Genomic DNA, 125,728 nt, shown 5'->3' on the forward strand with positions numbered 1-125,728 from the left:
TTCTTTACAAGGTTACCCCACCAATAGGCTAAAGCAAGCTTAATTTCAAACAAAATACAACAATCTAGAAAAGAGCATGTCTGGCATTTGATAAAGAAATGAAGAGCAGGAGAGCATACTTATGCTGCAATAACTACAGTCATGATACTACCAGTTTCTTCTATGGATCTTAGCAATAGCTAAAAGGATGTTTACCAATAGTTAATTCGCCTAAAACCTCAATACAGCCAACCCACCAAAGCTAATATCATGTCTTATTTAAGATAGTTCCACATGCACCAACCATTGCTCACTAGCACCGACAGGTTCAACAATCGTGTCAGCAAGTTCAAGCTCTTCACCACCGGCGGAGCCAAGAGTTTTTATCGGCGGGGGCACAAAATTTTGACTTTAAAAATACCCTCAAGCTTTTTTATTTTAGCTTGAAATTGAAGTTATGATTGTAAATTTTTTTATTATTTTTTAATTATAAGAAGATAAATTCTATGATAATGAAAAAAAAATTTATTGTCATGCTCATCTAGATTAATTTCAACACAAATTTATTTAAACAATATATTATCATACTAATCTATTTCAACTACTCTTCTACCGTATATTTTCATATCTAACTTGAATAAAAATATAAAAAAAAAATATTTTACAACGAGCAATAAATATATAAAAAAATTGCATCTTTTTATTATAAAAGTATATTAAAAGTATATAAAAATTTATAATAAGCATATTTTAAACTATTTGATTTAAAATTAAATATTATAATTCTTCTCTAATGTAATTTGTTGACTTTAATTACATAAATCTCTTATAAAATAAAATTTGGAGTTTTTAAAATATAAAAAAGGTGAAATTTGTAATTTTAAAAAAATAGTAATGTGAAGATGAAGAGAGAAAAGTAGTCTCGCCCCTCATGAGAGAGAGAGAGAGAGAGAGAGAAGGAGAGAGAGAGAAGAGAGAGAGGAAAGAGGGAGAGCTAGGCCTAGTGAGGAGGTTGCCGGCTCTAAAAAATTAAAAACAAAAAGGCAAAGAAAACATAATAGAGAGAGAGAGAGAGTAGAGAGAAGATAGGTAGAGGAGAGATGGGAAAAGAGAATGACAACCAAGAAGCTCCGCATACAAGACTTTTTTTTTAGGGGGGGCCACCACCTAGGCCCCCCTTAAATCCGCCCATGCTCTTCACTACGATAATTGACAACATGTGCAAGTATCGGAGAATGAGCATCAACTTTGTCATTCAAACAAGGAAGCCTTGATATTATTTTGGTTGTTTGAGGCATTGTTGCAAGCAACATCATGACTCATTTAAGATAGCTGAACATGCACCTCTCTAAACCTATGCTAGTTAAACCCCAAATCAGCAACAATCATTTAGCCATCTTCAAGCACTTCGCTGTGGTGATCAATTTCATTGGCAGATTTGCAAGCATCCTAGTAAAGGTATTTTGGCTTGATTTTGGTCTTTGCTTATAAAACCCTTTATATTATTTTGTTTGTTGGCATTTCCACACAAAACTTTCTTGCCAAAATTATGCAGTCTTCTGTTTTGACTAAACCACCACACACTTCTTTAAGAAATTACCAAAGTAGGTTTTAAAACACTTGATAATTTGGATTTAGACCTGCAATAGATAGTTATAAAATATGTTATTGTAGATATACAAAATGATTGACCCACTTGTAAACTTAGGCTTTCTAGTTGAAAATGAATTTGACCCTTAACATATCTAACCCAACTTTGGTCCCTCTTTATTTATCCTCTCTAACAACAGTATATGCCACACTCATCACATTACCAAATCAAGACAAACTTATCCTGATGTTGAAGTATCAAAGCTATTAAAAAATGAATTTAGACTTACTACAAATGCAGGTTGAAATAAACACATAAAACAACTCTCTTTTTGCATAAAAATCTGTTGCAAGAAGTATGAGGCATCTAGACTATGCATTACAACAGTTGCCAAAAATGGTAAAAGTAAAAGAAAGAGACAACTTTGGATCAATGAATAAAAACTAGTAGATACCATGCACCGGATTTATAATACATCAATGAAGCATACATTTAAGTTAAGTGTTGCAAAGAAGAGAATGCTCAATTAGAATGCAAAACGAGTATATACATGAAAAGGTTGAAGTAGCTCCAATGGTAGATAAGATTAAAGAGAGTCGCCTTAGATGGTTTAGTTACATAAAATGTCGGCCTTCTAATGACCCAATTAGGATAGAAGATGTATTAGGTTTGGCTTATATTAAGAGAGATAGAGGTAGACTTAAAAAATACTTGATTAGAAAATATTAGAAAAGACTTTTTTATTAAGTTTAAATGAGAATTTGACTCTTAATAGGACACATAAAAAAAAAAAAAAAAGATTTATGTAATTGATCCCACATAGTGGGATAAAAGCTTGATGTTATTGTTGTTAATGTTGTAATGAATCAGACCTGTTCCAACCTCTAGGGATAAAAGACATGTGAAAATATGAATGCTGTTGTAGCTAATAATGGAAACCCATCCCTAAGGGAGATAAAAACAAACAACAAGTTGATAAAGAATAATGGGAAAGCAGTTCTATAGGAAAGAACTTGACTACATTCAGTTGATAATTGATTCCATTAGGCTGATCAGAAGGGAGAGAAGAAGCAGGCAAGGCTGACTTAGTTACATGTATCATATTGGCTCCAACTACTAGAATAGATTCAATCCGTTGACAAGCAAATTTATCACTCTTTTTCAGGAACAGGTGACAAGTGCTTGTATACAATGAAAACGTATGCAATTCAGTTTTATAAAATTTATTTAATTTTTAAAATATAAATTAGAATTAAAACTAGAAAATTTGTGTCAGCAGGGAAAGTGTAATCAACATGACAAATTCAAGTAAGCTAAGTTGGCTTCATGAATTAAAAAGCATCCCACATCTAAACAAGAAAATTAAAAGAAAATAATATTAGCAAAAACAAGACAAATACTCTAGAAGCACAAAAAAGACCTTAAAACATGGTTTGTTAAAATAGAAATAGCAATGACCAGGTGCCGTTCCACATCACTTCATCTACTCCTCTGCTTCAGAGCCTGAGCTACCGCTGTTCTTGCTGTGCTTCCTGGCGTACCTCTGGTTCCTCAAGAACTTGGGGTCCATCTGGAGAAATGTAATTGAAATCACTCACATCGAAATCACATAAAAACCACAGAATTACCGCCAAGCTTTCCAAACGCGTTCATAATTGGGAAAGACACGCCATTTCTACAAAATCATGAACCGTAACCACAGAAAAATGGATAAAAGAAGAGGAGAAAAGGTAATTTCTCCATACCCCTCTAGTGGAGGTGTGCCTATGCCTCTTTAGGCTTCTTTATACCGTTCTTGTGGGCCTTGTGTGACTGGTTGTGAGCCGTGTGATTCTTCGATTTCGCCATTCTACGCCAAACGAAACTCGAGTTACCATGCGATCCAGAAAAGTAACTAATTTAATTCTGTAAGGGATAGAGAAACTGCAAGAGAGCGAGCAGAAAGAAGCTCGTACCCGACGCAGCAATGGAGGAACGCGGCTGCTCGGCCTTCAAATCCGTCAAACTGGAGGGATCGGGAATTTGGCGACCGCGGATCTATTTGGCGAACGGAACCCTAATCAGGACTTTGGACTCTAAACCACATTGCTGACCTATAGTTGTCTATGGCACACCGCTTCAATTTGGAAAATGGGCTGCTTTGACGCAGTGATATGGGCCGCAAAAACGCAGTCCGGCCCAATTATTACGAATTAAGCAAAGTTTGATTGCATTGACATACACTTGAAAAATAATTACAATTTACAAAACAAGAGGACTAATTGCACAATATTTATAATATATTTAATAATTTTGATTAATAAAGTATAAGAATAAAATTTAATTTTCAAGGGGACTTGTATGAACTAATTTTTCTTATTGGTGCCGCTACACTAAATTATTGCATAGAAACAATTTAAAAGCCATGTAGTCAAAATCTATTCAGACATCGGGCTTCACAAAAGATTCATCTAAAGTCATTTAGACTACTTACCAATCCCGTTGAAGTTGCTAGCTCAAGTTGTTAAGGCTATTTTGCCCAACTCACCAAGGCTACTTGGCAAAAATCGACAAATCTTAGTGAAGTTAGCTGGTGTTTACGTGGATTTAGTTTCAAAAGCAATAAGTATCGCTCTATGTTTGAATATTAAAGATAGTAAAGAGAGTTTAATATATTAGCTTTGTATAATGGTTTAGTGCGCATATAGATAAAAGAATGTTTTGAGAGGCATCAAAGCTTTTATATGAAAGCCCTAAAAAGTGAAAATTAAGCCCATGATGCTTGACCCACTTGAAATGATCCACTTTGTAAATGAGATTATGAAAATTCGCTCGTCCCCTTAATTATAGTAGACAAGATTCTAAAATTAGAAACACTGATTTGCTCTCATGTGGCTGTATTGAATACTTTTGGAGAAGTAATGGAAAATAATAATAGTCAGGCGATGATGATTAGGTGATCATGATCATGTGATGTAATTCAAAAGTCGGACGATAATAGTAGAGCCAGGGTGATCTGGCAATGATGATCGAGCAATACTAGTTGGCTATAGTGGTTAGACAATGATGACCGAGTGATAGAGATTATTGTCGATAGCCATTGCAATTGATTGTTAGATGTACCTGTATTTTTTTTCAAAGCTCTATGCTCACTCTCCAAATTTAGTCTCACTTCATCTAGAGAATGAGTGTTTATTTCAAATTTTTTATATTGGAATTTAAAATATTTTGGATAAAATTTTTAAATACTTCATCAAATGACCCAAATGACCTTTCTTGATTTTCTTATAAGCAATTTATTTAGGTTTTAAATATCATAATAATATCAAATTTAAACAATCTTATGTACAATGCATTCATGTCATTGAGACATATATTTTTACTATAAGAATGCAAATTTTAAAGATGATTTGATTCCTTAAATAATATCACAAAGTTTTAATATATATTTCAAGTGCTTAAATTTGGCTCATTTACACTTTGATCAGAAAATGTTTGGTGTTTCTGAGCTTGTCTAATTAAATTGTTTAGTTTAACTGTAAGTTTAAAGTTAAAGTTCAAATGATCCGATATTCAACCAAAAACTCACTTAGTCAGGCGCAAATCATGAACCATATATGAATTGAAAACTTTCAAAAATTAATTCACGAACAATTTGAACTCTAATTTCAACAAACTCATTGTCAAACTAAACGTCTTAGTGAAACAAACCAAACCGCACAAAAAGCGATTCAATCTGAGCACAAATCAAGGGTTTAAAACATATTTGAAAGCTCCAAAACATTAATCGGATGATCAAGTAATATTCAAATATAGCATGCTTATGGTCAAATAGAGCGACTTGATGAGACGAATCAAATGATCCTAAGATTGCTTTATTATGACATCATTAAATCAATTAAATTCTTGAAAAAAATGCTCCATATATGATCGAGAGAATCAATATGGGCTGTCTGATGGAGCACTCCAAATTTGATCTAGATATTCTTCATATGAATCATGTCACTCTCAAAATTTATAAATAGACCTTCACTTTCTATATGAGAGAGAAGCAGGCTTGGACCATGGACTAGAGACTCAAGAGAACTCTAATACTTGAAGAATCCCTAAGATCTACAGAATAGTGTCAAACCACTTGTAAGTTTTTTTGTTAATTTTTTATTTTTAATAAGAAGCATGTTAAAAGAGAAATATAAGTTTTGAGTTTTCTCCTTGCCCATTGTAGTATTTATAGTTTAATTTGTTGAGGATGAGATACAAAATTTTCTAATAATTTTTAAGACCTTAAAGTTTCTTTTTTTGAAATTTTTTTAGAATTTTTAGGGGTTTGCTGCATTTTTTTTTATTTTATTAAAAGTATTTTAATTTATAAAAAAAATGAAAAACATCTTTAAAAAGTGGAATTGTAAGGTACATCCAAACAAACATATTCAAGCAATTTAAAAATTAAAAAAAAAAAAGAATTTCCAGCAATAGTGGGATCTCTAGGATATTATGTAATATTCTTGACTCAGTTTTGATATAATTGGTGGCAAATAAAGCCTCTATAATCAATTTTAAACACTTTTAAGGAATTTAAACTCAAAGTTCTTAGCATTTTTTGGTCTAATTGATGTGCTAAATTTAGGAAAGGCTAAAATTATGTTTGAGAAGATGTTACTTGGCTCATAATCACAATGTAATTTTTAAATTAATGTCTAGGGATTGATTACACATCATAATTTTTTTAATATTATAATTTTACATTATGCTTGTTAAGATTAAATATATTTTTGGATGATGTAGATTTTGACGGCCAACATTTTGGGATAAATGGCGAATCACATAAAAAAATCCATCTTTTTAAGCATGAATCATAAAACGACATTTGAATTTGAAACTTTTAGAATTAAAATCAGGACTACCTGAACTTTCATTTCAATAAACTTATAACCGAACTAAAAGTTTTGATAAGATAAGCACAATGAAACTCAATTATTTCGATATGAGTTCAAATAATCCCAAATCAAATACTTGAAATATAGTTAGAAACCTTGCAAGATTGTCGAAAGGCCAAATGATCTCTAAACCTTACTTTCTTACATTCAAAATGGTTATCTCTACAAGAATAACCTAAGGGGTCCAAATTTACTCAATTTCAAGCTCATTAAGGCACTTAAATGCCAAAAGAATAATCAATGATTCAGAGTAGAGGTCAAGCTGTCTGATCAAGTGTTTTAGAATTATAACTAAATTTACTAAAAATTATAAATAGACATCCATTATCCATATGAAAAGGAGCTAAATTTGGACAGAATTTATACATCTGATGAATTTTAAAGTCCTATTCAATGATTGTGCACTAGCAACCATTGTTATCTGACCACCATCACTCTACCACTATCACTTGACAACCATTAACAGAACATCAACGATCATCATTACCTTACCACTATCACTTTTCATGCTTAAGCATTATTTCCTAACTGACATCAACTAACCAACATCATATAATCAGTGTCATGTGAATGTCATCACCATCCATTACTTTTCTGACAATCTCTATTACAACAAAAGGAGATCAAGTTAGTATTCCCAACTTTGTATTGTTGACTTTTTCAATTGATGGGAAAGAGCAAATTTATGTAATCTTAATTATTTATATAGTGTATCAATTCACTAGGCCAAATTACATATTTATTTTCTTTTACTCATATTCTAAACGAAAAATTTGGTCTCTTATAATATTCTTTTATTATGTATGTTAGATATTCCTATAAAATAAAAAATATTAAACTACTTATATTATTGGGAATATCAAACACAAGTGTCACCATTGGTGGTTGGTCATCATCATCTGACTATTATCGCCCGATTGCCACTACTCAATCATTGTTATCACATCAACATTGCTCAATTGGATCATCAATCAATTACTATCACCCGGTCGCCTTCATTCAACCAATGAAACGTGGTTCGATCGCCATCTCTTATTTTTTTTCATCATTATCACTTTAATATATTTTCTAGAACTCTTTACTAGAGGAATAAGAGATAAAATCAAATTTCTACATCTTCTCCAAGTTAGGGTATTGAACTTTTTTAATAATTATTTTCTATTGGATCATTTTAAGTTGGCTAGATTTCTTGGGTTTTTTTTTTTTTTTTTTTTGTCTTCCAAAAATATTCATGTAAAACTCTCATCTCTCTTATGAAAATATCAAATATTTTTGTGTGTAGAATCTTCTTTCAAAATTAAAACATAAAACTCATACTCTATCAATATATTAATATTTTAAGTTTTTAACACAATAAATATTTAACCTTTATGTATTATTTAGCTATAGGCTATCTAATTCATTTTTTGTTAATCCAATGTACGTAGTCATGTTCTGCACAGTAATTAATTGAAATTAGTCCATAAATATGTGATATTGACACATTGAATTATTTGCTCAAATCTTGTTATTTTAAGTAATCTATTAATATCTTATAGCTTCTCACTAAGTATTATCTTTATCTATCCTATTTACTTTTTTTTCTTAATCATTCTTGATTATCAAATTTGCGGTGGATTTTTTGTGGACTTTGCGACAGATAAATTTTTATTAACGAAAATTTCAGACATTTCTTTTGTGAGGGATTTGAGGCGGATAATCTATTGTAAATTTACGGCTGATAATCCGCCGCAAAATTGCGATGAATTTTTCGTCACAAATCCGCTGCAAATCCATTATAAGCACTTCTATCTAAACTAGCACCCTCACTGTTTCTTTCATTCACTCTCGTTCTGTTCTGTCGCCATGCATGCGGCATTCCTTCGACAACCCTTGTGCAATCGTCTCCTTCGATGATGTTCCTTCAATTTGCTCACTTGCCTCCAAATTTTCTTCATTGTTATTCCTCTTTGGCTCCATTCTCATTGTTCGACTTCCTTCCTTTGATGACTTTCCCTTCACATGTTGGATCGCAAGTTAGACATTTTGATTGGAAGCAACGAAGGGAGCTCGCTCGCAGTGAAGGTAGCTTTCTCCCTTTCGCATGCTTCTTCGGCCAAATCCCATAAATCCGTCGAATCGAGCATCCAAATATCTAGTCCTTTCCTGTCGCATCCGATCGGCTCTTTGAGAAGGTAATCTTCCTTCCTTTTCATTTCAAGCCTATTGCTCATATTTTAGGGTTAAGTAGAAGATGCATGGGAGATTGTTCATAGTTTAGGGCTTTTGTGTGATAAAAAATTTCCCTCAAAGTTTAAGATAAATTCTATAAGATGGTGGTGAAACCTGCAATGCATTATGTGTAGAATGTTGGCCATTAAAAGAGAAGCATAATATTAAGTTGAGTGTTGCAAAGATGAGGATGCTTAGGTGGATGAGTAGCTTTACTTTTAGAATCTATTTTTTATGGTGATGGTGTAATGGATGGAGATATTATTAGTAGAATTCAAGTTGGATGGTTGAAGTTGAGGAATGCATCAGGCTTGTTGTGTGCAGAAAAGTCCCTCTCAAACTTAAGGGAAAATTCTATAAAATGTTAGTGAGATCTACAATGCTTTATGATGTAGAATGTTGTCAATTAAAAGAGAAGTATAATACTAAGTTAAATGTTGCAGAGATGAGGATGCTTAGGTGGATGTGTGTCTTTTACTCTTAGAGTCTATTATTCATGGTTATGATGTAATGTATAGAGATATTATTAGCAAAATTCATGTTTGATGGTTGAAATGGAGGAATGCATATGGCTTATTGTGTGATAGATAAGTTCCCCTAAAACTTAAGAAAATATTCTAAAAAAATGGTGGCGCGACATGCAATGCGTTTTATTACGGTGTAGAATGTTGGCCATTAAAAGATAAGCATAATATTAAGTTAAGTGTTGCAAAGATGTGGATGCTTAAGTGGATGAGTATATTTACTCTTAGGGATAGGATACGAAATGAGCATATACATGTAAAGGTTAGAGTAGCTACAGTTGAAGATAATATTAGAGAGAGTCGCCTTAGAAACTAGATGTATTAATATGTTACACAAATTCACGCACACTCTTCTATTACCCAATATACAATGAGTGTGTGATGGAGGAGCACAACTATCCATGAAAACTCATAAATCATCACTATTATACATATTATTTAATTTTTTTTGAATTGATACAAATCTAATTGTTTGGTTGTAGACATACACATCCTAACTTCACTACATAACTAAGAAATGTAAAATTAGGTTTATTGCTCGTAATACTCACCCCCTATAATCTCCCTCCAAAATTTTGTATGATTACACTCTATATGTTTATGATATTTATCTTTCCAGACATACACAATCCAATGACAAAGACAGAGGTGTACTTTTAACCTTTAATCAATGATCTAAATTTTTTATGGAATGAAGGAATTATCACATATGATATCTCTACCAAACAAAATTTTATATTGAAGCCATCACTACTTTGGATAATTTGTGACTTTCTAGCATACGATATATTTTCTAGTTGGAGCACTGCAAACAAGTTAGCTTGTTCATATTGCATGAAAAATATTAAATCATTCACTTTGAAACATAAAAACAAAAATACTTGGTTTGACTATTATCGCATGTTCAAACCTGCAAATCATCCATTCAGACGAAATAATAATGATTTCACTAAAAATAGAGTGGAGACAACACAGCCTCTACAATAATTTATTATCCATCGTTAGTTGTTCACAAGGTGCTTGGGTATGAAGTTACTCACATTTGGACAAAAAAGAGAATTTTCTGGCCTTTGCTATATTGGAGAGCAAACTTGATCATACATAATATGGATGTGATGCATATAAAGAATAATATTTTTTATAATGTGTTAATATAATGATGGAAATCAAGGTTAAATCTAAAGATAATGTAAAAGTTATGATGGATTTAAAAGATATTTACATGAGAAAAATGTTTGAGTTGAAGGAAGAAGAAAATTATAAATTTCTAAAGCCAAAAACTCCAGAGGTGAGTGGTTTGTGAATGATTGTAGAACCTAAAGCTATTTGATGAATATGTGATGAATATGCTTCCAATCTTAGTAGATGTATTGACATGAGATTGGGAAGGTTGTTTGGATTGAAAAGCAGTGACTGTCACATCTTCATGGAATGTTTGATGCCTATTGATTTTAGTTCTCTTCCATATTAAATCTTAAATCCCTTGACTGAACTAAGTATGTTCTTCAATGACTTATGCTCATTAAGACTTAATAAAGAATCTTTGTTTCATATTGAGCATAATATTCATTTTATTATGTACAAGCTTGAGAAGATATTCCCTTCAGAGTTTTTTTGACTCTATGGAGCATTTGCATGTTCATTTGCCATATTCCCTTCAGTTGGTGGATCTGTTCAATATCGTGAATGTATAATTTTGAGAGATAATTTTATGAAAATATAACATATCAAATATTATTAGTAAAATTTAAATTCATAACCATACATGATTCATGTACTTAAATAAACTTAAGAAGACTGTAAAGAATAAAGCAAGCACTGAATGATCAATATGTGAAGCATATCTGATGTATGAGACTACTAAGTTTTGCTCATACTACTTTGACACAAAGTTACAATCAATTAGAAATACTGTACCTCAAAATTTGGGTAATCTAGATGTATGTTCATCTACTAGTAACATATCAGTATTCAATAGATTTGACGAGGAAGTAGGCACTTATATTGTGTGTTATTTGATAGATAAGGAGATGAGGGTTATCTTGTTGTACACATTACTTAATTATGATGAAGTTGAGTCATATCTTGAGTAAGTTTAAGTTAAGATTTTGTAAAATTTATTGACTCATACATAAAGACCCTAAATTCAAAACTTTTATAGGAAATTCATTGCTGGTCTTACTGCAATGTCACTATTATAACAGAAAAAGAGGAAGTGATTTAAATTTTTAAATTGGTTCAAAGAAATAGAATATATTTTGACAAGTCACTTCAACCTTATATATAATTAATTAACTTATTGAAAATGATAATAACATATCTACAGTTTCTCCACAATGAAGTTAGGGATTTATAAGAGTAAGGACTAATGAATCTTGCTTGGGGACCTGTAAGAGCGGTAAAATTATGGTGGCCAATTTTTATTGCCAACGGTTACAAATTTCAAACCAAAGCTTGGTGTGCATGTTAGAAAATAGAAAATTATGGTGCATGTATGAAAAGGAACAATCATACATGTGATGATTGTGATTATTATGGGGTCTTGTAAGAAGTAGTCCTGTTGGAATATCCTGGTGAAGGGAACATGTATCTTTTTAATTGTGATTAGTTTGATCTAATACAAAACAAAGGAACTAGAGTGCGTCCACCTTATGGTATTATAGAAGTAAAGCAGGATTGAAGATAAGGAAAATACAACCCATTTGTTTTTACTAGCCACAGGCTATCCAAGTATTCTTTGCTAAATATCCAGGTAGACTGCAGGGTAAGCATGATTGGCTCATATTCATCAATATTAAACCTAAGGGGTTATTGAGAACACTGCATCAATACCAACAACACATCAAGAAGAGTGTATGTTAAACTTTAAAGAGCTTGCTAATGATGTAGATGATCAAATCGTAGCTATTGAAATAAAATTGTAGTTAGAGGAGGCAGACTTAGATATTGAGGATAACATTGAAAATGTTAATAGTGAGGATGTGGTATCGTCAGATAAAAGTTAATCACTTAGTTATTGATAGTTGGAGATAAACATAAATCACCTATTAATTTTTTTTACATGTTAGTGTGTGTGTGTGTGTGTGTGTGTGTGTGTATATATATATAACTATATATATATAGTTATAATTATTTTTTTAATATGTTAGTATACATATAGTATATTTTTGTACATGTTAGCATACATACATTAGTTCATTTTCCTGCATTTAATTTACTTATTTCATGCATTTTTATAAATATACAAATTATAGTTAAATGTTTCTTTTATTTTTTACAGATGTCTTCTAAAGGTGATAAGCCCTATAGGTGATCGATCACAAATATTTTTAGGTGTAGAAAGAGCACCAGTGGATGATCCAGCAGGGGTAGAGGTATTGAGGGGACCTCCTCTAGACAGCCTGCCACTCATACCCAGCCTAGCTCCCCTTACCTATTATAGTAATATGTTAGTATTCTGTAGGGAGTCCTCCATTTTACTCTATAGACCCTCATTTTTCATCACTATACCCTACACATATGGCTCACTTTTACCTGTACTACCCCCACCATCTTCTCAGGATTCCCTGCTACTTATCCCTATCCACCATAAGTTCTGTCATTTTACTACCCACCACCCCCTCAACCCTATACAGTCAGACCTTCCACCCTGATAGTAGTTGGACCTTTCATGCAGGCTGCCGTAGCACCGACTGTAAATGGGCGCATGCTAATTCAGCCTAGCTAAGGGTGACACGTACTTAAATGTGTAGTCTTATATTACTCATATATTTGAGAAATAATATTCTTCAACAAGATATTTTGTGTATGTTTTATCTATTAAAGTGGAACATGCACAAGATACACGATATCATATGGAGCAGGTTTGATGCTCCATATGTCTCTTGGAAGAAAATCCCAAAAGAAGTGTGCAACATATGGTTCAGGGAGTTTGAGGTTACTAAGTTGTAATATTATTAACATTTCTTCTTTTTTTATTACTCTAATAAAGAATTTTTTTTTCTAATTTATTGTATATAGTAAAATTTATATTATTTGCCTGAGCATGGTACTTGAATCATAACAAATTTTTAGAAATGAAGAGAAATTGGCTCGCGAGATATATTCACTCGCATTTAGAGGATAGACGAGCGATCTCTTTGGATTTGAGAAGTTGTATGGGTAGAGCTCAATAGTGCCTGAGCAGCCAAATTTTATAGCGAGTAGGGAGCAAAAAGGACATAATTAAGCTTTTGATGTCGGGGGCCTGAGTAGCTCCCTCTATATTGGGGCTTAGTTCCACACACTGAGTATAAACGACGATTGGTAAGAATTTTAATAGATTTTAATAATTTCTTTTTTTATTCATGATAATCTAAGTATATTGCAGAATGAGATGTTTGATAGAAAACTCACTGTAGTTAAGTTACACAACCACACTCATAAGCACTAGGAGGATCAACAATTGGTTGATGAGCGAGCTAGAAGGGGATATGTAAGTATATAAGAATATTATGCTTAAAAAAATATTATAAGTGACGATTATATGATGATTAATCTTATATTATATTTTATAGGATTATTATACAATGCTTCAAGAGAACCAGGCCGCAGTAGGTAAGGATTCTTTTGGGGATCTACAAATGTTTATGACTACAACACTTGGTCACAAGCAATAGATGGAATGTAGAAGGGACATGTCTATAGATTAGGCTCGCAATCTTACACGTACGAGAGGCAGTCTTCTGCTGCTACCAACTACTCCACATGCAGTCAAGAGAGTTTATATAGCTAACTGGTGGGTAACTTGATAGCGGAGTTAAAAAATGTCCAAAAAACACATGCGAACATGAACATTTAGATACCAGATGAGTTTAGGAGATTGAGAGAGCATATTGACAAAAATCAACCTGCGCATACATCAGTGAGTATGAGAGCGAGGACACATATTCAACTAATAGTTTCAATGAAAATGTTTTTGATACATTTTATTTCTTTTGATATACTATAAGAAATATAAAAACTTTAACAATGTTATAACAATTATAAAATTTTGTGAAATGTGTTTGCTTGATTGAGCTATGGAATATTATATATATATTATTTGATTATTATTACTTTTTATTATTGTATTTAATTATTGCTTTTAAACTGTGGATTCGCACTGTTGAAGATTAGATATAAAGGCTAGTTCTTGAGAAATTTCTTTATGAAGTTACAACAAAAGATTGACTTTGTCCTAATTAATGAAACTCGCTCATAGCAATATAAATGTTTTGAAGTATCACAGTTCATTCATGGTATTAACTTCTAGTTGGCTTAATACATGTAGAGTGTGACTAAAAGGATGAAAAAGGGTGGCAACGAAAAAACAAATAAGAGAATTTTTCTTTTGTGGTCACAGATAGGACATGTTTATTGATTGATTACATTCATACAATGAAAATCAATCAAGGGATATCGCATTGAAGAAGAGTAATCTCGTAGATGAAAAAAAAATGTCAAGGAAGATTATTTGGATAGAGGAAAATTAAAGTAGTTGACAAACAACGGAGGACAAGGGGGTCAACAAATATAAGAAAAGCATGAGGACTTTTGGAGGGTTATTTGGACTTCTAAAAATTATTAAATATGCAACAATTTTAGAAATTTGAATATACCAAATGATTATAATTTTAGGGGATATTTTGATATTTTTAAAAAAATTATAGTATAATATTTTGATTATAATCAATAACAAAAATATCAGATTGCACTCTCATCCTATAAAAAAGTGAGTAATCAATCCAATCCTTAGGCCTAGCTAAGAAGGGTGATAGACATCCAATACAGTTGACTCAACCACAAGCCCCTATTAAGTAGCCTTTAATCAATTTATCAAAGATAACATTTCATTCCTATCAATGGATAAAGGAAAAAGATAGGTAAAGGAAGAAAGAAGCGGAATGGGGGCTCATTCAAGCTTATTTTGCTTTGATGAGCTTATTGAGGCCGCTCATCTAGGTTCAAATACAATTATTTTTTTGTAATTGAAATTATCGCCTTCGGATCTGATTGAAGGCAACAATCTATGCAGAAACAAACATGTACACGAGCGATTCAAGGAGGGAGAAAGAGATCTAGCGAGAGATCGAAGGCCAGAGGATCGAGAAGAGAGCGTCAAGCCAAATATAAAGTTAGGGATTCGTTTTGTGCTATACCAGCGGTTAAAACAGATGCAAATAGCAGCGATTAAAACCACTGCTAAATGCACTTTTAAGCTGCGGTTTTCAAACCTCCTCTAACAAGTACTGCAAAAAATCATAATCTTTAGTAGTGTTTGCAACTCGCAAATTCCATTTTATTAACTCACAAATGACATTATCATTCTCTATTATTATATTTTCATTACCTTTTATTAATTAAGTGTTTTCTTTTAATTGAACTTCATCAACCAAGTATTACTCTTTTCTTCCATACAACTTTTTTCTTGGACATCATTGTGTTGCTATGTCAATCATGAACATAAACACAACACAAGAGTGCTTTCTAAAGATATCAGACCTTTACTTCAACTTCTGCCAAACAAAAGCTAGCATCAATAATTAATAAGGTTAATAACCTCAAGAGTTAATAATAATTCATAATTCATATAGTTTAAGAACTTATAAAGTTATTAATAAGGCCCTAATCTATCTTAATAGCTAATACCACCTAATTAATCCTTGTATTCTTAAAGCGACCATTATGAGTTGAACCCACCAAATCATTGCATATTATTCCTAAAGCAATTCTTTCACGCAAGTCCAACAGTGCATCATTTTATAGATTCTTAAAGCAAATAGGAATAGATCCTTTTGCTCAAGTTGGTAAACTTTCTCATGAAATGTAACTTTTTTAGAAGAAAAAACCCTAGCCTTTTAACGTCCGAATTGAAAGAAAGGTTGCAGGTCTGATTTTAAGTCATTTTAATTTGGCACAAATTTGAATTTTGATTTTTGATCTTTCTATTTTTCTTGCAAAAATGGAAAGAAAAACTAAGGAGTTGATGTCAAATATTCAAATATATACTCATTATTTATTGTTTATATGAAATAAACGATGTAGGGTTAATAAATAAAATACATTATTATGTTCAGAATCCAGGCATCAGATGCATCCGGATTTTATGAGCTGGGTAAAAAAAATACATAGTGAATAAGCAATTTTATAAATAATTGTTTATTTGTTATATAACCTCATAAATCTTGACAGACCGGACTCTACACGTAATAATTTCTCCACATATAGAGATATATAATCCTTATATGTTTAGAATTGAAAAACTATATGCTCAGCGAGTTAAAGTAATGTAACATAATATATTTATGATTTGTGTTGAAACATTTTTCCCAGAGATGACCGATGAATAGCAAAATCTCCTAGCCTAGGCTTTTAGATCTATATATATATTGTTGGATATCATAATTAGATCTTAGAATGCATGCTTTGTAGTGGAACAAGGGGTTGCTAAAAAGGTAGCCTTAAGTCCTCTTCTAATTAGGTTTATATAAAGATTATTAGGCTTTAAAACACATAATTAAAAGAAAAATCAAAAGGGTTATTATCTTGAAGTTTGTCCCGTGAAGCACCTAGCTAATAGGAATTCTACAAGCACCTTTTATCATTTCAGTCACTATGATCCAAAAGGGTTGTCCTAACATCCATTGCATTTCCTCAATCACAACCAACTTTGACAAAATGCGTAGTTTAGGGAGCCTAGCAAGCCTCCAAACCTTCAGGAAGATTTTTTTTTTTTTTCTTCTTTTAATACTGAAGAGATTTGTCTATTTAAAAAACCTGTAAAATATATAAGAAATCTGGCAGACACCGTATAAGAAATTAGCAAGGATCTGCAAACCCAATAGTTCAGTAAAGTTATTGATTAATGATCTGCAACACTGTCTTCATAGGTGATAATATTTTTCATAGCTTAAATTATGTATACACCAGAGAAGAACTTTTTTTTTTTTTTGCTGGTATGAGCTAGCTAGCTAGTCTTTTACCCTTTTCCTCCTCCCATAGTTATGAGCACAAAGTTATAACAAACATATTATAACAGATTCAGTACAAAAAATTAAAATAATAATAATAATAAATAAAGGCAAACAAATTAACCAAAAACTGAAGGGAAATTATTCATTTATTTATTTATTTTTCGATGTAAATAATCTTTTGTTGAGAAGATACACCTAAGTTTGAAAGCCGAAGGGTAGATAGCAAAATCAATTATATTTTTGTTAAGCTAGTTTTTAAGGGTACTATTAATTAGAGAATTTACATACATATATATATCACAATATATCTATAAGATGAGATTGAAAAACTTAAATACTAAATAATAAAATATTAAATTTTAGGTGTTAAAATGTTAATATATAAGACTTTGTGCTATGTAAATCCCACTATTATTAGTATTATTTTATAAGTAGCACAAAATCATAATAAATGCAAGATTTAGAAAAAAAAACAATGAATAACATGCTAACACATTATGTAGTGTATAGCAAGAATGAATAAAATATGAGAAATCATAAAACCAATCAAATAGCAATGAAAGAAAACCAATCTGCCAAATATTTTGAGAAAAAAAGTAGCTAAATTTCAACTGACAAAACAAAACAACTTAAAACTAAAATAATCAAACCCTATAAACATACATTTAATCAAATGAACCCGAAACGGGGGTAAAAATTAGGATTGATATTCCCAACAAAAATAAGGTTTATGCACAATGATGAAAGGGAAAAAGTAAGAAAGCTCTTCCCCCATAAATTTGTCATTATGCAATTAGGAATGTACTCAAATGAAAGCAAGCAGGTCCTGTTATGGAAGCTGCTGGAAATTCAAGGCATTAGTCCAGAATTTAATTTTATGGTACTTCACTAGCTTTAATGCATGTCAGAGTACTCTTCTCTTTATTTCTTCATGGAGAGCAGAACGGCAATTTTAGTTTTAAAACAAAGCAGCCAACAATGAGTTCATGTCCCTTTCTTTTTACCCACTTTTCCATTTACACTGACAAATCTTAACTAAAGTTGCCATATAAATGAGCAGCGGGAACACATGACCTATCTCTATTATGCATATAATTATTATCCAACCTCCTTCCCTACCTACCTCTCTCCCTCTCTCTCTCTCTCTCATCGTATGTTTATCATTGATAGTTATATTGCTCTAAGATCATTACAGCTTCTAGGTGAGCATCCGAATGAAATTAAATATGTGTTCCAAGTTCTAAATCAAGCAGTCTAAATTTTGCTTATCTGAAAACAAATTACGAAGATTGAAGCACATTTCCTATTTGAGCCATGCAGAATGTTGAATATACACTTGTAGTTGAGCAAAAAACTTGCTCAAAAGAACAACTCGATCTACAAAGAACATAGTTTCAATGGAGGATAATATAGTTTGTTAAATATAGATAGAAAAGAAAAGCACTTGATGTAACTTGCAAGCTATAGTTTACGCAATAAACACTTTACATCAAAATTTAAGTTGCTGCTTCATGAAAGAAATCACATATAAATGCATGAGATAGTTTGCAGACATCAAAGAAATAAATCAATTAGTAAGAGAAAGATGTACAAAAGATTAAAAAGCTATTAAACTTATTAACATCATCATGAAATGTATGTATGTGAAATAGTTTTATTTCAATGACATCAAACACTATCATACAATGGCATCTAGCACAAACTTAATTTATTTTGTTGTATTATTATTTCCAAATTTTGTCAATAACATACAATTATATATACCTTATAAGAACAACGAAGAAAAGCAATGCAATCTACGTAATCTCATTCAATATTTAAAGCAAAGATTAGCTCATCCTTCACTTGGAAAGAGAGAACCATGCAAGAGAAAGCTGCCTCCCCTTATTACATTACTCTCCAGACATTCAACATAAAGATATTAATTCTTTATCACACAACCGAACTCCCCTCAATAGCAATTTCAAAATGAGAAAAAAGGGGGAAAAATCAAAATGACATAAAAATTTTAGTTATAATCTAGAATTAAAGGTACATTAAACCCAATGAGTTCATAGTTTTTCCTAGCTAATTTGTATGTTATATGAGAAATATTCTTGCAGCTTTTAATTAAGCCGCCTACACAAATACAATGGTCACCATTTACTAAAATAAATTGTGGTGAAGGCAATTCAAGCATTAAATGCTTCAACCTAGACATTCAAGAACATACTAAAAATCAAAATTATTGAATGGCTACCAAGCTCAACTTGAACATATAAACTATTAGCATTCAAATTTTTTCTTTCCAAGTTATTATATCTAATGCTGGCTTGGATGCAAATTAACCAACGCAACAAGCTCAACTTCAAAGGAAAAAACTACAAGAAGTCAAAATTATTGCAAAGATACCAAGAATTTTAATGATATAAGCATATACTTGCAAACCATTCCTATACTTATCAACTTGATCATATCATAAAAGAAGGCCTAATATTTGACTGACATCTTGTCACTACTGCAAGTTTGAACTGAAGGTACAAACATAATAAATTGCGACTAACAATACATTCATACTTTACATATCTATAGCATGTTAATTTAATTATAAGCCAATTATCATTAATTAAGCACAATTTTGATGAATTGTAGTTATTCGTAACCTGTCAAAAACTTTAAATTTAACATTATCAGGTGATTATTTACTGTGTTGAATAAAAGAAAATTACAATAATCACAAACACGCTTTGCTACTTCTTTAACCTGATGATGCATAAAACTGTCTTAATTTTCTTTAATGGCATGTGTAAGCTTTGGTATAAGTTACACAAATTATTAGATACTCATATGTTAATCACGAATTTTAATTAAAACATACAAAACCTTATAAAGAATTAACAAGATTTAGTCAACCTTTCAAGAAAATGAACGTGGCTACAATATTTACTATTTAGTCATACTAAGTAGAAGAAGTATAAGAGGGTAAAAAATAAATGAGCGTAACTCGAATTCTGATAGTGCATCAATATTGAGATTTCATTCTTATTATTTGATCAAAACTTAAATTTTAAGAAATTACGAAGCTCATATTGATCTATTGGTTGAGAACTCTGACTACTAATCAAGAGGTCTTGGTTCCGAGTCTTGAGCATGTGATCGATGTGTGTGTGAGTCTACCTTAATTGGCCTAAATGTCCCAAATTTTTTTTAAAGAAATTGTCTGATGCAAATGATGACAACTGTAATAGTCAGTTTATGTATAAACATGAAATTTTTCAAACATTCTTAATTTGGATTTTTCTGATTAATATAAGATAATTAAATTTAGATTTAATCTAATCAAACAAAAACAGTTTCTTTTATGCCAAATATATATATATAAAGCAAGTTTAGATTTTACTTTAAAGACTGTCTTAATGACTTAATCTCATAATTATAATTTCTGAAGAAATGCTAGTATTAAATGTGTAACTAAAAGTGTACTTAGTCGTTACTTCTTTACATATATGGATAATTAATTGTTATCTTAAACTCTTTCTTACAATAAAATAGACTAATTAAATATTTCTTAATAAAGGTATTTAATATTTTTGGCACACAACAAAGAATATAAATATTTAATAATATTATTCAAAAAACATAATAATATTAGTCATAATGCTTTTAGTGTTAATTTTCATTAATTGTTTTTTTTCAATTTAGTTTAGGCATAGAAACAAATTTTAGGTTAGTAAATAGTAATATTTCTAGCACTATTAAATCAATATATTTTGTAACTGCATTTTATCATTTTACTTCCAAAACAGCTAGCTTTTACAAATCAGTAATATGTCACTTCACTTCAGTATGAGGAGAATTATATAATTCAAAAAATAGAAAAATGGCCAAATGAAATTACGACAAAATGCACTTTTGACAAAAAAAAAACTATTTTCACCATTTCCCATGCATGAAAAATATGAAAATGCCGAAAATAAAACAAATGAGCTCTATTTTAGACAAATCTCCAAGAAAAAATTATTGCAGGACTGCTTGAAATAGTATGCATTCTACTCGATGAATTATAGTAACGCCATGTTTTGTTCACATATCGATTTAGAAATCTAAGATTGTTCAGACAAAGGAGAGTTGAGATTTCATCCGCTGAAAAGAATATATATGCTCATCATTGTGCTTCATAGAGAATGTTTGGGTAATCAAGAGAGAGGTGGAGGAGAGAGAGAGAGAAAGAGGAAATAGAGAGAGAGAGCATGAAGCTTACACGTACATTCTCTCCAATTATCCCCCGATTTTAAGCTGGTAAAGGAAACTTACACTTCACTCCAGTGACGAATACAAGCAGCAGCTGATCATTTCGCCATATTTCGAGCCCGAGGGTCAAATCCATCAATCACTACACCAACTAGAGATACACGACAATACGGCAATGTAGATATAAGTATGTAGAGATAATTTTATAATTACGACAAAATGCTGAAGCTGAGGCAAAGGAATCATATATAAGACGAGAAATGATAAAGACTGATGGGGAGAGAAAGCACAATAGAGAATAAAATGAAAGATCGATCGATGGAAAGGCGTTCTTCTTCCTTGTCGGGTTCTGAAGTTTTTATCAAAAATGCAATGCATGAGAAGGAAAAATACTATCTTTTTTGATATTTTAGAATACGAAGAAGACGAGGAGAAAAGAAGATACTAAAAAACTAACTAGATCCAATTATGAATGCATGCAGAGAGCTGATCAGATCAGCCCTCCGCTTTTGATTAACGTTACTTACTACACTCATTAATTTATAGGCAGAATTAAGGTCTCGGGTGGTGGGGGAAGAATTGTGTTCCCGCCATGAAGGCGCTGAGAGGAGCCGGGTAGAGAGAAGAAGGATCTGGTAGTAAACCGGCGGCGGCAGCCGTCATTGAGGAGGATGTGGCCCCGCCGGCTGCTCCGGCGGAAGAAGACTCCCCACCGTGGTGAAGCAGGTACTGCGTTGACGTTGGCGATGACTCGGGGCCTTGGTCGTAGAGAATGCCTTTGAAGAGGTGGCCACCTATGTTCACAGCAGTTTGATACGCGAACTGGTCCTCGGCTTCGTCCATCGGACTCACCCTCACGCACCGGAAAACTGCCGGTGAACTCACCTCTGCCGGGAAGCTCAGGGAAGCTTCCGTCCCCCCTGAGGATATGGAAGGTACGTACGTAAATCAGTGGCTGCATAAACGACACCAAAGAGAGAAGGGAATGATCCGTACCTGAGGTGGAGGTTGCAATGATGGTGGGGAGACGGACAGAGAGGTCTCTCGGCCGTTTAGAAGGTTCGCCAGCAGCAGTGGTTGGGGCTGCCGCGCGATGGTGGGAAGGAGAGAGTTGGCGTTGCTGTTGATGAACGGCGGCGGCGGCTGCGAGTTGCTGTTGGCGTTCGCGGCGTTTTGCGGCAGGTACCCATGTGCTTTTAACGTGTGTTGAGCAGTGAAAGCCGCGGCTTTTACAGCAAGTTCGGCAACGCATGTGGATGCAGTCTTTCTTTGCTTGGTTTCCGCAGTCTTGGCAGCTCATTCCGCCGCCGCCGCTTCTCGGGGCATTTCGGGCCGGGCCCTGCCCGATGGTCTGATCATCGCTGCCGCCGAAGGCCAGGAGAGAGCCCGATGCTGCGGAATAAAGATGGTGTTGTTGTTGCTGTCGCTGGTGCTGTTGCCATAGTTCAAAGCCGCGATGGCCGGCGCTGCTGCTTGCGCCTGCTCCGGTGGCGGTGGTGTAAAGGAAGAGACTTTCGGGTGGAATTTGGGCTTCGTCACCGCCGGTGCCACCGCCCTGCCTCTGGTGACTGTGCCCGCCGCCGCCTAGAGAGAATCCTGCCATTTTCTCCACCGATGAGATGATTCCGCCGCCTTCTTATCCGCTTGCAGCATCAAATCCATAGCAATATTAGAAAGATCTCCTCTCCTCTTCCTCCCTTGTACAAACGTCTTCACTTCAGGATCATAAAAGTCTTCGCTTGAAGCTATCCCATACCAGTACTGATTAAGAGCAAGATGGAAGCTTTTTTTCTTTCTTTAGCTTCCTAGCTTCCTCTGTTCTTTCTACGAAAAAGAAAGGACTTGTCTTGTGCTGCTGCTGCTTCTTACCTCTCTTCTCAAGATGCTGATTTTAGTCCAACCCGAAGACTGCGTTGGGATTCAGCAAACTTCTTTTTTTCCCCTTTTCTGTGAGGCGGCAGCGGAGCTGCCGCAGCAGCAGTTGCTGCTGGCTCTTCCTTCTCTCTTTCTTTGTCTTCTTCTTTGTTGAATGAATTCCCCTTGCTTTTCCTCTCTTTTTACTTCCTCCCCCCACTCCTCGTTGCAGAGCTCTCCTTTCGCTGAGCAGTATATTTAAGACACGGAATTAGAACAACTGCAACGCCGCCAAGGAGACTGCAACAATCGCTGCCATAACCTCAATTCCATTTATTGCCTCCTCTCTCTCTCTCTCTCTCTCTTTCCTTCAAGAAATTACAGAAATATAATACATAGCATAGAGCACCAAAAAAAGCTTTTTTTTTTTCCACTGTGCACAGCAATGAGAAGAAAGAAATGATAAATCCAGTGACGACTGATTGGGCAGCGGTGGGGCAAAACAAAACAAAAGAAGATGGCGAGAAAAAGAGGAAAACCCGTCAAATCCGGTGCCGTCCCGTTCTCTCTCTATTCTTCTCTTCTTCCAATTCCGAACCGGTGCATTTATACCCGTACGATCAGTATTGAACGGTAGTAAACAAGTCCACGCGTGGGAGACCGAGTGGGCTTACCTTGCTCGTCCTTTGCACCCCAAAACCCGCTGCTTTTCTGTGACGCCCCCCACTTTAATGCCGCTGTGTTGTGCTCTGCTATCTGTTCAAAAGTTCAAACCAAACACCAAAGAGAGAAAGGATCTCCTCCTCCATTAATAAATAGTTCTATTGTTATTTCTTTTTAATTCAATTGCTATATAATTTTCTTGTTTAAGCGATTTAAATCTCAGTTCCTTACTAATATAATTTTCATAATTATTATCATCTAAGTTAACTTACACCTTGACACTCTTCTTAATCAAGATTGAATTGAGGATTCTACTTGAAATTAGAATTTACTCAATCCAAATAAAATCATATTCCAAAAAGATATGAGCTAATCTCATAACATTATTACATACTAAAATATTCATGGCAGTATAGAGTGAGTTAATTAAGCACTTTAGTTTTGTACGAAATTCTAGGACTCATGTAGATAAAAAGTTATAGCAACATATGTTGAAGTTTTTGCATAAAAATCCTGAAAAAGATAAGAAACGCAATATGTACTCATGTTGAAATTGGTTTTACTTGTGTTCTTAATCTATTACAAATGATATTATTCTACAAGATTGATGAATGTGTTGATACAATTAATATAGTTTATATAAATTATGCAAAATAGATTCATTCATAAAAATTTAAAAATCAGTCGCATGACTTGAGGGTTTCTTTAAGGGATCATTTGATATGAATTAATTTAATAGTATTACGACTTTTTAGAATATTCAGACTACTATGGATGAGAGTTTAATATCTAAGTTTTTTATGAAAGTCCAACACTCATGTAGATAAAAGAGATGGAAAAAATGACAGACTTTTTTACACAAAAAATTCAAAAAAGAAAAGATCACGGTGCCTATCTAACACAATTGAAATGATTCAACTAGTACTTATCATTAGTTTAAATAATAACTTTTTCCATGATTGAAGAAAGTGTTGATATAATATATTGGATATAAAATATAACAAATGAATTTTGTGTAAAAAGTTAAAATAGCCATGTGATATGGGCTAATTCATAAAAAGAATGTTTATTATATATTTGATTATTCTCATTTGTCTAGGGTCTTTCAATATGCACATGTAAAGCCCCAAAATCAAATTTAGAAGAATTATCTATTTATCTTTTTAAGAATATATCATAACTTATATAAAGCATCAATATAAACAAAAATCAGCGAAAGCAACTAAAATCATAAACATCAAGACATTTTTTAATCCAATTATATTGAACGTCATATCCAGGAATTGTATAATCTGGTAATGTTGGGAAATCAATAATTGATGAAATGCAAAAAAATCTTTGTAGTATGTAAAAACAATTATTCATGGTGGAGGAGATGACATCTCAATTTTGTTTCTAAATAATGCATCCTTGTTTCTTCTAAATGGATGATCAAAGGGAAAGAACATACGGTGATAGTCAGATCAATTATTTTTGTCTCCATATTTTAGGGTGAAGGATTTAGTATTCTTCATGCAGTAAGGGCAAGCTAATTTTTTCATTGTGCTCCAACCCTAGAATGTATTGTAAGCTAAAAATTTATCAATGGTCTAAAGAAATGCAGCTTTAAGAATAAAATTTTATTTAGTTGATATATCATATGTGAGGACACTTTCTCATAAAGAACTTGAGATCATCAATTAACGCTTGCAAATATATATCTATTTTTTTTTTGGATTATGATGTCATAGTATAATGAATATCAAGAACATATACGGGATAGTAATGCTAACTAAATAAGACTATACTGTATTAATATAACATGCCAACAAAAGTAAGGTGAAGCTACATGACTGTATGGACTGAAACCACCAGTATATAATCACAATCTTATATTACGTGACTTGACATCGAATGAAATATGTGTCTAATCAAAAGTGTTTCCATCCTTCAACATCTTATAGAAGTGAGAAATAATACTAATGTGAGCCGATTTTTCTTTATGCTATCTCATATGACTTGTTAAACTGACTAATGCGTAAAGGCCTTAAAATTTTGAAATAATTGATAAATAAAACAACTAAGAATATGGGCGCCCTTCTTTTAACGTTGTTTTACTGAGTTCAAATTGAACCGAGATGTATTGCATGTATGACAACAAACTTCTATTGCTTCATCTTGTATTATAATATACAACTAAAATCTTCCCCCTCAAAAAAATATAAAAAATCTCCAAAAAAAAAAAAAAAAACCTTGCACTTTGATAAATTTGAAGCTTCAACATCAAAAATATTTAAATGAATACTTTAAAAAAAAAACCCACAAAAAGGGGTCTTCATGTTAATAAAAGGGCAAACTTACAAAATCCTTAAGGGAAACACAATCCCACTACCGCTCATACTACAGTGCTTAAGACTAAGCACCCAAAAAAAGAAAAGGACACAAAAAATAAACCACCAAAAAGCTCCCAGCAAAAGGAAACCACAAACAAAATCAACTAGAAGACCAAATCAGCAGCTAAAAGCGGGCTCAGTAAACGGCCGAGGCTTCCAGCGACCCTGAATCGTTGCACGGACCGTCCAGTAAGGTGTAGACAATGTCCAAAAAACCGTCCTGAAAAGTCCCACCAAAGGTTGCCACCAGCAAAAAACCGGGACGCGAACCCCGACCACATCATTGCCCTTAGCCCACCAAAACAGCAAAAACCCCCACAAAGCATATAATACCCGAGGGTATCACCAAGAGAAAAAGCGAGCAACAAAATGACAGGAAAAATCATCGTTTACATCGGCCTCTCCCCCAAAATCTCCCCCGAGTTGCACCAGTGAGAGAAGGTCTCGTACACACCAGAGAGAAATCATTGTCATCATCAGACACCAAATCACCTTCAGACGAATCAGATTCCAACTCACCATCCGATGAAACATTCAGCCAATTAAGCTGTTCTCTGATCTCCACTTCAGAAGGATCACCCAAACATTTAGTCATGGCTTGCGTATCAATCTCATTCACTGGAACATCAATTAACCTGTTAACCAAAGGCATACACTCCTCTCTGATACCATAGGACGGAGGCTCCGCCTCAAACACAACAGGAGAATATTCAACAGACAAATTAACAGCAGCATCACCATCCGACTTATCAAAAACCTGACCACACCCATTTGGTTCCACAACACCCAAAACCGATGAACCTCCAGACCTCCTTCCACCCTCGGCAAGAGAATTCGCTCCAATAACAGGAGCCGAGTCGAACTCCGCTACCAGACCAACCTCCAAAGAGTCCAAAATCACATCCGACGGACAAAAGCCGTCCACCAAACACGAGGGAATAAAAGGAATTGCATTAGGAGATAACGAAGAAACATCACCATCCAACAGCTTGACACCAACATCAAACATATCCGGGTTATTACAGTTAACAACACCCATAGGAGAATTCATGTCAGGCTCCGACAGACCAATAGCCAAAGCAACAGGGACAAAACCCTGCCACAGGGGAACCCCCCGACGGCTCACCAGAAGGTAAAGCCGCGAAACCAACATCCGAATTCGACACAGAGCATGTATCAAGATTATTAGATACCGCAGGAACATATTCACCTGAGGACTTCGATCCAAGGGAGGGGAAACACAATGTAAAGAATTATGAGATACCATAGTTGCAGTAACATTAGGGTCCTTAACAACAACATCCAGTACATCATTAACCACCTTATAATTACCAACAATCACTTCCGGTTTCTCAGACATAACCACCGCAGGTTTAGCAATAGGATGTAAAACAGGGCAGTTATCCTTAGAGTGGCCTAAGGTTTGATAATGCATACAGAATAGCGAAATGTCCTCAAAAACCACCGATTGAACATAACCCGTTTCCACGGAACCAACCCAAATTTTATCGGGGTATTTTTTCGTAACATCCAATTCAACCATGATACGCGCCATGGACGGACGAGAGCCTGAAGCAGTTGCCATATCCGACTTGAGAGGTTTACCGAAAAGAGAACCTAATCCAGAGAGGATTCTAGGAGAAAACAAATGAGGTCTAAGAAGAGGGAAAGAAACCCAAATCGGCACAATAGGGGACTCCATCTCAATATCCAAATTTGGAGACCATTTCACCACTTTCATGAGACAATTTTTCACAAAGTAAGATCTATGGGAAAACATGCGGCAGTAATCAAAATCGTTCACTAACTTAATCAAAACGTTCCGATGATTAAGAACAGTGACCGAAAATTCTCCAATAAGCTTTAAGTTAAAACAAAAATTCTGAATCGCGTCCACCGGCGGACGCTGACCCTGAAAACGACCAACCAAGGCGAAATCAAAAGGGGCCGCAAGGGAACGAATTTCCTCCTCAGAAATTAACAGAGCCGGCAAACCACGATGAGAAGAAACGCATAACTCAGGAAAAGTAGAAGAAATACCAGCTAAAGCGTCTTTAAAGGAAAGAGGCGCAGCCGCCCCTTCAGGAAGCCGGGATCGCGAAGGAGAATGGAAGCCATGAGGCAAACACCAGAAAAACTGAGGAAAAAAAGGGAAGGAACAGCCACCAAACGCCCAAACTCATGGTGATGGCGGAAACCCTAGCAGAGGAAGCAAAAGGCGATTCGTCATTTTTTTATGACACTGACTTATATTTAAATGAATACTTATTTCACCATAACCCAAATAATTCTTCCACCATCAACCTAGGGGTACCCAAATTATTTTACTTCTTAATTATAATGATCATATATAGCCTATATTAAGGATTTAAGAGTTAGAATATTTGTCGATAGCATGTGTTGGTCTTATTGGTGATGGCGTGACTTATCACTATTGGTAACATCGAAGGATAAAATCTATAGGTCTTGGTGGTCATGTGATAGATGTTAGGAGATTGTAATGAAACGACAGTAGTCAAAGGATCATGATCAGCTCAATGTGGTTGGAGGATTATAATCGGGTGATGATGATCGAAGAATCATAGTCGCGATGACGGTAGTCGGAGAATCATAGTATAATGATAATGATTTTAGAACGGTACTCAGAAGATGGTGGTCAGAAGATCACATTTGAGACGATAGATGTAGCAGTTTGATAGTAGCAGTCAGACTGCGATAGTGTGATGATAATAGTTATGTAGTGTTTTAATGGAGCTCTAGGATTATTCAAGCCTTTGAACTCTCTTAAAACTTTAATCCCAACTTGGGATGTAAGCTTTCATTCATGTAGAGAGTGAAAGTCTATTTATAGATTTTTTAGAGTGACAGAACTCATTAAAATAGTCAAAAGTTGAAGCACTCCATCAAAAGAACCTTTATTTATTTTCTCAGTCATAGACTATTCTTTTAACATGTAAATGCCTTAATCAAGTTGGAATTAAACTGTTTTTGACTTGTTGATTTTGTTTCATCGAGATAAGTGATTTGAACATAAACATGTCACATTTGGAGATCTATTTTCCCTCCAAGCATAATCCCTGAGTTTTAACAATACTTTAAATATTTGATTTGGATTCATTTAGAGTCAGGATAAAATCTCTTTTGATTTTAATGAATTTATTACATCTACACATTCAATTAGATAATAAATTTGCTGCAACTAATATTTTAAAGCTTATAATTTAATTTTGGAACTTAAATTCAAATATGCATCCAAATGTATGTTGCATCAAGTTGAAATATGTGAATAAATCATTTTTATGATTTTTTATCTTTGAATTAAATGTACTATATATATAAAAATAAACTAAAGTCAAACAAAATATATTTCATAAGTCATTCATTGGAATCCTCGTGAAAAATTTGAATTAACTTTTGTATACATATATCACAAATCATTTGACTTTGCGGATCTTCTAAATTTTAAATAAAAAAATTATTAAAAAATTGCTCTAAGAAATAATAAGAAGCCTCACCAAAACAGCCTTAACTCTTAATTACTTAAATCTTTCACAATTATTGGATCGAATTTCTGTTATATAATATTTATATTTTGGCAGCGAAGAAATTAAACAAAAAAAAAAAAAAAGAATTCTGGTCACATCTTCGGAACAGATCTGATTCTGTGGCATATTGATCTTTTTTTTTTTTTTTTTTGAAGCTAAATGCCTAACTTATAGGCTAAGAACTTTGGGTAAAAAAAAAATCATGTCACATATTATTTTAAATTATTATACGATAAATTATAATTGATTAATCATGTATTATATATTTATATTACATATTTAATAATGTTTTAATATATTACAAATTATATTGACATAATTAAAAATTACTTGGCTTCACTATATTCCATATATCGCACATTCTCTTCTGAGACCACTCTGCTCTGTTAGGGTTTTGAACTTATCCAGACAATGGAGCAAAGAAGGATGAGAAAGAAGAATTATAAGTGATTTAATTGATAGTTTTTCTTATTGAATATTCATTGATAGTTGTTGGATATTATTGGTATGTATAAATCACCTATTGACAAGACAATTAGATATTGGGCAACATCAAGTAAAGCATGTGTGGGACGATGGTAGTGAGCCAAATTAAGGCTTCGTTTTGGATTGTTTTCTTATACTGCTTAGTCAAGCAGCTTTTAGTAAAAAAATCTATTGAAAACAAGAAAAAAATAGTGGTCTAAAGCTGTCTCAAATGAATTATAATGCAATAACAAGAGTGAGCATCAAAGATAGATGATAGATGGTGCCTAGCAATGGCAATAACTAGGGCTGTCAATAATTGACACGACCCGAAAACCCGACTCGAACACGACCCGGATTTTTCGGGTTGGACACGACCCGTTTGAAAAACGGGTCGGGTTCGGGTTCATAAAAGTGACCCGGATGGAATTTCGGGTTGGGTCCGGGTTAACCCACTAACCCGATAACGGACCCATTTCGACCCGAGGTTTATTTTCACTCGGCGTAAAACATGTGCCAGCGTGCGGGACAGCTCACGCTTACGCGACTCACGGGATTCATTACGACTTAAGGGTTAGGGTTTCTGTAATATCAAAAATCTGCTCCAGGATCGTCCAGGATCGTCCTGGGACGATCAGTTGTAATTCTGCTTCAGAATGTGCCCAGTTTTGCTCCAGGTGATTTTCTGTACACATCGTCTAGGCCGATCGGCACTGTAGAAAATATCGGCCTGAGAATAGTTCTGGGAACCGTCCAGGACGATCCAAAATGGTCTGATCGTCCTGGGACGATCTGGCGATCGGCCGGGCCGATCTGTGTATTATAAAGCTGATTTCAGTCGTTTTGAAGAGAGAGAAAAATCAAAAATATAAAAATATCTTTTTAAGGAGAGAGAAAGTCGAGGTGGATTTTGGAAAAGTTGATTTTCGGACGACGCGGAGCCGTTTTCGTCCGAAGAGACTGTTCAGAATATTGCTGTACGCAAGGTAAGGCACATTCCGCCTTTCTCAATTTTCAGAACCGTCGAGTTTGGCGGTATTTTCTGTCCGGATTTCGTTTCCGTTACTCTGGTGTTGTTGCTGTCTTGAAACATTTAGGGTGTTAAGTTTGCTGTGTTTAGGGTGTTGTTGTTGGATTGGTTGCTGTCTTGATGTTATTGCTGTCTTTCAAAATTTTGTGGATTTTCGGGATGGTTGGCTGGTAGGCCTATTGCCTGGGTAGCTTGGTTTGCTGTTATTTCTTTGTGGCTGTGTTTGCAGGGAGATCGGTTGGCTGTGTTTAGGAGGGAGACTGGATGGCTGTGTTGTTGCTGGGTTGACAGGGTTGTTGTGGGTTGTTCATGGTTGGCTACTTGACTGTGTTGTTGCTTCCTTGCTGGTTTGCTAGGTTGGTTTCTGTCTTGTTTTTTTTGGGCAGATGTCTTGAAATGCTGTGTTGGTTATCTTTAAACATTTAGGTTGTTGAGTTTTTTGTGTTTAGGGTGTTGTTGTTTTGGTTGCTGGGTAACTGTGATACTTTGGTTGCTGTGTTGTTGCTGGGTGCTTCGAGAAGCCCAGGGATATTGGTTGGCTGTGTTGTTGCTGGTTGGTTTCGAAAGGATTGAAAGTTGAGTAGCGATGATGAGTACCCTTCTAAACTTATTGTGATGTCATTTGTGGGAAAAAAGTTATTGCAACCAGGTGGCATTTGGAGGGCTAATCAAACAGATACTAAGTATAAAATACAAATTGCCGCTTTAGATGGCAATATCTCAATTCGCAAGTCCGTATAAAATTATATTGTTGACTCAGATTTCATTGAATGATGAATTATTTGAAGGGTTAATCTGAGCTAATAACTCAAGCTTTCAATTAATTCATGGATTTAAAATTATATCTATTTAATTGTTTATCTTTTTTGCAGTTAGCTTATATCTTCAGAACTCCTTGAGTGCAGGCAGGCACAACTTCACAAGACGTCAACTAGTCAAGGAGTTCAAATTTTTTGTAAATTGTAATATTGGTTTGAATTATCTGTAAATTGTAATTATTTGTTTAATTTATTTGTTAGTTTAATATTTTGTATAATTTGTATATTGTAATTAGCAAATTGCTTCTAATTCATAAATAAAAAAAAATTTTATGCAAATTTTTGTTTAAATTTTACTGTGTTGATGTTTTTAATTTTTTTTTTTGAAATATTAATGCAAATTACTCGGGTCAGCGGGTCAATCCGGGTTGAGGGTTCGGGTCTTGAATAGTAACCCGTATCCAAAACCGGGTCGGGTTCGGGTCAACCCGTTTAGCTTCGGGTCATTTCGGGTTAGACACGAACCCGACCCGTGACCCGAAATTGACACCCCTAGCAATAACATTCATTGGTGTTAGTCTATGATGGGCAGAGTACTGTAATTCCTTGATTCATGAATTCATGACCCACCAAAAGTTTATCTTCAATTTTATATTATACTTATTATTTTAAAATATTTGTATTTATATCACTTAAAAATTATAAATGAATCAATTTATTATGATAAACTTTAATTGTTGATATGATACCCTAAATTTGTTGGTCTTATTAATATATCATTTTTTTTGTTATGTGGGATATTTGTTGCTTGGTTGTCAAGAGTAAGTTAATGGAATTGATGTCACCAAAATATTCAACCACTCAGAAATAGTGTTGATAGAATGTTTAAATTGAAAAAATTTTAAATTAAATTTATTATCTTCTAAGTTTTGATTTCAAAAAACTTATAGTTAAACAAACCTTTTGATCAGACGTGCCCAATGACACCAAAAGTAATTTGATCTAAGCTCAAATAAGTCTAAATCAGTTACTTAAACATATTGTTGAAAATTTAATGATAGCTTTTGAGAGACCAAACAATCTTCAAATCTTTCATGTTTATAATCAAAACAAGCATATTGATCACAAGAAAAGTCCTACAAGTTCAAGATCTATCAATTTTAACATCATTAAGACACTTAAATAACTGAAAAAGAATCTATAGACTTGTGGGAATTAAGTGTTTGGTGATGAAACAAAAATTTTCGAAATATCATTCTAAAAAATTATAAATAAAATCAAAATCTTCATATAAAAGGAGTTGAAATTGAAGAGAGCATAGAGATGTAAAGAATTTTTGAACTTTATGATGATCGATGCAAAGAGTCACTGATGTGGGGAGATAATCATTGGATCGTTCGAAGAAGATGATGCCTAAAGGAATTCCAAGAACAAGAGAACAACCCAAGCTCAAAGGCTTAAAGTCACATCATATTCATCAATCAATATCTTTCCTACTACAATACTTGCATATTTAAAGGCTAATAAGACCAATCTAGAAGCTTGTAGTAACAAACTTGTAACAAACTATAATAATTTAGTCATAAGGAAAGCTATTAGCTAGGATGTTCCACATCAATCACCGCTTGCAACTATTACCATAGTTGTTTAGCAATTGTTACCCATCTATCTAACTTTCATTGATTGTCTCATTATCTAATTGTCTTTGTTAGACTATTGCAAATTGACTTTCATCACTTGATCACTATCAACTAACGACAATAAATCTTTTGATTGCCACAGTTAGCCAATGACATTTCCTTATAATGATCACCATCTATGTCTTAATCAAACAAGTAATCTGATGCCCCTCTAAGATGCCGCTTAGCAGATTCTATACTTATCAGAATATTAACAAGTCAACAGAAAATCATAGGCGTCGATCAAAATGGCCGATGGGTCCTGAGAGAAACACCTTCAGGAGATAAATATGGGGGCCTTAGAGAGGCAAATGAAGCTAATTAGGGTATTAATCCTCGTTGTCACGACAGAAGCTATATGCTTATGAAGTTTTTATTCAAGGAATTTATTCTTCTCTCATTATTTACTGAATTATGATAAAGATCGCACCAACTTCTTTAATTCATTTTTACTTTAAAGTGCACCACTCAGTCCCATAGCTACTTACGTAGCTTCCTTTTGGGAACAAGCTATCCCATCTCTTCACAGGAACAGGCATGTCTTACCTAATTCAAAAAAAAAGGGAAAAATCAATTTTTCTTAAGAATTTGTTTTTTTTTTTTCGGTTTGAATTTCAGCTGTTTTTAAATTATGTTTCTTTGAGATAGTTTTCTTTCTATTTTAAAAGTAATTTCTTAATAAAAAATTTCTAAATTAATAATATATATATATTTACTGCTTTAAAAGCTGTAAAATAGCTATCTTGAAGCCTTAATTAACGTCATATTTTAAACATGCATTGAATGCTTCCATAGATTTATCATCATAGTTCTAATCTTCAATTTATTATCAATATTTCATTTTATAGTCTATAAAACTCATTTTTTGTCTACAAATCCTCAACTTCTCATCATTAAGAGTTCATTTTATGAAGATGAATGTAAAGCTGTGCAAAAAAAGTAACTTTTTTTAAGTTGATGTAGAAAGCAATTTGCTAGCACAAAATTTTTTGAAAGCAGTGAAAAAGCACAGAATGATAAGAAACTATGATTGTGTTTTGAAAAGCAAAGCAACAAGAAAGCCGTCCCAAATAAAGCCTTAATTGAATATTTATTTTAGGTTAATATAAACTAACACATCTGACATATTAAATAAATTAAAAGATCAAAACAGCATCACAATAATTTCAAGGTTTAATATGAGGTTCTATTAAATTTTATACAAGTTTCATTTATGCCCTTAATATTTTAGTTATCTAAACTAAGTCACTTTTATTAAAATTATTGTAATCATAATGGAGGATTAAGCAACATTCTTTTCAAACAAAGCCCCAAAATGCTTACTTATCCCAATTAATTGCAAGAAAAAACATACGTTGGGTGATGGAAGATTTCCTTCTTCATGATGCTTTTCCTTTGTTAAGTAGTTGCAAGGATTTTAACTTGCACGAATTTGATTGAGACAATTGAAATTGTAGATTCAATTAGGGTCATATTTAAATTAAAGAGACTTCAAATTGATTTAAACTTTTTTTAGTGGCATTAATAGAAATACATAATCACATAACTAACTATTACATATGGTTGCATTAGACTATCAAACTTTTATACGAAAACTTCAAGTTTCTCTTATTCATACTAATTAAACTCAAATATAAGGATCTTAAAAATAAATAAATGATAGAAATTATTAAAGAATTAAATGGGATTCTTGGATTAACTGATTAGTATTTTAATAAGCAAAATAAGATATTTTATTTTTATTTGGGCAAAAAACACTTAAATTATATTAAAGACTCTCGATAATATCAAACTAGCCATCTAGCAAAAGATAATTGAAAATTCCGCCCTGCCTTACAATAGAATCAAAATTTAAAGAAAGAGAGTAATTGAGAGGATTAAGATGAATAAAAAGTTTTAAAATAATAAAGAACAAATTTAGGCTTCGTTTGGGACGATTGTTTTATTGTTTTTTAAAATAATTTTTTAGTACAAATTAAAATTATTATAATAAAAAGCTGTTTTAAAAAGCAACAAAAAATTCTTCTCAAATGAAGCCTAGTTATACAAAGAAGAAGGCCTTCAAGATGACTAATGACACAATAGAATTGGAGATATGATGAAATTGAAAAATTATTATGTAATAATGTACTATGTTACACAATAATGAAAACAAAATATAATTTAATTTTTTTCATTTGAGGAAGCTATACAATCATATAATATAAAACCTATATATTTTTCATTCTTGAATTTTCTCATACAAAAAAAAAAAATTGTCACTCTAAACTTGATTGCTTATGTCCATATATGAACTTAAAAAATATAAAATGTATAATTGAATCAAGATCAATCCCTATTTTACCGGTTTTATGTCCCTCACACATGAACATATTTTATCAATTATTAACAAACTGGCAAATAGGCAACGCAATTTTCTTCATCTAAATACTAAAAAAAAACCAGAAGAGGTCGGTCTACAGCTAATGAAAGACATGTCAGCTTTTTCCTCTTTGTCCTCTTCCTCCACATCGTATAAATTACTACTCAGTAAGCCATCGTCGGCAATAGTAACAACAAAAGATCTATAGGCTTACAATAGAGTAATAAATAAAGTGATTAAGCATAATTAATCCACAATTAATATCCCATAAACAGATATTAATTCTTCGTTTACTTTATATTTGTTTGGCGAATAAAAGAAGAGTATAGCCATGCCGATGGGGCCGAGATAGTAAGGAAATGAATGATGCATGCGACTCCCAATGAACGTGTCCTGCCTCTCTTTCTCTCCTTCTCGAGCCCAGTGCTTGCCTCTTCACAGTTGACTCTCTTTCTTCTTTCTCTCTCTATCTCCACACGTAGAGATAGAGAGAGAAAGAGAACGTTAATAGGATTAGATCATTAGAGAGCCCACGGGCTCAAATCCCGAAGCTTATAACAAACTCTCTCCTTCTTATTCGGAAGAAGAAAGCTAGACATGTGACGAGTATTTATTTCCAAAGACGTGTGCTTAATGTGACGTTAAGCATCGCTTTCTTCTCATTAACGACCTCTCTAGTTACGTCCAACGCTATTCGGGTCTTTCTTGGCCCGACCCGGCCCGACCGGACGCTGATCGCTTTCGACTGGGAGCAACCGCACGCTCGCGAATGCGCGTGCGCAAGTGATCTGACGATTGCTGGCCGGGGAGGGGCGCCCGCCCGCATGCAACGGAAGGAGCCAAGGGGTGGTGGAGTGCGCGGGAGACTTTGCAGGAGGACCACCGTCGGCCCGACCCGGCCCGGGGAAGATTAATTGTGGGGCTGGGGATCCAAACGTTTTCTGTGCTTGTGTGCGACATGTGACCCGGGATATGTTTTTTTTTTTGGATAATTAGGGGCATAGCCCATTCATTAAACTTGTTAAAAAAGAAATAAATTAGATGCAAAAAAGTAGAAACAAAAAGGAAGCAAAAAATGCTCACACAAAAATTGAGAAAAAGCCCAGGAGCAACAGTCAAAGTACTGAAAAAGCTAAAAAAGAAACAAGAAAGTTGGAGAAAAATTGAGCAAGAATAAAAAATGCCGGGACTCAAGGACCAAAAATTGATCAACTGCCTAGATTTCAAATATGAATTGGCACCCTTGGTTGCCCGAAAACCGTCCAAAGGGATAAATTAGGACGGGCAAGCATCATCGTCCCAGACCTAAAAAAACCCATCCATAAATATGATTTCAACCGAACAGCAGCATCACAAAGGCAACCGAGATCAAAATAATAATCCCTCTCAGTATGAAATTCAGTTGATACCAAACCGAAAGACATAACCTCTCCAACAATAATAACTGAGCACAACACCATAATAAACATGACATTAATCAGCCAGAAAAACCTGAGACCACCCAAAGCCAATAAATTTTCCAGCAGCACATTCCATGCGGCCCAACAGTCACAAGGATAGTATAAGATCTCGACAGCAAAAACAAGCAAATTAGAAGGATGCCTTAAGTATGTCCTTAAATTTATCTCCATTCTTCCAATTTTCAATTTTGAGAGATATATCTTTGATAATAAAGATACGAATTGTAGCATTGCTACAATAATTGTTACCAAATTTCCTAGAGTTTCTCTCCCTCCAAATGTCGTAGACAGAGCACCAAAGCATGAGAGGGTAGAAAGACGAAGTGCCCGACAAATTTAGTTCCTCATCACTAAGGAAATTAATAATCTGAAGTAAATTTGGGCACAGTAAAAAGGATCTAAGGCTGTTCATAAGATTGGAAATAATAGAGTAGGTGAAATCACATTCAAAAAAATAGGTGTGAAACACTTTCTGATCTAGTATAACAAAAACAACAAATTAGTAGAAGAAGTGTCTCAAGAGTATAGAAATCTAGCAAAAAGTTTATCTATTTGTTTGCAACAGCTTTAGGTATAATGACCCCACAAATCCAGTAAGATATGGTATTCCAAATAGTATAACGAATAAATTATAGCCTACCTTCAAAAGAAAGTAATTTAGACTTCCAACTGGAAAGCTTATTAGCAATAATATCCAGAAGAGGAGAGAAGTCAGAATGAGCGGCCTTCTTGATAGATAAGGGAATCCCAAGATAAGTGATTTTTATTTGGGAGTGAGGAATATTAAGAGCAGCACAAATATTATGAAAATGAGGAGTATTTGGATGCATGATGAGGGTGCTTTTCAGAGTATTAACCACCAGCCCTGAAGAGATAGCGAACTTGCAAAGGATATTATTTAAAATATTGCAGATACAGATAGAAGCATTGCCAAAGACCAAAACATCATCGGCATATAGGAGATGCGAAAGTTTGAAATCTTTAATTTTAATAGGCTCAAAACCAATCTTGAAGGGGGATACAGATTGGGGCATTAACAGAAGAATGGGGCAATGGGGGAAAATTTTGGGAGGAGGACTCCATAAGCGAAAAGAAGGTTCCCTCGCAGGCAGAGCCGGGGGAGAAGAGTAGGAGGAGAGAATCAGAGAGCGGGAAGCAGAGAGGGGAGAAGGCGGCTAGGGCATCGCTACTTTCGCTCCCGACCCAGGATATGTTACAAAAGTTTCTATCAATGTGGTATAAATTGAATTACGTTTTAAAGATATTTAATAAAAATACATATAAAATATTTAATAAAAAATATATAAAGATATTCTATTCGCCTTGCATAGTCCAATGATAGATATATTTGGCCTAACAATTGAAGTAAAAATATCATTTTCTATTGTATTGAATTATAATCAATTTTTTTAAGTCTACCTCTGCCTTCCTAATTATAAATCCTTCAACATAACAAAATCCTCCAACATAGCAAAATTTTATGGACGGTAGAAGGGATGACAAATATCAAAATCACCTAGGTTTTTGCCTTTTGAAGTGATTCTTTGTTTCACAATTTTGTTAGTCTAAAATAATTTTATTTTATTTTAAGTAAATACAGGACAAATCAACTTTACATGACATCTATCTTTCTATAAAATCTAGCTATTTTTGTCTCTTTACTTTGGAAAACAATACGCTCTCACTGCAGGGGAATACGACAAAAGAATTGATACGAATACTTTCATGAGCTAAGTTAAACCAATATAATACGCTTTATATATTAAGAGTTAAGTTCTTTCATTTTATATGATATATTATGAGTTAAATTTCAATATGACGACAATATCATTATTGCATATGTTTTCTTATAAGCATAATCAAATCTATTTCTTCAAGTAATTCCTATAATCACAACTACTTTAGTACCTCCTCTTTCGTTGTCTACAAGTTAGCATTCTATTATTCCGGGTGATGTGGCCGTTCTGATTCGCCTCTGGACTGTTCGATGACCGCACAAAATAATTTATTCATGCTTTGTGGAAAGTTCCATTGAATACATATTTTTTAATGAATTCCTCTTATAATATCATAATATCTCTAGCCCTCCCATCAATTAAAATTGGCTAAGCATACGAAAATAAGCCCTTCCATCACCAATGATTTTAAACATTTTTTTAGAAAATATAATCTATTTGAAACATTTTTTTATTTAATCTTAACGGCGGTTCTCCTATTTAATTAATCTTACTTATAAGATATTGGGAAATGAGAAATTGCAGTTGAAATAGAAATACAAATAATTTGATATTAATCACTGAAAGAGATGGCGCATGAGTTCCTGCTTAAATAATTCGCTTTATTCAAATATTAATTTATTTGTACGTATGATATTTTTCTTAAAAGAAACGTTAGTGGGGAACAGTGCAGATTCTACCGCAGCTTTATTTCTCCGATATCATCCCCATAATTACTAATGTTTTTTTTTTTTTTAATAATTGGGGAGAGCTCTTTTTATTATTATTATTATTGACTATAAGATGTAATTTTAAAATTTAGGGATAAAATCCAATTCTAAGAATGTAAAATATTATATAGAGCTCAGTAAAAAAGAGCAATGTAAGCTTAGGAAAGCTGAAAGATATCTTACAAGGCAACTATGAGAAACAAATAAAGAAAAACATAATATAAGAAATTGGGCTAAGAATGAACCTATAAGTAATAAAACGGAGCATAGATCATTAAAAGGGGATCCCCTGGTTGCAGAGCAATTATTACATCCGGTGTCCGAATGCATTCAGAGACCAATAATCACGCGCCATGTCACTTAAAATTCGGTATTGCTTGGTATACATTCGGACCGTTCGGTTTTTGACCGAATGTAATAATTTCTCCTGGTTGCAAGAGCAACCATCCAGGAGAGCCCTTTGTTCTCATACTATCATCTAAGAGAAACCTAGTATAATTGGAACACATTTATCATCGTCCAATAAAATTCCTCTAACAAATAAAAAATACCATAGAGCCACGAAAGGACCAAAAGTCACGATGTTCAAAACTTAGAAGAATGAAAATCCTGATAGCATTAGGTCGAGCCCCACATAAAATAGTGAAAACTGAAAAACAAGACCCCCCATATATCATCAACCAGTAAATACCACCAAACCAGCCAGGTTCATAACACGTCCAAATTCCTCCATTTGGCAGTTTTCATGTAAAGCACATTTTTATCTTACAAATCACAATAGAAATTATATTAATATTGCTACTAAATCTCCTCACATTCCTTTCGCGCCACAGATAGTAAATAAAGCAACAGAGAGTCAAATATAATTTTTTTTTCTTAACTTAATAGTATCAATTATCTTTTAGATAAAATCAAAACACTGCTGCAAATTTGATCTCAAAAGAAAATTATGCTTCCAAGATGGTAGAGAGAAATTGAAGTGATGGTCAAAAAATAGATGTGAACAACTTTCAGGTAGACATAGATAGAGGACTCACAAAGGGTTGACTTGTATATTCCTTTTGATGAGTAAATCAATGATTTTTAAGCCACAAATATATGCATCCCAAGCTTAAGAGAAGAATCTCAATCAATACCTTTTGTGCCACACATATTTATTCCAAATGACAAATAAATGATCATGATAAAAATATTTGACAAAGCACTTAAAAGGAAGGATGCTCCACATCATACCATTTTATACAGTTGGGAGGAGAAAGATAAATGGGAGTCAGAGAGATGGTTGTTATAAATAACACTTGATATGTTACAAAAAAAAGCATCTTGATCAAGCACGAATCTTGATGCAAATATGACATTGAGGTTTAAAAAATTAAAATTGGGACCATCTAAATCATGATTTCAATAAACTTATAGTCAAATTGAAGATCTCAGAGGGACGAGCCCAGGAACATCAAAATCAGTCCAATTCGAGCCAAAATGAACTTGGTCCATATCATACTTGGATGTTTCAACACATGAATTGGAAAACCAAATGATCGTCGAATATGCAATGCTTATAGTTAAATCGAACGGCTCGACGAGTTGAGTCCAACGAGCTCAAGATCACCTAATTCTGTCATCATTTGAGCACTTAAATGTTTGATAAATGCTTCATAACCAAGGGGTCAATATGAGTCGTCCATTGGTACACTCTCAACTTAACCTTGAACTTATCCATATTTACAAGTCATGCCACTTTAAAAAAACTATAAATAGACCCAAATTTTCACACGAGGGGGAGAGGGAAGAAAGGAGGAAGAGAAGGGAAGAATTTGGGTGCTTCCTCGCAATTGATCACCACCAGAGTTCTTCCCGACTACCTTCGAACTTTCGCTTGTTTGTCGACCACCGTCAGACTTCTGCCCGTCTGCCGACCACCACCGTAGTTCTTCCGGAGCATTTTTCAGACCTCCACTCGCTCAAGTTTCTTCCTAACCACCACTGGACATCTGCATGTTCGTCGACCACTGCTGGACTTCTGCATGTTTGTCGACCACCCCTAAGTTCTTCCCAACAATCGTCCACCAATTAAGGTCCTCCCGACCTCCATTGCCCACTAACTATGGTTCTCCCGACCTCCATCGCTTGCCAACTATGATCCTTTTAACACCCGTCTCATGATGACTACAGTCCTTCTGACCATCATCGTCCGCTCTACTATAGTCTTTCCAACCATTATCACCCAACTACGATCCTCCCACTATGGTCCTCCCGACCTCCGTCGCCCACCGACTTCAGCCTTTCCCACAAGTGTCATTTGACTATGATCTTTTTGACCCCGTCTTCCAACCACGGTCCTTCCGACTACCATCTTCTGACTACGGTCCTTTCGACCTACATCGCTCTTTGACTATGATCATGCAGCCCAAACAAACATATCAACACTGATTCTTCCAACTCCCACCATATAATGCACTTTATGATGTATATTTGCTACATCGAGTCAAGACCTTCCTCCAAAGAAAATGCCTCATTTGTAATCAATTGCAAACACTAGTAAATTCATTCAAACTGGACTAGACCCCATGATTTTTCTCATTTTCAGAGGTTTCCATGTAAAAATTATGGTGTCCCTTACAAACATTATAACCATACTCTATTATCTGTTTGTCTGCTGGATCTTAGTACAAAGTTAAGATGCTAAACTATATCATTCTCTATCACCTCGAATATTCTAAGACACAACAACACTAATGAATTAATCTATTTTAAAATATTTTTAGTGATAAAATATATTGTATGAAAAATAATAATTCAATATAATCCTTTTTTATCACACTAACAAATACAATTATATTAGAATATCTTCCTATATATACATATATACATATATATATATATTCTTATCAAGTTGACTTTTAACTTTTAACATTCAAAATTTAAATAGGTCCAATGATTTGACTTCTTATATATTAAATATGGTCACATATAATGAGAATAATTATAAAAATGATAATAATATACTGGTTAATGTATAAAATGGACCGAAAATGTAAATATGAGTTAACTCCAAGAAACTTTCTCGGCACCAATTTTTTAATATTGATTTATTTTTACCTTATTATATTTAATTCAAATTTTAAAATATAAAAAGAGATGATATGTCACCAAAAATCTTCATTTGAGCAATAATCTTAAGACATATTCAAGTTGGCATATTACAAAATTAAATTCAGGATCATCTGAACTCCAATTTCAACAAACTCAGAGTCAAATTGAACGTCTCAATAAAATGAACCTAATGACGTCAAAATCAATCCAATCTGAGCCCAAATGGACTCAAATTGAGGGCTTAAATCATTTTGGGAAATTTTAGAGCATTAATTGACTGATCAAATGATATCCAAATTTAGCTTGTTTATAGTTAAATTGAGTAGCTCGACGAGATAAATCCAACGAGCCCAAGATCTTGAATGAATACTTGATGGAAGCGGTGGAGTAACATATAGAATTGTGAAATAAATTAGGGCTCTATAATTCCCTAGCAATGCCTATGCTTTCTTTGATACAAAAAATATATAAAATATCAACTTAATATATGCAAATATACGTGCCGAATCAAGTAATATAATGATATACTAACGATCCCTCGAGGAAGATGCGCTCACTTGCCAACAGAAATATTGTCTACTAAAATTACAACAATTATCCTACTAAATAAAAATAAAGGTTGTGAAGATTCAATCACTTAAATAAAATCAGATAAAATAATGAATATGCTATAAAGATATAATGTTTTGAATTGATGAATAAAAATAACATATTTTTCATAATGATTTTTTTTAATTGTGATGTTATTCAGAGCATATGCATCCCTAGATCTCTGTCGAGCTTGTAGGAACAAATGATGTTTATCGACTTCCTATGGTTATATCATCTCCTTAAGAATTTAGTACACTTCATATCCTATGCCTAGGCATGAAACATACTAATTCAATATTTCTGATTAGGGTTGCTTCCCTCCATTGAGGCCCCATATTACACCTAATTTTAAATACACTTATGACCACTATCTGCATTAAATAAAGATCTAGTAATATTGAAAATATCATTTTAATCATTTAAGGAATAAAAGAATGTATTAGTACTATATATGATACTTACTTCATCAATCCAAAATAAGATAATTTAGCCAAACATGAAGAAGAATTGAAGCAAACTCATTTTCATTGATAACATGATATAATGAAAATACAAGAGATGGATATTACTAGAATAATTCAATGGATCTATTATATACTCGTTCTATTTACTTACACACTTGATTCCACAAATATAAGTCAAACATTCTAATGATGGTATTAGGCACTTCTCTAAATTTTATTAGTTTTCACCCTAAGAGAGTTTCAGAAAAGCACTTTGAATTGGATTAAAATTATCTAAGTGACTGAACTCTCTTAGAAACATAACACAATGACTATTTATAGAAAAATACAAAACATGTGTCTAGCGTTGCGACACTAGAAAGATTGGCACTGTTGCGACCAATAAATGAATTAACAATGATGTACTATTTTTTTGGTGCTACCATGACGCTTGCTAATGTGGATCAGTTACTTTATGAACAGTCGCATCGCTTCGATGACAGATAATAATGTCTTTGGGAAGTTACAACTTCTATGTCGCAACGCTGCTGACTTTCGAAAGCTACGATGCCGGGAGGGCAATTTGGGCGCTAAAGCATTATGGATTGTGACACAGCGGTGCTGCTTGACAACAGAGAATTTGACATCCCAAAGTTGATATTTGACCACTATGTTGCTGCTTGAACAGAAGTCGGGACTATAATGTTGATATTCAGGTGCTCCAACAATGACTTTGGTGGCGCTAGGGGGTTATTTATTCCGACGCCAAGGTGCTACATGAAACTTTAACTTTTTTGACTTATATATATTTTTTTTCTGCACAATACAACTAAAATAATACATTTTTACAGAAAATATAATGTATAAAATAACACATTATTTACACTTATCAGTGCTCTATGATTGAGGGAATTAATAGAGCACTCTCAAAATCCATAAACAAACCCCCATTCTCTACATGAGGGGGATCCTTTGACAAAGATTAGAGAGAACTCTAAGGCTTATGAAGCACCATCGCAGACAAACTTCTGTTGACCAACCACCGCCCGGTCGTCGACAACCACTAAACCACTGATCGGTCACTATCAAACCTCAGCCCAACCATGCACCATTGGATGTCTAATCGGCTGCTATCAAACCTTCACCAGGCTGTCGACCACAATCATACCTCTACTTGATCACTAATCACCGACCACCACCAAACTTTCAACTGACCGTTGCTGGACCTCAACCTGGCAACTAGTGTCATAACCTGTATTTTGACCAATGCAAATATTTTTTTAGGAGTCGTTATAAGCTAAATTTAAAATCATTATTTTCCATATCATTTATATTGTAGTATTTTAAATACAAATTTTTTTTTCATAATTTTTGGGCACTGGTTCATTTTTGTAATGATGTAATGATCTCCTGACTATTGTTAGAGAATGAATATAGATGTAATGATATCCTGACTATTGTATATTGATTTTTGGAGAATGAATATAGATGTATGTAATTCTTAGTTGCTTGCACTAGTTATTATTTATATTGGTGATTTCTAGAAGTTATGGTATATTTTTAAAATGATAAATAAACAATTCTTTCAAATTTGATTCAAGGGTATTATAACCAGCTATTGTTGGACCTCAATCCAATTGCATGACCACCACTAGATCTCCAACAGACTACTATTCGATCTCCCCCCTTACTACCATTGGACCTCTGATAGGGTGCAGACTTTTGCTCGGCCATCGATCACCGCCAGACTTCTGCCCAACAACTAACCATTATAGAACCTCCGCTCAGTCACTGATCGACACCAAACCTCCGTCCAGTCGTCAACTCTATTGGCCCTTATCCTATTCCCGACCACTGCTACCAGACTTCCAGCATCTGTTGTCTGACTACTGTCATTTCAAACTCTCGAGTATATATTAATTAATACGAAGTTCGGGTCATTCAATTCTGGTTCATATCAGGTCAAGTTCAGATTGACCAGATTCTGGTATGATCAATTTTGAGTCAAACCAAAGTTGATTTGTTGACCCATTTGAACACCCCGAAATTAAAATACTTGCACATATATCTATCAACTAATTGTGATTTAGTATTAAGAGTAAATTAACTTAAAAATAAATAAAGTTGATAAATTTACTCATTTTTACAAGCTAATTAATATATTTAGGACAATCATTCTTCACATGATTACATTTCTTGTAAAAATATCATAATATAAAATTATCCTATTTTTGTTGCATCGGATTCTAGTCCATTATTTGTATGTCCTTTCCTTCCATAGTTTTCCTTATTCTTTCCATAACAATGTTATGTGATAAAATAGCTAGGTTGGCATTTTTTGTCTTATCTTGTATTATCCTCTCTTCTTCTTAAATATACTGAGCACTGAGCTCATTAAGAGTCTATTTTTTCTTTTCAGCATCATAAGAATTAAATTAAGCGAGAACATAGATCATGATTAAGTACACAAACATGTTCATAGAAAACTCTAACTTCAATACTCTAACTCTTTTCATAATATAATCTCTTATGTTTCCCTTATCTTTATATCACATTGTAATGAGTTCATATAAATTCGTGCTTGTTTCAATTTTTTTTTTAATAAACTAAAAAGCATTCTATATGCCTAAAAAAATTCTTAGCACATTCCTCATCAAGTTTTATGGCCCAAATGATTTTACAATAGTCTCAGGATCATATGACTCATGCAATTATAACATTCCTACAATTTAATAGCACATTATGTACTAAGAGTAGGAGGAATTTAAGCTTGAATCACATAATTAGATCTTTACACCTAAGATCATATGACTCATGCAGTTATAACATCTCTACTAATCAAAATTATCCTTTTGATTAATAGTACAATATGTACAAAGAGCAGGAGAATTTTTAGCTCGGATCACATAGATTAGATTTATACACCCAACAACAATGTTGATATGCTAATTTAATTTTTTAAGTTAATATTGTTAAATGCGGCATTGCGGCAATATAGAAAAAAATAACAAATAAAATTAATGTTTCATTTGGGACGGCTTTCTTACTGCATCTTAAAGAAGCTTTCTAGTATAAAAATTTTATTTGTTGTACTAAAAAGCTACTTTAAGAAGCAGTAAGAAAGCCGTCCCAAACAAATCCTAAAATAAGATTTAAGCTTTGTTTGCAGCAACTTTTTTTTTTTTTTCTAAGACAATTTTTAATAGAAAAATTTAATGTAAATAATTACAAATAAAAATTGATTAACAATAATATTTCACTACAGGAAAGACTCGTATTTTCGGCAGCCTAAATCGGACGGAAAATGAGAAATCCCGCCGAAAATGCAACATTTTTGACTAATTGCTGGCGGAAATTGGGTCAACGGTAAAACGAGCGTCTGAAACATTGTTCTAGTGAAAGTTTTCAACTAGAGTACTTCCGGCGGAATTGTTTGATAATTGCTCTTCTCGGTGGTTTGTTCATCAGAATTTTTGGCGGAATTATATCGCCAAAAAATACAGGCGGACAAACCGTCAGGAATTAACTGGCGAACATGCTCTGTTATTTATTCAGCGGAATTTTTCCGCCAAAAACACGATACCATTTTATCGTATCTTTGTTTCTAGCGGATATATCACCAGAAATCCACCTAAAACCTGTACAAAAAAAAAGCAGCCATCTCTCACATATTTTCTACAACACAACAATCCTACATAAAACATATACACATAATATTCACATTCAAACATTGAACATAAAATCTAATGCTATATAAATGTAATAACATATTTGATCACAAAAGGATATTGAACAATTACCAAACAATTTAAAAATAAATATAAATTCATTGCACAATAAAAAACGGACAATAAAATATACAAACATACAAATGAAATGCCCAACATAGAAGTAAAATATCCAGTAATAATAAAAAAAGTGTAATCAGAATCTCCATTTATTCTACCGTCTATTTTTTTTTTTTTGAGAAATGTGGAGCGACTCGCTTGCGAGATATGTTTGCACATAAATCTAGCCCAACGCATTCCTCCACTCTAACCATCCAACTTAAAATTTACTAATAGTATCCACATCTATTTCACCATCTACTCACTCTCTAGTCTTATCAACAAGAAGAATATCATCAACAAAATGCATACACCATGGTACAATCCCTTGCAAATGCCTACTGAGAAAATCCATGACCAAAGCAAAAAGATATGGGCTGACGGTATAAAAACTTATGACGGTTCCGATAACGGAGGCGCAACGAAGGTAATGCCAGTTTTTTCTGTAGTGTTTAGATTTCAACATAGGGTTCAATTTCATTAAATTACGTGAATTTTATTAAATTACATCTTTCGGCTTATTGCATTGTGATCAATAGAATGCTCATCATCTAATATTAATTTATATATAATATTACTATAGTAATATAAATATATTTATATTACTGTAGCAATATATTTAATTTATGCTCATAGATATTGCTACAACCATATTGTTTGCTTATATTAATATTACATGCTAGTTACTGCAATTCTAATCACCATATGTAGATTATGTAAATCTATCAAAATGTCATATTATTATTTAATATTAATATAAATATTAAATATTAATAAGTTAAATACAGCTATAAATGCATTATTTATACTTTTCAGGGGAAAAACTCATTACTCCAATTATGGTGTCAATTCGGGTCAACGGGTCGGGTTTGGGTCAAACTCGGAACTGACCCGACACTGTTCGGGTCAACCCGTACCCAACCCGATTCGGTTCCGAGTCAACCCGACCCGACACGAATGACCCGAAGTTAACCTAAAATTGCTAGTTTTCGGGTCAAAAATCTGGTCAATCTTCAATTTTCAGGTCAAAATTGGGTAAAAAACGGGTCAATCTCAGGTTTCCAAGTCAAATATGAGTTTTCGTGTCAATTTAGGATCATTTTCGGGTTGTTGGGTCAACCCGAACCTGACCCGATTTTTAAAATGGGTTGATTTGTTGAACACGAACCCGACCCGTTTCGGGTCCGGGTTGACCCTAACCCCGATTTTTCCGGGTCGGGTTCGGGTCATGTTTCGGGTCGTGTCAAAAATTGACACCCCTAACTCCAATGCAAAACCGTCCAAAGAATTAAGAAAAAAAATCATAATATATTTAAAAAAAATTGTCTTTACTTCTAAAAAAAGCCTAGGAATTGAGAAATTATTCTATGCGGACACCGTACGGTTCAGAGACCAACCATAATACGCCACGTCACCCGGTAGACAAGGTACTGAGCACCATACCGAGAAAAAAATAACGTGACGCATTCTGGTTGATCTTCAAAACCCGTCCTGTTCTGCACAGAATAATTTTTCTAAGATTGGACAGAGAAAAATGAAAACTATGGGCAAAATATATGTTCTGTGATAATTCAAAATAGAGAGGAAAAGAGCGCTGGTGAAATGCCAATTGTTTTCCTTTAATTTTTAAAATTTTGCATTCGGTGATCATAATGAAAACTTAAAAATCGTAACTTGTTTTTCAACCTTTATTTGAATGAAAAAAATATTATAAGGAGAATAAACTTTCTTTTGATGAATTACTATAATAATAATACTCTGATACTACTTGTTGAAACAATTGAAGACGGGAAATAAATTCATTATATCTAAATTTTACGTCAATTTATTGAGAAGATTTATTCGAAAGCATATATGAATTCATTAAAATGCAAATACGAAGTTTTTGGCCTTCCCATTTTAAAATGATATCTTGATAGAGCTATTTTTTAACTCAAGATGAGATATAAGAAAAAAATAATAATCTTTCATACTGATGATCAAAATCTTATTTATATTTGAGTATATTTATTTTATTCAAGCTCATCAATAACATCAACAAGCATTTTTCTTCATTGTGTTATGTTAAGAGTCAAATTCTTATTTAAATCTTATAAAGAAATGACATTTATAATATTTTCTAACCCTATTTTTTAAGTCTACCTCTACCTTTTTTAACATAAGTCAAATCTAATATATATGCTCTCTTAACCGGGTCATCAAAAGACCGACGTTTTATGCGATCAAACCATCTAAGATGACTCTCTCTAATTTTATGTCAACCCATCATGAAAATAAAATAAAATATATGATATATAGACTAATAAATTTCATATAAAATTAATAAGATTGCTCAAAAACTAAATGATAATTAATCCTTAATTTGATTATAGTTTTAACATATAATGGGCTTAAAAATTAAAATAACACCTAATATATAATTAATATTTACATAGGAGCCCATATCAAAAACTTCTCAAAAATTAAATATTTTATATTTTACATATACCTCTCTTTCAAGATTAGCTTCATTTTACATTAGACCTAAGCTTCAGGAGAAATGTGTCGCATTGCTAGGGTTCCTTCGCTCGTAGTCGTTCTTCTCTGCGATACCATTTTCGCAGCTTCTGCCTTCCATTTTGCCAGCATGGAAGTTCACGACTCCTACATTTTGCCTATTTCTGTGTTCTTTTAGTTTTTTTTTTCGCTTTGGTTTTGCCTTCTTTCGGAGTTATGGTTGCTCTCCGGGTGCAGGACCCTGATTTTTTGAATGGTATTTCATCTTCTCGTTCATTTAGGGATTCTTTGTCGGGCTTGTCTCCTACATCGGCTGTGTTCCTTGACCTCAAAATCTCGAATCACCAAGGATTACCTTCATTGCGGATTTCAGAGGCTGAAATCTTTGTTCTTGCCGCCCCGTTTGAGTTCACTTTGGTTGGAAAATTTCTGGGTCATAGACCCTCTCTCGATGCTATTAGCAAATTTTTTTTTCAATCTAAAATTGATTTGTGATTTCTACCCAAAGCATGACTTAATTAAGCTTGTGGATGATCATGATTATTGTGGAGTGTTTGCCCATCGTTCCTACTTTGTGAACAATTGTTATATGAAATTGTGCAAATGGACTTTGAATTTTGATATTGAGGTTGTGTTTCCAATCATTCTGATTTGGGTTTCATTTCCCAGCCTTAGGGCTCACCTTTTCTCTCCCATAACACTTCATGGTCTTGGCTCCTTCTTTGGCTGTCTTCTTAAAATGGATAATGCTACCTCCTCTAGCTTTCATCCTTCTGCAGCTCGTGTTTTAGTTGAGTTACATGTAACCAAACGTTATCCTGATAAAGTGTGGGTTGGCCCTGAAAATTTGAGTTACATTTAGGTTGCGGTTATGGAGGACTTTCCTTCTTATTGATTTAGGTTGTGGCTATGGAGGACTTTCCTCCTTATTGTGTGCACATTAAATCCTTGCCATTATCAAGCTGAATGTTGTATTCTTAATCCTTCTCCTGCTATGCAACCTCTTTCAAATATTGGGGATGGTAACTCCACTAGTGGATTTGAAAAAAAATGTGCTTGGAATTGGTTGAGATTTGGTTAAGCAAAATCGTGTAGAGGTTGGTGTTGTTGGTAATGAGAAGTTATCTCAACCTGTGAATGATGTTGACATCGAGCCCTCGTATGAGCCCATTGTTTTAGTTCATGTGGTGCCTATGGAGGTTATTCATGTTCATGATGTGGGCCATGTGGTGGTGCCCAATCTGGGTGTTGCCGATGACCCTGTGCTTCCTCCGAGGGATCTTCTTGTCTCTGTTAACATTGTCTTTATGGTGGAAATTAAGGGTTTGTATAATCCTCCTATTGTTTCCGATGTTAATCAAGTGGAGGTGATGAAGGGTTTGTTCGAAGTTAACAAGGTGATGGATAATAGTTTGTCTAGTGAGTTGGGTATTGCATATGATGATTCTCCTTTAGCTGTTCTGGATATGCCAGTGGGTGAGCTTGAGCATGTACCTTTTTTTATGTATCAGTTTCTCTAATTTCTAATGAAGCGTTAAAAGTTCAAGTTACTAGCAAGTTTACATACATTAATGTGGATCATTCTGAATGGATGGATTCTTCCTCTTATGGTGAGGGGACGGGGGATCACCCGATTGACGAACTTCTTGAATTATATAATTTGCAGGTTAGTAGTAGTGTTAACAAAGCTTTCTCTCATTAGTGGTGGCAAGCGTCGTGGTAGAAAAAAAAAAGAAGTAATTACCTTGGGCTTGATTCTCCCTTTTTTATTGGATGGCTTTGGGATTGTTGTGATTGGATTCCGTTGGATTGGTTTGTCGTTGCAGGTGAATGTGGCCCGGGCATTGATGAGACAACTTTCTGCTCACCATCTGGTCGGAAGTGGCTTGTTGGCAACCTTTGGTGGTGTGTCTTCTTATTCTGTTTGGTGACCTTTGTTTGGGATGTGAGGTTGTGTTTCATCTGTGTGGGCTATGATCGTTACCTCCTATGGATGGTCTCTCAGAGGTACATTTTATTTGTTGTTTTAGTCTTGTAATTATTGTTTTGTCTTTTGTTGGACGTGTTTGTATCCTTTTATTTTTGTTGGAATACATTTCCTCTTCATTTAAAAAAAAAAAAGATTAGCTTCATTTGTCATGTTGAGGGCACTTTTATGCGAAGGCTAGGTTCAAGATTCTTACAAGAATTATTTTTTTGAATAAGAACAATCTCTTTCTATAATTTTCCTCTAAAAATTCCTTTTCTTTTACACGGATTACATGCTATTTTCTTATCTTTCACTCTTAATGAAACAGTAATACCTATGTTTACGAGATAAGAGGAATAACAATAGGAAGAGGAGGGTTTGTGATTGCTAGGAATGATGATAATGAATATAGGAAAGAGTAGAACATGTTGTTCCGATGGCAAGAGAAAATAGATCTTTCTATACGAGATTTCTATTCAATACAGAAAACAATAGGAAGATGACTCTTTCTTTCCGACAACAATTCACTTTTGCCGTTATATGGAGAGAAACCTAGCACATTTTGTTCTGAAAAAGAACAAAACTCTTGCCTTTTTCACATCTTTTAATGAATTCTCATTATCATCATGCTCTTCGTGCATACCAAATTTCTTCATTTTAAATTGATCAATCTTTCTCTTTCTTTCTTTAATTATAGCACAACCAAAGTTGGGTTTCAACCTTTCATGTGAAGCCCTTGGCCACAATTGATCTAAGATTCACATCTTACGATGAGACATCAGGCAACCCGACAACAAATGCTTCTCAAACTGCTCTTGCTCAAGTATTTGGAATCAAGGGCTCTAGCTCAATGCAAAGATATTCATCGGGCCTTCCTACTATTGATACTGATGCTTTTCGTCCAATTCTCCAACTACATGGACAGAATGAGAGACCATCTTCAAGGCTAGAAAAGCCGGACTCTACCTTTCGAACTCTTCATGTTCCTCTAAATTACACAATGTTTTCTATAGCTGATGCACCCAAATTCTATTAGAACAACAGACCCTGATTAGTAGTTATTATGCATATAAATATATTATATGATTAAAAGGCTTTTGTTGCATCATGATGATTCGAAAATTTGAAGAGGTGCTCCTCTCTTTGGATCCTCTCATGGCTAGCTAGAGCTACCCATAGGCATTAGGAAAGAATCAGTGTTAATTTAAAATTTAATATAAATATTCTTTATAAAGGTCCCCTTAATGAGTCTTGGATCCGCTATTAGGATAGGAATCATGTTCTTTAGTTTAATCATTTGTTTAAAGTTGCCATTAAAATATTAATAACAGCACCCTCACTACTCCCTGCTCCCTTCTCACACGACAGGTTTTGTAATTCATCCTTTCATTTATTTATGCTCCTTGTTGACCAATAATGACATTAATGAATTTTTCTTTTTTTATTATTTTATTTAATCAGGTAGGGATACTTTATTTCTTTTATTTAATTTTATCATTTTTATATTTTTAAACTAGTAACTAAATATTTCTTATCAATTTGTGTCAGAAAAGTATTTGATGATGGATGAATAATTTTAAAAATTTTGAGCTGCAAATAATTAACTCAAATAACAGTTCTTCTTAGGTCCCATTGGTAATTCTCCAATTTGTTCTTTAAAAATTCTTGATAGTAAATACAACAACAACAACAACATCAAGCCTTTATCCCACTACGTGGGGTCGGCTACATGAATCCTTTTTCTCCATTGTGTTCTATTAAAAGTCAAATCCTCATTTAAACCTAATAAAGAAAGGATTAAATAAAATGAAAAAATAATAGATATGAAAAACAAAAATAATAATAATAATAAAATATCAATTTTCAGATTAAGCTGGAATCCTGCTTAGATCTTACACTCAAACATAATTTAAAATGAGTCAAATTTAGGCTTCGTTTGAGACAGTTTTTTTATAATTCTTAAAGCAATTTTTTAGTACAAAAATTATAATTTTGCATTAAAAAACTACTTTAAGAAGCAATCAAAAAACCATCCCAAACGAAGCCTTAAACTTCGTTTGAAATAATTTTCTTGAAACTTTCTAAATCAGTTTTTTAATAATTTTTTTTATTATACCACAAATAAAACCTTCAATAATATATATATAATCTATCTTAACCATTAATAATGAATAAAAAATTAATTAATTTGGATCCGACCGAACTAAATAATCCAGTTAGGTTACATAGAGACAGATCTGAATGAAACAACCCTAGTTTCAGTTGATAAAGATGATTAAATCATCAAGAAATTTAATAATAGAAAACCCTAGCTTCTTTCTTATGGGCAACAAGATACAGTAAATAGATAAAATTAAACACATCAATGCTCACCAACTCTACAGACTGCAATTAAAATAAAAATGAAGTATACATAATACACCTATATATAGTAGACTCCCCCAAAAAATTCTTTCTGGTTGAATAGTTTTGACTAATTTCAACGATCATTAAACAAGGCCACTTTTTTAAGGCTATCATTTTATTCAATTTAATTTATATTTTTATATGTTCAATTAGACCATAATTTGAGTTCCAAAAACAGGATCAACTAACCGAACTGACTAACGCTTTATTTGAAATAATTTTCTTACTAAAGAAATTTTATAATACAAAAAAAATTTGTAAGAAAATAAATGTTTTAAAAAAGCAGCAAAAAAATTGTTCCAAATGAAGTCTACATTTTTACTGCTTCTTAAAATAACTTTTTTTTTACTAAAAAACTATTTTAAAAAATAGTAAAAAAATCATCCCAAATGAAGCTTAAATCTTCATTTAGGACAATTTTTTTTATTTTGCAACCACAATTTTTATTTTTTATTATTTAAAAAAATGTCAATAACGGTTTTAAAACATTATTTTATATACATCAATTTAATAAAACGTTAAGGAAGGCCTAGGAATAAAAATTAAAAACTCAAGAATGCTCAACTTGATAAGCCAAAAAGTTACCATTTGAAATTTTACTGTCTCTCAACACAATCTGAGGGATTTTAATGGTCTAATTGAATCAGATTTTAATACAAAATTTATTTTCTTATGTAATCAGTAAACATCACTGCTGTGTGAATAGTTTGGAAGATAAGACAAAGATTTATATGGATATTCATATAGGAGAAGAACTGTTAACATAATAATAATAATTTTTGATCTGGCAAATAAACAGATGTTTCGGTGCAGCAATAATAGAAATTGGCGTAATGAATACGAAAAAAATAATAAAATGGCTTGAGAAATTATATAAATTTTTAAGGAGTTTTGGATTTATTCAATAGTGATTTGACTCATTTTAGACCAAAAATAAAAAACCCCCATTATGCTACATCACCTTTTACCTCTATATTCTCAATCATTGTTAATTAAATGGGGGAGTTTAATAATTTATTTGATACGGCTTTCTTATTATTTTCTAAAATAATTTTTTAGCATATAAATTTATTTTTCATTTTTTTTTTGTATTAAAAAATAATAAGAAAGCCGTTCCAAAATAAGTCTAAGGCTTCATTTGGGATAACTTTTTTACTACTTTCTAAAGCAGTTTTCTTATACAAAAATTACATGCACTATTATTAAGCCCCACTTATTATGTGTGAAAGTTATCCTAAACTCTCTCAAAATCATCAAAATAACCATATTATTTTTTAAATGATTGCAATATTGCTTATCTCTCTATCTGGAACATTCTGATAGAAAAAAAAATCATTTTTTTAATAATAACCACCTCTTCATGGGCCATCAAGTACTGGTTGAAAACTTTGTCTAGTTGAATAAGACACTCTTCCTCCAAGATAGCTCTAAATAAGATGTGATATCTGTCAAGATTCATTACTCAACCAAATCTTATTGCTTTCCATCAAAAAATAAACTATTCGACAGCACAATCTCTTGTACTTGACACCTTCCTATTCATCGATGTTTCAGTAAACTGGGTTTGCCCAAAGATTTCTCTCAATAACTGTTAGGGAAGTGGAACCTCTTCTACTGAATACTTTCCTAACAGGCTAACAGCAGCTGTTAGAGAAATTATTGAACTGGGATCTATCATATCGACAAGCCATTTTTGACAAGTTATTAAGGTTAGTTCTATTCCTATGCTTCATCTATAAACATTGAAGTAATTAATGATGCTTCATAAAAACACTACGCTAAAAATAATGTCATTCATGGTCATATGGTTGTTTACGCATGCAAAAACATTTTATAATTTGATTAAAGTTTGGTGATAAATGGAACTATCACTTTCTACAAGATGTTTTTGTTTATATGCAACAGATAAACCTTGAGATTCTGAAGATCTATCGATCAATGATATAAAAAATCACATTTTAAATCAAAACTTGGAAGCTTTTTACCTTGCAAATGGCTAACTTCTCTTGTCACTTCAAAGTCAACGCGACCAATGCCTGTCTGCACGAATCTTGATGTAATCAATAGACAGCCACCTGGCCCACCAAAAACATGGACATTAATCAGAACTCACCACATCCAAACAAGCAAATGAAGAAATGTGCACTGAGCACAGCTGTGTAAAATCCCTCCATTCTCCAATGGAAAATTGTTTTAATTGAAATATTTACATACATATTAGTATTTGTTTTAATATATCTAACATATAATTTATTAATTTATTTATATAACACTCAAATCTTTAGATCATATAAAAATATTATAAGTATTAACATATTTTAAATAAAATATATCATTTTCTGTATTTGCTTGATATGATTTAAATAATAAAATAATATATAAATAAATATAAAAATGTATATGCTTAATATATAGATACATTAAAAATTGTGCTTTGCATAGAAATCCTCCTTTTATTTTTCTGTCAAAATATTCTGATAAAAAATTAATCATAATAAAATTTGAAATTATTAAATTTATTTTGAAATAAGTACAACATTTAAATCATAATTTTAAATTTATATTACATTAATCTCAATAAATTTAAACCCATTCATATTAAAAATATGACAAAATAACTTTCAGCCATGTCCCCCTTCCCTCTACCTAAATATTTCCAGAAATAGAGCTATTCGATAAAACCTGTTCCACTGAAAGGAGACCCTTCAGCCTTTTGCCATAATGCAAGCACCCCTGTAGGGCCCAAAATTGAAGATTTCTTTCACAACATTCATAAATATATTTCAAGTAAGTGATAGCCATACTCACTAAAAAAATCTATATTTACAATCAACCAACATCAATTTTAAATAGGAAAAATAATAAACAAATTTTCATGAAACGAACAATTTTGATTAACCTACTTAAAAAATGATCCTCCAATACTTTTTTGGTTTAGGTTTTTTTATAAGAGTGTAGCAATACTATTCCAACAATAAAAACTACAAGTGAAACAAAGGTCTGATCACATACCCCACACCAATTGCTAATTGGACTAGCACCGACCTGCAATAATAATCCTGCACCAATAATCAGCAACACCGGGACAAATAAAAGATCGTACAACTCAATTACTTTCTTTAAAATGTGGCTACACTTGCCTTGAAATCAACACCACCTTTGGCTATTTTATACAATAAAAAATGCAAAAAAAGACAGATAAGTACCTGTGGCAGTTCACCAAATGTTTCATGAGAGAGAGCACAGAAAGGGGCCCAGATGGAATATGGCCGACCTCCCCAGCATGTCCATTTCACAGGGACAAAACACTCCTACAGAAAATCAGTGAAAATTAGAGATGAAGTGACTTTAACATGCCAGTTGCTCTTTGATTTATCAAAACAAGACATAACAGTCACTATGAGTTGCATCAGCATTCAAGCCTTTCTAACAAAGGAGGCAAATACTTCTGCGAACAGCATTGAACCATTTCATTGCTTTCCACATATCCACGTACATTTTGTCAGAAAAATAACGTTCAAATACTAATCTCTTCCATAGGTATCCACAAATGGTTCATCTCAACTAATAACTTCGATCTCAAGGACAGAATTTCATTAGTAGTCACTGCAAGCACCTTTGTTCTAATGACGAGTTAACCAACAAGAGTGCTGCTTCATAAAAGACCTCAGGTCACATGGTTTGTACAGATCCATAGACTCTACTATGATGTAACCAAAATAATGAAAGTGGAACCAATTCGAGAGAAATCTTCGAATGTGTAGGAGAACTAGGTAATTGATTGAAGTTAAAAGGATACCTCCAGGTTGGGGCATCATAACCTTTTGATGCCCAACAATAGTCATCAAACACTTTAATTTCATGTGCACGCAAAGGTTTTCAAAGTAGGTTCAACTATATAGCTTCTTCGATTATCCCGGATGGAGATGGCAGATTTGACATGTCGCACCATTTGTGATTTCTCTCCAAAAGGAACTTACATCGGAAATCCTGTAGTGTAAGGAAACCTCATATCATATTAACAAGCAATAAGAATAAAGCTATTAAGAGATGGAATTCTGAAACAAAGTAGCAGATGGAAAAAATGAAAATGATAATAAGCATTAGCCATTAGCTATTGCATAAGATTAGTTAGGTGATTATTCACAGCCAGAACAATACTCTTTCCATTAGGTTATTATTAGGTTGCAACCATTTAGGATGCATGCATTTTGAGAATGCATAGTAATATTAAATCTAGTGCATTATGATTACTCAAAATGATTTGGTCGACTGCAAAACTTCTTTTTTTTTCATATATGATTGAACATCAAAAAAAAATTCAAGAATATAGGAAGTTTAATTTAGATCATGTCAGAGTATGAAAAATTGACAAGTCTAGAGCCAAGTTCATTGAGCAATATATTGAGTGTGAACGGTAGGGTGGTGGAAATGTAATAGGAAATGGATACAATTTCCTCAAAATCAGCAAACAACAATAAAAAATTAGAAAGAAGAACACACCAAAACTATTTTTATTGTAAGATACATGAAAGAAAGTAGTAAGATATAGTTGGGTCTTCAATTGGAGAGGAAGATTTGGCTCTCCCAAATCCCTAACCGGTGGCTAAAGCCCTCACAACCTAAGAAATTTTAATTTTAGCAAACTCAAAATATAATCCTGAAATCATGCTATTGTTATAACCTTAAATAGACTCCCATAATTCTCTCCCAAATTAGCCCCATTCCCCTTAAATAAATCCCTCTTAGATTTGAATTCAAGTTAGATTTATTTCCCTAATTAATTCCCTCCCAATTGCAATTAAAACTTTCCTAAAAAATCCCCCTTAATTCCTCTTTTCCCCCCTAAATAATTCCCTCTTAGATTTTGAATTCAAATTAGATCTCTTAACCTAAATAATTCCCTCCCAATTGCAATTAAAACATTCATAAACAATTCCCCTTTGATTAAGAACCTTCCTAAATAGCTCCATCTTGATTAGGAAACTTCCTAATTCCCTCCCAATCAAATCATTCGATCCATCAATAATCCCCTCCCAAAGTGTCACCTTGTCCTCAAGGTGGAACGAACGAAACTGTTACTGAAGTACTTGATTAAAAACATTGGACTGAAAAATGGACTAATACTAGGTCAAATGATTCCTGCCTCCAGCATCTCCCTGATCAATCTCTTGATCTCATCCTTCTAAATTTGGGGATAACGGTACATACGAACACTAATAGATGAGACTACTTCCTTTAAGATGATAGCATGCTCATGTTCCCACAAAGGAGGCAACCTTTGAACAGGCTGGAACATCTTTAGATACTGCTGAAGGAGTGGTTGAACCATGTATGGTGCTTCTATCTTCTCCCCATCTTTGCCTTTCAAACTCTGCAACTCCACCAAAAATCTCATTCCTTCACCCTTTCCCCTCTTTGGAAGTGACTCCAAAATCACCTCCATGTCATCTATCAATGTAACCAGCAATGTTGAGCAGACATTAACCAAATTCTCCATAGGTGAAGTCATTGAATACTTCTTCATTGGAGATTGAGAAACTACAAAGGCTTTGAAATCTAGCCAGGTATAAGCATGATTTACTAAACAAAATTTTGCATCAAATTTAGTTACTCTAGCAAATTTGTTCATGCTTTATTGATAGTTTTGCTCGACAGGAATTGAATGTCGTTGATGCTGATAATTAATGTCCTTTAACGTGAAGATCCAACAACTTCTTTATCATTCCGTCTAGGTTAGAAAACGTTTTCTCCATTGATGACATTTTGTGACCTTAGCTTTTAGTGTTTTATATAATAGATTAGATTCTAAGGAGGGAGAAAGATATATGTATAAGTTAGCCAAACAAAGCGATAGGAGTAATAAGGATTTCTGTTTTTATCATCAAAACTCTAATTTACACAAGGCTCGTAGGGTTCAATAGGTTGTGAAGAAATGAGCAAGTACTTTTTAGTATTGTGTGATGTGAAATGAGCAAGTGCTTAATGGTTTGATTGGTTGGAGAAGTGATTAATAGATTGATGGAGATTTGAGAGATTTATGTCAGACCGACCACTGGACCGGCTCAGTTATATCGAAGGAGGAACAAGAGTTCCGCCCCCGTGAATGCCCCTAATAACCGATTTGAATGAAGGATTTAATATGGTTTAGGAGGAAAAATTCAAAGGAGGGGTTGTTTAGGGATTTCACTTTTGATTGTATGCTTTAAGGAGAAAATTTTATGAGAGTTGGGGAATTGTGTATTTGCTGAAATTTGGAGAGTTGTTTGGGCTGGCGGCTAAAGATTGGGAGAGCGGATCCTCCTCTCCAATTGAGGATCTATTGTATTTTGTTTGTTTCTTCCATATATCATCAATTAAAAAGAGTTTTCTCTTATTATTTTTCTTGGAGATTGAAGATATAGGAGTAATAAGGATTTAGTTCAAGTGAAGTGTATTAAGGATGAAGATCAAAAAGTACTTTTCTTAGAGGATGATATTCAACAAAGGTAGATGAGATATTTTGCTAAACTTTTAAATGAATATTGTGAAAATACGATTAACTGCAGTGACCTTAGCACCCTAAATGAAAATAAAGATTTCTGTTTTTATCATCAAAACTCTAATTTACACAAGGCTCATGGGGTTCAATAGGTTGTGCAGAAATGAGCAAGTACTTTTTAGTATTGTGTGATGTGAAATGAGAAAGTGCTTAATGGTTTGATTGGTTGGAGAAGTGATTAATAGATTGATGGAGATTTGAGAGATTTATGTCAGACCGACCACTGGACCGGCTCAGTTATATCGAAGGAGGAACAAGAGTTCCGCCCCCGTGAATGCCCCTAATAGCCGATTTGAATGAAGGATTTAATATGGTTTAGGAGGGAAAATTCAAAGGAGGGGTTGTTTAGGGATTTCACTTTTGATTGTATGCTTTAAGGAGAAAATTTTATGAGAGTTGGGGAATTGTGTATTTGCTGAAATTTGGAGAGTTGTTTGGGCTGGCGGCTAAAGATTGGGAGAGCGGATCCTCCTCTCCAATTGAGGATCTATTGTATTTTGTTTGTTTCTTCCATATATCATCAATTAAAAAGAGTTTTCTCTTATTATTTTTCTTGGAGATTGAAGATATAGGAGTAATAAGGATTTAGTTCAAGTGAAGTGTATTAAGGATGAAGATCAAAAAGTACTTTTCTTAGAGGATGATATTCAACAAAGGTAGATGAGATATTTTGCTAAACTTTTAAATGAATATTGTGAAAATACGATTAACTGCAGTGACCTTAGCACCCTAAATGAAAATAAAGATTTCTGTTTTTATCATCAAAACTCTAATTTACACAAGGCTCGTGGGGTTCAATAGGTTGTGAAGAAATGAGCAAGTACTTTTTAGTATTGTGTGATGTGAAATGAGCAAGTGCTTAATGGTTTGATTGGTTGGAGAAGTGATTAATAGATTGATGGAGATTTGAGAGATTTATGTCAGACCGACCACTGGACCGGCTCAGTTATATCGAAGGAGGAACAAGAGTTCCGCCCCCGTGAATGCCCCTAATAACCGATTTGAATGAAGGATTTAATATGGTTTAGGAGGAAAAATTCAAAGGAGGGGTTGTTTAGGGATTTCACTTTTGATTGTATGCTTTAAGGAGAAAATTTTATGAGAGTTGGGGAATTGTGTATTTGCTGAAATTTGGAGAGTTGTTTGGGCTGGCGGCTAAAGATTGGGAGAGCGGATCCTCCTCTCCAATTGAGGATCTATTGTATTTTGTTTGTTTCTTCCATATATCATCAATTAAAAAGAGTTTTCTCTTATTATTTTTCTTGGAGATTGAAGATATAGGAGTAATAAGGATTTAGTTCAAGTGAAGTGTATTAAGGATGAAGATCAAAAAGTACTTTTCTTAGAGGATGATATTCAACAAAGGTAGATGAGATATTTTGCTAAACTTTTAAATGAATATTGTGAAAATACGATTAACTGCAGTGACCTTAGCACCCTAAATGAAAATAAAGATTTCTGTTTTTATCATCAAAACTCTAATTTACACAAGGCTCATGGGGTTCAATAGGTTGTGCAGAAATGAGCAAGTACTTTTTAGTATTGTGTGATGTGAAATGAGAAAGTGCTTAATGGTTTGATTGGTTGGAGAAGTGATTAATAGATTGATGGAGATTTGAGAGATTTATGTCAGACCGACCACTGGACCGGCTCAGTTATATCGAAGGAGGAACAAGAGTTCCGCCCCCGTGAATGCCCCTAATAGCCGATTTGAATGAAGGATTTAATATGGTTTAGGAGGGAAAATTCAAAGGAGGGGTTGTTTAGGGATTTCACTTTTGATTGTATGCTTTAAGGAGAAAATTTTATGAGAGTTGGGGAATTGTGTATTTGCTGAAATTTGGAGAGTTGTTTGGGCTGGCGGCTAAAGATTGGGAGAGCGGATCCTCCTCTCCAATTGAGGATCTATTGTATTTTGTTTGTTTCTTCCATATATCATCAATTAAAAAGAGTTTTCTCTTATTATTTTTCTTGGAGATTGAAGATATAGGAGTAATAAGGATTTAGTTCAAGTGAAGTGTATTAAGGATGAAGATCAAAAAGTACTTTTCTTAGAGGATGATATTCAACAAAGGTAGATGAGATATTTTGCTAAACTTTTAAATGAATATTGTGAAAATACGATTAACTGCAGTGACCTTAGCACCCTAAATGAAAATAAAGATTTCTGTTTTTATCATCAAAACTCTAATTTACACAAGGCTCGTGGGGTTCAATAGGTTGTGAAGAAATGAGCAAGTACTTTTTAGTATTGTGTGATGTGAAATGAGCAAGTGCTTAATGGTTTGATTGGTTGGAGAAGTGATTAATAGATTGATGGAGATTTGAGAGATTTATGTCAGACCGACCACTGGACCGGCTCAGTTATATCGAAGGAGGAACAAGAGTTCCGCCCCCGTGAATGCCCCTAATAACCGATTTGAATGAAGGATTTAATATGGTTTAGGAGGAAAAATTCAAAGGAGGGGTTGTTTAGGGATTTCACTTTTGATTGTATGCTTTAAGGAGAAAATTTTATGAGAGTTGGGGAATTGTGTATTTGCTGAAATTTGGAGAGTTGTTTGGGCTGGCGGCTAAAGATTGGGAGAGCGGATCCTCCTCTCCAATTGAGGATCTATTGTATTTTGTTTGTTTCTTCCATATATCATCAATTAAAAAGAGTTTTCTCTTATTATTTTTCTTGGAGATTGAAGATATAGGAGTAATAAGGATTTAGTTCAAGTGAAGTGTATTAAGGATGAAGATCAAAAAGTACTTTTCTTAGAGGATGATATTCAACAAAGGTAGATGAGATATTTTGCTAAACTTTTAAATGAATATTGTGAAAATACGATTAACTGCAGTGACCTTAGCACCCTAAATGAAAATAAAGATTTCTGTTTTTATCATCAAAACTCTAATTTACACAAGGCTCATGGGGTTCAATAGGTTGTGCAGAAATGAGCAAGTACTTTTTAGTATTGTGTGATGTGAAATGAGAAAGTGCTTAATGGTTTGATTGGTTGGAGAAGTGATTAATAGATTGATGGAGATTTGAGAGATTTATGTCAGACCGACCACTGGACCGGCTCAGTTATATCGAAGGAGACTTGTATTTTACCAGTTGATGCAAGAAAAATAGCAAAGATACAATTGATTCTCAATTCGAGAGGAGGATCGATCTCTCCCAAATCTCTAGACGCCGCTAGAGCCCAAAGAAATCCTAAATCTACGAGATCTCAAATTTCAGCCAAATTCAAGATGCTCAAACCCTAGAAAAAACAACTATTTAATGCATACAAATCAAAAGGAATTCCCTAAACAGTCCCTACATTCAAATTTCCCTCTTAACTCCCCAAAATTTCTTTCCTATTTGGCTCCCGCACGCCGTGCGGCTCGCTCGGCATCTCAGCAGGCGGAAGTTTCTTCCGCCCTGTTCGTGCCTGAGCCGGTCTCGCCTGGACCGGCTGGACCGGTCCAGTGGACCGGTCTAACAGCATTTATCCGTGTGATCTTAGAAATAAGTGGTTCTCACCGAACCACATAAAATCTTTATATTCTTTTTCAATTATTTTTCTTGTAGATTATTTTTTTCATTCTCATGATCATCATTGTTCTTGAGCATGTTTTCTCCACCACATGTTGAGATAAGCAGATGGTGACAAAAGGCATATGAGTTATAATTATGATGCAATAAAGAAAGTTAATGATGTAATTAGTGGTGCATTTAGAGAAGATGAAAAGCAATATGAGCAAGTCTTCTACATCAACAATGAGAGACGGAGGTGTCAACTCTAATGACAATTACATCAAGCTTGCTATTATCTTGAACTAACATTTTTTTACAAAAATAATTCCAAAATATAATTAGATAGACAATTGATGAAAAGCTTATGTGCAGTTATTGGCAAATTAGTGGAAAGCCAACAGAGAGAATAGTTATAAATCAAGAACACTATTTATAACCATACTTAATGTTATATTGATAATTAAGTTTGTCATTTGCAATAAATATAAGAAATACCTAGGTATAATTAATTGAAACTTTGTATAATTTTGAACGTTTTCTTAATTAAACTGTTTTTTGTTGTCCGAGACATTATAATTTTAAAATAATAGAATGGTGGGAGATGTATGATGCATCAAGCCTAGCTTTATAAAAATTAGGTTACTAAGATCTTATGATTGACTTGTAGAGTTGTTGGGTATAAGAGAAACAATAATGTCTTCGAGCAAGTTAATGATTTATTAATTTTAAATAATTCACACATTTAATGCATTTACAGATCCACAGGAAGAAAAAAAATCAATTGGATCAAAAGCATTTAAATGTGATATATCATAAAAAAAAATTTGACCGGGCATGAATCTCGAGGCAAATTCTGATTGGAAACTTTCAAAATTAAATCCAGAGCCATCTAAACTTTCATTTCAGCAAACTTATAGTCGAATTGAACATCTCAAAAAGATGAACCCAATGCACCAATTAGTGGCCTTTAGGTGAATCTAAGCTAGTGTTTAGGCGCTGTCCACACTCTAGAAACCTTCCAAAACACTTAGACAACTTAGGTTTTTGTTGTAGCTCGCTGTCCTGATCATTCCTGCATCATTTAGAGGCATTAGGAGCATATCATCTTAGTGTCTAGGTGATGTCCCTTACCCTGTTACCTCCCCTAACATCCCCTAACACCTACCCATGGATACGGAACATATTCAGGCAACTTTAGACCTCATTGTAGGTCAACTTGGGACGGTTTCTCGGCAAATTAGGAACACCCAAACTGACTTAGCCGACTTCAGATACTAAACGGGTGAGCTACTTGATAACATTGAGCGTCTAGGAAACCCTGCAATTTACACCCCATCTAGACCGCATTCACCTTATGGTGATGAAACCCGGACAGATTATGGACCACCTCGGAATCACTATCGTCATAACCTTAGACCCAATCAGGACCACATAGGACATGAACCCACTTGGAGAGATAACGACACTCAATTGCTTAAAAACATTCGAGTAGACACCCCTTCCTATGATAGTACCCTCGACCCACAAGTCTTCTTGGATTGGCTCAAAGGGTTGGATAGTTATTTCAAATGGTATAGCATCTCGGAAGCTAAGAAAGTTAGGTTCGCCGAGATGAAACTCACAGGTCGAGCTAACCAATACTGGACAAGCCTGGAAAACATGCGCAAAGCTCGAGGTGAGCACCCCATCACCGACTAGCGAACTATGAAGCAAGAGCTCAAGAGAAAATCTCTCTCCCCCCCCCCTCTCTTATACTACCCCAAGCTCTAATAAATAGATGGAATAGACTGAACCAAGGGAGTAGACCTGTTAAAGATTATATCTCCACCTTTGAAGATCTCCGAAACGAGCTTTTTGCTAGAGGAGTTGACACTTTGGAAGCAACCTGCAGTTTAGTGCTTGACCTCGAAGTATCTAGGACCCATTCCCATTCTAAACATCTAGATTCCAGCCCAACTCCGTATAGAGCTTCCTCCAGTCAACCCCAAAACCGACCCGCTAGCCCTATGATTAACCGACCGACTGCCAGTCAACCCCAACCTCGTCCTAACTCTAAAGGTAAAACCCCTGAACGTGACACTCCCAAAGCAACATATGGAACTAAATGTTATAGGTGTCATGACTATGGGCATATTGCCTCGCAATGCTCTAGTCCCTACAAGGTGATCATAATCGAAGAGGTTGAAGAAGAAGAGAAAGAACCTGAGACTGACTTGACCCATCATGTTGACGATGAAGAAGACTTCTTCTACGAAGAAAACCCTATTGATCTGCAAGTCGTTAGGTGTGCCTTGTCCCAACCCAAACCCAGTGAAGATTGGCAAAGGACTTCAATTTTCCACACCTTTACTAAGATAGGAGACAAGAACTGTAAAGTCATCATCGACAGTGGAAGTTGTATCAACGCTATTTCTTTCGCCATGATATCCAAACTTAGCTTAAAAACGGCACCCCACCCAAACCCGTATAAGGTCTGCTTGGATTAATTCGACTACCATAGAAATAAAGGATAGGAGACTTATTCCCATAGAGTTTGTCGGATATCAAGAGAAGATTTTGTGCGATGTTTTGACTATGAATGTGGGTCAGATTATCCTCAGTCGCCCGTGGTTATTTGACAATGATGTCTATATTTATGAGAGGACCAACAACAGCGTGTTTGAGCATAACGGCAAGAAAATCAAGCTTGTCCACTCTAACTGAAACCCCATAAGACCGAAGTCAAACCTACTCCTGTTAAACCTAACAAAAGGTTGCACCTTTTGACTGCAAAGAAAGTAGAAGTTGAGTTTAACCAAGGAGCCCCCATGTACGCCCTAGTGGCCCGTGAAACAAATGAGGAACTAGGAGAGCCCATCCCGGAAGAGGTCCAACTACTCCTTGAGACCTTTGCCGATGTTTTTCCTGAGGATCTTCCAAACCAGTTACTCCCTCTGCGAGACATCCAGCACGCTATAGACCTAGTATCCGGAGCCTCACTGCCTAACCTTCCCCACTACTGTATGAACCTGGGGGAGCACGCCAAGTTAAAAGAGCAAGTCGATGATCTGCTCCAAAAGGGATTTATCAAAGAAAGCTTAAGCCCATGTGTTGTCCCAGCACTCCTGACTCCCAAAAAGGATGGCTCCTGGATGATGTGTGTTAATAGCCACGCTATCAACAAGATTACTATCAACTTTTCCATTCCTCGCTTTGATGACATGTTGGACATGATGACCAAAGCAACTCTCTTTTCTAAGATCGATCTTAAGAGCGATTATCATCAAATCAGAATCCGCCCAGGGGACGAATAGAAAATGACATTTAAAACTAAAAATGGGTTGTACGAATGGATGGTTATGTCATTTGGCGTTAGTAACACTCCTAGTATGTTCATGAGAATTATGACTCAAGTTTTGCGCCCGCTGTTAGGAAACTTCGTTGTGATCTATTTTGATGACATTTTGATCTACAGTAGTTCGGCGGATCAACATCTTGATCATCTAAGACAAGTCTGTGAGATTCTGAGAAAATAGCAATTGTATGCAAACCCTAAGAATTGTATGTTCCTCACCGATCGTGTCACTTTTCTCGAATTTATCAATCCTCTCAAGGAATATTAGCTGACCCCAAGAAAGTTTGAGCAATTAACGAGTGGCCTGAACCAAAAAATATCAAAGATGTTCGGAGTTTTCATGGATTGGCCACCTTTTATCGAAGGTTTATTAAGAATTTCAGCACGATCGTGGCACCCATAATTAACTGCTTAAAGAAGGGAGAATTCCATTGGACCTTAGCTACCACTAAAGCATTCGAGGAGATCAAAAAGAGAATGGTCGAGGCCCCAGTTATGCATATTCCTGATTTTTTTTAAGTTTTCGAAGTAACCTATGACGCGTCTAGTATTGGGATAGGAGTTTTGTTGCAATAGGGACACCCTGTTGCCTATTTTAGCGAGAAGTTGAATGATAACAGACAACGGTACTCGACCTACGATAAGGAGTTTTACGTGATCATTCAATCCCTTAGGTATTGGAGACACTACTTGCTGCCGTAAGAATTCGTTATATTTTCAGACCACGAGGCTTTGCGCTACATCAATTCGCAAAAGAAACTGATCGTTGGGTTGAATTCCTGCAAGAATACACTTATATAATTAGGCACAAAGCAGGATCAGAAAATAAGGCTACTGATGCACTAAGCCGTCGGATGATGATTACTCGTGAAATGAGGACTGAAGTGATAGGTTTTGAGCGACTTAAGGAAGACTATTTGGCCTGCCCTGACTTTAAGGAAACATATTCTGCTTTATCGTCTAGAGGTGAACGGATTGTAGATGACTTCATATTGGAAGACGGTTACTTATTTAAATCTCAGAAACTATGTATTCTCAATACATCACTTCGAGAATTCCTCATTTGGGAATTACATGCTGGATGTTTAGGTGGATATTTTGGGCAAACAAAAATCATTGCTGCTGTTGAGCATAGATTCTTTTGGCCCAATTTGAAGCGAGATGTTAGTAGGTTGGTCAAGAGATGTCATACTTGTCAGCTAGCTAAGCAAAGAAAACAGAATAATGATCTCTACACGCCCCTTCCTGTACCCAACTGTCATTGGCAGGACGTTAGCATGGATTTTGTTTTAGGTTTACTCAAGATAGTTAAAAAACATGACTCCATGTGTGTGGTTGTGGATAGATTTTCTAAGATGGCGCACTTCCTCCCGTGCTCCAAAACGTTTGACGCTTCTAGGATCGTCAAATTGTATTTCGATGAAATTGTCAAGCTTCATGGTTTACCTAAAACCATTGTGTCGGATCGAGATGTAAAATTCAATAGTTATTTTTTGGAAGACGTTGTGGTTCAAAATGGGCACTAAACTACAATTCTCCACCGCTTTCCACCCTCAGACGGATGGTCAGATGGAAGTCGTAAACAGAAGCCTGGGTAACCTCCTTAGGACCTTGATAGGTGAACACATTAGAGATTGGGATTCTAAGTTGCCCATTGTCGAGTTTGCCTACAACAATTCCGTTAACCGAACCACGGGTCTGAGTCCAGCTGAAATTATGTATGGATACCAACCTAGGCAACCAATAGATTTAATCCCCATGGGTCCTAAGTTTAGAACATTTGAGTCTGCATCTGCATTTGCATCACATCTACAAGAATTGCATAAGGAAATCAACAAAAAGATTGAACAAAACAATGCTAACTATAAACTTAATGCAGACCTCAAGAAATGATTTAAAGAATTTGAAGTTGGAGACTTTGTAAAGGTTCGGATTCGTCCGGAGCGGTTCCCGATAAGAAATTACATACGATAAGAGCAGGGCCTTTCAAAATAACATTCAAAATAAATAGTAATACTTATGTGCTAGACCTTCCTGAGGGTTTTAACATTAATCCTACGTTTAACATCAAAGATCTTGTAGCCTTTGAGGGTCCAGAGTTTAACCCCACTAGTCCACTACATACTGAGCCTTGTGTGACCCTACCTGGTGAGAACCCCATCCTACCTCCACTTCCAAACCTTCCCACTTTATCCACTGCGGAGAAGATTGAGACAATACTTAGCGATGAAATTATTTCCACTAAAGACAGTGGTCGCCAAAGGTATCTAGTTCCATGGGCAGGAAAATCAGAGACTAAGAACACGTGGATTGATCGGGATGAGCTGCAGAGGTTGGACCCTAATCTATTGGAGTGGTACGAGAGTTCCAGGGATGCTTACTCGACAGGGTCGAGCTTTCTCCCACCTAGGGAGAATGACGAGGACATCAATCAGAGATTTCGACATGTGTATCGTCGATGTAGTCGAGGATCAACGGCTACGATTCAAAGTCTATATTTTTTATGTATTTTTGTTTTATGTTTTATGTTGCATTTGAATTTTCTCATTTTACCCCTATGGAGAATTGAGTCTATGTTGTAGCCCGAGGGCACTTTAGTCTTTTCTGTTTTCTTTCAATTGGGTCTATTTATATGAGGCCTCTTGCATTGTAATGGATGATGATTATTAAGTAAAAATTTCAGATTTTTCTTTGTCTCAAGTTATGAGCTCTTGAGGGGAGAGAACCCTAGGAGAGGGATATGCAATACCCGACAGCCACCGGTGGATTCCGAGCTCTCGGTTAGTCTTTTGATTTATCTACTTAACTCCTCTTTCTCCTCCCTACCACCAACCTTCCCCTTAGTTTCCCCCCATACCCGAACCCCTCCCAAAACCCCTTACCGCCGGCCTCCATTAGCTCCCTTGCCGCCGGCCTCCTATCAAGACCAGCGGCCAACCACCATCCCGCCCCCCCCTTCCCCTTTAATGCCCACATAAGCCGCCTGCCCCCATTGCCTTGTTGGATAAAATTTGAAATTCAAATTAATCTCTTCCCCCACCTTTGGAAATCTGAATTTAATTTCAAATTACTAAATCCCACCCTTCCCCCCCTCTACCCAATCGATGGCCTCTCTCTCCACCGCCACCTCCTCTCCCTCTTCTCCCCACTTGTACTCTCTCATCTCTCATGGAAAGCATGTATGGCCAATCCTTAAGTCATTCACGGCCTTGCTTACAACGCCCAAGGAGAGATCGACGTTCTCCGCTCTCCTTTCTACGAGTCAGATTGGGAGTACGACGATTCGGTGGAAAGTGACGTCAATCGAATCATCTATTGCCTCGCTGAGACGATTGAACTCCAACAACCTAGAGTACAGTGGGTTCTCACCGGACGACCACACGTTCTTCCAGCTCCACATAAAAACTCTAGTGTCTCTTATGAATCTTATTATTTATCTATCTGTGTGTTACATCTTCATATAAAGTTAGGGCGTTAAACTTTATATTTCTCTATCGCCGTGAATATTCTAGGTCGCAACAAAATGATTTATATTTCATCAACTACTATCAAATTTTCAACATATTCAATTTGAGAGATGTTATTAATTCAATTAATTTAGATGTTGTGAGGGTTTAATTTGGAAAAATGGACGATAATGATAAGGAATGTGTTGTGATGACAATTTAACTTGGAGATCAATTTAATATGAAATCAAGAGAAGTTCATCAAAGTTAGTTGATGGATCAACGAAGCCTATGGGACCCACTAGCAGGGACGACAGGCAAGGTGTTAAATTCAAGTCGTCCCACGACTAGGACGGAGATCTGTGGGAGGCTCATTTAGATCATGTCGATCTCTTTCCATATTTCGGTGGTTGATTTAGGAAGTATTATATTAGGGCAATTATGTCACACTCTAGAATCTATATTGAAAAAATTATATTTATCTTTCATTTTAACCATCTAGAGCTTACTAATGAACAGTAGAAAGAAACATGATAGCATTTTTATCTCGTTCGGAGCCTTATATCATAAGATCCTTATCTTTTCCTAAAAACATATAAAATCACGTAATTAGCATATAACTCAACAAGTAACTAAAATCTAATAACTGAAATTAAGGCAAGATAAAATAGAATAATATGTTATAAATCATGTAATAAATATATGCATCAATGTTTATAATGATTATATGTATCAATTTATTCATATATAGTTTATCACATCTCAATCAATTACATCATCAAATAGTTTATAACAGTCAGTAATATTAATACCAGAAAAATATTAGTATAATGATCAATAACGTTAAATAGTGTTAATGACAGAAAATAATATTAGTGTCAGTCACAATATCAGTATAGTGTTCGTAACAATGTTTGTATCAGTATTTAGATATTCAATGAGTGTATCTTAAGAATATCTTTCTCCACTTATGACTCTCAATCAATCGCCCCTTATAACTCCCAATTAATGTACTCTTTATAACTCCCCTTGAATCAAATGAATCAGTCGTCCCGACTTCTTATAACTCCTCAATCAATCTCCAGCTCCTTATGACCCCCAATCAAGAAATCACATGGATCAATAGGGTATCACGTAGAGTTATCATATCATGTATATGACATCATTCAGTACTTCACTTAAAATACAATAAAATCATATTAAATTTTTCAGAATGATCAAATCTATAATATATCCAAACTTGTACAATGAGAGCTTATGAAATCAAGAGATAATGTATTTTTAACAGATTTAGAAGAGATAAAATCTGTAGAAATCAAAATTATTGAAAACATAAGTAAGAGATTAGTCACTTATATAATAAATTGAATAAAATTTATAATATGAATGACTGACAAATATGATCCAAAGGCCTTTATCCCTCCTTTCTCTTCTTCCCCTCTTTTAATTTCTTCCTAGTGAAGCAACCAAGTGAGGGAGTAGGTATATATATACATATACTATTCATAGCCTGACACCGCAGCACTCATCAGATCAGCATCAAAATGCTCAACTTAAAAAATTTTATATTTAAAAAAAAAATTATTTCACATATTTGAGTTATTATAAATTGTGCATGATTATGTAATTTATTTGTTTCTTTATTAGCTATCATGAATATATCTATAAATAGGGATATATTTGTGCAATAAAGTTAAGCTTTTTCCTTCTCAAAATCTTGTAATTTAACATAGTATAAAAGCCTCCGCCAGACTTCATTATCGTTGCCAAAATATTTGTGCGTATAGAGGGAACGAGACTTGCTTTTTTGATTCCTAGATATACGAAGGAAGTGAAGAGCAAGAGGCATTCATTGCTGTTGGAGATTGAACAAGAATCGAGCGGTTTATCGTGCTTGTGCCTGCAGCCAAAAGAAGCGAAGACGAGAGTCTCAGCGCATCCGTCCAACCCGAGCAAGATAGTAGAGAAGAAGTTTTTCAGTTCTTCCTGCTTCGTGCACTCAAAGGAGTGATAAGCCGAGAGCAAGGGAAATCGAAGGTTGAAGTTACTTGCGTGCAACCGATCCAGAGCAGTTGAGCGTTCCTAGCTTCTGTGCTCGGGATCATGCATCTGGAACGACGGCTTTAGCAGCATCCAAAGAAGGATTGAGCATTTCGCATATGTGCACAGGATGGGATTGTGTCAGGAATTGCTGCATCCAGAAGAAGATCAGGCTCGATCTTCATTCTTGTGCACGCCTGTACAGGGTCAATCGATCGTTTCAGGTGGAGTCGGACTGCTGATTTGCATTAGGCCGAAGGTTGGCTCCCTCGGATCCTAGACTTTCATAGCTGTCCTGCTTAATATAGCCTTCATCGCTATACTTTATCGCCGCAATGTCTGAAATTAATTCTTCATAAAGCTTTTGACTTAATGGAGGATTCTATGGTACACCAAGGAAGAGGAGATCTTCAAAGTATGCAATATTTCTATCGCTTAAATGGGAAGAACTACTTGAAGTGATCCCAATTTGTAAAGACCTACTTGAAAGGGAAAGGAAAGATGAATCACCTTCTTGGAGTGGGACTAAAAGAAAGATATTCTAATTTTTTTGCATGGGATAAAGTTGACTCCATGATTATGTCATGGTTATGGAATTTCATAACTCCAAAAAATTAGTGATACTTTTATGCTCCAATCTACTGCAAATGACACATGGGATGTCGTCAGACAAACCTTCTTAAAAGCTATGGATGCTGCCCAAATCTTCGAAATTAAGGTCAACACAGGAAGAACAAAATAAGGAAGTAAGACTGTAATGGAATATGTCACTCTTCTTCATAACTTGTGGAAATAACTTGATCACTACAGATACATAGAGACCAAGTATCCGGATATGAAAATTTTATTGAGAGAGATAAAGTGTATGACTTCCTTGCATGACTAAATGCAAAGTTTGATCAGGTTAGAGTACATATCTTCGGCAAAGAGGAGACACCATTAAATGAGATCATCTCTTTTATTCGCACTGAAGAAAGCCATCGAGGGGTAATGTTGGAGCCAAAGACAATTAAAGGTTCAACAATGATGACAACCAAAGAGGTACCATAGAAGGAAAAAGGTAAGAATTTCTCAAAATAAAGACAAAGACTTCATTTGGTGCAGCAATTGCAAGAAATCAAGACATACAAAGGACATGCTGGAAGATACATGAACAAACCCCCAATAAAGATTGGAATCAAAGAAGTAGACAAAAAAGCACATCACAAGTTAACACTACAACAAGTCAACCCACCCCAAAAATGCAGTCCAATTTCAAAGAGATCAATAAAGAAGATATTGATAAGTTAAAACAACTCCTCGTATCCCTCTAAAAATCACTTGCATCTTCTTCTTTTGTACTTTCAGGTAAGTCTCCAAAATTCACTGGATTAAATGCCTATAGAAATCATTTGAAAGATTTATAAATCATTGACTCAGGAGCCACAGATCACATGACATGCTCCACTACCCATTTCATCAATAATACTCCTTGTCCAAGTGATAAGAAAATCATCACTATTAATGGTTCTCTTACCACTGTAATAGGCCAAAGAGACATACCATTATCTTCCTCTCTTACTCTAACAAAAGTGCTCTACGTACCTCAATTATCCACAAAACTAATCTCCATACAAAAACTTACTAGTGACCATAATTACCTAGTATTATTTAACCCTACTTGTTGCTTATTTCAGAACCATGGATCGGGGAGGAAGATTGAACTTGCTAAGAAGAGAGATGAACTAAATTAACTGGAAAGAGATGAACAAATCTAATAATATTAATAATGGCTATTCCATACCATCCCTATTTAATAAAAAAACCTACTATTTGGCTTCATCATTTTAGATTAAGACATCCATCATTTGATCTTAAAAAATATGTATGAAAAACATTTTTATAAGTTGAAAAATGAATATTATCATTGCGAAACCTGTGAGTTAGCTAAACAAGAACGAGTTTCTTTTCCAAATAAAAATGAGAGATATGATACCCCCTTCTGTTTTATTCATAATGATATATGGGGACCCTAAAAAAATTTAACATCTATGGGGCCCACTGGTTTATATCCTTTATTGATAATTACACTCTAGTCTCCTGGATCTTTCTCCTCAAAAATAAATCCGATGTTAGAACTATTCTCCCTATTTTTTAAACCATGATCCAGAATCAATTCGAGATAAAAATAAAAGATTTCCTTTCGACAGTGCTAAAGATTACTTTAACTAAACCCTATCCTCGTACTTTCAAAAAGAATGTATCATTCATGAATCTTCCTCGGTTCACACCCCATAATGAAACGAGGTAGCATAAAAGAAAAAATGTCACCTTCTAGCCTCCACCCGTGCATTCCTATTCCACCACAATGTACTAAAATCTTACTAAGAAGAAGTCTTTCTAACTGTCACATATCTCATAAACCAACTATCTTCAAAAATATTGGGACTAAAACACCAATGAATATTTTATCCTGAATTTCAAACCCATAATAAACTAACACACATAATTTTTAGGTGCACTACTTATGTTCACATTCACAATAAAAGTAGAGATAAATTAGATCCAAAAGAGCACTTAAATGTATCTTTGTTGGATATACATCCACCCAAAAAGGTTATAAGTATTATCATCACTCTACTAAGAAAACCCATGTATTTGTTAGCATTACTTTTGATGAACAAAAAAATTATTTCACAAAACTTCATCTTCAAGGGAGACTAAAACTGAGGAAGATAAGGAAAGTGAGCTTGTCTCTCTTGACCTTCCAACTCCACCTCAAACCAATTCACCTAAACCTGAAAACAAAATTAGGGAAACTAAGGACAAAACTATTATTGATAACAAGAGGTTTGAGAAAGTGTATTCCAAGCCTACAAATCCAAACTATGTTCTATAGCATATATAAGAATCTGAATTGCCTCCTTAAATTAAGGTAAACACAACTTCACTAAAAAAACCTCCATTATACCCCCATAATCAACTTTATATCATTAAATAACTTCACACATTCACGCAAAAAATTTTCTGATTATACTAAATGATATTCATATTCTTAATGATATTTCAATGATATTTCTGAGGCCTTATCAGATGAAAATTAGAAAAATATCATTAAAGATGAAATGCAAGCCTTCAAGCAGAACAATACTTGGGAAATCATCGACCTACCAATAGGAAAAAAAACAGTCGATTGCAAATAAATGTTATATGTGAAATACAACGTTGATGATATACTAAAAAGGTATAAGACAACGTTTTAAAAGGCGAAATTGGGAATCGAGGCGTTTTGGCTAAGCGAGGCGAGGTGTAAGCCTCGAGGAGGATCGAGGCGTAAGCCTCAAAAATTATAAAAAATAAAGCAATTTAAAATTATGAATAATGACAAAAGTGTCAAAAAATAACAAAATATTACGTCAATTGTCAATTTGATAATTTGTTCTAAGATAACATTAATATATTACTGGAAAAGAAGATTTAAAATAAACTCACTTAAAATAGGTAAGCAATTTAATTTGATGATTTTACCTCATCAGGTACTTTTGCACATGGTCCCACATTGACATGAGTACAGGCTAGATGATCCTTCAACCTCTTAACGCCACCAGTTATGCGTTTCTCACAGAAATTATATTTCATGTAAACATATCCCTTCTTTGCACCTTCGCCAGACACTTCAACTTGAGTTCCATATTTTCATGCAGGATCTTTCCTTCTTGTACCACTAGTCGTGCTAATAATAGGACATATTTTAACAATTATTTGTACTACGAATAATAAAATAACATGAATACAAAAATGTACCAGTCTGCCGGGGGTCCAAGGGGGCGGCTTCGCCTCTAGTTTGCCTTTCAATTATCATAGGAAGCCCTAATCCTATACGCGAATACACAAACACGAATCGGCTGCGTCGTATTTACATATATACCAAAGAAAAAATTTCGAGGCGGTGACTCATACTGCCTCGAGGCGTTACGCTCTAATGCGTACGCCTTGTGCGAAAAAATCGTAAGCTTCGCTGGATGGTTCGAGGCATAAGCCCTGATACGCATGACTTCCGTCTCGACTTAAGACGCGACTCAATGCGGACGCCTCATCCGCTTTTTTAATGGTTGGTATAAGACAAGATTGGTGGAGAAAATATACACTCATATGTATGACATTGACTACTAAGAAACTTTTGCACATGTGATCAAGATGAACACCATGAGGATCTTGCTCTCACTAATAGCTAATTATAACTGGCATATGAAATAGCTGGATGTCAAAAATGCATTCTTATAAGGGAACTTAGAGTAAGAAAAATTTATGGAGATTCCACCAAGATTTAAGGAGAAATCTAAGGATGATAAAGTGTGTAGATTAAAAAAAAGCTCTATATGGCTAAAGCAGTTATCTAGAGCTTAGTTTGGAAGATTCTTAAAAGTCATGCTACTTAATGGTTATCGACAGAGCCAAGGGGACCATGCATTATTCGTTAAGTATTCAGACTTATGGGAAGTCACAAATTTATTAATTTATGTAGATTTCATCTTGACTGGGAATGATGAAAATAAGAAAGTGATTTTAGGGTTTAGGAAGCCCTAATCCTATACGCGAATACACAAACACGAATCGGCTGCGTCGTATTTACATATATACCAAAGAAAAAATTTCGAGGCGGTGCCTCATACTGCCGCGAGGCGTTACGCTCTAATGCGTACGCCTTGTGCGAAAAAATCGTAAGCTTCGCTGGATGGTTCGAGGCATAAGCCCTGATACGCATGACTTCCGTCTCGACTTAAGACGCGACTCAATGCGGACGCCTCATCCGCTTTTTTAATGGTTGGTATAAGACAAGATTGGTGGAGAAAATATACACTCATATGTATGACATTGACTACTAAGAAACTTTTGCACATGTGATCAAGATGAACACCATGAGGATCTTGCTCTCACTAATAGCTAATTATAACTGGCATATGAAATAGCTGGATGTCAAAAATGCATTCTTATAAGAGAACTTAGAGTAAGAAAAATTTATGGAGATCCCACCAGGATTTAAGGAGAAATCTAAGGATGATAAAGTGTGTAGATTAAAAAAAAGCTCTATATGGCTAAAGCAGTTATCTAGAGCTTAGTTTGGAAGATTCTTAAAAGTCATGCTACTTAATGGTTATCGACAGAGCCAAGGGGACCATGCATTATTCGTTAAGTATTCAGACTTATGGGAAGTCACAAATTTATTAATTTATGTAGATTTCATCTTGACTGGGAATGATGAAAATAAGAAAGTGATTTTAAGGAAATATCTTGCAAAGAATTTGAGATTAAAGATCTTGATAGATTAAAATATTTCCTTGGAATTGAAGTATTTCACTCCAACAAAGGAATTTTAATTTCACAACAAAAATACATTAATGATGTTCTTAAAGAAATAGGTAAACTAGCTTGTAAATTAACACCCGCACCAATAGAATCAAATCTCAAATTAGAAGAAGCTAAAGAAGATCCAAATATTGATAAGGAAGCTTACTAGAGACTTGTGAGGTAATTGATCTATCTTTTCCATACCAGACTAAATATAGTGTTTGTGTAAGCATGGTCAGCCAGTTCATGCAAAATCCAAAGCAGACTCACATGCAAGCTGTAGATAGAATATTACACTATCATACGGGGAACCCATATAAAGGAATTTTCTTAAGAAGAGACGATGGAATAACCCCAAAAGCATATACTAATGCAGATTACACAAGATCATCAGTAGATAAACGATCTACCTCATGATAATACACATTCCTTTGAAGGGGATCCAAAGGAGAATAAATCCATATTTAATTACTTACTATAGGAAATCAAAATTGGGAGGGAACTATGAAAGTTTATTTAGGGAAAGGGGGGTTGATTTGAATTTAGATTTGGGAGGGAATTAGAAAAGATTTATTCAATGAAATAGGGCTGATTTGAATTGAGATTTGGGAGGAAATTAGGAAAGATTTATTTAAAGAAAGGGAGTTGTTTTGAATAAAGATTTGGGAGAGAATTATGAAGGCTTATATAGGGCTAATTAGGTTGTTTAATTTTCATTATGAGATTATTTGTGTTTGTTGAAGATTGTTTTGGAGTTATTCCTAGCAGCGCCTAGGGTTTGTGGAGAGCTGGTCTACCTCTCGAATAGTATATCAACTTATATCTTGATTTGTTATACTGAAATAACAACTTTTTTCCTTGATTTATGCTACGTTTTCTCTTCATTCTTACTATTTCGCTGTGTAGTGGTCATAATCTTATCAAATTGGTACCATAGCACTTTTTTGGACTTATGACAACTAAGAAAGGGGATGTTTTTGAAGAGAAACTAGAAGGAAAAGTTAGCCAACTTAAATCAGAAGTTGAGTAATGGTTTTCATCCATAGAAGGAAGATTATCTAACCTAGAGGACATGATGAAGAAAATATTGGAGCTTCACACCCAACCGGCAACATCGAAGACGAGAGCACCAACAGGTGGCCAAGGAAGTAGGGAAAACCCAAATATCGGCACCATGAGGGATCATCGAGAAGTAGAAATCTTGGGCGATGGGAAAATATATGCCACCTCTTGAACCGATAACTAAGAGAAATTGTGAGGAAGATACGAGGAGGTATGATTTTGAGGAAGAACATTTCTACAGTGGTAACAATGGAAATAGGAAAGACAGCAGGTAAAAACAAATAGGGAACGGAAGGGTTAGATGCAAAAGCAAATTCTATTCATCTATGTATTCCTCTCTTTTCCAATAACTATATAAGAAAAAAAAGGTCTTTCTAAAAACATGAAAACATAATTAAAAAAAAAACTATCACGTGCATAGTACTAAAATTAGTTATAAGATGGTGGTAGAAAAGTGGAGCCTGTAGTGCCCTCATAAGGCCATGTGTCCAGATAGGCCATGTGTCCACATCAATTTTTATAAAAGGAGGGGAGGTAGAGAACAATGGAGAGATCACAACAACTGCCTCATGGGAGGAGCCAAAGGTGAAGAGGAAGTTGGGGCAAAAAGGATCCGAGAGTGAGAAAGCTAAAGATGCCCGTTTTTAAGGGGGAAGATGCTCATGGGTGGATTTATAGGGTGAAGAGATATTTTAGGGCTGACGAAGGAGGAGAGACTCACGGTGGGGGCTTTATGCTTAAAGGGAAAGGCCTTGTCTTGGTATCAGTGGAGAGACATTAGAGATCCAATCCGATTGTGAAGGGAGTTCCAAGATAGTTTTATTAGAACATTTCCAAACCAGTCGGGAATGAGACTTCTACAAGCAGTTCTTTATTCTAGTTCAGGAAGAAACAATGATGGATTATCAAGAAACATTTGAGTGCATTTATATCTGATTGGGGAGGCTATCTGAGATAGTGTTGGAGGGAAATTTCATGAAGATTCTCAAGTTAGAGATCATGGTCGTTGTCCGGTTATTGAGGGGTTGGGGGAGGCTATGGAGCTAGCCCAGTTGGTGGAGAACAAAAACTCACTTGAGAGAAGAAGCAAGGGCATCAATTTGGGAGCTTCGTATCGGACAACTACTTTTTTGGCACCAAGGGTACAACATGTGCCCATTCATAGAGAAGTACCCAAGGATAGGGGATTGGGAGCACAGCCCAGGGGAAATTTCAAGCTGCTAATTGAGGCAGAGGTTCAAGAGATGTGTGTTAAGGGGCTTTTTTTTTTTTTTGCGATGAGAAGTTTATACCGGGCCAGTGTACTACAAGGACCGTACGCTGCAGATACTTATAGTCTATGATGAGGAGGAGGTGAATGAGGAGGAGCATTTGCACCTATAGATGTGGCAGAGGTCTCCCTAAACTCAGTGGGGTTTACCTCAAATTACACCATGAAGGTGAGGGGACAGATAGGAGGAGCATCATTGTAGTTCTGGTGGATAGTGGGGTGACCCACAATTTCATCTCTAACCAGGTGATGGACTGGTTGGGGCTAAAGCTGGTCGACACTGGTTACTTTGGGGTGATGATGGGAATGGGCAAGGTGGAGAAGAGTAGAGACAGCTGCCCAAGGTCGATGGTGACATTGCAGGAGATCTATATGAGGGAGGATTTCCTTTCTTTGGAGTTGGAGAGCATAGATGTAATTTTGGGCATGAAGTGGTTGCAGCCCCTGGGGGAGACCAAGGTGAACCGGAAGGCATTGATAATGGAATTCATGGTGGGAGGGTGGAAGGTGAGGATCAAGGGGGATCCTAGTCTGTCCAAACCCAGGGTTTCTCTTAAAACTATGGTGAGGGCAATTCAGGATGGACTGAAAAAACTAAGTAAAGAGGATGTACAGAAGATGCCATCGGAGGTTCTAGGGTCGAAAATTGGAATCTAGATTCACTATATGAGGATTGATGTGAAACTCCTGTTTGCTGCAGAAAGAAAGACATGTGATCAAATTTTTAATGGTATCAATGTTCTTAAGGATCGATGCTTTGTTGAAGTAACATAGACTATGTGTTGATGCTTTTTAGTTTAAGGGATGTTATAGCCAAAAGCAAGGGGTCACCAGAGAGGTTGTTTGTGCTTCTAGACATGTATGAACAATGTGCGAGCTTCATCTGAGATTGAAACGATATTTGAAGGAAAAAATTGTTCTAAGACAAGGGATGTTGCTTATAATCTTTCAAGGTGTAGCCCAGACTGCTCAAGAAACTTCTGATGATTTCAAGGAAGCAGTGGAAGAAGATGTAACAAAAACTGGTGTGATGGATGGAACTCTGACTAGCTTTATGATTATGATGAGGACATCTAACCGTCCATGCCTATCCGAGGAGCTGAAGATCGACGGTCGTGATCATCCTACGTTATCTTAAGTTTTTATTTGTAATTTTTATTTTAATTATGGATTTTTTATTTTACCCTTACTTAAGAGTTTAATCTTATGTAAGCCCTAGGGCATGATTGTCTTATTTTAGTTTCTTTTATTTTTTATGCATATATATAGAGGCCCTTGCTAGTGTAATGGTATGATGGAGTTTTAATAAAATTTTATTCTACAGTTTTGTTCTTTGGGAGGACGTTAGTGAAAATCCCATGGAGGGAATTATGGTTTCCACTAGCCACAGGATGGGTCCGAGCTCATGGTTTGAAGCCCCTTGGTGAAGGGCATCATATCACCCGTCAGTCTTCGAAAGAGTCCAAGGCTCGCGGTTCTATCTTTTTTTTTTTATTTGTTTGGTTTTTCCTTATTTCCCTAAACCGCCACCTCCTCAAGCCCTCCACCAAGGCACGATCCTCTCACCTCATCACCTCCACACCATCAGCCTACACCAGCCCCTTTCTTCCTCCTCCCTCCCCTTGGCCAAAATCTACCAAGGCTCCACCCACCCGCAAGCCACCTCCTTCCCTAACCCCACTTCCCTCCAAAAATCCCTCTTTCCTTATTTATGTTGTCATTAATTTGGAAAGATTTTAAATTCAAATTAATCTAATTTGAATTTTAAATCCATCCTCATTAATTACATTAATTTTGGAAACTTCTTTCATTCGATTAATTAATCAATTCTGAAATTGATTGGTTAATTAATCCCTAGCACAAATACATTGAACCTAGACACCCCTATTGCCCCCTCCCTCTTTCTCCCTCCATTCAATTAATTTCCTTCCCCTTATTGCTCCCCAATAAACTCCCATCTCTTAATTTTAAATTTTAAATTTTGAAAGGTTTTTAATCACTTTCTTAATTTAAGATTCTAATTAAAAAATCATTCAATTACCCCATTACCATCTTCTTAATTTAGCCCTATCTTATTTTGAAAAATTCGTAATTCAAATTCAATTAAAATTTTTCCTAAATATCCTACACCTATTTTAGGAAATTCCCCTCAATTAGTGCAAATCTGAATTAAATAATTATATTTGATTTAATTTACTCTATTCAATGTATGTGGACACATACATTGAATGTGGACAATTCTTCATCTCCCCTCTCTTTGACCAGCCCCCATCCATCCCTTATCCAATAAATTAGGAATTTTTAAAAATTCAAATGAACCCCTCCATCGTTCTACATCAGATTAACTATGTGAAATTTTTATTTGATTATCAAACAACTTGGAATGAGTTTTTTCAGGAGTTCGAAAAGGTGGGAGAAGATTAACTTTCCAACTTGCAAATGTTACAATGTGAATTATGCAAGCTCTTCAAAGTAAACTGGACAGTAAATCAAAGCAATATAAAGATCATATGTAGACTTATCTATTCATTATGAATAACATCCACTACATGGTTAGATCCATTTGAAGATCTACGGTTTCTTTTTGTTCAAGGCCAAAGTTCTTATGGTGGTGGTTTTCCTGGGGGAAGTGATGGGGACAACAGTAGCAAAGTTTCAAGGGCAACTATAAAGGAGAAGTTAAATCCTTTCAACATGCAGTTCAAGGTGGGTGATAAAGAATATTTGAAGATTCAACCCTACAGACAGAAGACCCTATCTTGAAGAAGAAATGAAAAGTTATTTTCGCATAATTATAGGCTTATGAGTGTAGAGGATTGGTATCGTGACAAATCGTTAGCAGCTACCCCCTACTTCCACGATACACCCGGTGTTTCATGTGTCCCAGCTAAGGAAAGTCATTGGCGACCACAATCCATTAGCAATGCCATCAATAACCTTGATAGAAAAAATGGAGGTAATCCTGGAGCCAAGAGAAATGAAAGGAGTACGTTCAACAACAGGAGGAGCTAGAGAAGTGTTAATCGATTGGAAGGATTTGTCCGACTATAAAACAACATGGAAACCGTACTGCATGATTCAACAACAATTTTCTTTGTTCCACCTTGAGGACAAGGTGATTCTTTGGGAGGGGAGTAATGATAGACCGATGGAGCCTATGGGCCCCACTAGTAGGGACGGCAGACAAGGAAAGAGGGGGATCCAAAGGGGAAAAAATCCACCTTTAATTACTTACCATAGGAAACTAAAATTGGGAGGGAATTAATAAAATTTATTTAGAGAAAGGGGGCTGATTTGAATTCAGATTTGGGAGGGAATTAGGAAAAATTTATTCAAGAATAACATTAACCTACGAAACACAAGAACTAGTAATAAAGTACAACTAATGACACAATATGACATGCATGGTACATTACTAATACATGAAGAAATAGAACAAACTATCCAATTAACACAATAAATTTGATTATTACAACACAATAAATTCGATTATTACACTCATATTCGGAATGCATAGAAATTTGGGTGACAACTCACAACATCCTCAATCCAATTTTTAAGAAATTAGTCATCCCATGTCATAAAGATAGTTTTGTTGCCCTTGTTTTCTTTGACAGCATCCTGGACTGCAAGGATTGCTTGAGTAGTCATGTTTTCAATGTTGTCTAATTTAACCAAACATTCTGTCATGGTATATGGATAACTTCAGTCAACTGTTTGTCTGTTTCCTTAAACATAATCGCATTCTTATTAACTCGACAAATAGCTTGTTCATGTATCTTTGACTCTTTTCTTCTTTGTGCGCCTCACGGTTAGTACGGGTTCTTCATTAGACCTTTTGCGGCGTTCGGTGCCAAGGGCGAACCCTATCGTTGTAGATAAAAGGATTTCAAGAACTCTATGTGTTACATCACTATGACAAGGATGCCGTGGGAGAACTATTCTCAAATCTGTAAATCCCATTAAATCTTCCGAACAATGGGATTTAATAAATCCGGGATTCATGGCAAAAAAAAAAAAAAACGATAAATACGGATTTACCAAGGATGCCGATTTACAGCGCCCTTTTTTTTCAGTTGGCAGGATTTAGCGTAAATCCTGCTTAAAAGCCGCAACCAAACAAGCCCCTAAATCTTTCATTTATTTACTACCCTTATAAATTGTAGCATGTATCCATTGCTGAATATACAATGAAACAAAAATAAGACTTCCTACCTTCCCTTCTCCGCGTCCTTTCTCTTCAGAAAATAGAGGGAAAAACATCTCCAGGACTTCATCAGATGGCAAGGTCAAAAGGAATGCTGCAGGGGCTTTGGCTTGTAACAAAACTATCCATTTTCCTCGGTAGAAATTCACAGATAGGAACCGACAGAAAATTAGCAGCAAGGAGTACTAACGGAACGGGGCAAGAATCATCAATACCCAGAGAAAGATAACTAGATAAGAGAAAGAAAAGTGAGAGCATAAGAATTCCCAGGTCACCTTTCTCGTCTCCGCTTCCCCGCCGCAATCCCGACGCCAAGCGAACTACGAAATCCACCAAGAAATGACGCTTCTACTTAGGATCATCGACCCGATCCCCGCCCTTCCGCATTTCTGAGATCTGATACAAGCTGCGTCCAGATCGTTGGTTATCGCATCCAACTCCAACACTCCATGATTTGGACTACTGATCTCGTTGGTGCAGCTTTAGACCGATTAGAACCCGCTGATTAAGCCAACTATTTATAAAAATAGGTTTGGTGTTCGTTGAGTTGTCGGAATAGTAAATATCATAGTACTAAACTAACTAGCCTGACCCACTCATATTGGGTCAGTTTTTTTTTGTCAGTTGGTTGGGAGTTTTTAATATTAATTAAAATGTGTTGAATTCGAGTCTTACGTAAATGATATGTGTATTAATTTGTCTTAATTGACCTAAACGCACCCCAAAAAAATAGCTAACTTGTAGTACACAATAAATGTTAGCTAGTAATTCCTAGTAGTATAGCAATGATCAAATTTCTACAATGTGGTAAATTAGGCCAAATATAACTCACTTGATAGTGATCGACTAGTTTTTTGCGAAGAAACCCTTGAAGTTTTCAGTTATGGTGTCAATTTCGGGTCATGGGTCGGGTTCGGGTCGAACCCGAAACTGACCCGGCACTATTCCGGGTCATTTTGGGCCATTCCCAAATTCTCGGGTCAACCCGAACCCGACCCGGCTTTATAAATGGGTCAGCTTTCCAGACCCGAACCCGACCCGCTTCGAGTTTGGGCTAACCCAAATCCAAAATTTTCGGGACGGGTCCAATATTGACAGATCTATTTTCAGTGGAGGTGAATACCTGAATGGGGTGTAAACTAAGTAGTTATTAATGAGGCCAAATAGGTTTGTGAACTCCTAAACTCTACCCACCGAGGTTTAGGGTGATTGGTGGGCGAGCACGATTGGGAACCCTCCATTTCGGATTCGAATCCCCTCAACTACAACCTCACCTTTTCAGTGGGTCAAAACAAATGTGGGTCTGATGCCGATGGTTGGCCTCGTTAGGTTCCACCAAGAGATTAGTTACACTGCAAATTGCTTCCTTTGGAGTGACAGCTGATGGATACCCCGTTCCCAAAAAAAAACTCCTAAGCTCTTTTTTTTTTTTACATTTGAGCAATTAAGACAAATTCATACACATATCATATGCAAGTTTTGAACTAAAATCCTCTTAATTTATTATCAAAGCTCATAACCAAGAGATCAAAATAGGCTGCATTCAGCTCCTAAACTCGCTTAACAGTTAACAGGGAAGAGCACTGGACAACTTTAGTAGATAAATTTTGTCAAACTCATAAGCTCTCCACTAAACCCGAATTTAATCATAATAGCGCTTCAAAAGCAAATTAATTTTGCTCACTCGCATCAAATTTCAAATAAGCAGCATGCAATTATCAGTTAGTATATTTTAACCCGATTCGAACTTTCGAACATCTTTTTTTTTTTTAATAGAAATAATGGATATATTTATCCAATTAAGTCAAAATTTCAATCAAGTAAAAAAAATGAATCAATTATATAACTTCGAACGGACCAAAGGAAAAAATATATATTTTTATTGTATTAGCTTCCTAGAATTTAAAACATGCATGGTTCAGACATTGTATTATATGTTTATTAATTTAATAGTAAGATAAATGAGTATATATATATATATAGCAATTTATTTAAGAGATATGCTTACGTTTAATAAGACTAACAGTTCTTTTCAAACAATTTTCTTACTATTTTATTTTTTAGATCATAATTATAAATTTTATTTGGCCACTAATTTTTTATTGCTTTCAAAATATTTTGGTGTTAGAAAGACATCTTCTATAATAATTTTAAATTTTTATTTTCTCTATAATGACTTTTATAAAATAGTAAAATATTTTTTTAATTTCAAAAAATTTTTGTACTAAGGCTTCGCTTGAGATGGCTTTCTTATTGCTTCTTAAAACAACTTTCTAGTATAAAAATTTTACTTTTTTACTTAAAAACTACTTTAAGAAGCAGTAAAAAAATTTTCTCAAACAAAACCTAAAAAACTGATTTGAAAGTAGTAAGAAAACTTTCCCAAGTAAGTTTCAGAGTTCGGCAACATCTTTGCCTTGCACAGCGTATGATAAACAGTCAAAACAGAGCCAAAGAACGCACAGACAAAATAAAATGATGATAATACCAAATTAGCATGTCCCTTGGATTTTTATTACCTTATAAACTCTCTTGCCTGATAAATATGGGAAGATTCACCCTTACTGACCCATCAAATCTACTCAAAGGACTTTAGAAATGGAACAAAGCAGTCGCAAATAAATAACAAAATCAAATGTAAAGACTAGTTTTAGTTCAACTCCTGCAACTGCAACTCATCTTGGAACAATCTACTCTGCCCTGGTGTAATATCTGACTGCAAATGCGACGCCAAGTATCATGACAGGTACCAGAAACTGTAATATCTTGATTGTGAAGTCCGAGGTTTTGTCTGGATTGTATGGTGTCTGCTCGGGCGGGATGAAAACCCGGTTAACCGGAATCGTCGATGCGTCGATCTTTCCAATGCAATATTTATCCATCAACTCCCTTGCTTGGTTACTGTGACCTATATCTTCAAAATCATTGGTTGCATCTTTCTCTGCAAAAGAATGCGTTCAATGATTTCATATTCAACATCGTCCTATGGACAATAACATCATATAAAGAATACAGACATTGGAAAAGTGCAAATTAGTTGCACCATCTCACTATTAGTGAGCTTTGTCAAGTATCTTTGATTTCTATATTTTGAATATTTCAACAAGTGTAAGAAGATGCATAGGTCTATGTAAAGATACCACTCGGCATATGATATGTTGCATAACATAGAAGTAAGCTGAGGCATGACCTTATGTAGTTGACTAGATTGAATATATGATACATGGTGGCAAAATTAAGGACCCAGATCTTATAATCCCGAGTAGGTGAAATTATTATGCGCGGTCACCGGACGCCGTTCGGAAGCGAATCAGGACGTGCCACGTCACTTTTTAGCTATGTACCAATGTTTTGTACCGTTGTGTATTGGGTGATGTGGCACATCATAATTTGCCTTCGGACCGTCCAGTGACCGCACGAAATAATTTCCTCCACGAGTAGCCTTCTTCTATCTTTCATCATTTATGTTGCCATCAGATACCATTACTCTCATCAAAGAAATTGTATTCATCCGATGATAATTTCTTCTCTAATTGTGAAGCATGTTCTACCAATTCGGTTTTTTTTTTTTTTTTCATTTAAAACTGTTCCCTTTTCCATCACCTTTGTGCACTTTTTAAAATTTTGTCTCATCATGTAGTGTGGATTAGTGGCACACAAAGTGGCAACAATAGGTGATCTGGATCTAACATTAAATACAGGGGAAAAGTTTAACCAATTAATTTCTTGGTTGTTCATCAATAGTAGATCTATAGTTGGATTGGAATTTAGTTAGCTCCTATAAATATGCCAGGATGTTGGATATGCTTCATTATATGAATATAAGAGACATGAAAGATACATGCAAAGTTTTAGTCAGTTATACCATCGTATAGAAAACTGTTTAGAAGAACAATGATGCAAATTATGAATGAAAATATTCAAGTGAATGGATAAAATTAGGTTCAAGGCATAAATGCTCCATAAAATAAGCAAATTTAACAGGGCTCTTACTTGTTGCTGCTAAAAGGACTTCATCACCGCCAGGGTGCTCATCCATGAATGGAGTCACATCATAAACCTGAAGAGATTTTTTTTTTCACTTAAAATTGTTCCCTTTTCCATCACCTTTGTGCACTTCTTAAAATTTTGTCTCATCATGTAGTGTGGATTAGTGGCATACAAAGTGGCAACAATAGGTGATCTAGATATAACATTAAATACAAGGGAAAAGTTTAACCAATTAATTTCTTAGTTGTTCATCAATAGTAGATTCATAGTTGGATTGGATTTTAGTTAGCTCCTATAAATATGCCAGGATGTTGGATATGCTTCATTATATGAATATAAGAGACATGAAAGTTACATGCAAAGTTTTAGTCAGTTATACCATCGTATAGAAAACTGTTTAGAAGAATAATTATGCAAATTATGAATGAAAATATTCAAGTGAATGGATAAAATTAGGCTCAAGGCAGGCATAAATGCTCCATAAAATAAGCAAATTTAACAGGGCTCTTACTTGTTGCTGCTAAAAGGACTTCATCACCGCCAGGGTGCTCATCCATGAATGGAGTCACATCATAAACCTGAAGAGAGAAATAAGAAACCCAAAAAGAAGAGGAAAATTTAGTATTTCTATATGCGTTCCTGATCAGTTTGGGTATAAGAATAAGAAGTGATCATTTTTCTGTTCGGGAGCAGTGAAGCTTAGGGTGTCAGAACAATCATCCAAGACTTTGAACTAACAGTAGGTAAGTTATGACTACTAATGCACACGCATCAGATGCACCTAGCATCCTCTTTCTTATGTTCTAATATTCTCTCATGTCCACTTGAATTTGCAATGTACAAAGAAAAAATAAGAAACTAAGATCCCTCAAAAACAAATACACAAAAGACATGCACATTAACCCTCTTGTCTTCTTCCTTCCAAGATAAGAAAGAGGATGCAGGTTTGCTTAACCTCAACCACATAAATCTCAGTATCTTTTTTGGAGCTTGATTTTTTTGTGTTTGCTTTCTAGTTCATCATATTCTCACTTGAGTTATCACTTTCATATAAGAGTTATATGTTTTTTCTAACAAATGGTATCAAAGTGGTGTTATAAGGATTATCATGAAATTTGAGATTGAGAAATTTGAAAGCTAAAAAATAATTTTGGGCTTTAGAGAAAGAAGATATGTAATATTCTAGTTTAACAAGGACTTGTGAAGGCACTCATAGGGCATATAAGTATGCTTGAGACATTGAGTGAAAAAAGAAAAGCAAAAATGGATTAAAAGGCTATCTTGATTATCCAATTATGTTTAGCAGATGAGGTCTTGATGGAGGTCCTAGAGGAAACAATGGTTAAGGGTTCGTGTTTTGACTCCTTGTTTGACCACAAGCCTCCATAACAAACTTTATCAAAAGTAGAGATTGTATTTACTTTTTTAACAAAAAGATATGCCCATTAAATCACATCTAAATAAGTTTAATTTCATTGATCAATATTTGAGGAAAATTAAAGTGATTGTTAATGACGAAGATCATGATTTGTTACTTTTGTACTTATTATGTTCCTTTTATCAGCATTTTTCATGACATCATGTGAATATATATGTCAATGGTGCAAAATGACGCGCACCATAGCACACAGCGCAGTGCATCAAAATAGCTAGCACTAGTTGCGCCATACATGGGCAATGGCACATGGCGCAAGACGCAAATGGTGTGCGCTATTTTATTAATATGGTATAAATTTTAAATTATAAATTATAATTAATTGTTTAAAAGTTTATATATTAATATCACAATTAATTATTAAGTAATTAAACATCAAATTAATAAAATATCAAAAAAAAATAAAGGATTTTAAAAATTTTGTAGGATTTAAAGCTGTCATTTTTTGTTATTTGGCACTAAAAAAGAGATATAAAGAGTGGTTGATTCAGTTTACTTACATCATTATCATAATAAAGAGTTATTTTTCACTTATGAGCCATGTGGTGGTCATGACTACATGAAAAATAATATGGCATGTGAGAGTAATGGATTTGGCAGAATGAAGTTGAAATTATGATAGTGTGACTAGTTGACAAAAGTCAAATATGTACTAAATCCAAAGAACAATCTTATATCTTTGAGTGCTTTTATTGATGCAGGATAAAAGTCTCTAGAGATATTGAGGACTTTAAGCTTTGTAAAGGTATTTTGGTTTTCATGAAAGCAAAAGGAATTGGCAGACTCTGTGTTGCGGTGCAACTTCAAGTAATACTACTCAATTTTTCATCGGCTTTGGTAGAACACAGTGATTTGGAGAAGCACGAAAATGTCGACTTCCCAGCTACAAAAGATTCTACATTATAAGGAGGCACAAGCTAAAGAGCTTTTGGAGATGCTTTGGTAGATCTATCTAATGTTATGCAATTTGTTCTAGGGTCAGGTTGCTATTGAGGCATTTAGAGCAAGAATACATCCACTTTGAGCACAAAAAAATTTAGTGGTTGGTTAACTTTGAACTCCAGTGAATCCACTTGTGTGCAACAAATGTGCTTAGGTCTCTTGCAATTATTAAGATAAGATGTCATTTAGATCTCGTTTGTTTCGGCATTTTTTTTTTCTTTTCTTTTCTTTTCTATTTAAAAACAGAGAAATTCTTTTTTTTTATTACTGTTTGGATGGGACGCTTCTATAGAAATGCTTTTTAGGGAACTTCAGTTTTCTACTATTTTGAGAAGCTTTTTGATATTTGATTCTCCATTAGAAAACTACATTCCCTTAATCATTGTTTCTAAAATTAGCTTTTACAAAAGAGAGGAAGAACCAAACAAAGCCTTAGACTTTTTGAGATAGTATGATGTTTATCCCTTTGGCCTTTACAAGCTTAAACTATTTTTTTAGGGTTTCGCACAGAGTTGGTTCATTTATGACTACACATCAGTAATCTAATTTTTAAATGGAAGATCATTTAGTATTTGGAGGTTATCCACTTTCTTCTCTAAAACTCTAGATCTTTTTCTCCTGCAATTTGAGTTTTAAAATCAGATTCAAAAAGATTTATTTAACCACAATTATATATCAAATTCCAACAACTTGGATAAAATCTATCTGCTTTGCAACACTATCTCCTAAAAAGTTATTGAGAACTTGTTACTATCTATTCATCAACTCAATTTAGCCCCCCTTAAATTTGTTGCTAAAGGATTAAAAAAAGAATAAGGGAAATAAACTATTTATTATATTCTCCCTTTGCTCTCAAATTATTTATCAACAATCAATGAAATTAGCTAGTGGCTGCCGTGCTCCCTTCAAATGAAGAAGATTAGTGGCTAATCTTGCAATAAGGAGGCAATAGATGATCTTAAGAGAAGGTCTAGCAGTAGTTGGCGTTGTTCAACTATAGTCAACTAGAGGACTTTGCCTGAGCGACATGTGAGTTGAGGGTCAGAGAAGAAAACATAGAGCTTGAAAGGGAGGCTGTGATTTGATGTTTTGTTTGAAATTCATAAAGTAATAGATAAGAAGTAGATGGAAAGACGAAATTATATAAGGCATTAAGTTTTTCTCACATGTTGGGCTATTATTTTGATTTGGTTCTCTAGTTATTTTAGAGAGGAAAAAAGAAGAGGTGAAGAAATCTTGAGAGTAATCATTTTGTATTTGATTTTTGGATTTACTAAAAATTACGGGCACTCAATATGGTCGCGGACATAATCTTGCTCAAGTCGAAGCACTTAAATTTTGTTGCCTCTTTTAAGTGGTTCATTATTTGCACTCTCAGGTTATGGCATACGCATAAAAGTTTCATTTTTTCCCAAACAACAATCACTCAAAAAATATATCATCTGCATTTGATTATATATCATCTGCATTTGATTGTTGCAGTGATCTCCACATTAGAGAAAGGAAAACCAATCCATTCTTATCTTACTTTTTCAAGACAAATACATGTTATAATGGCACATCAAGAGTTCTATTTTTTTAACTATTTGATAAATAGAATGATTTTCAAGACAACTTTGACAGTGAAGCTACATGTTGGAAAAGCAACATCTTGAACAAAATAGTTACAAAAGCACTAGATCATTATTGAATTTGTGAGCCCAATTAGATATTTGATATTTCCTACAATAAATAGTTGCAACAAAAAAAATAAAGCCCAAACAATGGTAAAGGGACAATCCACCATTTAGTCTACAAAACAATGATTACACGTCAACATCTTGTAACTTTAACTAGTAGAGACGATTGTTAAGCTCACTAGAGGGGAACTTGTAATGTAATTATGATTATGGCTTGAAATAACTTGGAATCGGAACAAAAACTCTAGCCTTACTGATTCAACAGTGTAGTCAAACAAAACATCGCTTGAGATTAAGATGATTGTCGGCGTCAAAGCCATTAACTTTTACAAGTGCCAAACTTTTGCATGTGTATTTGCAAGGTTAATATTGATTTAACTTGTACAAGTGCCAAACTTTTGTACACTTGAGAGAAAATTAAACCCCGCCATAGCTTTAATAACGCATGCCAACACAGAATTAAATATTCGTTAAGGACATCAAATCCTGATAACTATTTGCTAGAACAATGTTTATAATGCAGAATTTTGGTATTTCTTGGGTTGAATAATGCTAACAATGCTGAGCTTTGATAATCCTTGATAGAAAAAAGTTAAAAAGGTTTAATTCCAATATTTTTTTATAAAATAATGTTGATAATGTCAAAATTTACCTAGTTCTTCAATTAAATAATGCTAACAATGTTGGATTTGAACTCTTGTAGTCCACATTTTGAATTGCTATGAAGATATCAACAACAGGATAACTGAACTACATTATAGGGTGTTGAGGCTTAGGTTGCCTCAAAGTTATGGTCAGCATGATAATCATGTTTTTTGAAACAGATGTGATTAACATAGTTGTCACAAAGAAAGTGATTGTCATGATGGCCCATGTACGACTGACATTAACAAGGCTTATCGACATGCTTTTATCAATCAAAAAATAGCTTCAACCTTTACAAGACATGATATGACAAGATGTAGATTTGATGTAATCCAACCGAAATAGGAAAATACTAGGTCAAACCACCTTGTGTTTGAACACAAGTAATAGCTCCTGCATACATATCTTTAATGATTTGAATATAAGCGTTATTAACTCCTTTCTTTTCAATAACTCTCCATAGCACTTATCTTGGAACTTTATCATATGTTTTCTCTAAATCAATAAATATCATATGCGGATCCTCCTTATTCTCACTATATTTCTCCATCAAACCTCTCAATAAATGTATGGGTTCCATAGTAGACCTACCCGGCATGAATCGAAATTGATTTTGAGAAACATTAGTATCACGCCGCAACCTTCGCTCCATAACAACCTTAGAGAGGAAGAAATATTGATAATGAATTATGAACACGGCTCATCAAATATGCAGATGCTACTAGTAGAAAGAAGAGAATCAATGGCGTCTCAAGTCTTCAAGTGTCATCGTCTCAAGTCTTCAGGTGTCATCAAGAAGACTTGACAAGAAACAACATTGAGGTGGTGATCAAAAGCACAATGATATAGTAACACTATGTGCTTGATGGGAACAATAGTCAACCTATAATTGTCGATTGGTGAAGCCTTGAACTTCAATGAGGCTTGTCAAGAACACCTCATGTCGCAAGCCTCTACTTGTAAGTGTGGGCTCCGAAAATTCGCACCCCGGCCTCTCCGTAGACCCTTTCTTTTCTTTCAGGTCGTCGAGGAGAGTTTTAACGAGCAGGTTCCGGGACAATTTTTCAGAAGGCATTTGGGTTTTAAATAAGACACTACCCAGAGATTTCACCCTCATTTTGCAAGGACTTTATGATCTGAGTTTGGGTTTCCTATAGGCGCAAGCCCCTATAGTTAATTATCCCTCCCAATAGCGAGAGAGAACATTCGATTAAGGCTAGTCATCAAACAGATACGTAGAGGCACATATTATCTGGTGCATAGTATTTAAAATGGATGGTGGGGTAATGGTGATGAACCCGATTAGGATCCCATGGTTCCGTCGTCCAGGGCCATCATGGTCTCTGGTCTACTTAGAGGAGGTAGTCGGCAACCCTGATAAAATGATCCTTGTTGGCATCCATGGGCTACTTCGTCCAAGAGTAACTTATAGACTTTGGGTGAATATTTGTCTAAGTGGAGAAATTTGAATCCATCTTAGCTAATAGAGGGCTTTTTTTCCTATCGATTATATCATATTGATTCATTGCTTAATGATTTGAAGCCGTTAGGGAATATATAGGCTCTGACCATGATCGTAATTTAGTGGTGTCATTTGGTGGAAAAATCACTCAGTTCAGAGGGTCTCAATCATAACCGTTTACCTATTGTACTATTTGGCAATGAAATCATCGATGTAGTGCCATTTGGTGGCGAAACAACTGGTAAATGATACGTGTCACACCCTTACTAACAAAAGATAATTTGAGAATAAATCCTAGTGATATTTTCAACCAGGCATTCGCTCTTTGAGAGGCTGAGAGCTAAATAGATTTTCTAGCTTGTCAACCTCGACAAACTGTTGCGATTGATGGATGAATATTTTTACCTTAAGTGTTTTGGTATTTTTTTATCTCAATTTTAAATATTTCAAGTTTTGGTGATTTTTTAAATTTGGATTTTCATGGGCATTTAGGAGGCATTTTAAATGTTTGGGTCCCATCAAGTAGAGATTTTCTACCAACACTGCCATCATCGGGATTTTCATGGGCATTTTTGCTTTATCGACTGAGCCTTGTCGGCTATGTCCACTCACTGATAGAGGATCGAGTTCGTTTCAAGCTTTATGCCTTTATTAACAAATTTTCTTTGTTATAGACCTTGAAGGTCTAATATAATATATATAAAAAATATCACAGTTGGTGCTGCAACCTTATATGTCAATTCCTTTATTGTGCTTGAACGTAAATTTATTATTTGACCGGTGCAGCATCCTCAAACATCATGTGTGTACTCACGACATGCTCGTTGGGGCTCATGCGCGTACATGTATTTGCATGCATTTTGCATAATACTTTTGCATAGCGGTTGCATATAAATGTGCAGTGCAGCGATTGTACAAAACATATTTGCATGGCATATTATATAAGTGTAGTGTAATTGATGTGTATAGTCAACTTGCATATTCATACACAAGATCATACTTTCATCTGCATATAAGCATATTTATGTATGCATTTGTGTATTTGCATGTGCGCATGCATGTTGACATATGTGTTTACATCTCGCATAATGTATTTGCAAGCAAGTTCTCACTACACGACATATTTTACAAGTTGTATAATATGCTTGCATGATATTTTTTTTGTATTATGTAACATATATACGCATAATGTGATTTTAAATGTATGCATAGTGCATTCCATACATTACAGCATGTATATGCATGATGCATTTTGCGCAATGACTTAATGCGGTGGCACACGACATGTATGTACAATGTAGTTATGTCTTGCTTATTTGTTTGCATAATATGTCTGCATAATGATAATGCGTGCATGTGCAATATATCGACATGTAAATACGGTACATTGTTATAACGCAATGCATGTTGTGATACCGACTGACGTATTTGCATGAATTATTATTCTCATTGCAATGCATGCACTGGGGGCATTATAAAGTGTTTGGCATTATTTAGCTATGTAAAAATTATCATTCGAGCGTGCACAATATTCTATTTGGAAGCTCATAGATATCTTCTGTCTGCTTGTATGAGTGTAGAGTACCCAGTGGCGTAACGCTGTGTTGCAAGTCATTTGTCGCTTTATGCAGGTAAACTGTCGTGCACTAATAAATCTCCAGTGTGCGTTCAAAGATAATTGAATTTGCTACAATTCTTTTGCATTTACTATAATCCTTATGCATTTTGCTTGCGGATAGCATGTGGCATACATGATGAGCCTCATGCAATAGCTCATAGGTGCTTGCATTTGTTATAGAGTAAGTTTCCTTCAGCATCTTACAAGTGCTTGTATTCGTTGCTCATTGACCATCTCTGCTTACGAGGGAATCAGCATATCGCTTTACACTTAATGATTGTTAAAACATTCACTATCTGTTACTGCTCATCACCTGTAGATGAATTATCGTGCATATGATGACTCTTTCGTCATTGCTAGTAGGTGCTCGTATTCATTGTGCACTTCACTATGCATGTTTGAATTCATCGCATGTTGGCTATCAAACTCTTCTACCTATAGGAAACTCATGCATTTGCTAGATGTTTGATTGGCATTGACAATGAGGGTATCCTTGCAATCATTTTGTAAGCTGCTTGCATATGTCTGCAGGGAGTATTACCATTCGTGGGGGTTTGATGTATTTGATTATTCATATGTTGTTGCTTGTGGATGAACCATTATGTACATCATGAGTTTTTAACATCACATGTGTTTGCGTTCATTGCATATTGATTTTTAACGTTCATAGTAACTGCTACATGTATTTGCAAGCTTACTACATGAAGTATTATTGTTTGCAAATAAGTTAGCATGATTGCTTGGAGTGCAATGGCATTCACTACACACAAACTTCATTCATTTCAAATTCATCGCATGCATCAAATTGTTGTGTCCACTGTGTCAAATTCTTCTATTTGTAAAGGCAATTGTGTTTGCTTGCATGACTAATATGAGCAGCATTTTGCTCTCGTTTGCAGGGTGAATATTCAAGTCATTTGATATAATTGTCCATCATTTGTGTGCATCTGAAGGTTTTGGTTAAAAGACGAGTATAACCAATATGGATCAACCAATTATTGCATTTGGTCACCTGACAAGGATCTCCAATTAGATGTGATTGATGATTATGTGTTAATAGGGGTCGAGACACTTAGAATATGAGGGACATGTGTCGATATTGGCAACCAATAGTTGGTGCATGTCGAAATCTTATAAGCCAAGAGGCTTTCCAAGAGGTGGTTGTGCATTATAAGTGGAAAATAAGTGGCTCTAAAAACTGTTGGGGAAGTCATTTGGGACAAAAAAATGAGTATCAAGTTTTATCAGAGATGTTGCATGCTAATCAACATAAGATAGGACTGAAGAACTTCAAAAAATTGAAGTGTGGCATGCAAGAGACAAGCGATAGGAGAGCCTCCTCTAAAAAGCCCTAATGGGGAACTTCCCTTCACCAATTTTCATCCAAAGACATAGCACAGTTGACAGTATGATCAAATTTGTTCAAATTTTAGTGAGTTTGAAGAGAAAATTAATCATTGGAAAGATCTGAGCATAAAAAAGCCTAGAAATCATATTGGTCATTTATTCTAAATCTATGAATACACATGAGTATAACATGTACATGCAAGCATGAATACAAAAAGAAATTGTAAGATTTTGGTTAAAAGATGCTTGATTCAAATCTTTAAGGTCCCTAGTCTTATCCTTCTTCTTTTTTTAAGATGGACCCCAAATCAAATCTCCTCCTAAATTGTGAATGAGCACCTTAACTATGGCATAGCCGTGCTAGAGCTGTGCTTGATCCATTTGCACTTGTGCCTGCACGCATTGCAAATTGAGCACATCCTATTGATTCATCCCATGTCAAGCCTGTTAGAGCTACCTGCATATGAAGTTGCCCGTAATGGCACATGCCTGCTAAACTTCCCTAACCTAGCTGATATAAGACGAAGTAAAGCTTCATCAGCCAAAAATAGCCTGAAATCCTAAGTTCTGCAGTAAAATGAATCTACCCCAATCAAAAGTAACTAATATGGCATTATGGCCAAAGCTAATCCTAATTACTTACTCAGAATTAAAACTTTGGCTTAGAATCATGGTAGACCAGTCCAGTCGGTCCACACAGGACTGGCCCAGCGCAACAGAGGCGGAACTTCTCCGCCTCCTGCGCATGCCGCGCATGCCATGAGAGCCATGGGAGCCTTTTTGGAAGGTTTTTTGAGGGAATTGGGAGGGAAATTTGAATGTAATGATTGTTTAGGGATTTCCTTTTGATTTGTATGCATTAAATAGTTTGTTTTACTAGGATCAGGGCATCTTGAATTTGGCTGAAATTTGAGATCTCCTACATTTAGATTTTCCTTTGGGCTCTAGCGGCGTCTAGAGATTTGGGAGAGATCGATCCTCCTCTCGAATAGAGGATCAATTGTATCTTGCTATTTTCCGTTTCCCTTTCGTCAAATAATACAAATTATCTACTATTTTTGTGGTTTTGTGCGGATTTTTGTGAAGAGTTCTCACTGTTTTCTAAAGATTGCTAGGAATTATTTGAGATCTTCAAATGATTCCTATCAAATCCACAGCGCCCACCTCCTACATACACCTCCCTCCGGCCCCTGGAAACAAGAAATACCCTATTGAATTATACAAGAAATACCCTATTGAATTATAATAATTAATTCTATACATACAGAATTAAATAGAGCACTCCATTTGTTCCTCTAACACAACCCAAATCATTTACAGCGTGTATTTCCCAACAATCTCCTTCTTGCCCAAATCAAGCATCAGCCCTATTTCAGATCAGAAGTAACTTTTTTGGACAATCCCATGAAATCAACAAATAACTCGACAGGACGATTTTTTACCGATAAAGGAATCAGTTTTTTCCAAGTACTATCAAGATAACAAAATAAAAGCATAATCTTTAATCAAAAGCTTCAATTTAACAAAAAGATTCTGGGGAATCCAAATGAATATCCAATTAAGCGAAGTATTGCAAAAAGCCACAAAGAGCGTAACCAAGACCAATATCCAAAGATCAGATTTCCGAGCAGAATGATCTTGGAGGCGGAAAAAGGACTAACCTTTCCATGGATTATGAGCCAGCAATCCTTGGTGGCGCTGTGCTTCGAGACATCATCAAAGTGGTGCAATTTCTGATCTCCCTCCATCCCTAAGACTTGGAATTTAGCACTTGAAATCCCAAATTAATCATCATAGCAACCACCGTATTGAAACTTCCACCGGAAATGATAGTAAGCTTACCAGAAAAAAGGAGCTTCTTTTCCTCCTCTCTTCCTCCGCGTTTTTGAGATCACCAGAGCTCCGAATGTAAATTGGGCGTGTGGTTTCGGGGCGACGATCATTCCATCGGCCCTGTATTTAAGGAAGCGGGACCAAGGCAGTTAAGTCATCAACACTAAAATTACTGAAACGTCCTCCAACCATTCGTAATTCTCACTTCTTCCTAAGAAAATAGGAAGCCATAAATATACCGTAGAATAAAAATAATAATTATTTTATTTATTAATTGATTAATATAAGAATTCCATATGAAAAACATTAGCTATTTTTAAATGCTTTTAATGCAGCGATTATATATTTTTTTAATTAGAAGGAATTCAAATATATTAAAAATACTTGAAATTATATAAATTTTGATACAATTAAAAAGCTATGTGCTCTAATTGCATAATAAATATATTTTTTTTAAAGTTCATAATTTTTATTTTAGATATACTATGTTTAATTAAAATCATATATTTTAATAATATTTTCATATGAATAATATATTTTAAAACGATTCTGTAAATTTAATTATTCTACATGCTAAAATTAAGTAATTGCATATGCTATTTATTAGATGTTCTATTTAATTTATCCAAATATAAATTATTTGAGATAATAGGTAAGAAAATTTATTTATATCTTTTTAAATAAATAGTAATTAAAAGATCAATCGATTTTAAGATCAACAATATAATGATAATTCTTTTATTATGTTGGAATAGTATTTATTTAAGCAATTTGAATGAACTTAATAAATGAGAATTGCAAATATGCCAAAAGTCATATTATATTGATATTTTATATTTCAATAAAATAAATTGTAAATAAATTTATAAGTTGATAAACTAATATTAGAAACCAAAGTCTAATCTACTAGAATTATTTTTAATAAATATTATATATTATTTTAAAATTTAATATAGGTATTAAAATATATTTCTAAAAGTTGAAGTAAGAAAGATTAAATAATGAAAATTTTATTAAATTTATTTAAGTGATACAAAATTTTAAATAAAATTCAAATCAAATAAATACTTATATATTTAAATCACTTTTAATTGATTTTATCAATTTTTTATTGCAGTCATTACAATAAATATTTTTTTTATTTAAAATAAAATTTACAATAAAATATTCACTAAGCTGAATATAAAATTTCGAACTTTCAAAGCCGCTTACTAGCACTTTCTAGAATGCGTGTAAAATTCCATACCTACCCACAAGCGGGGGCAGCACGCACCCAGCTAATTGTTGCTCGCATAGGTTTCTTTTTACGCACGTGAAAATAAATTAACTTAATTTTGTTGCTCGCATACTATATTTATTCAAATTACACTAAGCCATGAAAATTTTTTTAGCAAAGAAATTTTGATTTAAATTTAATGAGAACAAACTTTTTTTATTTATTAAATTTATTTTATTTTAAAATAAATATAGTACATAATTAACTTGAATAGTGTAATTTGAATACTAATATAAATTTAGCGTAGCGATTGTGACTTTGGATAATCAAGTCATAAAAAATACACGTTTTAGCCATCCCGACATTTTTGTTCAAAGTGATGGTAAAATAGATGAAGATATTATTAGTAGAATTCAAGTTGGATGGTTGAAATGGATTAATGCATCGGGCATGTTATGTGATTGAAAAGTACCCATCAAACTTAAGGGGAAATTCTATAAGTGCAGGTTTTTTATGTCGAATATTGGCCATTAAAATAGAAGCATAAAATTAAGTTAAATGTTGCAGGGATAAGAATGCTCAAGTGGATGAATGACTTTACTCTTAGAGATAAAATTTGAAACGAGTACATAGGTGAAAATGTTGGAGTAGCTCCAATAATAGATAAGATTATAGTGAGTCATTTTAGATGGTTTGGCCACATAAAATATCATTGGCAACTCATGTTGAATTATTTTGTTAAAGCTTATTCTATTAGAATTTTAAGGCTATAATAACCTCAAAATTGAACTCATAGAGACACTTATCTCGACTATAAAAATGTAAAAGCCAATGACCATTTAGTCTTTCAATAATGTTTTGAGGTTTTAGCCACATCAAATTCTCAATTTGAGTTCATTTAGGATTTGTTTTGCCTGTTTTTGTTAGTGTATCATAATGTGCTCCAGTGACACATTATACTACTGCGATCAGGAGCACGAACTCCTGATCCTCTGCGTCTGTCGCCAAATCCTAACGGCACTCTGACATTCTAACTAACTGTCTCCACCAATGCTATATAATACGCATGCTGTAAATCAATACCATGGATGAAATGGAAAACTCCTCTTGAATCATCTTCTCCGTCTCTATCTTCTCTATAGTTCTATTTTACTAATCTCTGCAGGTATTCATTCAGTTTTGAGTGACTACTATGTTTTATAAAAATTGTTTATAAAGTTATTGCGAGGAAAATAATTTTTTTTTTTTTAAGTGGCTTCATGATATAGAAAGTTCTTGAAAATAATGTAAAAATAATAATTAAATAAAAAAAGTGTTGATAATTGCTAATTCACCATACTGATGCGCTTTCATTATTCCCAAAAAAAGTGTTGACAATGGGCTTCAATTTATTTTTAATAATATTTATTTAAAAATATATGTTGAATGTCGTCCACTTTGAATATTTTGTCGTGCTTGCTTTGGTCAGAAACGGTGACTTTGAGCTGAGCTTTCAATTTTCCATTCAACCCACCTTATTCATGCTAGAAAAAAATAGTCGCAACGAATTTTCTTTTTTAATACAAAGAGGCATATTTTTAGACGCCATAACTGAAGAAGTCTATCCATTGAATTTAGGGGCGGATAAATAGAACTTTTATTACGTCATCGGACGTAGCTCTACGTTCGGTCAGAGGATTGTTATTCGGTTTTTGCTCGGTATTTGGTCGGTATTGCTAGGTATTCTTTGGTAATAACGAGGAATACCGCTCTGTGAAGATCAATACCGAGCAATACCGGGTAATCTCAAAAAATACCGAGAACTCGGTATTTTTTGGGATTACTCGGTATTTTGTCTTCACATAATGATATTTCTCGTTATTGTTGGTATTGCTCGGTATTTGCTCGGTATTTCTCATTTTGTGCCTGCGATCTTAGTGCCGGCCGAACGTAGCTCTACGTATGTTCACCAGACCAAATAAAAGTTCGGATAAATGACATTTTTAAAATGTTAGGCAATAAATTGCAAAGTATATATATATATATACTGATCATAATTTAATTATAATGATTTAAAATTTTAAATTTTAATTTGAAATGAATAAGATATAAAAATTAATTGAGATTTTATATACTTCATTTATCTTTAGTTAAAATAATTTCACCTAATTTTCATCAAAAGATAATTTTAATAAATAAAAAAAAAATGTTCAAACTTTTTTCTAATAAATATTTTTTAAAAAAAGATTGTTTGAGGATATTTTGATATAATTTATATTAAGATAAATTTGAAAATTGTTAGATATATTTTAAATTTATTTATTTGATGATTTTCTTTTCAAAATTCAAACTAATATGTGAGCGCCACAGCGGTACATTGTTTTCATAATGAGAGCTAATAAAGCTAACGATTCCAAACTCTAATGCATGATGGAGGTATGTAATGGCTGGTCCAAGCAGGCAGAATTAATGGACTGGCCGTCCGCCCCCGCCACTATCGTCGCCCCTCTTCCGCCGCCGCTGACCATCGCCTTCAGCCGCGGCCAAGATCGGCCGTCCAAAAAATATCTTGAAATCTTCTTAGTAACTTTAATGAAATGATTCATGCGCATATTGAATAATTTTCATAGATCTACCATTCTCTCGTTGCATTTTATCATATTGAACTACATTTACTTTTATGTATAGACTCTACAATTTAATTAAAGAAAGTCAAATATATGTATTCTAAACTTAAATTTTATGATGAATCGTTATCAAATAAGATCAAATTGGGTCAAATTGGACTACATATTTGTAATAGCCTGAATTTTGATTCAGACAAATAAATTTTTTCAACAAATATTATAAGTCAAATTTTAAAATCGTCTTTGCCTTAAGATAAATATTATTGTATTTTAATTATACTAAATTTTTCATAATTTTTAGGCACTCGTTAAAATTTTTAAGAAATTAACACATATCGGTACAAGTAGGAATTTCAGGACCGTAAGGTGTCCGTTTTGCAAATCGGTTTTATCAAAAAATTTTAAATAAAATGTGTTATTTTATAGGTTTTTTTTCTATAATTTTTAAAAATTCTAAAATAGATTTATATGAATTTCTAATAAAAATTGAATAAATTAAGTAATTATATTAATGTTTTATTATTATGTATTATAAAATATCTTTTAAAGCTGGCATTAAGAATTTATTTAATCCCTTTTTCCTCATCTTCATTTCGGCTAAATATTGCACAACGATTTTCATCATTTAAACTTGTTTAAAAATTTACTTTTCTCGCTCTAAGTAATAATTATCCTATATCTTATTTTAATAAATTTGTATTTTTGATATATTTTTGATCAAATTTATATTTTCGTTATTGAAAAATAAGAATAATTTTATATTGATAAAATTTTTATTGTATTTTGTATGTGATAGATCTCATCAATCTTAGTATTTTGACAGAAGTATATATTGAATTTTCAATGATTAAATTTAAAGATATATATTTTTTTTTAATTATATGCAGTACAAGAATTTGATAGATTTCTCTTTTGATTATATCATCAAAAAATTATCTTGATCAGGAACAAATCTCGAGGCAAAATCAAGTTGGACACTTCCAAAATTAAATTTGGAACCATATCAACTCCAATTTTAGCAAACTTATAGTTGAACTGAACGTCTTGAAAAGACGAACCAAATGACACCAAATTCGACTTAACCGAGCCCAAATGGGTCCAAATCAAAGACTCAAATCATATTTGGAAGGTTCAAAATATAAATTGGATAATCAAATGATTTCCAAATATGACATGCTTCTAGTCAAATCGAGCGGCTCGACGAGAAAATTCCAAGGAGCCCAAGATCGCTAAATTTTAACATCATTAAGATATTCAAATGCCCATTAAATGATCTACGATCCAGAGGAACAATATCGACCATTTATTCAAACAACTTCCAACATACCCTTGACCTTCCTTATTTTTACTGGCCATGACACTTCCATCATACCCCCTCATTTCTCATGAAAAATGAAATCTAAGGAAGGAATAGAAGAAAGAGAGAGAAACTAGATTTCCCTTGCCACTAAACTTCTCAACCACCATCGGATTTTTTCCCGGCCACGAACTGACGCCGGACTTCTATTCCTCCACTGACTGGCACCGGAATTCCACCCGGCCACCAACTTACGCTAGACTTCCACCCAGCCAATGATTATCATTGGACTTCTCCCCAACAATTGTCGTCTGGTGTGAGATCTCGTTTCCTTACTGTTCCTCTCTGAATTGGATTTTCCTCCCAGGATCGGCCGGGACGATATTGAGATCGTCCAGGCCGATCAGTGCATTGAAAACGGCTGATTTCTGGAGTGTTTTCTGGAATGAGGGCGTCACATATGGTGACTACGGTCCTTTTGACCTCCGTCGCCTGATTACGGTCCTTCCAACCTCTATCGTCATACAACGATCTTTTCGACCTCTATTGCCTACTGACTATGGTCCTTCCGACCTCCATTGCCAGACAACGGTCCTTCCGACCTTTGTTGCTAGACTATGATCTTTCCAACCTCTGTTGCACATCGACTACGGTCCTTCTGACCTCAATCGCCATATAACAGTCCTTCTGACCACTATCACGTGACTACGGTCTTTTAGATCTTCGTCGCCCATCGACTATGGTCTTGTCGACCAAACAAACATGTTAATATTGATTCTTTCAATTCCCACCATGTAGTGCACTCTATATGATATATGTTTGCTACATCAATCCAAGGCATTCCCCCCAAGGAAGGGTCTCATTTGTAATCAATTACAAACACTAGTATATTCGTTCGTACTTGGTCATGCCCCTTAGTTTTTCCCCATTTTCAAGGGTTTTCACGTAAAAAATTTTGGTGTCTCTTATGAATGCTACACCCTCTCTTTTATCCGATTGTGTGTTGGATCTTCGTACAAAGCTAAAACGTTGAATTTAATATTTCTTTACCACCACAAATATTCTAGGATGCAACACCTGTATTTATACATTTATGTATTTCGTACATGACATGATTTACATTGCATTAAAAAAGATATCATTTACATGTAATTAAGGAAGGCTAGCTGTTAACACTACAATGAATACATGTTAGCTCTTAAAATATAATATCCTATATATGAAGGTGAGCCAATAGACTTTCTTTTAAATAAAAGGTTGTGGTGTTGTCTTAGTTATAGATTCTAACTGATTGACTGAATTATGTCGACGGGTAGAGAGTGATGACTCTTAAATAATTATTGAAAGTCACATGTGAAAATTGATAAATTAAGAGCTATGACATATAACATATGTACATAAGAAAACACCACATTAAAATTGAATGCCATGCCTTGCTTTTCATAATTATATTTATGATGATATTTATCTTATTTATAATTCATTAAACTGGTTGATAGATTGATAATTCGGACTGTTATTAATATTAATATAATATATCTTAACATACTAACATGATTCATTTGGTGATAATACTATTTATCGTATATCTTTTGACTTCATTGAACATATTGATTTTATTATTATTATTTTGAAGATTTTTATTACTTATATAAAGTAATGATTGACATTGGCTAGAATTAAAACATATATATTAACTACTACGTCGAGGGATCAGTGCAATATTTTGAGGCATGTAATTGTTAGTTGCATTTGCTGATTATTATTTATATTGATAATTCATAGAAGCTTTGATATATTTTTAAAAAGAGAAAATAGATAATTCTTTCAAATTTAATTCTCGGGCGTCACAACATTTGTGTTGAAAATACATACTTTAATCATGATCATCAAATTAAGCCCTCCCTGCTCATCTCTACCCACCATCTCTGTCATCACCATAGTCGGTCGTGTCCATCGTCACCGTCCACCACCACACTCGTCTTTCACCATCTTAGATCAAGTATTGCTTCAAATACATTGTTATTTTACTTTGCATTCTCTCCTTTCAACCAAACTAAATAAATATATTAATAAAATCATGCATCTGTAGTAGACTAAAAAAAAAAACAATTCAAAAACATTTTCAATGCATTTATTTATTTTTTTTCTCTATATTCCTTTTACTCTAAATTCTTATTTTATCAAACCAAATTGCCCCTTGGATAGTTAAATAAAATTGAACTTAATTAAAAAATATATGTTTCACATATTACATACTTTGAGCAGGTCCAATGATGAAAGGAAACATTTGAATGAACCAGGTCCATACTCCCAAAACTAATTAGGAATCCAAAATTATACAATTAAGAAAGCAAACAGAAGGGCTTTCCATGATTGATGGATCAAAAGAACCAAATTGCAAGAACATAAATTAATCAACAAAAAAACAATCACTACAGATAATTAAGCTTACAGTAAAAAAACACCATTGATTAATATCTTCTCAAGGAGATATTTCCAGCAAGGAATGGGAAGAACATTGCACTCATTGTAGCTATCACCTCATTGTTCTTTTGTGTCTGCATGACATGACACCAAGTTTGTCATTTATATCATGAAATTATATATATACAGCAAAGATGGATATGTAAGAGCTTGATTAAATCATTGCTGCATGTCAAATTTAAAATACATTCTTCTAATTACTTATAATATATATATTTTTTGAACGGGTATCCACCCGCTATCCTTAAAAGGGTGATTGACGGCGTGACTAATCCTCAGTTGACCTAGAAGAGGCACTCACCTCAAAAATCTCCAGGTCCGCACTTGATTGGGCCCCACTTAAGAGGCAATATTGCTCGATGGGTTCCCAATCGTACTCGCTCACCAACCAAACTAAGTATCCGTGGGTTTTTTTTTTCATTTAAGTTGCATCCTTAAAAGGTATATTAACTTTGAAATAATATTTTAAATAAAAGTTGACAACTAAAAAAATAGATTATGGTGGTAAGTTAAACAGGCTTATGAGCTAGCTCAAGCCTTATTTATATATGGTTCGTGAGCTAAATCAGATGAGCTAACTAATCAAATTTGTGCCAATCATAACTCCACTTGTCGGCTCATTAGCCGGCTCGTTTAAAAAATATTATTATGAAATATATTTAAAATGTAAAGGAGCTTAAGTATAAAACTATTATATATATTTTTAATTATATTCTACTTCTTTAATGATTACTTTTTAAATTTCATGTTTTCAAAAGTATAAACTATGGGCCAGGCCCATAAGCCCATAAGATCAAAGTAAAAGTGTGAGACGTACGCAACTACTATGCCGCGTCGCCGCGGCTGAGAAGAAGCAGATCAGCTGCAACGACGGCCGCTCCTCCGCCCTTTCTTCCAGTCGCCGCCGCCTCCGGATGAATTTTCTTCTTCACCATCCTCGTTATCATCTGCCACGTCACCATTCCAACGGTAGAAAATTTTAAACTAGACTGGACTGCACAAACAGAAAAAAACAGAGTAAGCCGTAACAAATGATAAAACATTACTCTTTGTATCCTTTGAGCAGCAGCAACAGTCTCCGACTTTGATGATCCAAAATAATCTCCTTTCTTCTTCCTCTTAACCTGCTTTTCCTCCTTAGCCCCACTCTTCAATTTCAAAGGAGGAGCGCTTTTATTTACGCCGGCAATGGCGGGTGATTGTTTGCGTCCGTTATTAGCCGACTCGGTGGACAACAGATCAGCAAGCGTCGTCCTCTCCTTTCTCTCTTTCTCTTCCTTAAGCAACGGCTCGACCATCAGCTTCTCCTCCGGAACATTAACCTCAACAACAAACTGCTCTGTTTCGATCATCAAATACTCTGCTCCGGGCTGTAAAGAAGGTATTTGTGCGGGAGGCTTCGCCGGCACCTGAATTTCTTTCACCGGAAACTCGAGCTTTGGCTCTTCGGAGAAGTAAGGGAGAAAGAAAGGATGAGAGTGGCCGAGAGTGCCGATGGTGAGGATTCCGGCGAGACTAGCGTGGAGGAGGAGTGGTGTTTCGGTGTCGGGCTCGGTTCCGGCCGCCGACGGGGGCTGGTGGGCCGGATCGATTAGATCGACGATGTCGCATTCGAAAGCTACAAAACATAAGAAAATAGATTGTAGTGGAGGATTATTTGCAATTTTGCACAGTGAGAGGTTTTTGGAAGCTTTTGCTTTGTCTGTTTACTGAAAATAACATTCTTTTGTGGGGAGTGGGGGACATTACAAGCATGTTTTTTAAAAAAATTTGCAAGGCCAGTACTTATGTTATTAAATTGAATTATTCAATCTGTTTATTTAAGTGTGCTACAACAAAAAAAAAGTAATTAAAGTTTTAAAAATTTGAAAATTTTTTATTTTATAAAATCATAATAATCATATTTGAAGAAATAAACCCGTTGTTTGTTTTTTAGATAAATATGCACAAAATTTTATTTCAAATGAAATTACCCTCATTTTTATTCATGAACTAAGTATTAAACCTCAATGAAGTATGCATCTTGCATGGGACCATCACATGAAAGGAGAATAGTTTTCGTAACATGAGCTCGAGTGTAGCTCACAAATGGGACCAATGGCACGTGATAAGAAAAGGATTTGATTATAGTAGCTCAGAGAGACTTGTCAGCAAAATCAATTGCATGTGAAAAGGAGAGAATTTTGTGATAATAGCTCGCAGTAGAAGGAACCGATGGATCGTGACCTGAGCTTGATAGGGCCCTCATCAACAAATAGGAAAAGAGGATTTGAGCACGGAAGCTCGTTGGGGATTTGCCAATGGAATATGCGGTGTGATAGAAGGAGAGCATTTTGCGATAGGAGCTTGGTGGGGGTACGTTTTGAAAATAAGCATTGTATGACGGGATAAATTTTGCAGTTAAAGCTTATACGGCCGAGGAATGCAACCACATAACTTGTTGCATGTGAGAAGAATAGGATGTCAACGAGCTTTGTAGTTATACGTCCGAAGATGAATCAGGTGCAGACATGTCAGTGGTACCGAGCCGCGGTATTGAGCGAAGGGATGATGTGGCGCATTCGGGCTGGTCTCCGGACAACGTTTGGCATCAGCACAAAACAATATTTCCTGATGATGGCATCTATAGAACAACGGCATGCAAATGACTATTTGGTGAAGGCATTGCAAATTGGACAATATAAATGAAAGTTTAAATTTGATTCAAACTTTATTTAAACCATGCAAAAACAAGTTTGAACCTCCTTTAGAATAAGATTCAAACAATGTTCAAATAAAGATTTGAGTTAGTTTTTTAAAAAAATCATATTCAATTTAGTTCGAACCTAATTTGCTTGCTATTTAATAAACGGTATACATATATACAAGAGGATAATTTCATCATAAACAAACTTTCTAGCATTTTGGTCCAAAAAATAGTTAATTACTGATATTTTAAGCCATATAAAAGTAATATTTGCCAAAAAAAAAATATGCGCTGAAGAGATTTTGATGTTATTATTATAAAATAAGATATTCTGTTGTACTTCTATAATTATATAAGATTAAAGATTATATATCTATTCATTTTATTAGGCCTGTTTAAAACATGAACGAAATCATGAAAATATGAAGTTGGTATTGATGTAACTTTTGATATTTGTGTTTGTCTTCCAAACATTACATCAATGATGTTCACTTTTTTATTTTTTATTTTTTTTTACATTTAAGTCATTAAGTAAAGTTCACGCATATATTACATACACTAGCTTCGAACCCAAAATCTCTTTATTAGCAGTCAATGCCCTAACCAATAGACCAAGATGAGATCTGCTACATCAATGATATTTACATTAGATCGACTCTTCATCATGTCTATCTACACCATTTTGTTTTATTAGCTATCAAGTAAATCAATGAGACACTTTGTCCCATAACCTTTCAAAATCAATTTATACAAAGATATTTATAATATCTTCATAAGTAGTTATGATGCAGTGCATAAAGAGACCCAATCCCGTATTCTGTTACTTGCTCAGTATTCCGTTATTTGCTCTGTCTCCACTACTCTAGTATTATTTTATGTTAGTAGAATGTTATTAGACCAAGATGAGAACAACTACATCAATGATCTTTATATTAGATCGATTCTTCATCATGCCTATCTACACCATTTCGTCTTATTAGCTATCAAGTAAATCAATGAGACACTTTGTCCCATAACCTTTCAAAATCAATTTATACAAAGATATTTATAATATCTTCATAAGTAGTTATGATGCAGTGCATAAAGAGACCCAATCCCGTATTCTGTTACTTGCTCAGTATTCCGTTATTTGCTCTGTCTCCACTACTCTAGTATTATTTTATGTTAGTAGAATGTTATTTCACTTTTTGATGGTTAGCTTATTATTAGAAAAATAGATTTACACGGAGGACAAGAGGTATACTTATACACCAAGTGTAAGAAGAAAGGCAGCTTTTTACCATATTACAAGAAAAATACAGTTCTCTATTCTGGGAAGAGTTTTCTCCCTGTTCCTTTCGTTTTATTTGCTTTTCTTTGGTTTCAGATTCTTCTGCCGGAGATCCTTGTGCTACTGCCGATCCTTTGGGTTGCATCAAGTTAAGTACTATATATCTGCTACACTATATATATTCTTAAATTTTTGCATTAAAAACTTTTTTTGGAAACTATATGGAGCTTAATCAGTTAGGATTTAACTCACAAGTTTTGTGAGTAGTACAAATATATTAATATCACTATTAGATCTAAGCTACTTATGTATTCAAAATTAGTTTAATCTTCCACTGCTTTAAATGAGAATTTCTAACGCTAACAGAGGAGCCAAAGGATACTGGAGGAATCTGTAGTTGGGCCTAGAGGACTTGATTGGCTAAAAGATCGAGCTCAGAAGATGAATACTAATACTTCTTTAAACGCTTAAAAAGGAGTACAGAGGAAGATTGGCCATGGCCTCCTGAGAAAATGTTTCTTCTTTATCTTATACAAATTTCAAAAGAATTCGTGTAGATCTCAAACTTTTTCAGGGGCTTGCAAGATGATACCATTAATCAATCTGCTTCAATTCTAATGTGTTAACCAAATATAAATGGAGGCACAGATTAACTGCAGAGAGTTTCAGGCATAGAGGGAATTAATTGGGCAGAAGAAGTGGCACCAATTGACCTGTAGTGCTGGGAGAGTTTCAGGAGGAGAGGGTGTCACTTGGGAGAAATTATTCCGTGCGGAGTCTGGACGGAAATTTTTTGTCCGGATTATGAGTGTACACATTGTGTATAACTTTTATATATATTTTGATTCAAACTGTGTACAAACTATTTGTACACTCACAGTGCTGACAGAAACTTTCCGTCTGGACTCCGCACGAAATAATTTATCGTCAGTTGGGATGGGAAGGGAATGCTAAACAACAACATATATGTGGGTAATGATCAATAGCTTGGCTCTAAGCACCGACCAAAATGGTGTTGGGAGAGTTCCTAAAAGAATTTTGGGTTTAGAGGGCACTGACAACTGACAAGCAAGGAATGGTTGCATTGGTTCACCTATAACGTGTTGTCCAAGCTAAAAGGGATCCACAGCCTCAACAGTTAACCCGACGGGTTGAGATCACACCGACCTAATACTTGGTAGCTCATGGAAGAAGATGGTCCAAAAAAGACTCATCTAAGAGATGTTAAGTAGGATTCTAATGGTATTAAGAAATGCCATTATTTTTAAAATAGAACTTGAGGTCATCCTTCGGAAAGATTGTTATGTGCGGAGTTCAGATTGGAGAATTATCCGATTTTTATGAGTGTGCATAGTAAAAGAGCATTTATTGTTCACCACTGCGCTTTTGTTACGCACACTCACAAAAATCGGACGCAGCTTCGGTTCAGACTCCGCATGTAATAATCTCTCCAACTTTATATATATATATATATATATATATATATATATTAGTTTTGCATTTTTAGCAAACTTCCAAGGAGAGAGAGGCGAACCTGGAGCCGTTGTATGAGAAACCCGAGAGTAGTTGGTGGCTGGGTGCAGTTTTCGGTGCATCCAATCTAAGATCTACGGCCAGGAAAAATAATTAAGAATGCCGCATTTTAATAATTAAAATAATTTCATTCTAAATTACAGAAAAAATATTTTTGAAGGCAAAATATAGATACAAATAAATATGATAATATTTATGAAAATAATAAAAATGTGAATGATTGATATTAATAGACTGAATGAAGAATAATCAATGCGATGTTAGAAACCACAAAAATATTCCATTGAATCATACCTTCATGACGATATATTTGGACCAACAGTAGGAACTCCAGCAAGATCTCTGTAAGAGAGAGAGAGAGAGAGAGAGAGAGAGAGTTGTCGAGAGGCATAGGGTTTACAGTTTTATTTATAGTAAGCAAAGAGCGTTGTAGTGTAGTGGGAGAGAAATTATTCTGTGGAGTCTAGACATAATTTATGTTCGGACTCCAATCAAAATAGGTCAAGTCGTTTGTATACAACTTTGTGCATAGGGTGTGTATGATACGAAAAATTATTATGTGTGGAAGTGGAACCCAGTCCGGATCCCGAAGCCTGCGGCTTGATACCCCTCAGTACCGAGGTACAAACGCTCGATACCATAGCTCAATATTGCTGACATGACTCATTTTGATCGGTATCCGGATGTAGAGTGTCATTTGGCAACCGTACAGAATAATCTCTCGTATAATATATTAATATGCATCATGTGTACAAGTCATGTAATTAATTTTGATTTGAGTTTGAACACATTTGGACTCTGCACATAATAATTTCTCATAGTGATAGGGGCCTTGTACAGGAGTTTTGATTGGACAATTCAGGCCAGAGTAGATTCTCTTGGTTTGGGCCCACATATGGGATAAAGCCCATCTTCTTGGCAATCGAACATCTGGCCCACTTGTTTTGGCCTTTTACTTTGCCCGTCCAGTACAGAGCTCATTCTTTGCTAATCATCTGGTTATGTTTTACTTGTCATGTTAATCAACGACGATTGTTAATCATTCAATATTTTTAATAATATGGTGACTGATTAATTACCAAAAATTATGTGTAATTGGGTTATTAAATCAAGAAGTACATTTCGTATGAAATGACTGAGTGGACAGAGATATTTCATCTACACTATTAATCAACTTCACTATACAGCAATTTCTGTGGTCCGCAATATCAATATAAGATATTGCTGTCAGGCTGTTCAAAAGTAAGAGCATTATTATTTTAATATTAAGACCTTTTATTTTATTTGGTTTTTTTATATAATTAAATAAAAATATCATATAAATAAAAGCCTAGACTATTATAATTAAGATTATTAACTGCTAGGAAGTATGAATGTCAACACGGGCCAAAGAGAAAGAGTTTAATGTCTTAACTTTAAACAAAGATTAAGTCTCAGACAAATAAAGAGAGAGACATGAGAATGTAATAAAAGATACAAATATTTTTATATGGAAAACTCGTAAAAAGAGAAAAATCATGGGGCTTGACCCAGTTAAAATCGTTTCATTAGCGTTTAATACTGATTACAAATGATGTCCTTCCATGGGGGGAAGGCCTTTGCTTGATGTAGTAAATATATATCATATAGAGGACATTACAACGTGGTAGTTGGAAGAATCTAATGATATGAGAGTTGTTCTCAAGAGAGTGCGAGCCTGTTCATTCGGCCAGCAAGGCTGTAGTCGGGCAACAGTGGTCGGACGGACCATAGTTGGCGGGTGACAGTGGGCTGAGGGGCAGTAGTCGGCGGGCAATGGGAGGTTAGAGGGACAATAGTTGGCAGGCGATAGTGGTCAAATGGACCATAGTCGACGGGCAACAGAGGTCGGAGGGATCGTACTTGGCATCCTAGTGAAGGACCAATAATGGTTCGTCGTGAGAGGTCCAGCAGCCGTCGAAGGCCAGGTGGAAGTGCTGCAGCGGTCGACGGCCAAGCAGTGGTCCGACGAAGTTCTGGTGGAAGTCTGACGGCAGTCTACTGCCGTGTGGATCTTAGGCGGCAGTCGGCAGCTAGGTAGAAGTCTAGCACGCGAGCGGCGGCCCGATGGTGGTCCAACGATGGTTGGTTGGAACTCCGGCTTCGGTTTGCAGCCGGGTGGAAGTCCGACGACGATCGGCAGTGGGGTGAAAGTCCATGGGCGGTCTGCGACCGGGTGGAAGTCCGACGACGATCCAGTGTCATTGGGTTTGTCTCTTTAAGACATTCAATTTGACTATAAGGTGGTTAAATTTGGAGTTCATATGATCCCTAGATTAATTTTGAAAGTTTTCTACTTTAATATATCTCGAGATTCGTGCACGATTAAGACAATTTTTTTAACGTATCAAATACTATATAAATATGATATAATTTATACAATTAAATCAATATGAGAATCATTATATAATATTTTTATAAGTTTTTAATAAAATAAAATGTATATTGAGTAATGACACACTAATGTTCCAACACTCTGGTAATGCTAAGGCCAATGTTGAGGGTTCCCGACTGATCATAAAAAAAATCGCTCTGCTAGGGTTTGCGCTGCCGGGGGATTTCTCTTCGCCGCCTTGCTTGGGAGGGCTTCTCCCTCTCAAGATGGCTGCATCTCCGGAACATTTTCCTCCCCTCCGCTCTGCTTCTGTCCTTGGCCCGTCGCCAGGAGGTCTCTCTTACGCTGCCAATGTTTCTGCTCCTTCTTCCAAGCCACCGGTTTTCCCGGTTTCATTCCACTGCCCGGCTCAAAAGCTTTCATTCAAAGGTGATGATTTATCCGAAGGGAAATCACTTTGGACTTCGACCCTTATCGGCTACTCCTTAGGCCCTCGTCCTTACTACGAAAGGCTTCTCAAAGCCATGTTAAAGCTTTGGCCTCTCAAAGGTTCTTTGACTCTTCTTTCCCTTGCTGATGGATTTTTCTTACTTAAGTTCTCCACTTCGGAAGATCTGGAACTGGTGCTTTCGGGTGGCCCTTGGTTTCTTCTGGGCAAACCGTTTATTTTGCAACGCTGGTCACCAAAACTCAAGCCTAAACGGGATGAGGCAGCCCCGATTCCCATCTGGATCAAAATAGTGGATTTCCCTCTGGTTCTCTGGACTCCTACCGGAATATCCAAGGTTGCAAGTTTTATAGGCGTTCCAATTTCTGTGGACAATCTCACGGCCAATCGCTCTAGATTGACGTATGCCAGGGTATGTGTTCTCATCTCTAAGGATTCTGCTCTTCCGGAAGAAATTCCTCTTGAAATCGAAGGTGAGGATTTAGTTTTAAAAGTTTTATATGATTGGAAGCCGGAAAAATGTGAAGGTTGCGGTTCTTTTATACATCCGTTCTCCCTCTGTCCTAATAACCCGAACCCACAGCCTGTTCTTCCCCCTAAGCCCCCGCGTAATCGGGGTCGCAGCTCCTCTAGACACCATACTTCTCGTATCCATAGATCGCCATCCACCATGCCTCCTCCCAAAACTGCCACTACAGCTGAAAACTTCATCCCCCCTCAGGTTTTGATCTCCTCTGAGACTTCTTTACCGCAGACCTTGCCTAACATACCTCCACCTGCTGTTAATACCTCCACTATTCCCACTAATGTCCCGATTCCAAATCTTAACATTTCATCTCCATTGAATGTCCCGATCCCAAACCTCAATTCTCCCACTGAGGAGTCTACATCTTCTGGGCTGCCTGCTTCGCCTAGATTGTTGCTACCCCCAAAAATTCCTCTTTTAAATAAGTTTGCTTCTTTGCAAACTGATGAACAACATCTCCCAGATACTTCGGCTTCTATCTCAGATTCTGATTTAGCTTCCTCCTCCAATGCCGATATCGATTCTGGGCAATTGATCACCTCTGACCACCAATGCCATAATACCAGATCCAAATCGGATAAGGTTAAGTCTCCGAACAAGTCTAAATCTTCGAAAGGAAAATCGGCCAAGAAGGCCAATAAATAATTCCTTATGTCTTTACCAAAATTTGCTTGTTGGAACGTAAGGGGGTTTAACAGCCTGGATACTGTTAGTTCTTGCAAGTCTTTAATAAGTACTCATGATCTTAAAATGTTATGCATTTTGGAAGCCAAAATTTCTTCTACTTCTGTTTTGGATCCGTGGTTTCTCCGCTCTCATCGTCTTTTTGAAAATGAAGATTGTTGTCATAATTTTGAGGATTCCTCTGTCGGACGCATCTGGATAAAGTGGGATAATTCGGTTATTTCCTTTACTAAGATCTCCTCCTCTCCTCAATATATCCATGGCATAATTTCTGTGGGTTCCCTCCCTCCTATTTTTCTTACTGTGATTTATGCCTTCAACACTGTGGAGGAACGTAAACATCTTTGGGAGGCTATTTCTTCTATTTCTAACACTTTGGATCAACCATGGGTCATCATGGGAGACTTCAACTGTTACAGATTTGAAAGTGAAAAAGCTGGGGGCTCTTCTTCTTCCAATAGCCGTTTGGGAGAACTAAACAGCATTATTTTCAAATGTGGGGTTCATGATCTCTCCTCCACGGGTCTTTTCTACACTTGGTTCAACCAACGGGTGGAGAACCCTATTCATATAAAATTGGATAGAGTCCTGGTGAATAATGCTCTTCTGGACCTTTTTCCTACTGCCTACTACACTGTTGAATCTCATATTGGCTCGGATCATTCACCTTTAATCTTCAATTCCTCTCATGAGAAACCTAAATCTGTTAGGTTCATGTTCAAGAACTTTTGGATTAATATGGAAGGGTTTTGGGACGATGTGCTGCATGCTTTCTCTTCTAGATCTGCTAGAAGCCCTATGGCATCTTTTCATCATAGCTTAATAGAGCTTAAAAGGGTTTTTAAAAATAGATCTTGGGCGACTTCTTCTTACCTTTCTAATGCTTTGTTAGAAGTTAAGAATAAGCAACATCTTTGCTTGGTTGAACTTCAGGCTACTCCTCTTGATATGGAGATAAATCAAAACCTAAAGAAAATCAATGATGAGCTGGCTTCTTTACAAGCTAACTGGACTTCTTGGTTAGCCCAACGGGCTAAAACTTTATGGCTTTCTAAAGGAGAAGACGACCTGGGTTTTTTATTTGCTAGAATCAGAAGTCGCAATAATAAGAACTGTATCAAGGAGATTACCACTTTAGAAGGTCATTTTACTACCTTTTCTGAGATATCCAGATCCATTATAAGGCATTTTGAGGGCTTATATAATACAAACCACTCTTATCTTCAACTCCCTCTTAATATCCCCTCGGGTAACCTGGTTCCTTCTCAATTTTGTGAAATGCTTGTTGCTCCTTTATCCTATGAGGAGGTTAAAAAGGCTGTTTTTGATGGGAATGAGAACACTGCCCCTGGGCCTGATGGTTTTTCCTATGCTTTCTATAGGAAATCTTGGCATCTTATAGGTTTGCAAGTCTATAATGCTGTAAACAATTTCTTTACTAACGGTTCCTTGCCGAGAGGTGTTAAGGCTACAGCCATAGCTTTAATACCCAAATGTTCTCATGCTACAAACATCAACGACTTCAGGCCAATATCACTTTGCAATGTTCTTTACAAAATTGTTGCCAAAATACTTGCTAACAGGTTGAAAGTGGTTCTCCCGCACATTATACATGAAAGTCAATCCGGCTTTATTTCTAAAAGATGTTCTACTGACAACATTATCCTTGCGGCTGAAATTCTCAGGGATTTTAAGGGCCCTGAAAAATATTTTGGTGCTAAACTTGATATAAAAAAGGCATTTGATACCGTATCAAGGGAATATATCATTGCTAGACTTTCTCAGAAGGGGTTCCCTACTAATTTTGTTAAATGGATTAAAGGTTGCATAAGTGATGTACATTTTTCCATTTGTTTGAATGGATCTCTTGAAGGCTTCTTCAATTCTTCTTCGGGACTTAGGCAAGGTTGCCCCTTATCTCCCCTCCTGTTCTGTATTGCTATGGATGGTCTTTCCCAAATCCTTTCTGACTCTCATAACTTCCAAGGCATCCATTGTAAAGACCTTCTCATTAGCCACTTGATGTATGCTGATGACCTTCTTGTGGTTGGTAAATCTTCCATTGATAATGCCACAAAACTGAAAAGATGTTTACAGACTTTTGGATCGCTTTCTGGCCTTCACATTAACTCATACAAGAGTGCCATCATGTTCTCACATCATAGCTTGGAAAATCAAAGGATTTGTGATGAGCTTGACATACACAATGTTAATCTTCATCTTACTTATTTGGGCATTCCGATCTCTACTAGAAGACTTAAAACTTCTCACTTCCAACCACTACTCAGCAGAATTTCTGCTCTACTTGCTGGTTGGAAAAATAAGTTTCTTTCTTTTGCAGGTAGGGTCCAATTTCTCAAATTCACCATCTCCAATACCCTTGCCTACTGGATTCGGGGTTCCATAATACCTAAAAGTTGCTGTGCTTCTATCAACAAACTTTGTGCAAAGTTTTTATTTCATAACAACTTGGTGGATAGGAAATTACACTTTATATCTTGGGCCTCTACCACCCTCCCTAAATCTAAGGGTGGGCTTGGCATACCTTCTATTGAGGCACTCTATTTTGGGGTTTTCTGCTCTATCATTGGCAGGTTTTATAACAACCAAAATCTCCTTACTCTTTGGTTCAAAGCCAAATTCATTTCTCCTTGGAAACCTCCACCCAGCACTGCCTCCAAATTCTGGTTGAGAATTTCGGAGACTGCCATCAAGATTAAGGATGAGCTTAATTTCTCTGTTTCCAACCTTAGTGATTTTGCTTTTTGCTGGGACCCGTGGCTTGCTGGTACCTTAATCGGAGAGGCTGGGAGTGATCTGGATGTTTTTTTGGTGAAAGACTTATTTTTTAACAATACTTGGCACCTTCCTACTTCTATTCCTTTAAGCATTAAAGATCAAATTATGGCTGTGGAAATCAATAGAAATAATGAGGTTTTATGGAATGGTTCCCAGGAGTGGTTATTCAGAAACTTTATTGAGTTTTATTATGCTTCCTTGCCGAATGTGGGCTGGTATAATTCTATTTGGCATAAGTCCCATGCTTTAAAATTTGCATGTTTTGCTTGGATGGCAAGACTGGGTAAACTAAAAACAGCAGATAATCTTCTTTTAAGGGGCATTCAGGTGCCTTTGAACTGCTCCTTATGTTTGGGAAATCTGGAGAATCATTCACACTTATTTTTTTCATGTGATTTTTCATACTATGTTCTGAAAACTATACTGCCCGATTTCAACTGCTTTTTACTTAGGCCAAATTTATCTCAGACTTTTGAATTTATTGAGAATTCGGCCAGGTTTAACAAAAGGGAGAAAAATTTCTGTTTTCTTGCTTTAAGCTGCATTATATATCATATTTGGAGAGAACGCAATAACCGTCGCTTCTCTGGTCTTAGAATCAATGTGGCTAGACTGATTTGCAATATCACTTCGGCATTACGATTGAAAACCTTAAAATGGAAAAACAGGGACTCATTGCTGTGCAGGTTCTATGTTATTTAGCTTGGCCGGCCTTCTTTCTATTCTGGAGGTTTTTGATTCATGTTTTGGCTATTTGGCATCTATTTCCTGAAGATGGTTTCACCTGGTTCAATTTTGCTATTATGATTTTTTATCAAATTCAGACCTGGGATAAGGTTTTTTGGGAATGTGGCTTTATGTTTTTGCTGTCACATTCCAGTTTCATTATGGATCATTTTAACAGCACCTCTCGGGTATACATCAAAGACTATGGCAGTATTTTTGTGGTGGGCATGGGCCAAATAGACGATGATGAGCAAGGACTGTCTCTCCGAGCTATGGAGGGTCTTTTTGGCAATCTGGCTCGTTTTTGTGGCTTTTTATTGACAGGCTGGAGGCACTGTGATGGCCAGTTTTGCTGGGTTACTCGTCGCTTACTCAGGTTTTGTGGGCAACCGGAGCCACCGTCTGCCTCAATTCTTTATGGATCCTGAAATTATTTGATGATTGAGACAGCGCCTGATTTCTGAGTCTTATGTTGTTGCCAATTTCCATCTACTTTTATCTGTTATAGTCTTTGAGATTTTTGTTTAGTTTGTGCGGAGCGGGGCAGGGTCGCGAGAGGAGCGGGGCAAGGTCGCACTCGTGCGACCGGCGGCAGTGGGGTCGCGCGGCACGGCGGCAAGGTCACGCTCGCGAGGGGTTGGGGTCACGCTAGCGTGGCATGGCGGCAGCGGTGACGCGCGGGGTCGTGTGGCCCGGCAGCAAGGCAGGGTCTCGACTCGCCCGGCAGTGGGGCGTGGTCGAGCCGTTTTTCGCGCGATAGCGGGTTGGGTAGGTCGTGGGTTAGGTTAAAACGGGTTTGCGGGTTGACCCGGCAACCCGTCGGGTCAACCCGAACCCGACCCGTTTTGAAATCGGGTCGGGTCCAACCCGGATTTTTCAGGTCGGGTCTGGGTTGGATTTTCGTGTCGTGTCAAATATTGACACCCCTACATGAAAATCAATCAAATCTAAAAACACGGAAGAGTTCTGAATCGATCCCAATCATCGAAATCAAAGCAAAATCACCACAAATTCTAACTACAATTTAAAATTTTAATATTAGACTTTTGGATAATTGTTTGCATTTTGTATCAAATGTGTCTCTTTCATCAAGCTGTTTTGTATATTTTATGATTAGTTATCACAAAATCGTTTATCTATGCCATTTAACAACTAACTAATGTCCTAATACACCACTTTACCAAACACCATCAACGTTCTAATCCGCTTTCTAGGCATCATACTTGCCACAAGTTTATCAAACTGCACCAATCTATTTTAATATTTTGCATGATTTTAAAAAAATATATATATTCTTAATAATAAAATTTTCAACCAATCAAACAAAATCTTTGATGCTAAGATAATGTAAGGAAATTATTATTTTCTTTTGGTAAAAGTATCAAAGCTTTGTAGTCACCTTAAGAATTTCTTTAGAAGATTCTCAAAGTAGACAATAAAGTTAAAATAATTCTATAATTATTAAAAATATTAAAGAAAATAGGGGAATGATAGAGTCAAAGAGGGCAACTATTGATTAAAATATTATTATTGGTTTAATTAATTACATATACTGAAATTGAAAGTATTCAGATTTAATAAATAATCATAATTGCATCTCAACATCATCTATATTTAAATTAAGTGATAATTATCATGACATTTGTCACCTTATCTCTCTTGTTAAATATTAATACATATCCATTAGAATCCTAATACTACATAATTTTGTTTTTAAAATTCAAAGTGATTTAATGAATTGATGCTAATTAGCGCTACAAACGAGTCAAGTCGAGCTCGAATCCAGCCTTGTTTGAGTTTGACTCGCGAGCCAAATACCGAGTTCCAACTCGAGTCGAGCTCGACTCGCCAGGATAAAACGAGCTCGTCGAGTCCGAGCTTTCGTTTTCACACCTGCTTTTTTGTTTGTTCGCTCGCTTTCCCATCTTCCGTACCTCAGTTTCATTTTCCCGCCTGAGCTCCGACCCTGCTTCCTCTTGCGTGTGAATCGTCTTCCTGCCTTCCGTCTCGCCAATATGGCAATTAGTCTTCCCATGTGTGATACTGACATTCAATTCCGCCTCCGTGTTTGACTGCGATCCTAACGTTCAATTTTGTGAGCGGCTTGACAAGTAATCGAGTCGAGCAGAGGGATGTTCGAACTCGAGCTCGATAAACTTGAATCGTCGAGCCATTAACTAGCCAAGATCGAGATAGCTCATAAGTCGGCTTGACTCGGTTGCACCCCCAATGCTAATTGAAGTTTTATTTGGTTAATTAAATTTTTTAATAATTTTGATCTCAAGTCGTTAATGACGAGTTGAGATGATCGAGCTACTAGCTAGCTTGAGCTCGAGTTTGTGATCGAGCTTATGTATTATATTATAATAGCTCAAGTTTGAGCACAGTCTTACATGGCTCATAAGCTCATTGAGTTGCTCTATTAACTTTATATTATTTTGTTGCATAAACCATTGTATAAGTCTTATATTGAAATATATTTTCATTAAGGCTTTACACGTGTTAAAAATCTGAAAATTAGTTTTGTGCACATATTTGGACGAGTATTAGACTTACATTATACGTTTGTATGCGCGCATCAAATTTTACTTTATAAAACAATTGAACTTTCACTAATATGCCAATGTGTGCACAAATTTTAATATTCCTTATTCCTTTTATATATTATAAGTGCATATACATATTCATTGAATTTTAATATTTACCGACGATTAATTTTTCATTGGAAAAAAATTTCAATGAATTTCCAAATAGCAAAATGAAATCCATCACAAAAACAAATTTTAGGCAACTTGTTGAGGGCCAACTATCACTAGAATACCCACGCCGTATTAACATGACATTTGAGAAATTATTCTGTGCGATCGCCGAACATCATCTGGAAACCAATCATAATGCGCCACAGCACCCCTTCGTTCGGTATCACGGTTGGGTATCACTGACGTTGCTGCACTTGATTCGCTTCTGGACGTAGAGATACATTCGGCCTCTGCATAGAATAATTTCTCCATGGAGTAGACCTGATTATGCAAAGAAAAGAATAACTATGGGGGCATGGTAACTTTCTTCATATGTCTAGCTCAATTTCTCATACTAAGCATAGACAAAGATCAGTAACTTCCTCCTTAGATCTTTTTCTTAGGGATTCTTCCTCGTTAAAATGAGGATCGATATTTGAGATTAAATGATAATAAAGAAAACTAGCTTTCTACTTCGACGAGTGTTAAACTCTAAGATCTCATGGAACTCTACTATTGAGAAATTCTTAGAGGAAGAAGAGATCTTCTTGAGATTTCTTGGAAGAGAGAGAGGTGGAAGGGAGGAGAGGGAGAGGCATGGAAGATAATTTTATAGGAATTTCTTAATTCCTTTATTGTGGTATGTACAAATAGAACCACCTGACATAAGGCATCCAAGTGTAAACTAGAGTCGAGGCACCTCGCTCTACAAAATCGTCAGATTCTGCTTTCACTGCTGCACTAGTGTACGCTTGGATGCCACACTAATGGGCGCCTCGAATCTATTTTCGCTCCCGCACTCTGACATAAGGCACACACTAGCTCTACAAACAATTACACATAATCTATTTATATACATTATTGATATGTTCTCTTATAGTATTTTTGTAACATAAAATCTTGATCATTATCTATAAGAAAAGGGATCACTGATGAAGAGCGCTCATGATATTATCTTATAATTTTAGTCAAAACTCTATTCCCTTCTATTCTCCCTAGCATTCTTTGTATATGAATATAGTTCTAATTTGACTCACCTTTTAACTCTCCCTCTCTGGAGTAATTATTGTGTCCGGACACCGAATACATCCAAAGACCAATAACAAAATGCCACATCACTTGGGTGCTCGTTATCGAGCACTCGGTATCTATCGATATTTGTCCGGATTTACCATTTTTTGTCCGGACGTAATAACTTTCCCTCCGTCTAAGGGTTCAGCTTGATCTATACTTTAGGAAAATTTTTAAATCCAATCCCTTTTCTCGCTTTACCTTAGTCTCGATCCTAATCTATATTACATCCTTAGCATAACTCCACCCAAATCATTGGATCAACCAAATATAGAAGAAAGAAGCAGAACCGTTGCATTTAGAAAGTTCAAGATTTAGATCCCATGTCCAATGAGTTGCCGACGAGAGACGTTATGCAACTATGATTCTATGTGAAATGACGAATTGGAGCAGCTTGGTATGTGAGACGCTGATCCTTCTCGTAATTAGGATGATTCGTGAATCTGATGATGTAGAAATTTCCCTCCATTCAGAAACGAAAAAGAGGAACGAATGATAAGCAATCGAATACGATGAACTCAGATGAGAAGGGTGGAAAAGTGTCTTATACCATAGTTGACACAGAGAAAAATGATATTTATAGAGAATACTTCACGAAGTTGTAGAGTACATTAGATATAAATACAAGATAAAGAGCCTAATACAAGTTACAGGTACATAAGTAGGTTCTCACACATTCATGTATCCTTTATTATAA

General features: G+C 35.0%; 3 protein-coding genes and 1 long non-coding RNA gene across 14 annotated transcripts; all 4 read right to left on the reverse strand.

The window, feature by feature from the left end:
• Positions 1-2,816: 2,816 nt before the first annotated feature.
• On the reverse strand, positions 2,817-3,418 carry LOC110110581 (60S ribosomal protein L29-1-like). The gene is given in 3 exon segments (XM_020842134.2): positions 2,817-3,140; positions 3,316-3,345; positions 3,347-3,418. Coding segments are annotated over 3 exon segments (189 nt in total). The 3' UTR covers positions 2,817-3,053.
• A 52,107-nt stretch (positions 3,419-55,525) lies between these two features.
• LOC110110617 lies at positions 55,526-86,147 on the reverse strand. Of its 9 annotated transcripts, none has more exons than XR_003703172.1 (6): positions 85,916-86,147; positions 58,704-58,894; positions 58,111-58,215; positions 57,917-57,963; positions 56,890-56,979; positions 55,526-56,349 (listed from the first exon to the last, which is right to left on the reverse strand). It is a non-coding gene; the product is annotated as an uncharacterized LOC110110617 (long non-coding RNA). The 9 variants fall into 9 exon arrangements; XR_003703171.1 differs by having other exon boundaries at positions 55,527-56,331; XR_002304736.2 differs by lacking the exon at positions 55,526-56,349 and having other exon boundaries at positions 56,710-56,979; positions 85,916-86,145.
• A 1,957-nt stretch (positions 86,148-88,104) lies between these two features.
• Positions 88,105-100,739, reverse strand: LOC110110644 (cytochrome b5). Of its 2 annotated transcripts, none has more exons than XM_020842225.2 (4): positions 100,601-100,739; positions 100,420-100,528; positions 90,142-90,208; positions 88,105-88,581 (listed from the first exon to the last, which is right to left on the reverse strand). In XM_020842225.2, exons 1-4 carry the CDS (start codon positions 100,699-100,701, stop codon positions 88,331-88,333), a joined length of 528 nt encoding a protein of 175 aa, XP_020697884.2. In that variant the 5' UTR covers positions 100,702-100,739; the 3' UTR covers positions 88,105-88,330. The 2 variants fall into 2 exon arrangements, with proteins under 2 accessions (XP_020697884.2, XP_020697883.1); XM_020842224.2 differs by having other exon boundaries at positions 100,420-100,508; positions 100,601-100,724.
• Positions 100,740-107,987: 7,248 nt separating this feature from the next.
• Positions 107,988-114,048, reverse strand: LOC110110592. 2 transcript variants are annotated; one of them, XM_020842151.2, is made up of 5 exons: positions 113,981-114,046; positions 113,688-113,760; positions 109,244-109,815; positions 109,015-109,144; positions 107,988-108,271 (listed from the first exon to the last, which is right to left on the reverse strand). In XM_020842151.2, the coding sequence occupies exons 1-4, from the start codon at positions 113,984-113,986 to the stop codon at positions 109,022-109,024; spliced, it is 774 nt and encodes a 257-aa protein (XP_020697810.1). In that variant the 5' UTR covers positions 113,987-114,046; the 3' UTR covers positions 107,988-108,271; positions 109,015-109,021. The 2 variants fall into 2 exon arrangements, with proteins under 2 accessions (XP_020697810.1, XP_020697809.1); XM_020842150.2 differs by having other exon boundaries at positions 109,015-109,815; positions 113,981-114,048.
• Between the last annotated feature and the right edge of the window lie 11,680 nt (positions 114,049-125,728).

The sequence above is a fragment of the Dendrobium catenatum genome, unplaced genomic scaffold (genome assembly GCF_001605985.2).
Source record: "Dendrobium catenatum unplaced genomic scaffold, ASM160598v2 fragScaff_scaffold_1639, whole genome shotgun sequence".
NCBI classification, from domain to species: domain Eukaryota; kingdom Viridiplantae; phylum Streptophyta; class Magnoliopsida; order Asparagales; family Orchidaceae; genus Dendrobium; species Dendrobium catenatum.

Excerpts from the sequence above, each read along its gene's own strand:
- LOC110110592 (XM_020842150.2), bottom strand. Across the intron at positions 109,816-113,687 it reads TTCTCATACAACGGCTCCAG|CTTTCGAATGCGACATCGTC; the intron begins GTTCGCCTCTCT and ends TATGTTTTGTAG.
- LOC110110644 (XM_020842225.2), bottom strand. The coding sequence starts at position 100,701 with ATGATCGTCGCCCCGAAACCACACGCCCAATTTACATTCGGAGCTCTG. Across the intron at positions 100,529-100,600 it reads AAAGAAGCTCCTTTTTTCTG|TGCTAAATTCCAAGTCTTAG; the intron begins GTAAGCTTACTA and ends TGGGATTTCAAG. Across the intron at positions 90,209-100,419 it reads GGCTCATAATCCATGGAAAG|GTTTATGATGTGACTCCATT; the intron begins GTTAGTCCTTTT and ends TTCTCTCTTCAG.